The 144,179-nt window shown below is 41.1% G+C and overlaps 3 protein-coding genes and 1 non-coding gene across 6 annotated transcripts; 1 reads left to right on the top strand and 3 right to left on the bottom strand.

The window, feature by feature from the left end:
• Positions 1-46,102: 46,102 nt before the first annotated feature.
• Positions 46,103-60,365, bottom strand: LOC118792162 (fasciculation and elongation protein zeta-2-like). 2 transcript variants are annotated; one of them, XM_036549897.1, is made up of 9 exons: positions 59,863-60,365; positions 56,975-57,083; positions 55,276-55,392; positions 55,039-55,180; positions 53,232-53,503; positions 51,853-51,933; positions 49,760-49,835; positions 49,544-49,609; positions 46,103-48,573 (listed from the first exon to the last, which is right to left on the bottom strand). In XM_036549897.1, the coding sequence occupies exons 1-9, from the start codon at positions 60,168-60,170 to the stop codon at positions 48,557-48,559; spliced, it is 1,188 nt and encodes a 395-aa protein (XP_036405790.1). In that variant the 5' UTR covers positions 60,171-60,365; the 3' UTR covers positions 46,103-48,556. The 2 variants fall into 2 exon arrangements, with proteins under 2 accessions (XP_036405790.1, XP_036405791.1); XM_036549898.1 differs by lacking the exon at positions 51,853-51,933.
• A 7,143-nt stretch (positions 60,366-67,508) lies between these two features.
• Positions 67,509-86,643, bottom strand: LOC118791946 (WD repeat-containing protein 26). The gene is made up of 14 exons (XM_036549525.1): positions 86,055-86,643; positions 84,183-84,282; positions 78,248-78,304; positions 74,131-74,267; positions 73,396-73,493; positions 72,309-72,465; positions 71,617-71,755; positions 70,695-70,835; positions 69,794-69,913; positions 69,496-69,641; positions 69,256-69,334; positions 68,983-69,112; positions 68,573-68,767; positions 67,509-67,745 (listed from the first exon to the last, which is right to left on the bottom strand). The coding sequence occupies exons 1-14, from the start codon at positions 86,354-86,356 to the stop codon at positions 67,720-67,722; spliced, it is 1,827 nt and encodes a 608-aa protein (XP_036405418.1). The 5' UTR covers positions 86,357-86,643; the 3' UTR covers positions 67,509-67,719.
• Positions 86,644-90,682: 4,039 nt separating this feature from the next.
• LOC118792147 (adenylate cyclase type 3-like) lies at positions 90,683-113,974 on the bottom strand. 2 transcript variants are annotated; one of them, XM_036549872.1, is made up of 20 exons: positions 113,142-113,974; positions 110,300-110,449; positions 105,039-105,169; positions 104,180-104,291; positions 103,529-103,656; positions 101,605-101,763; positions 100,515-100,680; positions 99,540-99,659; positions 98,161-98,303; positions 96,062-96,223; positions 95,204-95,291; positions 94,958-95,074; positions 94,292-94,563; positions 93,957-94,080; positions 93,282-93,440; positions 92,266-92,412; positions 92,042-92,158; positions 91,660-91,786; positions 91,396-91,520; positions 90,683-91,052 (listed from the first exon to the last, which is right to left on the bottom strand). In XM_036549872.1, the coding sequence occupies exons 1-20, from the start codon at positions 113,814-113,816 to the stop codon at positions 90,870-90,872; spliced, it is 3,405 nt and encodes a 1,134-aa protein (XP_036405765.1). In that variant the 5' UTR covers positions 113,817-113,974; the 3' UTR covers positions 90,683-90,869. The 2 variants fall into 2 exon arrangements, with proteins under 2 accessions (XP_036405765.1, XP_036405766.1); XM_036549873.1 differs by having other exon boundaries at positions 93,957-94,038.
• Positions 113,975-116,177: 2,203 nt separating this feature from the next.
• trnat-ugu lies at positions 116,178-116,249 on the top strand. The gene has a single exon. It is a non-coding gene; the product is annotated as a tRNA-Thr (tRNA).
• Positions 116,250-144,179: the final 27,930 nt, after the last annotated feature.

Below are 144,179 nucleotides of genomic sequence, written 5' to 3'. Positions count from 1 at the left end.
GCTCAGAAAGATTAGCCTTAGGATAATAAGGACTCAGAATCCAGGAACCAGGAAAACAAATGGCCTGAAATATATATATAGTACAAAGCTTCTGCTTGCCTTTCTCCAGCTTTACAAACCCCCACTGTTGACATTACTGTAAAAATGTATCATGCACTCACACTAATGAAAATCATCAGAAGGAGTGGCACGTTGATATGTGGAACTTTCTCATTCATCATAATTATATTAAAATAATTATAATTATACAATATTATAACATATTGATGCGTAAACCTTAAAGTGAGAGGGAGTGTGTCTCAGTTATGCTTTTTGCATTTTGTTTGCGTTGTATTTGATGAAAACAATTTCCTGAATCTCCTGTTGCAAGCAGAAAAAAAGCAAGAAAAAAAAGCAACGAGGAATATGACTCTAAAATCACGTGTTATTACTACTGCATAAGGCACTGTATTATAGGTGAACAAATTACACACCAAGAAAGGAATACCCCTTCAGTGTTAACTGACTTATGCTGGAGAGTTTGCAAACTTATTTATAAATTATAGTTATAAATGTCAAACTTTCAAAATGGTCATGGATAATAAATTTAAAATCATCTAACTCAAAACCACAAAAACACACCTGTCACTAAATTGATGTTAAAAAAACAGCAGGTGTCCATGTCCTTACTGGGGTCTTAAAAAGACAGCTGTCATGTCGCTAACTCATTGGTAAGATACAAGCACGCATTGCCTTAACAGCAGTAACAGAAACAGCCACAGCAATTGTTTGTCTCAGGGGAGGGAGAGACTCTCTCTACACTTTCAGACCCCATTTGAACTTTGAGCATCTGTCCGATCATCTCCTTGGGAACCGTTACTGTTCCAGCAGAGACAGAATGAAACAGTTGTGTCAGCTTCTGAAGGACCGTTTACAGGGTAGAGTTTTCACATGCATCATCATGAGAGATCTGTGCTGCTTTCACATTCTGCTCCAGCGGCTCCATTCAAACAGCAGAGAATGCTGCTTATGTGAGCCAGCCAACCATAAGCAGAGCAATAACTGATGTTACAAATGCTCTTGTAGTGGTTGCAGTTTATTAAATTCTCACTACTAGAGGATAATCGGAGGTTGAAGGAAGAATGTTATGCCATTGTCGGTTTTCCTAGTGCTGTGGGTGTGATTGATTGAACCCACATTGGCCCTGCCGAAAGGTTCCAGTCAATCTAAAATGTGCAAGTGGCTACAGATGAACAATAACAAGTGTTCCTGACTCCCAAGTTATGCAACAGTGTGAGTGAGCTCAAATGGGCCTCTTGGCTTATTGAACCTCATTCATGCCTCGCTGTGCCAGAGCTACCTGCAGCCCCACAGTGCTGACAAAACTTGAGGGATTGTGTGATTGTGTTCGCCAAAGAGCTCTTCCCAGTTTCCCAGACCTTATGTGTACACAATGCTTTCCTCCTCTCTGGTATGCAAGAGTCTGGCACGAGTAGTTATGCCTAACATAAATAATCAGATCAGTTTGCTTTTTAAAAGAGATTATTGGTGATGTTCTAAAAGCATGCAAATATGCATGTCTTGTACATGTCATGTACAATGAGTATAATGGAATACAGCAAACTTGAGAAAACGTTTTCATTATCATCATGTGGCTAATATGCACTTTAATTAAAAGCTTTTTCATTTAAAATACTAGAAATTTGTTCACCTTTAGGTAAAAAACCCTGCAGACTCCTGTGTGGCAGTAAAGTTATGGCTGAAGTTACAAAACCACGTCTGTTAAGAAAACATAACACTGGCATTTATTTGCATTATTGCTAAGTACAAGCAGGTTGGAGAAATTCAAAAGCATGTTGGTAGTGGCCAAAACAATTTCTGCTAAAGACAAGTTCAGTGCACAGTGATTGTGCACTATACTGTCCACACATTGCAGTGGATATGCTGAAGGAAATTTGTTACTCCTGTCCCAGGGCATCACTCTAGGAATTGATTTCATTGACTCAGAGAACTATTAAAATGGGTTGACTCTTACCATTATTCATCAGATGCACACTAACTTTTACCTGCTGATTCCCTGAAGCATCATCATCTATTAAGATGAATTGCACTAGTAAAGTGTCACCACAGCTAACAGCTCAAAGGAATGTGGAAACAGAATCACTGTGACAAGTTGTACAAGTGTACATTTCTTCACAACCTCTAATTCTAACATACATGACTGGGAACCCCTTACAGTATTCATGTTATATTTCTGTTCAAATTATGTATCAACCACCACTAATGTGTAGCACCCTATTGGGTGAGGCACAGAAGCCATTTTGCAACAGAACATTCACAACACATCAGGTTGGGAGTTATTTAGCCAATTACATTAGGGGATTATTAGATGTCCAGACTGAAAGAGCCTGACTGGGAGATTTAGCTGGGGCACCAGGCAACCGCCTACACTTTGCAATAAGTGCCATGGGTTCTTTAATGACCACAGAGAGTCGGGACTTTGGTTTTAATGTCTCATCTGAAAGACAGTGTCACTATCACTGCACTGGAGCATTAGTCTCTGTTGGGTCCAAAAGGAAAAGAAGAGTCCAAAAGGGTAGCCCACCAACACCACTTCCTGGTTGTTGCTAGATGGTTTCCCATACAAGTGCTAACTAAGCTATCATGCAGAACAGAGCTGCAGGTTGGTATGGCTGCTTGAATAAAACATGATAACTATTGAAGGATGGAAATATTCTCATTATCTTTTTTCTTCTTGGACATTTCTCTAAACAGTACTGCTGATTTCCCCCATCCAATGTATTAAAATTCATTTAAATGAAACTGAGGCTCATTTAACTTGTGTCTTTCTAATAACTCATTAAATTTTCATTGAATGTCCATCTTCTAACAGTTACTCCTCTGACAATGTTTAAGCAGGATCGTTGTGAATTATTTTCTTTATTGTTAGGTGTTGCATTTAAAAGGATAAAGGAGTCTATTTATGGACTCAATAATAAAAACAATGTCCATTATTGTATAATCAGCTTCAGCAGAGCTTTGTTCCAGTAAATTACATACATTAAGCAGGGGTGTTGGCATTTGATATGCAAATCAGCAGTTACATTTTCATGTAGTGTGTATACTGTATTATTAAGACAGTGGTTTATTATCAAGAATTCATTCAAATAAATCTGCATATGACGCTAGTTTGGTATAGCCTCAGCTAAGAAACACCTCATTGTGCTGAAAACTTTCACATAACCAAAGCCTGGCTGTATTGTTCCTGAACATGTAGAAGCAAAAGAAAAGATGAGGTGTGTGCAGCCACTGAATAATCATTTGATGTGTGTCTTTCACTTTGTTTGTACATAATCTTCTACAAGGAATTACTCAGTGTGAAATTCTGATATCATGTTGTCAATAAACAGTAGAGCAATAAACACAGATAGGGCTGTTTTAAGCATATGGCTGACCAAAAGCCATAAATAGCTGATATAAGAGAACCAGCTTCACTAAAAGTGGAGGCCAAGATCACTCACTCCTTACCCGCTGTTGTGCTACACATTAGTGGTGTTTGCTACAAGAAACCCACTCCTTACCTGTCATTGTAAAGGTGACAGTCGATCAGAGCCATTCCAGCTCACTGTGGTTATTTCAAGGTGAAGTCACATCTTACAGTCTCCATGTGTAGCTGCATGCAGCAATGGTCAATGATGCTGTTTTGTCTCCATCGGGGGGGGGGGGGGGGGGGCACTAAATCAATGTCCAGGCAGCTGCCAACTGGAACATAGCAAGTGTGTATTAATAATCCACAATTAGATCAAGACTCCTTCATCCTCAATGTTACATTTGGCCAATAACGTAAATGTCAATAGTCCAATAGTGTAATGGTGAGTGAACATTTTGAAATGCTCTGTCCCGTTGATACAGCCCTGTTTGAAATCTCCATTTGTCCATTTGTTTTGTCTCACTGTGACAACCTCTGTGGTCATGTAGGAGTGCTGCAGCACGATAAATGGAAACCTCCTATACACCTGCATGCAGCCAATGGCTATTTTTCACACTATAGGTCACACTTGAACCACAATGAGGTGGGCAGGAGTTGGAGGATAGGCACAACGTCTCTGATCTTGCCTGAGCAAATCACAGCTAGACTGTGTCTAATACCAGCCCTGTCCAAGGAAATTCTGGAAATCCAATCCTATCACCAGCAGAACAAAGCCATTTTTTCCACTGCTGTATGCTCACGGTCATTGTTGACTGATGACATGGTCAGTTTGAGGCCTGCCCATAGGCCTCAGCCTGCAATAAGTACCTTCCCAACTGACCCACTCAAGAGCCCAAAGTTGAACATTTTGAATAGATCCTTTAAATGTAAGTCTTTAAGAAGAAATAACAGACATGAGCATAAAAATTGAACATTTGAGCTGATTAAGACGTGTGGAAGGCTGTCTTATTTTCTGTATGGAAATAATTTAGCTTCAGCTTGATTAATGAAAGACAATTCATTTGTAAGTCATTTGAGGCGGCCTGTAAAATATGAATGTTAACTTTTCTCTGGGCAAAAGTAATTAAAATAATGTGATTTACAGATGTAATCATGATTAAATATGGCTGTAATACCTAATATATAATTAGTGCTCTGTATTTTTTCTGTTTGCATTATGTGAACATACATCGTTTACTAAACCTTTCATTAAAATTCCTAACTTTGACTCAAGTGTATGCTTGAGTGTATGCTATTTTTGAATTAGTCTTATCTATCAGGGCCATATTGCATTATTTTGTCTTGAAAATAAATGTTGATAAGATGTAATGGTAAAAATTGTTATTTTTCATTTGTCAAAACTGGAAAAATAAATAAACAAGCAAATCCTGGCAATTTATATCAGACCCACTTATATTATGACTTGATTAGCGTATATTTCAGCCTGCATTTCAGCCATGATCTTTTTAAAAAAAGCCATAAATAAATGATCATTTCAAGGCATTAAACAAATGGTCATTTCATAAAGTGGATGGAAATAATTTTATCTGTGTTCCCTGAGTCTGACAAGCAAGGTTATTCCTCAGGAGCACGGCATAACCTCACAGTGATGTTCACTCATTTAAAGCCCTAACGTCCTTTTCACCTTTCCATAACCAAAAATATTTCCTGTGTCCCCGTATCTTCCCCTTCTTCTCATGTCACATGAAGCATCCGGCAAACTGTGCAAATAAATAGAAATAGATTATTTACGATGAAGATGATTTATTTTCAACCAAAAGTTCAATACCCATTTTTCTCACTTACTGCCACCTGGTAAAACCTGCCACAGTAGCAGAAATTATCTTGGAATCAGTTGATTTATGGCCAGGCAATAAACAACCTTCCCCTGGTCTCTTGGTGAGTTGTGTACAGAAATGGCATACAGTAATTTTCCTCAGTGGATGAACTCGCAGTCTTTTTTCAGCTCTGTAAAAGACAGTTTCAGTAGACTGTAAAGAACCCTAAAACACTACCACCAATAGGGGTGCTTTTGAATTAAATACACATATTTATATAATTTTGCATAATTTATTTCACAGTTTTAGAATTACTGTCATGCTGTACATGTCATAACTTGGACACACTTCACAACATACTGTTTATTAATTGTAATTGGCTAATTATATATTTAATACATTACCTTTATCTTTTCTTGATGTTTCTATTAGTTTAGACAGATGTGCTACCCTTTTCAGTTTGAAACATATAGATTGAAATTGTCTGGTGCCTTAGAGACTATTTGGTTAAACTTGCAGGACATTTTAACCATCAAACATCCTCTGATGAGTGTTCCCTGTCTAAAACACTAGGTCCCAATTCCATTTTCACACAGTATTTGCCTACATGAAACCTTCCAACTGTTAATATTCACAGAAGACACCCATTTTGCACCATGGCCACTCTCAGCTTCAAGACTTTCTCCATTCAAGAAGATATGATGGGATGTTGATGATACAATGATCAGGAATACAAAGTTAAATATACTCAAGCTTCTTAAACTGTCTCATTGGTACTCTTCCAGATGTGTGTGGATTAGACAAAATCTTTTTCATGCAAATTTGAATTCAACTCTACTGTTTTAAGGGACTTGACATAGACACAGAAAATGCCTGGAAAAATACTTCTTACTTGAGTTACTGTATTTGTGATTCCAATCATAATTCATTTACTCAAAAGTAAAAACAAATTACAATAGTCATTAGCCACACATACTTTTCCAAAAGTGATAGTGTGATCCTGAGTGTAAGTGGCTTTAGATAATGTCTGCCAAATTGATAAATGTAAATGTAAATGTAGTTGATACACAGTACATTCTGCACTGTTTTGGTAAGCAACAGGGCATATTAAGCAACAGGACACACAAGGGTTATGATTCCCAAGTGACACTTGGGCAATGTACTGAATCACTGACTCACTTCAGTAAATATCCACTTTGTAAGCTATGGAAGTCACTTGAGGTAGGAGCATCTGCTAAGCAAATGAAATGTAAATTAATAAATACACGACAGACGTGTATTGTACTTGGTGCACATAGTCCACACAGCCTCCAGGGGTCAATCTATAGCAGCTGAAATCTTTCAAAGCATCATTAAGAGCGGTATTCTGGAATCCAGTCTACTAGAATGTATGCTTGGGACAAATTGACTGGAGACCTGTCTGTGATATACCCCCAATAGTAACATGCTTTATGGATAATGGATAAAATGCTTTATGTTCTGAACCCAGAGATGGATAAAATGCTTTATGTTCTGAACCCAGAGATGGATAAAATGCTTTATGTTCTGAACCCAGAAGTAGGTGCTTTTGAAATGTAGTCATGTACACATTTGAAATATACATACGTATCCAAACTCTGAAATGTGTTTTTATTCAAAATGTAAATATTAAAATGCAGTCTGGTCTGCCTAAGATGTAGTGTACAACAACAACACTAATAATAATAATAATAATGACTCATCCCATCAATCCTTGGTTGCATTTCATTTAATGGAGATTAAATCTGCTCCATCTCTGAGACACCCGAGAGAGATGTTGAAATCAACCTCTAATGAATTATGACATGATTTCTATTTAGATGCTGCTCATCTCCCAATTTGAGACAAAGGTGTTCAGACTAGACATGATAAATTCTGTCAGCTCGGATTGAGTTTTTATTAGATAACAATGATTGTCATTAGAAGCATAATACAGAGTCAGGACTCATGACGAGGGACTTTATCTGATCAGCAAAGGGTTTCCCCGGTTACCTGGGGTGTTCTTTGTCTACACTGATGAATTTCATATTTGAAATGAAATTGGATCCCATTGTGAGTCTGAGGGTGATGCAAGTGCATTTAAATAGTGAGTCAAAGGTAAGAAGTACTGTTAATTGAATACAGGTCTTGATGGTACACTCTCCTGGTGCTTTGGTACACCACGGCTGTAGTATGTGCTAATATGTGTATCATCAGGATTCATGTATTGTTTATCAATACAGTGATTAGAGGTGGTCTCTGTTTGTGGTTTATCAACACAACAAACATCATGTGATATATTAGTGTTTGTATAAGGCATGTTCCCTCATATAAAGCTCTCCTCATGACACATGAAGAAAACCACACTAGAGTTAGTGCGTCTAGACCTTCAAAAAAACCATTATGAATCATCCATGTTATCTCTGGAACTACAATTACACAATTACCGCAGCTGAAATGATCGCGATCATTTAGGTAAGGTACTTGGTCTCTGTCTATCTCTCATTTAGACCTTTCCAATGTAATAGAGATGCAGGTCTTTAGAATAAGATCCATTCCACCGTTCACAATCGTTTAAAACAGGCACACAGGTATTAATTCCAGCCAACAGCGTGCCCAAGCCATTAATTTCAGACTTTCATTGTCTGTAAGCAGGTACAGACATCACATCACTTGCCAAGCCTCCATAAATGTTTAAACCGAGTTTCCACCAGTGATATTTGCCAAGTTCCAGTCTAAGACATGAGCGAGATCAACTTACCTCCCCTTGTATCAGTCCACCAGTAATGAAGCTTAGGATACCTTTCTCTCACTTGCTTCTTCAATCTGATTTTTATCATTTAAGAGTGTAAGGGTCTTATAGTGTTATAATTCACATTTCCCCTCACTGTGTTATTTCTGTCCCGGTAGAGGGTCCCCATGCATGTATCTTAACTGCTTCTTACTTAAGTAAGTAAGGCAGAGGGTCTCATACCTCACATTAGTACTTTTAATTAATCATCTCTAGCACACACTTCTGTCTAAGTAAAGGTAAATTGGGAAATATTACATTTAAGTGAGTAAATAATGGGATAATGTGCTTTGCTTTGACCTGAGACACATGTTTTATTTTCCCCTTGACCTGCAAAATGCTTAGTAGTTTAAATGTCATTTCCTTTATGTAGATCATTGTAATGAATCCAGACCAATGCCTTTATTAAATACCCACCGAGTGTAAGTAGAATGTTCTAGGACATATAAATCAGGTTACATTATACTAAATGCCCATTTTAATCATATGAGCAAAAGACCAGTTCACACATTTCTAATGTAAATCAAAAGAGGCCTTCCAGCTCACTGTAGGTAATTCACCGTCCACAACAATACCACTCGAAGGTCAAAACACATACATCCTTTACAAAGGTAATTTCAGTTTCAGTCAGAGAAAAAGATATTATCACAGAGGGTAGTTTTAATCTCTCAGGATTTCATCTGAGGCATGTCAGGAACATTTTGTGTTATATCTCAGTTGATACAGCTAGATGGCTCTTAGTTGCAGCCATGTTGTAGCTCTACATTATAGAATGGAATGCTGCACATGTGAGATTCTGATTACTCATTGACATTTTGTAGTAACCCCCTCACACTGTGAAAGCCTTTCCCTTTGGAGTGTCCTCCACTGAGAAATCACATCTGAAAATTCTAGCAAATTCTATCACACTAGCACGGAGAGCTGAACTGTTTAGGAACCGATGGGAGTGAATTGGTGGTGATCAGATTTTGAATGTGATCTTTGTAGGTGAAAACATTGTTACAGAAACAGTTATGTAATTCATAAATAGCTATAACTGTCTTAACCATAATGCATTTTGGCCTCACCTTCCTACATCTTCCACAATGCACTACCTTATTTACCGTCCATGATAAGATTTTTTTTACTGAATGTACTATGGATGATGTAATGGTAAGATATGATTAGGTATGTCTGTTACTTATTTCTCATATTCTAATTACCAAGGCACACAGACTATAAGTATGCAATTCAATTACAAATATCAATATTCTTTGTTTCCTTCTTTTATTTTGAAATATGGGTGCTAACTCACAAGTGCACAGTTTGGTTTTGGATTTTTAAATGGCTAAAGCAAGTCAAGTAGAGAGGCGTGGCAGCTGGCAGTACCCCAGGACCACATATTCAGCATGGTTCTGTTTTGTCAGAACAAAATTTATGTAACTTAAAAAGTGTGCAATTACTGTTTATAGTGTTCCTACTTTCTTATTTCGTTTTTCACTTTATTTGTATAGCATAACATTTTTTGTTGTTATTAAAGGTTTTATTTCATGAAATATCACAGTAAAGCATTCCGGCAATTCTGTGACCTTTTGAACCAAAGGGACAAACTGTGTAGCGGAAGGATGAGGTTACTGAATGGGCATACTCCTTGTACAGGCATACATGATCCTACATAACACTACTACCCACTACATCAGGAACATAGTCTGTCCTCAGTATTGGATTCTCAAGTGTGGTTTTGCATATTGAAAATTCTTTTCATATTGGTTGATTTTATCTACTAAATGCAAGGAGTTCTTTGCAGTTAACCTGTCTGTGATTATTCAAAACATAGACAAGGGCAAGGTTCTGGGCTGATTTATCTTAAATTCTAATTCCCGGTAATGTTGTGTCAAAGCTACATCATGGATGAATAGCCTCTTTCTCCCAGGACAGTATTCTCATGTTTTGAGTATGACCTCTAATTAATTACAGTGTGCAGGCCTGTCAGGCATCTGTGCTGAAAGGGAAACAAGAGCTTAATCAACTCAATTGTGATAGAAATAAGCAGGACAAAAAATGTGCAAGTGATTTTCAAAAAAAAAAAAAAAAAAAAAAAACAGAAATAGTGATAGACTAACAGCAACAGCCAATTGAAAAATAACCTTGAATTAGTTCAATAACTGTATTTCAGTAAAAAATCAATTAAAAATGTACAGTTTGCAGTAAGTGCAGCATGTGGTTTAGCACCATCTTGCTGGGGCAAAAGATACATAGAGGAGGGTATGGACTGCTCAAAGGATGCACACGGTGAAACGTGTTAGGACAAAAGAGTAGCCTTCCAGCCATGAAGTGAAAGCATTTGCCAGGTGTTTGTGCTGAATGTTGCATTTAAAGCTGCCAGTAAAAGCGCGGGCTTCCACACTCACTGAGGAAATGCTAGCTACTCTGACACTCATTGCGTTGTTTAAAGTGCTGTTTGAAGTTTGAAGGTGTATCGTATTAGTTGCCCTATACGCTGTAGTTGTACAAATCAGATAGTACTGTGTCCTCAAACAGACCTTGCTCTCAGCCGAGAACTACTGTCTCTTTGTGGAACCGTACACGTCCTGTCCCCGTACTGTCGCTATACTTACTGTATGCACTTTTGTACGTCGCTTTGGATAAAAGCGTCTGCTAAATAAATAAATGTAAATGTACAAAGTAAATACAAAGTGTGGCAAAGTAGTGGATTAGCTGAGCCTGTAATCAGACATTTACAGGTTTGAGTTCAGTGTGGAGTAATGCCGTTGTACTCTTCAGCAAGGTCCCCTGCTGAAATTGCTTCAGTAAATACCCAAATGCATTAACAGATATGAAAACTTTAGGCTGTGTAACTTTCCTTGGACAAGGGTACATTCTGCGCACATGACATTGCATTGTTTCCATCAACACAGTACTGCCTTTTTCAAACTATTATATTTGAGGCTGCAGCTTTCTTTCTTCTTCTGTAGGAGGGAATTTTAAGGTTACATTTTAAAGGTAATGAGTAGATTTTATCGAGTGATAAAACATTCTTCATTTATACCAGGGACATACTTTTCTATTTCAGCCAAAATCCATTTCTTTGCTATTGCCAGACAATGGAATAAAAACAGGAGCAGTATTCATAAAAATTAGCGTTAAACATAGTACTGCTTAAGTGTGGAAACTCTAAGAATAAGAGTGAATTGTTCACAAGGTCACACGTAAAGCCTTTTTAATACTGCTCATAAAACAGCCAAAAGTCAGGAATACAGAGAAGACTCCTAACAACTTGAGAGCAGGTTCAGAAAGCTGAAAGCATAAAGAGAAATGCCTTCAGTGGGTCATAAATGACTGCAACAAGCTTGCTATATTCATTCAGGGGGAATGGTCTTGAGGCATACAATGAATTAACCAGCAAATACTGTTGGGTAGGGACTGTGTTTATAAGAGATCAGTGATGCAAAACAATAGTGCCACTACTCCCACATTGAAACTGGTGACAACACTATGATTTACCTTTCCTAATTTTTGCCCAATTGTATATTGACCATAGCTACATAAATTTACGCTATTTGTTTTTCACTTAGACAGTTAGTTACAGATCTCTCTTTCCTCTATATGATATTAATATTGATTTTTGAGTCACTGTCCTTGTTTCAGACATTTAAAATACAGTCAGTTACAGATGCCATTATAAGTTATCATAAATTACAACGTGTCACAAGTCCGTCTTTATTTATTTCTAATGTTTCTCTTTGCAATTAAGACATTATAAACAATGAACAACCTAAACTATGTCATTTTTTCATGTGAGTTTGCATGCATGAGGAAGGGCTTTAGTACAACTTTTAGTACAACTTTATTCTACACAAAGCTCCCAAATGAATGAGCCCACTAAACTGTTTGCAATATGTGAATATTGCCTGCGATTCAGTCTTGTTTTAAGAATTATACAGGTAACCGGCAGTATACACTGGCATGTGTATAATGAGCAATCCATCAGAAGCTGACAAACCACATCGTAGAGGTAATCAATTTTAAAACACAGGCTTTCAGAGGCAATTACATATACAAAATTTCCATTCTCATATGCAGGCAGGCATTATTAATTGAACATATTTTCACTCTGCCCCTTGCTTCTCTTCTCCTGGTCTTGTTCATTCTACTCGTGTGTTAATTGATCCTCGCCAGCCAATATTCTGGAGTGATTTTCTGATTAGATTTCCCATGTGCTCCGTTTCAATCACCCCCTGACAACTTTACAAGACCACCAATGTCACAGATGGAGTGACTTTTCAGCAGATGGCTCGGACCCTGTAAATGTAGCAAATGATGTACGATCATATGCCTGCCGTGCAACATCCCGGGCCTATCGTAGTCAATTTGCCTAAAACCCGTAATGGACTGTTAAAAACAGAACACATTTATAACAATGTCTTATGTTCAGTGTTCAGTTGCATGCCCTGTATATGAAAGATATGAATATATATTAAAAGACGTTTTGATAAACCATCATGAGTTCATCATGTAGTGTAATCAAGCAATGCAATTACAATATAGATATTTTAAAATATACACTGTAGCTTAAAAAAATTAAATGCAGCCTTAAAGATCAGAATGTTTACTCTGCAAACAAACAAGGGATTTGCAGTACTTACAAAACTTGTGTCAATGAGGAGATTAATTATTCAGATGAAACATGTTTATTGGCCAAATATAATTGGCATATTGCGGTACTTACAGCCAGCCCCCATCCCTTTGCTGCTCCACGGATGATGGAAAAATGACAGCTTGATCATTATGTCATATTACAAAAAACTCTTTGATTGGATTAGGTTGCAGGTTGACAGACCACAATTTTTGTTTCTATGTTCCTATATTTCTGGAAACAGCTGAAGAGCAACATGTTGATGACTCATGATGGCTTTTGTTATGCCCACATTCACGATTAGAATGTCTTTGTATTTTACCTGACATAATGTATTAATATTTAAGTGCAATTTTGAAAAAGCTCTGGTGTTTTAAATAGCCCTTGTGAAAATGCATTTCTGCTTGAAACACTTCATTTAAGGTGTTATTAGACCTCCATTTTCACATATCCTAATCAACTGTGATTCCCTCCCTCCCTTCTCCAAGCAAAGGGTCAATAAAGGTATCGTTGCACAGTGTCGCTTAGCTGTGAAGCGGACAGCTAAAGATTAACATGTAATTAACATGCTCAACAGTACATTCTAGGACTTCATCCTATCTGTAACAGAAAGAATAGCAGTATAAAACGCTCCAAGGTCCATTTCTGAGTGTTCAAGTCCCTTATAATGTGCCATTAAGTCTATATGGGTATGTTTTTATTACTGCTATTTAGCTGAAATGGCACAACGATTTTAATTACTTGTCAGTGAAATGGGACTGCTCTGTTTTACCTGCTTCTAACCATCGCCCCTTACGAGGGACATTTCCAAGTAATTTCCCTTCAAGGCCAGTTTGATAGTTTGCAATAATGTCAGGGGACAGTCAAGGCCAAATTTCAAAAAACACCTGGGAAGAGCAAATGAAAGCTGTAGGAAAAGTAGTATATGCCTCATTTTTATGTTTTTTTAGAGAAATAGTTATCAGATATTCTGCAAGACTATATTTTAAGCAATTGTGTTTCATTCCAGTAATAATTTACTGTACAATCACAATCTCAAAATAAAAACTAACTCCTGAATTCAGTAAAAATCACCAAGTCATCTTAAGGGAGAGTGTTTTTCTGTCAAACAAAAACAACAATTCCGTATTAAGATATATTCACAGCTAGTATGTTTTACTGTATAGTCTGAAGTGAAATTCAGTTCATTTGGAAGTACTGTAATCTGTATGTGATACCCCTGATAGTGGGCATTGCATTGCAGTCATTATACCTGAATGTCTTTTCATTTCAAAATGGTAATGTTAGCTGAAAACTTTACAAATACTACAGAGACTTAAGAACTGCAACAGTCACCTTGTCTACACTTGATTCCGATGCTGTGATTAAAATGTGTTGACAGTCTCACTACCAGTGACAATCGTGTTCCACACAAGACTCTGTGGAAACCTCATTTAGAAAGAGGAACAAATATGCAGAAGACGTAGCGTGTTATGACTTTTTTTGAAGGAATTGTTTTGCAGATAGCAAATTTCACTGGAAAATTGTTTCTGTTTTGCCATGTTTGTCGAGAGAGATGCAGTATTAAGAAAATAAATGCAGAATGGAACCTGCCTAAGCCCACTGCATCACAGCTCAGTGTATGAAAGTGGTCAATGGCAAGAACGGTGACAGCATACAGTGTGATAGATAAAACTCTCGACTTGGGACCTGAAGGTACAGGTTTAAGTCCCAGGAGGAGCACAGCCGTTGTACTCTTTAGGACACCTCAGCCCGATATCCAGTATGATGAATGGGTTGCTGAATGTGTCTGTTGCCCTGAATAAGGGTGTCTGATAGGCACAATGCAAAATGAGTTCCAATCCAAATGCACTGCTGTTTCATGCAAAGTCTGTCTCCTCTTTCCAATGGGTCTGAATATTAGAGAGTGGACATTCCAGCTAAAGAGCTTGGTACAGAGCCATGGTGGTTCATTGTGTTTCTCAGGGGTACTTAATCACTCAAAGCATGACTTGCTGTGGTGTTTCGGTGGTGATGACCACATAATGTTTTTCACTGGATTCAGAATACAGAGAATTAAATCTGGGGGGGAAGATAAAAAAGAGTCATTTGCAAAGCTGATCCTCAGGGTCTAAAACTATGCAGAAAACATTAAAATTAACCAAAAATGATAAAACATCCATGATTTTTTAAAAGAAAACATGAAAATATCCTTTAATAATGTAAACTTTATTACCCCTTTTCCATATCCTCTTGCTTGTTATTTTGTGTACAAGACATTATCTATGCAAGTATACAGTTTTAGAAAAATGTAACTGACATTTTGGTAAAATGATATTGGGTATTGTACAATGACCTCAATGACTTTCAAAATGGTTTCTTTCCCATGAATTTAAAATATGTCATATCATAAAATAAGACACCAAAGGAAACTCTTTGTGGGTTGACCTTTACATGAATGGGGAGGTGGGATAAAGGAAACTAATATAATCTGTAGAAAAGGTCAATGGGTTGATTATCATCTTTGAAATTACCAATATATTTAGCCCCATTAACCTCAGAAAGGAGAGGTGAAGCAAAAATGAAAAATCAATTTTTATGGGAAAAATTCAAAAGCATGACTGTTGCATGTCAATTCTTCCATGTGATGTCCTGCTTGTATTATTTCTGTCTTCCTGTCTGTCAGTGTGGGTGTGTCTTTGGTTTAGGTTTTTTTGCGTCCATGTGCTTTTGTTTTGTTTTCAGCCATCGCCCCACCTCCTGTCCCGCCCATCTGCCCTGCTGCCACGCCCACCACCTGAAGCCCATCCTGCACACCTGTTCCCTGTTAACGCATCACCAGCGCGTGTATATATACCCCTCTATCTTCTCTGTCTGTTTCAGCTTAATTGTCTGTTTTGCTCTTGCCTGTTTTGCTCTTGCCTGTTTGTTTTCTGCTTGCTCTGGTTTTTGACGTTCTGCCTGTTTCTTTGGATTTTGAACTTGCCTTGAGTGGTTTTTTTTTTTTTTTTTTTTTTATTTACTGCCTGTGGATTTTTTGGTTTTGACTCTGACTGTTTTGTTCCTACAGTTTTGGATTGTCATCAAATAAACACCTGGTTTGTCATTCCAGACTGCGACTACAGTCTACACTACTGCTGCTCAGAGTAATGAGAACTTCAGGGTGACACTTGATGACAAGGTGACCTTTTGTTGTGCAGAGAGTACTGGTGAGCTAGCTCTGCAGATCCTCAGCACCTACCCTACTCCAGCTAATGGTCCAGACCCTGGTGGTCTCGCTCCTAGACTATTGCAGTCCTCTCCTCACTAATCTGCCTGCCCGCGCTCTTAGGCTTCTGCAGCTCACCTTAATGGCTGCTGCTTGTTTGGTCCAGAACCTCCTATAATATTCTCACGTCTCATCTCCCTCCACCGGCTCCTGATAATGGCCTGCGTCTGCTTGGGAATGCTGGTGCTGACTCACTGGGCAGCAAAGGGAATGGATCCTCCATATCTACAATCAATTATCAGGCCATACACCCTGGCCAGACCACTCAGATCTGCAACCTTGAGAGGTCTGGTCATCCGTCCCCTGCAGGGTCACATGTCTCCTGTCTGTTCTGATCCCGGCATTGTGGAACAAGCTTCCTACAGCAGTCAGAACAGGAGCTGTTTCCAGGAGGTTAATTTCTGAAAGGGCTCGAATAATTTTTTTTTTTTTCCTCATTTAGATTGCATACAAAAATAAAGCACTGTAAAGTGTTCTGTGATATCCAACAGTGTGGCACACTATAGCTTTTTGTGTCTGAAAAGTGATCCTAAAATTATTTTATTTGTTGTATGGATTTAATTTTCTTAATACCAAACTGTGGTTTCATTGTGATTATTTTACATTGTTTTCACTATTAGATTTCATTATTGTTTCTGTTGTATTCATATACTTAAAAAAGTATGCTTGTCTGAACTGCACTATGAAGTCCTTTGGACTACAAATTCATTGAATGAAAGAATTCCAGTGACTTGCTGTGCAAATGATGTTTTTTTTTGCTTTATGCTTATAAATCGGTGAATCGTAATCGTGATCATTTCAGTCTGGCAGCTGGGTAGGATTGCTTCTACTCCACTGGTGCTATTTCATTCTGCACCTGAATTGCTCTGACTCATTTCCTCAAAAACAAATTTTCAGCAGCAGTATTATCATCCACATGTTGGTAATCAGCAACTCTCACTATGGAATTCAAACCATCTCACTAACTGTTGGCAAAGGGAATTTCCCATCTGGTGCTTTTAATCACCTGTTCACCCTAAACAACCCTTTTTCAAGGAAACAGGTAATTGTGAGATCTCTGTGATTTAGCTATTATGCATATGTGGTTGTCCCACAGTTGCTTAACTGCACATTTCTGCCCGTGTATCATAATCATGCAACCTGTTGGGAAGTTCCCCTTTTCTAATGCCCTCATGTCTCTGAGGTTGGACCTGTGCCTGTAACACACTATTGTACAATGTGTCACTTTAATTCTATGAATTTTGCTGTGCTTCCAATTGCTTCTTCATTTAGTCATATTAATTATTGTACGATGAATATATAAAATTACACTTTTATTTGGCTTCAGATTTATTAGTTCACAGGTTTATGTATTTTTTGGTTTTTATGGACAGCAGCACTTTTATGTCCACAGCAAATCTCCCTTCAGAAACAATAAAATGTTAGTATATGGATTTATTTCATCTGAGCATATTGTGAGAGTTAAGGAATGAAAGCAGATCCTGCTCTTCCCCCAAAATCACTCAAAATTATATACACTTCACTGGAGTAAAGAATGTTCATTCTCAGAGTTTAAATAAAACAGTGAAGTCGCAGGAATCACAAACTGTTCAAAATGACGCCGATCACCATCACTCAGGTTCTAAAATGAGCTGGCAAAAAAAAATGCACAAAGTACAAAGTGGAATGCGCAAAACTGGCATCACAAATAAACAAAAGAGACAGCGCTTACAGTTCATTTATTGTCACAGGAGTGAGGTGAAACAAGGTCTGAAAATAGACTTACAGGTACACATGACACAAACCAAGGTCGAGTGGCCGGGTATCTGATATCGCATACATAGTGCGCACCACTGTGCTTGGGACTTATTCAAAAGATACATTTGCTTGCTTGTCCTTGAGGTTATATTTTGTATTCTGTGTTGAACTCTTGTACACACACAGTTTGCCCAAAATGAGAGGTTCTTATTTATTACTGAGAAACATGTGCACTGACCTGACACTGAAGCCAGTTTCTGCAACCCTTGCGCTCATGAAAAGGTGGATAATAAGTGCACCACAATGGTGATCGTGTGTTACATCAACATTGTTTGCAATAGGACAAGCTACTTACAGTTGAAATAAAAATAGAGCAGTTTGCATTTGACAAATATTGTATTTTATATTTCATAGCCAATACACCTAATTTTCAACATTTAATTCTGTAAACATTTTATATTCTCTCTAAGATCTGACACATGTAGCCACAAATGACAGATGAAATCCACCAGCACCCCATGGGTTATACAGTAAATAAGTCAAACAGTGTGTGGGCACACCATAATTATGAGGTCATTACTAAGGGTCTTGGTTGAAACCATTTCACTGCATGAAAACAATATAATAAGAAATCTTGGCAAGGTTAATTGCTCAAGGAAAAGCAACGTTTGTATGCAAAGGCCCATATGTTGTATCTGATTATACTGCATCCTGCAAGGTCACGCAGGAATTGGGGGGGAACACTGCCCCTAAAGGAACAGTAATGTTAAAATGGAAACAGGAACTGGGAAAAGGGAGGAGGAAGTGACCTCACTTGAGGAGCTGGCAGGCTTGAGGCCTGATACATGAATTTTGTTTGTTTTGTTTGACTCAGAAAATGACTGGAGCTGTGTGAATCCAAGATAAAGAACTTCATGTGTTCATCTCATTCTGGGTTGTGGATAGTTATAACAGTCAAGAACAAACTTATGTAGTCTGTATATAAAAACGTAAAACCAAATGTGAAACAAGGTCTATCCCTCCCTCAACATTTTCCAGTATTTCTGCTGCAAGAAGAGCAGGTAAGCTGGGAAAAAGGTTTTTTTCTTCTGCATCTTATTTTTGCCATGCAGGATCAATATGATCGAATCAAGCATAGCATCAAACACTCCCATGGTCCCATAGTTTACCTGATGGTGTTGAGAGAGATAGAGGGCCTTTTCCTTATGCATCTGTCTACTTTTGTTGCATTATTTAGTAGGTGGGTGGTCAGATAACACTAACATGTCAGTTACAGCAATAAAGCCAATCCTCTCCTTACCAGCTCCGCTCAGGTAAGATGACTTGGGCAGTGCTTTCCTCCGTGAAAGTGGGGAGGTGTGAGTGACAGCAGGAGTTAGTGGGTTATTAAACCGTGTCCCATGAATAAATCTGTAGAAATGAACAGATACTTTGAGATCCCGGTGGATGCAGTGCTCTTGGATGGTTTTCATTATTCCTTTTCAGTGGGAGACCAGAGATATTTCATTTTTCTATAATCCATAATAGAACGGATGGTATGTCATTTTAAGCTTACCAGCAGTATTCACCATACTTTCAAACATATTTATAATGGCTTGGACAAATAACAGATTCTAATTGGTTGAGATTGTGTGTATTAATTACAAACAATGGTGCAGCTGGAACATATTTCCACCAGAAATGGCCTAATGGCAATTTGAAATCAATACACAAGCGTGATTCTGAATTCCAGTCCTAAGTGACTTTTAATAAGCCTTTGAAACAGTGCATTGCTAACTGCAAAACATTAACAGACAACTGTCACCCACCCTAAATGAATGACTTCTAAATCTCTTTTAGCCTGTTTAGGAACTTTTAGCTGCTGCTTATAGGCTACTTGTGAGGATATGGGATATAGGAGTTAGACATGCTAGACAGATATAGAGAATAACTATGGAATGTGTGCATCTCTAACTGGTCATCTAGATAACACAGCTGTCTGCTGAATGTTATCTTAATGCTATGTAGCCTTTTATAATTTGACAAGAATATTACTGTCCTAAACTTTATTTGACATTAAGCTAGGTGTTGAATTTTTGTTACAAGTACATATTTCTGATTTAGAGAATGCATTATCATTGGCTTGATTGGATTTATTGTGTTCAGTTTACACTTGAGACGAGGTGTTATTCTTGTGAGTATAAGCATACACTTCACAAATCACAGTAAAGTAATAGAACAAAAACATAATTTCTGTCTGTGGTATCTTGGTATTGTAATTTCTTAGATGTAATTCACACCAACACTGCAGATGTGGACTTTGAGACTTGAACCTGATTATGGAACAGCCCCCATAATCCACAGCATGACTCTTTTTTTTTTTCATTGTTATGAAGAACAATGCTTGTAGGGAAGGAGAGTGATGCTTGAATGGAATTCAATTGATTCCGTGGTTTATATGTTTCAATTTCCACGTTCCGTCCCTGCTGAGCTTGTAATGGTGGCTAATTAAGCTTATTTTATGCATCACAATGATGTCTCTCTCAGAGAATTAATCCTGTATCCCCATTTCATGAGACATCTAATTTGTGCAGGGGTAGATTCTTAGCTTTTAAATAAAAGTCATTACTATTTAACACAGAGTAGCCGTGAGAGGCACCACCATTCCATGGTAATTAATGAGAGTGTCATATGGTTTCAATGTGCATTTTATTTTTGTTAAATTCTTTGTCAGCAGTCACACAACAGGCTTCCTACTTCCTGAACAATTATCCCCGGGGGGGATGGTATTGAGAATCATGTTAGCCTATTTGCAACATTAATTGTGTAGCAAAAGATTTTCATTACCCAGGTCTGGTTTGAGGCTTTGATTAAAGCTTGTATTTCTCCAGACTTGGCCCATTAACTAAGTTGATTGCTGCAAGGATATGACTCTGACTGTGAGTCACCTACGTGCAAGTTATGTGGACTGAAGCTAGTTAGTCAGCTCACCCGTGCCCAGGGTTTGTCTGATCAAATAAATAGGAGTGTTGTGAGTGATCATACACCAGCAAACCACTGATATAAATGATCACACACGGCATCGCCCTGCCCCTGAGTTTGCGGCACACACTCATTCAACACTCTATAGTTAGTCACAGGGTTAATGGGGAATTCCGGGAACAGTGTCACAATCTCCTTCAGTATGCTTCCTTCGCTATCCCATTTGTTTCAATGACGCAATAACATCACTTCAATCCCATAATCGTCATTGTCCCTTGTTCCCAGTTCTACTGAGTCACCAATTACGTTGAAAGAATCAAAGTGAAGAAGTCATCCTTCAGAATGAAAAACCTCTGCAAGCAGGAGTGTCAGTGCGCAACTTGTTTACCTAATATTAACAAATGGAAAGAACAAAGCATGAGCGCTGCCGTGCGGGGGGGGGGAGGCCTTTGAAGATAATCATGCTTCAAGTTCAAAAAACACATAAAGGGATGGGATGGATATGAGGCCTTCATCATTCATTGCCTCTTGGTTTCGGTGGGACCGTGTGACGAGAGCGGATTCATCGCAGAGCGGAGCTTGCGGGATGCGTGTGATTCTCCGCGAGGTTACGGTGAAGTGAGAGAAGGCTTTTCAATGAGAGGCCGTTGTTGATGATTACACTTTTAGGGATGAAAGCTCAGTCATCACGAGCGGCATCAAAGGAAGGTGCACGGAACTGTTTGATTTTGCCTGTCTGTGCAATTCACTGTGTTCTGTGCACAGAGCTTGAGTCTCGTTTCTGTTTTAGATGCCTTTGGATTTGTGGACTTGAGTTGAGCTGCGTATTTGCCAAACATAATGTGTACATGTCACACGCTGACAGATACTTCATTTGAGAAGCGTAGAAAAATGATTTTTGAAGAATTACTCATAGGGAAGTTAGTAATTTGGCAGTTGCATTTAATGTGTTTCTGCTCAGAGCTCATATTTAGCAGGCAGCTCTCTCAAGGGGTAGCAAAATGACTCAACATGGGTAAATATGCCATGTTAATACTGCCATCTTTATCTGTTAATTTCCTTTTACATCTGTCTTGTGTCTACTGGCCTGCTATTCATCCACAGATGCCTGAATGTTTCAGGGGAGGCACTTACCAGCTGTGTGACAATGTGCTTTAGCAAGGACGTTGTGTCAGGTTCTCCACTAATAGTGCACACTAGGACAAAGGAAACCAACGAATGGTTACTTATGTGATTACATACTGATAGACAAATAGAATTTTTGTCTTAATGTGTCTTAATCATTGCATTGGATATGAAAGGATAAAAACAGGCCGAGTGATTTCAGAGATTCTGTACAGTTATATTTAATGTAGGCACTTTTTACTGCTTTTGATCATTGATTGTGTTGTGGTTGTGGTTGTACAATTCAAATGTTCTGATCTTGATGACAATTTAGGCATTCAACGCTGGGTTGGTCAGTTATATGAGAACCAGTTTTTGGAGTACCTCTGCTGCAGTCTGAAGTGTGAGTAGAAAATTGAAGTTGTAGCATTTAATTATTGTGAACACCAGTTTGTAATTTTCAGACGGCAGGTGGTAATAGTGGAGAGTTCACTCTTGCCTTCCATATACTCTAGGTATTGAGTGAAATCAAAGGCTTATTATTCTAATAGATTCTATTCTAAAACATTATTATTGATAGAATCCCAGGAAGGTAGCACAGATGAGGGCTAGTGCAATGAGGGACACATTATACTGAACTGTGAAATGAAGTGTGATGTGAACAGGAGAACTGGCCAAAGTGCTGAAACTGGCTGCTCTTAAGGTATTTGACTTGCAGTGCAACCATTTGTCCATCAATGCAGGAAAGTAATGGCAACACATAATCACAACTTATCTGGATGTATTTTGATATCCACAGTACCTTGACATTCTTGTCCTATTTAAGAGGACACTCCATACATTGTTAGTTCAGACCATTTCAGTATACTGTATAACTTTAAAGAAAAGCAAGTGGAAAAAATGCTGGGATCGAATGAGGTCTGAATGAAGCAATTTTGCACTTCAGTCTCAGTCTTTCAACAATCAAGTTGTTGAAATGCCTGTGTTGCTATGTTAAGTGTTAACTGATGTTCAATGGGATGGTGAGTATGCTGTTGGAGAGTAAGTGGCTTTTCTGGCTTTGAGCTGGAGGACAGGTTTGCCGAGGCAGCCACTACAGACACCTTGGGACACAGTCAACGTAAGAGGCGGGTAGAGAGACCAAGAGATGGAAAGGAGCAGCTGAGAACAGCTGGCACCAAAGCTTGGGTTGAGCTGCTTCCTGTTAACGCCAGCTGGAAAACCTGGTTTGACAGGTTTCTAGTAATTGGTTGAGGGGATGTCTTAAAAAATCTTCTCCCCAGTCTTCATTTGAAATCCACTTGTACCTTTTTCTGCAACGAAAATCAATGCCAGTAATCTGGAACTGAAGCAAATATCACAATGTCTCTATTATCTGAAAACAAACTCTTAAGAGTGCTTGGTGTTCATGGAATTGGATTCTGTCCAACTCGGTGCTTTGCAAGGCTCTGAGGTCTATCTTAGAGGAGGATTTATTGATTTTGAATCAATCAGCGTAGCATTTGTCCATAAGCGTAGTTTAGTTTTGTCAGCAATGTAGCTCATTCAAAGCTTTTCCATGCTGCTGGCTGTACTGTTTTTTCCTTACTAGTGTTTACACCTGCCCCTGTGCTGAACATTTCCTTTCAGGCAACAGCTGATTGACACCTGTAAAAAGAGGTGAGTCAAGCTACCATCCAGTCAATTGCTTGTTCATAAGGATGAGTAAGCCAGTTTGTTTAGTAGTATGAAGGTTTAACATCCCATCATCAAGACAAAATCAAGACTATATGGTGACTGTATGGCTGGTTACTTTGGAAATCTAACTTAGTGTCACTGTTGTTATTTGAAGGATTTTGTTAATAATGGTGGGATGATCCTAGCTGTTAACTGAATCTTTTGCTAATAGCACTGCATTGTGTTTGATGTACTGGTATGTGCAACGTGAATTGTTGCTGTTCTGGCTGTTGTTTGGGTAGGGGTATCAGGTAAGCTGTGTTCATTTTTTGCTGCAGTAAGTCGCGCAGTGCTTATTCCGCGTTTGTGTTCATTTGATGTTTACATGAAAATGGACTAATTTAAACCACAAAGCAGGAAACTTAATCTCCTGTACTTGCACATCCATATAATGTGATGTTATCTACACAATGTGTAACAGATTGTTTTATCTTGTGCCATCTTTCTCATTCCCAAAATAAACTCTGATCTACAGACTGTGATAACTTTTTCTTTTGGGCTCCCATGTGATTACTCCTGAAATTAACCCATGGGTGATGTGTGATGATGACCTGTTTTGACCTTTTGCCTGTTTGGTAAACGTTAGTGTAGTAAGTCTTACTCCACACAGGTTTTTCTTTTGTTTAATAGAGGTTCAGTTCCTTCATCTGCCTCTAGTTTTAGGCTACACTCACCAGTGCTTGCCTGCATTGCAGTACCATTATCTGCCACTACAAAAATTTGGATGACCTCTTCTGCTGCTTGGGTGTGTCACTGTGTCTCATTCTGTACTTCTATCTGTCATCCTCTTTGTTCTCTGTGTGTGCCTGTCTGTGTACATTTGCTTAAAATACACTACAAAAAGTGATATGATATCAAGAAAAAAGTTTTGAAGTTACACAAGGGTCATATTAATCACATGTACAGATCATAATCAGTGCCAATACATTTCCAAGAATAGAAATAACTTCAATGGTGATACTTCTGTTACTAGCGTTATGATGTATGTGATTTGATTACAGCACCATTTTCAGTCACTGGAAAAATGCAGAGGATCTGAGAGTTTTTGTTATATTGTTAATACATTCATCATAAACTATTTACAAATTTATGTTATGCTTATTATTATGTATTGATCTCTTTCCACATCCTATAGTAAACTAGACTGAATTTGGAAATGAACTTTCCAAATTTCAAAGGATTTATACTCAAAATGTCAACCAATATTAAAATAGAAATATAAAAACTAACTATATCTGTTGAAGCCAGATGAATGAAAACAAGTATTTGTATGCAATAACTTCATTCCCAGCAAATTTCTTTCTTACTTTGATGCTGTCTTTCTAAATAAACTCAGACTGTTTTATAAATCAGACTTACTCAGAGCTGAATTATGTGTGTAAGTCAAACAGAAAAAAGAGTGGAAGTGAAGATTCTTTGTCATTGATTTTTTATTACCAAATACATTGAACAGCTTTGCCTGCATTTCATTTCGAGCATGAGACCATTTGAAAAGTCTTGAATGAAACCTATTACATCTGAAACTACATTATATGCTCTCCATTTACTTTCATTAATATCACACCAATATTGCCAGAGCAGAATATCCAGACTGTGTCTCGGTTATGTATGAAAGATAACACTGTTCTCTCCATTCCCCAGTCTCTACTGAGATGTAATATTGTTTAATGAAATCTTTGCTATTTCTACAGGTTTATAACTCCGCCATTGTCTGGCGGTTGTCTCTAAATGTGATACAAATGAAAAACTTTGCATTCTAATAACTTCCCAAGTGTAGACATTTCTGGATATGAATACACTTGTGTAAGACTCAAATCGCACTCAATAAAACCATTCCAGCAGTGCCCTGAGGTGCTGTTGGAATGATTTTACTGCATGCGTTTCTCTTTTTATCTCTAAGTGAATGCTTGGTTTGGAATTTATATTGAATTTGTATCTATTTCACACAACTCTCTGCTGGCCACGGTAAATAAAAGGGAATTATTTTTTGTGTTAATACTTGAGGATGTCTTCACACCGCTGTACACCTCAGACCTTAGAAAGAAGAGGATTTCAGCAAGAGGTCCCCGAAATAAATTAAGGTGCTTCTTAGAGAAATACCTCTGCAAAACGCCTGTGAACTCATTAATATTTTCAGTAGGCTGGGTCTCTCAGTGGGTTGGGTCAATTCCATGGTACCTTTTAAAACAAAGTAGTGTGATCGGAAAAAAAAAAATCATTTCTACGTTTCCTGGTTGAACTGTTATTTCAGGCTGTTATTAGGATTTCATTTTTTCTTCCTAAATCCAAAGACAAATCCTTTTCATACTAATATGCATGCAAATGGCTTGACTGGAATCAAGCTTTTTGTAATTTAATGCATTACAGGAGAAAGCATTTTAGGATTGAGGAGAAAGAAGATGACAAGGCTGACAGTTGAAGCTGAACTATTTCTTTATATAGTCTCTGTTTTTTTAACAGGTGAAGAAACTGCTTTATTTTCAGTGTCATTTTGTAATATATTATCAAAATATTTCATTTTAGCTGAGTCAGAAGACCAAAGGAATACATTTTTTTTTTATTTTACACTTTTATCTGTCTGTAAACTATGTAAAAATAAATTTGACCATATTAGATTAGAGCACATATTGCAGATGCCTAGATGGTAATGTGGCTTAGTGGAAAGGTTTCACTAAGGTTTCATTCATATGGTCATTTTTACCAAAACACAAACGTAAAAAGGGTTTGGAGGGAGCAGAGTTCAGTGGGATGACTTTTTGTGTAACTTTTAGTGTAGATACCGCTGTCTTTTACAGTATCGTTGCATTTAGCTAGCCATGTCTAGTTTACATAAATTATAATTTGCATGATATCTTGACTTTGTTTAGAGTTTATTGTATTTGCCTTTAAAGATGAAATGAATGTCCTAAACATGTTCTTTAACATGAGAAGAACTTAATTATCATTAAAATACATTTGTTTGTCTATTTGAGAAGTTAAACATAACTTCTTACCCTGTTAAATATAGTTGTAAATTGTATAGTCTGCTCTCTGTAGGAAAACTTCAGATTATTCATGCATTGTCATATGTTTGTGCTGTCATGCACAGAGGTTCATCCATGATGTTTTCTTTGAAACTTGCTATATAACAATACAACTGTGGTACTATGCTAAACATGATGGTATGTAGATCAGAGAGGGGATTAAAACTAGCATATTTTGCAAGCATTATACATAATGTTACAGGTTTTGATGCAATTTTCATGAGATCTCATCCAATGTCCTCTCTGTGTAGGCCATATTTGAGCTCATACACAAGCGCACACAAGCACACACCCCGTCCATCACAGGAGGGATTCCCTAATTCATTTCTGCTGAGTACCAGTCATTGGCATGAATTGGAACTGAGCCCATATTCTCCTGGTGTCAGGGTGAGCAACGCCCTTGAAGAAGACAATCTTTACATTTCATCACAGATGTATTTATCTGTAAAATATCTAGTATTTTTGTTGTGTGTAGATAGCTGCACTGATTGAGGCCAACGTTCTTGGTTTGCATGTGTCGCAACATGGCATTACGTACAATTACTGTACATTAAAATTAAACTCTGTAACTGTTGCCCTTTTTCAAATAGAGTAAAAGTTCTGGTGATAGACCATGATGTTAAAGTCTGTTACTTTGCAATTAACAAGTTAGATCTTAGTGGTATGTATTTAAGAATATGATGAAATTCTATATAATGAAATTTAATGAAAGATGATTATCTTTATTAGGAAAACTGGACCAATGGTGCCCTGTAAGTAAGAAAGAGAAGCAGAAAAGCAGAAAATTTAGCTCGTGCACAGACATCAGTATAAATATGATCTTTTTTTTTTGCTTCAATTAAAGAAAAGGAATGACCTGCTAATTTTCATTAATTAAACTGACATATTTCTAAATTGTATAAAACAAGGTTCAATGCATGCTTGTGCTTGTTAGCCTATGAAGGTAAGACAAGCATGCAGACTGTCCAATGGATTAAACTATTTTAAAAATAAAAATAACACTGTTACTGTTATATATTTTTTTTTTTTTTTTTAATAAATGCACAGTTTTTCCCATTTTGGTCATTGCTGGACTCTCCAAACTGTGCTCGCGAAAAATAAAATATCACTTGTATTTTATTGTGAGTCTAAGTTACAGGCATTTGTTGATTGATTCCAGGTCTAAGTGAATCACTGTTGCCACCAAGTGGTCTGAGCGGCGTTTCACCAAGTGGTTCAAATCTGCTACCTATCCTTTTTCAAATCTACTATGCGAGGGCTCACATAACGTCAGCGTGACAGACAAAAAATTAATGCACTAAAAGTGGTCTTGTCTGTCATTATGGTCTCGGATTCCTCAGCACTAGCAAATGCGATGTTGTGCATTCTCAACACAATATAATATCATTTCCTCTGCTCATTCGCTGTGCAGTCACACGTCTCGTGTTGCCAGGGTAACCCTGGTTGGTGCCGATTCTCTGGTTATGACTTCAAAGGTGAGACTGGGTCACATCTAATCATGCTCTATCATTCTGATGTATAGCTGTTGTGCGGAGTACATGAGGATGAAATATCTCCATGTTATGGGAGAAATACATTCCATACCTATTTTTTAAAGGTATTATGCATTACATGAATTCAAAAGATTAAGGAGGCTCCCATTTTTATTTTTAGTGGTACTTTTTAGCAGTCTTCCTCACAATTCATCTAAGAAATATAATTCCTTTCAAACCATCCAGGTGTGAAGGCCAATCTAATATGTATGTATTGTGCTTCAGGTGAGGTTCCCTTTACATTATCACTGAATATGGTTTAAAGTAATTGTCAGAGGTGAGTTTATGATTCAATTATCAAGAGTTAGGGTAAGATAATGGATCACATCTAACAAACTATATATAGTATATATTTCTTGCTAATAAATATGCATAAGTGCCCATTACAGCCTAATTTAGTGTTTAATTTGATTTCAATTCATGGTCAATCATACTTAGCATGAATCCTCATACGTAATACTATCATCTTCAATTTGCCACAGCTGTCAACATAATGTCATAACCTTACAAATCCGATCCTGGTCCCAAGATTATTGTGTCTTTCGTAATCAGACAAGCTGAACTGGAGATCTCCTCATTTGACCTGATCGTGGATCGTCACTACTCTGTGCTCTGTGAAACAAGCCCTCGTCTTCAGTTGCCTCGGAGCTCTAAGAGTGACAAGTTGGGGTGGGGTGGGGGGGACGGGCACGTTGCTGTGCCCTGGCTGCTCTCTGAGAGCTGGGCGCAGACTAGTAAGAGGCTTGCCCTTGACAGACCATCCATCTTACTCGTCTGCCTGTCTCCAGGGGCCTGGAAATGTCTTCGTGAGACCTAAACAGACCTATTTACTTCAGCCCCTGAACTGTTTTGTACATCCTCTTCGTTTACCGCAGACAACCTTGTCTTTGCACACAGCTTTGCGGCTGTGATCAGTTTAACTGTGCGGTTCTGGTCCTCCTAATGAACAAAAGCAACAACTCATCTGAAGCTGAGTTCAGATTCCAGTCTGAATAGCAATCCAACAAAGCTCTGTATTCTCATTCTGCTTTATGTGACGTGAGCATTTTTCACACAGAAAAGTTTATTGCTGGGTATGGCAAGTGATTACAACTGCTATATTGGGTCTTATTTTACAGTTCGCCATCTTGCAGATTCACCAAAATATGTGCATATTCCTGGAAGTGAAGGGCTGTTTTATATGGCTTTGCATAATTTGGGCCTTTTTCTCATTACATCTTTTGACATATATCTGTACAGCACTGAAAGATGTATTGATCATCTGGGTATCTTCTGGGCCACTACAAAACAGATCTCCCTCTCTATTGCTAAAGCCCCCCCCCCCCCCCCCCCCCCGCACCAACACAGACACACACACACACACACGCACACACTATTTATGGTCCATGCATTAGACAGTGCAGTGGTTTTAATGCACTTGTTATGGAATGGCCTTTGATCTGTGGATTAGAGGGCCACGCTTTGATCCCATAGGACTCATCCAGGTCAGACAAAGCTGCAGGGCTCTTTCATTTTGGCTGTTTTTGGAGTTACTCTGCCCAGATTCAATCCAGCAGTATTGCGCTTCTTAACGAAACGTTCTGGCTGATTATGGAAAACCACTCTGCTAGAAACAAATAAACAAAAACCAATAACCCAAATTTGTGGAAAAAGCACCTTGCACGTTTATTGAATCCTTTCTAAAACAGAATGGAAGAATGGAGTACTGTGCTGTTACTACTGTATGCCTCAATTCATCAGAGTGCATGTACTCTATTGCCTATTTTCTTAAAGTATTCTTTAAGAACACTTTTAAAAATGATTTGTACCCAGTAGTATTCCATGTAAAATTCATGCTATCGTATATCCCTTTCAGCGAAGTTACACCTTATGGGAAGTAATAGCTTTGTCATCAACTCATACAATCCTCCACACATATTTATAGTCAATATTTACAGTGTCTGAAATCAGCTGGAGTCATTCACCTCATCTGCAAAGGATCCTTTGGGTTTCTCTCTCTATAATTCAGGAGTTCTTTACTGCAGCTAAGGACATCCTTATGTTCCATAGATGAATCATGTAGTTGAGTGCTTCAGAGCCCATTAAAGGTGCCCTTTCAGCAATTACAAATGAGTCAGCGCATCACATTGCAAAATTTGCATTTGGTAACAGGCATTCAGCGGCAGGTCTTATATGTAAATAAATGGCTTTCCTTTCTTCATAGCTGAACATTTTACCCAGGGAAGAAATAACAACACTGTGGAATCTGCTAAAAATACTGTGCATATTAGTCATGGCTATAGGGAAACAGCTATCTGAAATTCTCATTAAAACATATTTATCTGGAATACTTTCTTTTTATTTTTTCTTTCTTTTTCTTTTATTTTTATTATTTTAAGTTAAACTAGTTGGGATTGTAGCTGGAGTCAAGAAAAAAAAAGATTATTTGGACAGAAGTTGACACTTGCTCTTTAAAAAAAGCTCCAAGCTTTAGCCTAACCACCATTAATATCAGGCCATGGCTTTCTTGTTTCCTGGATATTGACAAACTAATGCTGACCCTCGTGAGAGTAAGGTTGATCCTTGTGAGGTTAAGGACGGTTTGATTGAACATGGCTAAACTTATTATTATTGATACAACTGTGTATTTCCCAAAGAAGGCTTGGCAGTTTGAGTTTAATCCCAATTGCTAGAGCTTACTGTCTTTTCTTCTTTTGTGTCAAATAGAAAATCACAGCCCCATGTCTTTTCTATAAAAAATACACCCGACTCCACAAATCGGATTTGAAAGGCAAGGCTTTATGAACCATGAGTAGGACTGCAGTGACATAAATCATTGATGCTGATTTAAACTTTGAGGGTCTGAAATGATATAGGAAATGCGAGGAGAGTCCCAGGTTGCTAAATGTTCCCTGTTCATTGAAGTATTTCTGCTGATATATGGGGGACATTAATCCAACATGGATTCGTTCGCTTGGCAGTACGGGGAGGGTTTGTGGGCCGCCTTGCAGCTCTTTCCCTGTTCCCTCAGTCACCGAGGTCAGAGTGCACATTAATGCAAGGCTCCTCAATTCCATACACCCTCTATTTTCCCGTAACCTGTGGAACAGTGATGAAGGTCCAGAGGGGAAAAAGGCAAATATTACAGAGGCTTCACAACAGAACGTGAACTATAGATGAATGTGTGGGAATACCTTAGCCCCCTGAACTCTATGCCTTGCCTGTCCATTCTAGTTTCAGGCAGCATTCATCATTTTGGGAGCCAGAGAAGCTATTGCTTTCAAACCCAGAGCGAAACATAAAAGATCATTATTTAGTATGAGGAATGTTTAGTGAAATATTGCTGTTTCATAGTGCATGTAATGATGGCAGCATCAGAGATAAAGCATATACCGTTTGAATGCTACAGTCTTTTGCCTTTATTTCTTATTCTAGAATATTCCTACATTTAATTATGGTATTATTTGTTCAATCAATCAATCATTTTTTTTAAACTTAACTCAATTTGTGATCATCCCACAGTATGTGTGACAATGCTGAACATTTATATTGTAATTAATGTATAAGTATATACATATTCTTTATACAGTATTATAGTCTCATGGATATTTTTCATAATTATCTTCATCTAGTTTCATTTTTTTTTGTAGAAAAGTGTTTAGATTTCTAAAGCAAAACAGTGATAATGCTGTAGAGAGAACTGAAAATGTTTTACAATGCAGATGAGCTTCATTTAATGTGATGTCTGAGAGCTACTGCAGGCCAAACATCTGGGTCCTGCTTCTTATGTCTCACCCTGCCAGTCACCAGGTTTGAAAAAATGACACCTGACGCATCAGCTTTATTCTTTCGTGGCATCCCAAACCGGGCATTACATACTGACTCATTTATGGATACTGACAGCTATTCACAGATGAAATAACTGATATAATCAGCTTGATTTGGCTTTTCATCTCTGAACAGCACATGTCAGACTAAATATTCTTTTTATGACACAGTCAACGGTGATTTTCTTTTTGAGTTTTCTGAGGGCATTTTTCATATTTTATTGTGTTTTTCTGGATAAAGGAGCTAAAGGACATGTCAGTTGTGAGGATGATTTCAATATGGAATAAGGTGATTTAGATTGTATTTGTCAGATAGTAGAAGTGTATGGTCTGGTATTAGTTAGGGGCATGGCTTTGTTACCATCATGTTGCAGGTTCAGATCCAATATTGTACTTTTCAGCAAGGCACTTAATTGATATTGCATCAGTACACATCCAGCTGTACGGTATGAATTAACAAAACATGTCACCTTGAAAAATGTCTGCCAAACGAATATGTTTTGTGCTGCAAAGCAATGATAGCATCCTTTAGTAAAAGGTAACATTTATGCATAACAATACAATGCATGTATGTGGAAAAGATTACAATGCCATGCTGGTACAGTGGTCTGTGAGAAACCCACTTCCTCCACCAGCTTGGACCTGTTCGTGCTCAGCGTATGTTTCATTGTAATAATTATTCACTCTCTTTTTGAGCTCTCTATTCCTTATGGGACTAATGAGGCATGTGTTCTGACTCATCCAGCTGGGTCCAGAGCTGTGCTGTCAGCCACCATCTGCTTCAGCGCCTCCTGTGGGTCAGGTAACGGACACGCAGAGATGCAGGTCACTCCCACCTGGATTCCTGATTGGCAGCATTTGGACAGTTTGCATGCCTGTCTTCCTGGCTCATGGGGGGCTTTTTCTCTCTGCATGTTTGTCTGAGAGGTTTTGTTACATTTGCTGTGGCCTGTGGAGAGTTCATTTCTACTACAACATGTTCTTCCAGTAAGATATCGCCTCAAGGTTTTCTGACATGCTGGAGGAGTTATGCATTTCCAACCACAGGAAAAGGAACTGAAGTAGTTGTACTTCAAGGCTGTTCTAATTACAGTGAAATTCTGAAGAAACAGAAGTGGGATCAAGTTCATATTATTTTGTCAATTGTAGCTTTAGAACTGGAAATTCAATTGACAAGAATATGTTGGAAATGCTAGACTAGTTATTCTACCCCAGAGCGTGGTGCATATTTGAGGGACAGAAGTTATTGCTTAGCCCTTATGTTGATTAAGCTACGGGCTGACCTATTTTCCAGTTTCAAAATGAGGGCGTTTCCAGTGGCTTGTTTTGAAACTGTAAAATAATTCCCAAAATGGCAGTACTATGTTTATACAGTGAGTCATTACCAGGAAACTCTAGGCTGCAGCCCTAATGGACAGAAAAAAAAGTGATGACACACCTACTGGTTGCTCTCCAAGAATCTTTATGTTCCTTAGAATTCATATTTAAAGGAAAATGTGAGAAATGGAGACTCATTTATCCTTGTTTTAGTTCAGTGCCATGAGGATATGGCTCTCTGTTGTACACCTGAGTGTCCAAGAAGCCAATCATGTTGGGCCATTTGCTAGTAAAACATGGCATGGATCTAGGATGGAAGCATTATAAAGCATTAACATTCCCAATCTGTAGTAAAATCTTTGTGACAGAAAGTTTGACAGATGAGAATTTAAGCGCTTCATCAGACATTATAATACTGTAATAATAATTACTCATCCCGATTCTGAATGATATCACAGGTTTTTCATGTACTCCAGAGGAAAAGAGAGAAGGGGAGGAAAGTGAGGAGAGCATTTGCTCTATTATTGGTTTACTGTGTGCTCTGTGTTGGCCAGCTAAATCAAACACATTTTATTAAATACAATTAAAACTTGACTAAAGGAAGTGACATATATCAGTTCTATGGAATACATTGTTTTAACAGATACATATTGAAAAAAAGCAATCATGTACAAGCCAGAAGGACAAAGCAGGCAACAGTCAGACAACAGAAATGAAATCACCTAAAAAGGTAGTAGTAGAAGCAATGAGAAGTGATCAAACTGTGCTTTTATCTAAGACATGTACTAATGGATCACTTTACAGGGGAGCACTTTACAGCAAATTCACTCTTATCCATACATATTGGTAGATCATAGACATGAGCTAAGTAACTTGAAAAAGACCTTATGTTAAACTGGTGACTGGGATGCAGTAGCTTTATCCTGTAATCGCATGCATCATGTTTCCACAGCTCCTCCATTTCCCATTTCAGACACCTTATTAATGTGCCACGGTTTACTTGCCACTTTCAAGAAGGCAAAAATGGCTCTTGAGTAAACGCAAGCGATGAGCTCACTTTCAGGCAGCTGTGTGCTATTTGTGGTTGAACACCCTGCCTTGCATTGGTTTTCAGTCTGTCAGCAGCCCTGACAGCTAGGCTTGTGTCCGGCTTGGGTGGTGCTGTCTCTGGATCATTCCCTTGACACCTGGACCGGCTCTTTGACAGCTGAGGGTTTCATTCATGTAGGTGTTCAGCCATTCACAGGAAAGTGGCTCTACTCCCAGCAGAACACCATGGGGAATTCTCTAATACATAAAAGCAAGCTTTATATATCAGGAAGGACTACCTGCCTGAAGGCCAGGAATTTATCTTAGTATACTGACATTTAGTGGTTTTATTCCACATATTTTCATTCACAAAAATTTCATAAACATTTATACTCATTCTCTAAATAAAAATGAGAACAGTGGGAATTTGTGAGCCCGAATATTTGGGGTGGGGGGAGTTGGTCCTTTACTGGACTTCATTGCAAATAAAATAAATTAAATTAAATAAAAATACCAATAATAAATGTTGTGCATTCATGTATTGTGAAAAATAATTTTCATAAAGTGCCTTGATATTTCTGCTGTGTTTTTCTGTCATGCGTCATATGCATGAATAGCAACAATCTCGAAATGATGCGGAGAAGTTAAAACAGCCAATTTCTTCCCTTCTTTTGCCACTGTCTTCCCTGATTGATGCTTTGTTGTTACACAATATTATCACTGAGAGAACATGCAACAGAACGTACAGCAGTAAGTCTTGAAGCCTTTGGTGTTTGCATTTTGATTTCCCAAGTATAATATACCATCATTGTTTGAAACGATTTCTGGTATATGTTGAAATAAGAAATAGTTTTGTTCACCTGTGATCAGTATTCTTTCCTTTACTCTCATTTCTTTCATTCCTTTTCCATCTGTAGGAGTGAAAAGAAAACAAACAATAGTTTGCCTGACTACCCTTTGATCAGCATTTAACAGCCTTTAAAATGCATGTGTTTTGTGTGTGTCTCCACTGGTAATCGAGTACAGAATTGCTCTAAAATGGCTACCTTTTGTGCTGGCAAAAGCCTCAACTCAGCAGGTATGTTCACCTGAGGAAAGGAAGGATTAATACCAACAAAGTGTGCTTGCATTCAGATGAAGAAGATATCCTGTGTTTATAATTAATTGACATTTTCTGTGAAAAAGATCTAATAAATGTACAAAATTGGACTGTATTTGTATTTATTTTCTTTAATCCCTTTCAGATGAGACTGCAAGCAAGCAGTTAAGACAAAAAAGTAATTCTGTTGCTTCTCTATTCTTTTGTCCTTGAGGACATGTAACCCACAGAGTGGTTCACATTGAATGCACAGTAATACAAAGGGAAATATTCAAAATAAATGCAGGAGCAAAGCGAGAGAAAATATGGATTAGAAATGGTCTCAGACACATTTAATCCTGTTCCCTGAAGGCAAAGTACTCAGTTTATCCAGCTATAATATCTTTGTTCTGAGGTAACACTGGCCATTTTTGGGGAAAATATTTGTTCAGCTGTTCACTCTGTACATCATCACCTCTGTTCTTGGTTTTTCGATGGAAAAAAAGGCACAGATGCCATCTATCTTTGATCATTCATCAGCTTTGAAACTATGTTAAGGCTGTAAATAAATGCATTACTCCTGAAAGACAGCTAGGTAGTCAGATATCATAACATTACAATGAAGCCCTAATGTCCAACCATTTATTTTTCTTCATCACAAGAGTTTGCCATTTGAAGCAGCTTCTACTGATCAGCAAAATAAATAAATAAAATAAATCAGAAATGAAAAGTGAGACAGTTTCCAACTAAGTGCTTGTCTCCAGAACAAGAGACATTCAGTAACAAACTATTTATGTAAATTTTATCAGATTATTTGATCCTTACCATGTCATCTGAAAAAATAATAAACAATAAATGTGTTCATGCTATGCAGTACAATATACAATACATGTTTTCATGCTATACCACCAATCCTAGTAATTTAGGAAACATACAGAGATAAATCAAAATTCTCCTATGTAGAAAAACTACTGTATATAAAATCTGACACTGGAGGGCAATCTGTTGCTATCTGCTCTTAGGACTTGACAGCACATCTTGAAATGCAAAGAGGAAAAGCCATGGCTAATTGAATGAATTGCAGCCCACAGTAAATATGGCCATACACTTTGATACTGTGTGTGTGTGTGTGTGTTGTGTGTGAAAGAGAGAGAGAATATATTTCAGATGAATTGCATTAATTTGGAGGTGGACTCCATGACAGGGACATGAAAGGAAAAAAAGAACAGAAAACATGAATGGTAAAGCTGAATTAATCCCTCCTTTCTCTTTAAATGTCACCCTGCATTTTGTAATCCTGGCAGCTTTGAGTGTCTCCTGGACTCATTAATTTCAATGGTTTTTCCACTGGTTCTAGTGAGATTTATGGGTGTTGCGCTGTGGACACAGTTCCACAGGCTTTATAGTGGAAGGAGCATCAGGAAGGAAAAGCAAAACTGACAGCTTGTATTTCCCGGGCCTTACAATACAGGTACTTTCCTCAATCTCCCGCTCCCTGCCATACGCACATGGGAAGCAAACCATGTCTGAGGAATAACTGTCACACCGTGGCGTACATAATTCTCAGAAGTTTTATTACTTTTGACATTCTTCTACCTTTCTGTCATTGATGGTGACACCAGCCACTGGAGTCTGATAAGGGCTTGATCAGCTCCTTATTTGAAGGACCTCTGCCTTTTATGTAAACGTCTGTTCTTGGCAGCTCTGCTGAATGTGGATGGGAGTATTCATAGCCATTTGTATTATATGGTTGACAATGCGGGCAGCAACAGGATATCTGCTCATGAACATCAGCATAAAAAAAGTGCTTTATGTCATTCTATTCAACACAGAATCTGATTTGCATACATCATGTTCTAGTTCACTTCAGCCGGGTTGGTAAAGTTACTGTGGTAACAGCGGTAAACTCACAGTAATGAAGCAAATTGGGTTTGAAAAAGTCAGGCTGGAATTGCTAATCGGAGTTTTCCAAAGCAAAGATTCAAGAGAGGAGACTCTAGACAGTCCCTAATCATCTGAAACCAGAAACACTGGTTTCCTTGGCTACATAAATTCCGCATGCCTGATCTCCTGTGTTTTCAGGTTTCAGCATTCTCCTCATCTCCTCCTCTTCTCCTCCTGTTCCTCTCTTTCCTGGTCCATGATGTCCAACAACTTGGTTCACATGGCTGGGTAAAATGGGGGTCAACAACTTGGTTCACATGGCTGGGTAAAATTCCCACAATCAAACTGAAACCCAAACAAGTGGGTATAATCCTGCTCATTCTTGCACATAAATGGTCTGAATCACGGGAGTTTCGTTTTGCTGCATGATAAAATAAAACATCAAAAATATAAATTATGATATTTTTGGGCTCCAGAGTTTATGATCTGTCTTTGCCATATTCTGAATTTAATTTCCCATGTTGTGATCCCATTGTATTCCTATAAATAACAGATGGTTCTGGATATTGGTGCAAGGAATGACAAAAATGTGAGCAAGCAACAATCTTGTGTTGCCTTTCAACACATTTGTTGAAATACAATGTTTACATGAGTTGTTGCTTACAAAACCTCACACTCTGTTTCACTCAAATTAACTATTTTTACCAGCTTAAACTGTGGAGGATCTGAACTTCAGAATTGCTGATAAAACATTTTACTTTATTTTGATTTGTACAAAAGGAATATACTGATTGTATCTTTCTCATAGTCATTACAGCACACAAGAGTCTTCCAGCTGGGCAAATTACACTGTGTCTCCAGTAAATTGTCTGACAAAACAATACCAAGTGGAGATTACAGTGATCTCCTGTTTTGGTAAGCACAGTCATCAAGCACTGTGAGATACCAAATACTCTCAGTAGTCTGACTTGTACATGTTCATTTAAAAACCTGTACCAACCTGTCAGAAGCCTGCCTGGACTCCAGCCAACCAACTGCTTGTGCCGGTAACTGCAGTTCCTGTCCTGACTGATTGTCAGGCATTATAATGTGACACTTTCTTGGACCCCTACTGTACTCAGTTTGGGCAGCCCATTTGCTAGTCATTCACCTGGAACTCGGTGTGACCAGGTCAGCTTTCCCACAGTTCTTATTTTACAGCTTTTAACCTCAAGGTTTTGAATAGGGATTGATGAATTCCTACTTTCAAATGCATCCACGGGTGTAAAGCAGAACAGTCAATCAGCAGTGGAGACAGGAGGAGGACGCTGTGGTGTGTTTTGCTCTCCAGGTGATTGAGTTTTATTTACAGGTGTATATTTGATATGTTGGCAGACATCCAGCCTTCCTTAATAGACACATAATGCAAGCTGACTGGTGCTGTTCTATTCATTCTTGGCACTGAGTGCCTACCTACATAGCACACAGAGTATGTGATAACTCATCAGACCATTATAGTTATCATATTACTAATAAACAACTGCTCTGAAGTCCAGGTTTTGTGCTAATTGTTCAAGGTTATGCATTGTTGCACATTGGCCTTGGTTACAGGCTGTTGGCCGTCATGAGTTTTGATACATTAAATCATTTTTCTCTTTCCGTGACTGACACACCTGCGGTTTGAGGACGAACTATTCAACCTTTTTCAAAATCTGTTGCATTTGTCATGTTGCTTTGTGAACTCACATATTGAAGAGTTGACTTATTAAATGACTAACAGAAAAAATATATCTGTTATCAGTACGGACATTAGTATGAAGTGAGTGTACACTCCTTTGCACTGTAGTTATATATATATACATAAGGCATCTCCCCACGTTATTATATTAGTATATGTAATATTTGAGATTCCAAATATTGGAATTTAGTTTTAATGAATGATCTTCAGAGATGACATTAGACTGAGATTTGCAGGGCAGAGATAGTAGGCTCCACTGCTCACCGCTCCATGACTTACTCGTGACTTGAACATGACCAAGCCATCACTGGAGCAGCCTAAAACTCTGTAATAAACATATGCTTCCATGTTGCATTGGCTGCACATATCCTGCTTTGAGAACTCTGGTAGTGCAGAAGATCATCGTGGCTTTATCTATTGGCTAAAAAAAAAATAAAGATTATAAACTTTGTAAACATTACAATTCTATCTATTATGTATTGCTTAAACTCTGTGCACATAGATCCATAGATTTTTTCTGCTAAGATGGTCAAAAACATTGTGAAATTGTTTGGTCACTTCAAAATAAAATCAGGGGTTTGGTATTAGTGAGCAGGTGCTATCTGTTCTTCCCAGCATTCAGCATTACATGGTCTGCCTGGTAACTGGAGCAGAAGCAGTAACATGCTGAGCATTCATACAATATATGACAAAGTGCAGCTACAATATGAGATATGAAGGATTTGGTTAAAGGAGGATGTTTATGGTGTGGCATAGCTGCACAAACAACTTAGGCCTAAAGCAGCAATCGCCCGTTCCAGTGCCCCAGAGTTAACAGCGTAACGTGAGTTTGTTCCACAGCAGTGCACAGACTTATGTTCCCGAAAATGAGGCGTCTGTTCTGCGGGAGATGATGAATACCAATGAAGCGAGATTCCTGCGCTCGCCCAATAATCTGCCACTAATGCTTCTGTGGAGCGCTGCGTGCCTTTGATAGGATTACTGAGTTGTGTGTTTAGCAGGATAAAGCACAAAATACAAAAAACACAAGTGGAAAAGCAGCTTTCGTGGCTTCCTGAAACAAAAAACTCAGTGCAGTATTTCAAGGCTGGAAATATCAATCAGGAGCAGAGGCTGGGTGCATTCCGACAGTCCATTGTAGTTAAAGGGATATGTATAAATCTGCCAAGTTAGATGTTTTTATTATGGTAATATGAATGAGCTCTTTAGGTTAAACATGACTTTTAATGCCAGAGCCTTTATTTGCAAAGTCTTAGTCAGCATAGGGGTCAGCATTTTGCTAGGATTTCTTTCAACATTTAATTTCAAGCAGTAAAAAGAACAGGGCTCTCAGGGTGTAATGGATTCTATTGATCCCTGTATTCCCATTTTAAAAATTCTTTTACAGAATGGTGAGCAACAGCAGATATGCACCTGTGTGCAAACTCAGTCTACTGTTTCCCCTGGGATGACTCACCAGTGTGAATCATTTTCTAAATAACAGACCAGACTTTTCAGAAAAGTCAGTTTGTCTTTTTCCAATCAGTGCTTCAGCGTCACTAGGATAGCAAGAGCATTCAAATTTAAAAGCAGAATCCACCAGTTTACTTTATGCCACAAGATTATATAATCCAGCTGCAGCAGCACAAACTCTGTACCAGAACCAGCTTTAAAAGTGATAGCCTCTGCAGGAAATATCTTATTTCCTGTTCAGACAGCGGGCTCTCTGTAATTTTAACTAGTAGTAAAACCATCACAAGGGAAGAAATTAATCATTCTATGAAGGAATTAAAAATGAAAAAACGTATCAGGATAATAAAATGTAAATCTGCGCTACATGTGGACTGTGGTAAATCAGGCATGCATAGGTAGCTGAATTCATAAAACAAAAAAGCAATCTGAATGACAAGTCCGCGGCAAGTCATACTGTGGAGGTGGAAACCGAACGGCGGCATGCCAAGAATAGGAAAAAGGAATGTCCTGATAACAACTCTAAGGCCCCAGAGGCAATGCAACCACACCACTGATATCAGTATCAGGAAAACCCTGTGTGCTGTCCTGGAACAGCACAGCACCCCCAAGTTTTGGAGTATATTCTGTATGCGTACATTGGAGGGATTTATTTCTTGGAGACTTGCGTTACAACAGAAAACCGTTGAAATGCAGTGGCTGTATATAACACTGTGAAGGCATTTTTCAGGCATCTCTCAAATGAGTGGGCCCCAATGGCTTGATTTGTTTTAGACAAGGAAGGAGTGCACTTCAGTCTCAAGGTTTTCACTTCAACTCTGATTCCAGCAGACACCGGTTACTTTGAAAACAGTTTTTGACTCATTGGATCCCAGTACAAACATCCACAGGTCCTGTAGTGGCAAGTCAGTCAATTCAAAAGCAATATTTCAATATATAATGATGAATGATGAATTATTATTCTACTAGATGTACTGATAGAGGGAATATTATTCATTGTTCTGGCTCACAAATATCAGTCTGCAGTGCCAGAGACATCTTTGTAATGCAAGTGTGGAGTGAAAAAATTCAGGGGTTATAACAAAGCTGATGCAGTACTATTCGCTAGTGTTTCCCACACAAACTGTTAATTAATCAGGGGGGGCATTATGCATCAAAATGTAAACCAGACCTTTTTGAATTTTTGCCCAAAACCTTAAATTGTAAGGTTTTGGCTAAATTTGAACAGCCTTGGAAACAGTGACCACCCCCACTCAGTCAATATAAACAATGATTTAACAGTAAGGAGTAAAATGACTGGTGCTCATTGAAGACTGAGAGTCTGTAAGTAAATTTCACAGATGTGACTTCACTCCAGTCATTTTGCTGTTTGTATTCAACAGATTTTAGAATGATATAATGGGCATATTTTGCAGAACAATATAAATACTCGTACATAATGTACTGTATGTCATTAATTATAGATATGCCATGGCAGGTTTTCTGATAATGAAATTACTTTTGCAATGTGTACACACTGAAATATGTGTTATGAATATTCAACAGCAGTAAATATTACACCTTTTTACAAAATATATGGATTTATGTCTTTTAATGGAGCCTTCAGAATGTAACCTATGGGAAGTGCACATTTTTATTCAAAACATTAAGGAAAGTAAAGCTATACTTTTTTAACTTTCTTTTTTTTGCACGTTTCAAGACATTTGTCACAGGGCTGCCATCCTGTCTGGCAAAATCCTCTGGCACTTCCCCCTAATGAAAAGACACCATATTAGCTTTTGTCGTGATGGATGGGTTGAGAAAAAGCACCTGATTCAAGCTTGGCACCGCACAGCAGGACGGGCGTCAGCATACATCACGGGTGGGAAACCTGAGACGTGATTGATGCCGCTCAGTCTTAGCCTCCGCGCCGCGCAATCCGGGATGCCCTCATTCCGCTACTCTGACAAACAAAGAACTCCACTCAATCCAGCGGACAGCTTGAGGTTTCTGTCAGGGGCGCGATTGGAGGTGTGCCTATTTTTCGCTTAGCTTCATTTTTCCTCCGCTTCTCCGCTGACAGTGTGCACAACGGTATGAGAATCGGTGCGTGTGCACTATTTGGGTCTGACTGCAGCTGAGAGTTAAAACTCCCTCCCTCCAGCCTCACTAGGTCCATTAATTTCATGAGTGATCCACGGAGCACAGACTGACGACCAAAAGGCATTAAACCATGCAGGTGGATTCATTCCTCCCTCATCTTGGTTGACATAGCTTGATGACAGTTTCTTATTTTTAACAATATTACATTGTTGTCATTTAACAGACATTCTTATCCAGAGCAACTTACATAGGTTACAGTTTCCTATCTTATCCATTTATACAGCTGAATATTTACTGAGGCAATTGTGGCCCAAGGGTACAGCAGCAGTGCCCCAGTAGGGAGACAAACCAGCAACCTTTTGGTTACAAGTCCTGCTCCTTTACCACTATGCTACACTGCCACCCCAAATGCGAATCTCCAAAATCTGAGACATTGTTTCCATTGTTTAACTATGATATAAATGGCTGTAAATGGCTGTTAATGGCCATTGTTGGAGTTGATTTCCTAATCATGCACCATCTCACATGCATATTTAGCTGTCAGACAGTGTACATTTTTTCCCATGAGTCTATTTTACTCTGAAGCAGAACCCAGTTGCACTCATTTTTGCATGCTGAAAGAAACAGGAGTATATGTAAAGTTAACAAGCAGTTGGGCCAATGTGGCTCCCAATGACAAGCAAGAGTGAATGATGTTTAAACAGTTGAAGTGTTCCAAATACATCAGTGTGATGTCAGTCTACCCCCTCGTTTTCTTTTTGGCTTTTTGTTGTTGTTGTCGTTGTTGTCATGGCCTGGCACTTTGTGACTTGAATGTGAAAACTTGCCAAGACCTACGTATGTAACAGTAAGTTTGCATTAAAGATTTCAGTCCTGAGACACACTTTCACATTTGAGTACATACTGATGAAGCTTACAAATACAGGACCAAAAGAAAAAAGGCAAATTCCTTTTTAATTTATATAAAATTATTCCTGGTAATGTTCACTTCGCTCCGTTTTCTGTGATGCCATGTTTAATTATCATGTTCACAGTTGTGCACACAAATGTATCTCAGCTGAAGGTAAGGCCGCTCACTGGCAGTCAGAGTACCAGCTCTCTGGATTGTTTTTGCGAATCATGCCACTTTGAGATCATATTTTCGATGAAATGACTTCCCCTGCTGATTCTTAAAGTGTACTGCACCTGAAAGCTGCTCCAGCCGTAACCCAATACACAAACACCTTCACAGAGAAATCAAACCCCCTACTGCCCTCATCTGGACAAATGTGGACACACGTAGATCCAAGAAATGAATCCTCTCAGAAAGTCAGATTACTGGACTGGCAGTATTCACAAGAGCTTGATTTACAACAGTCTACTCTTTGAACATTACATCAAATAGTGATACTAGTAAAAACAACTAGCACCCTGTTGGTATGGACAGTTGCTATTGTATGATCAGTTTTACTTCTTCAGGTAATTCAGACTTGTGTTAATGTCTCAAAGTTATGTCAGTGGCAGATAAAGTTTTTTGTTGTTACTGTTAAATTTTTAAGTTTTATTTACTTAAGTTTTTTTCTTAAAAATGTATAAATGATTTGTGACTAATACATTATTGTTAAGTGACATGACTTGTATTGCAAATCTATATTCTGTCTGCATTTTTATGATTATTATTACTACTATCATTATGTTCTTTTGTTTACATGATCAATCTCAGGGGACTACAATGTAACATGAGGCAGCTGATAAATAAATGAACAGACCTAGAATCACTCTGCTGAACTGCATCACTCAACAAACGTTACAGTTTTCTCTGGGTATGTGAGATAGAGTACTTTGAGCAGACTATAAGAAAAAATGACACCACAACATAGGTAGAGGGGGCTCATTTTGGCAGGGATGTCTCTGAAAAAAAATAGATGGAATCTGACTCTTGGGAAATCTGTCAAGCTGAGGTAAGAAAGATTTTAAAAATTCTGGAGAGGAGAAGAGATACCATTCCAACCTTCAGAAAGAAAGTTTTACATTAAGACTGAATAACATATACCTCTAACTAGTGTTTAGTTGTGTTTCCTTGTCCATTATGCAGTCTCTGCGTCTAACAGCATTTACCTAGAACTTCAGGCTGGGTCCACATGGCTGCTCACTCCTTTCCCCTCTGCTCTTGGGTCATGAATCACAAGCAAACTGCATATTAGTTGCCATCCAGCGTCACCAGCCATTAACGGCAGTGCCTTCCACATTACACCGCCCCTGTGCCCCTCCCCATTCTGTGATGTTTATTAAGAAGTCTCCCACCACAAGCCATGAAGCTGTCCATCAGGGAAGTAATTTGCTCATTGGTGTCCATCCTTCTCTTTCCCAGCAGGCGCAATTAATTCTCAATGTAATGGCTGAGCAGGCCCATTGACCAGTGGCCCTGCAGAGAGGAGGGGGCCACAAATCAAAGCCCAATCATGCTACTCTGACAGGGCGGTAAATAACCTCTGGGATTCATGAGGTATGTCCGGGGAATTAAGGGGGGGGAGTGCTCGTTTCTGCAAATCAAGGAATGCACAATTAACTCTGCATGTACACATGGCTACAGTTGCAGTGTATCAAAAAGGAAAACAGGACCCCAGGGATTTCTGTTTGTCTTTGAGGATCACCTGAAATGGATGACGCTGCTCGCACAGCAATTATCCCATTTTGAACTCGCATCCTAATTGGAGTATTTTGCGTGCCTGGGATACATGTTGGGTTAGCACAGCCTCTTGCGGCACCATTACCCTTTTGAGGAAAATTGCATTCATTGCCCGCATCCTTTCATCTCGTTGCTATGCAGTATGAAATGAGATTCAGTTAAGAGCACTACGCTTAGTTTTTACCCAGTATACACTAATGGGGAGCCATTTTGGGGATTTTTCTATGATCATGTTATCATTTATAGATTCTGTCATATCAGATGCAAATGGATTTTATGGAGGAATCTAACAGGGGCAAAATAATTAAGAAGCAGTTTGATCATGTCCCTGAAGTACAGTGAAAACTTCATGAATCTTTACCATCACTCTGTGTACAATTTTGTTAACTATGTGAATCAGCATTATTCAATCACAATTAATATAATAATAATATTTTCAAACTCTGAGAAGGGTATTGACCATGTGTGTTCTGATGGCTGCTTCTGAAAGGCATCTGCAGCAACATTTCATTTAAAGTCAAGCACTGCTAACAATGCAGTGCACATCAGCTCTGTTGCTCTTAAGTTTAGCAGTTTGAAGGTGGCAAAGGGAATTGGTATTAGCAGTTCCCAGACACTGCCCACCTGAGGGCCACAGGGTTCATCCTGCGATTAATCTTGTCTTTTAAAAATGTACATCCCAGGAAATAAAAGCCAAAAAACGAGACTTTTCTAACATCACTGAAGGGTTTTTTCCCTTCACTATGCACTGACCTGCCCTTTGTGGACAGAACTACCGCACACTGTTGAGTAAATATTTACTGCCACTGTATGAGACAAAAATTAATCATATTTTTTCACTTCAGAAAATGAACTGAAATGTTAAAATACAGGACTATTCCACTATATAGTGGCCAAGCCCTAGGGATCATGGGTAACACAGACAATAAGCCACGACACAGCACATTCTATGTATTCATTTATTTTAAATGAGCTCAAAAGCATATCTGGTACAAAACATTTGTACCAACACAGACAATTAGAGGTTACAAAACAAGATCCTTTACAGAATAAATTAATAGTACCACATATTATTGGACAAAAAAGCAAAAAAAAAAAAAAAACACAAAGATAATGTTCCATTAAAAATAACAAGTAACTTTCCTATATACAAAATTTCAGGCATTGACAAAGGCAGCCTTTTTTTGCTGTTTATATAAATATAAATCTATAGATTATAATCTGGACACTAAGCAGTGTCAGTCAGCTGATATGTCTGTTTACAGGATCAGGTCATACTCTGGTGGAGTCACAGGATTCTAAATAAGGTACTAATTACCAAATAAGTCTATGGTGACCATCAGAATACTGTTAGTTCCAGAAAGAGTGAAAGTAGTCTACCAGCACTCCTCTCCCCAACAACAAACAACAAAGAGGTGTTAGTTTTCTGCTGAACACTGCTAAGGCTGCCAGTTCCCTTTTATTCTCTCTGGTATTAGGAACGTGCATGCTTAAGGTTCGAAGCTCGCTACACACAATGATATAAAAATATACACAGAAATCTACAGGTTTTATCGACTACGGTAAAACCAAACTTGATGATCTGCTACGACCACTCAGCAAGGACAATGTGTCTGCCGAAAATGGGACAAAACCGTCAGGACGGGAGTAACCACACTGGTACACCAAACCTCAGGGTCAGAGTAACCACACTGGTACACAGCCATTAGGATAGGAAACGGATGGCCTTGCAGACCAAAAACAGCTCTGCTAACACTCTGAAATCATTGTTTATAGACTCCCTAAAGTCTCTGTTTAACTGAATATCAATCTAAACGAAAGTACCATGACTGACCAGCCCGTTTAATAGGTTATAATGTGCAAGCTTGAATTTCAACTGTAAAGCTTAAACTCTCCCCTTTCACTTAACAATGAACATTTGTATTTGGGATGATTAAGACAGGATATTAAGATGGGGCAAAGCGCTTTATCAGATTTGTGAATGCACAAGGGTGAGGAACAAGATCAAATCTGTCAAAATAATACTTTGAGGCATAGTTTTACAACAACTTATTGAAAGAATTGTTTTTACTCCAATGTATCATACGCTATCCATTTTTACCTGAGGAAGCTTGAAGAACTCTTTTAAAGCCCTCTTTTATTTACCCATTGATCATGTGTGAGCTCTAATATGGTTGAATAGCTTTGATACTGATTGCCCTGTATGTCAATATCAAACTTAGGCTTTTAAAGGGCTAGGTTTATTCACATAACATTTCTATATACAGGCTATTTTAACATGCAAATTTAATATGAGCACTTGAACAAATCTGCGCGTTGAAGCGAGTATTCACTGTAGTAGATTTACATGTGAGGGAGGTGGTGATATTGTTTTTGATGAAGAACTGGTTGAGGAGCAGGGTACTGTATGGTTGCTACTCAGCACAGTGCAGTATTTTATTCAAAATAAACTCAGCTCCTCTAGAGCCCAGATAAACCTGGGTGCATTTATATTAGCAGCTAATGACTACCTTAGGTGACTTCCTTTCCTAATAGGAATGTCAGTAACCTGAAATGATCTGAGGTGTAATGACAGGCAGAACTAATCAAACCCCTCTTAGCCTACCTGTTCCCCAGTCCTCTCTACACCAGCCAAACACCATCCCTGTTCCGCTACTCCTGCCTTACACCAGCCCTCCTAACCCTACTCCCTCCCTTACCACACACCCAAACTGCCCCTGCCATAATCATGCCCTAAACTACCTCCTCACTGTTCCCACCCTTTACACCATCCCTGCCCTACAATGCACAACTCATAGGTTGCTCTGCCTTTAGCCCATATGTTCTCTGCACTAAATGATCTACTGGCCTGGTTATGAGTTCGCTACATAAAATCCTCATATTAACCACTGCCAGCAGCAAAACCCCCTTTTTAGCCAATACCAACAACTCATTTCCCTCGGTAACCATTATTGACAATCAAATTTCCATTTAAACCATTACTGAATCCTGCGTCAGCTGCTATTAACAAGGTAACCCCAGAATCCTCCAACATCACATGTGCAATCAGATCCCATGGCAACAGAGGGTCTGCCAGCGGGGGCCACAGAAAGGTCACACTGAGAGGTCACAGGCTGGTGTTTGCAGCGATGCACTAATGACCGCCTCCTTTTCTGGTTGAGAAAATAGTAAACGCTCTTTCTAAAAACAACTGCATCAAAACTGTACATGTGCGCACTTTTGTTCGTTAAGTATCTACCTACTATTACTTTTTAAAGTTTTATAGAAACTGAAACCACATTTAGGATACAGTACCTAATCTCTCAAGACTGCAAAGGAACACTGATAATTGGTACGAGATAGTTGACATGCTGAAGATTAAAAAACTAAGGAGAATTAGAGTAGAATATTAAAACAGCTAAAATACACATAAAGGAAAAGTGAAAAGTAAAACATTAGGCTGAACAGGGGGAATCTCATTTGTGGAGCTGCCCAGGAAGAACAAGAGTCCGTCTTCTTGCCCGTCAAATCCATCACCTCCAACAAGGCGCCCCAGAACCCCGCTCCTCCTCCTCCTCCTCCTCCTCCTCCTTTCCGTCTATGTGGGACACAGCACTGAAATGGGGCAGACACACAAAACCAGACAATCAGAACAAACCAGCCAATCACAATTCACCATATTCGCCCAACACAGACCTCAAAGGCTAAAGCACAACAGAAGTGCCTCCGTTTTCCCTGCTGCTTCAAAGAACCAACCAAAAAAAAAAAATACAAGAGAAAAGAACAAGTGAGAGAGCAGGGGATAAGGAGTCAGAGACAGAGAGAGCGGAAGAGTGAAAGGAGAGGTGAGAGGAAAGGAAGATAAAAAGGAAACAGAGACAGAGGGAGAGGGAGAGAAACCAGAAGGGTGGGTGAAGGGACAGAGATGAGAGCGGATTCTTGTTTGAGACCCTAATAGCTGTGGAGACTGAAGGCTGAGCAGGCCGGAGGGAGGGGTTGTCGAGTGCCGGTGAGGTGAACAACATCGGGCTCCACGGTCTACAGAGCTGGAGAGGGGGGGGGTGCTGTGGGTTCTAGGTCGTGATGCAACACAAACACAGCATGGGTGCAATACAGCACAGTGGCAGTGGGGGGGCGATCTCCTGCAGAGCTACTCAATACAGTGCGTCACAAACCTCTGTGTCCACAGCTCTTACACCAGGGCTAGCAAGAACAATGCAGCAAGAACAGAAATGCAGAAAAGGAAGAAAAACAGGTCAGGTGTCAGCAAAAATATATAGAAAAACAGAACAGAAAATCAGGTCCGCAAACCCATGTGGGGATTTTGTAAATCATTGAAAAAGGACAACATGGCTACAACAGACATTTAGAATTTAATGGAAAAAATGCTACTTTCATTCTTTTTTTCCCCCTCAACAATTTTGAGTCATGGCATTTCTAACGTCTCCTGTAATACCCTCATTAAACACAGGGGGGCAGTAAAACCATCTCTCCTAAAGCAATCGACCTTGGCACAGAGCTAGGATTGCGCCATTTCCCAGGGAACTATGGAAAACAGGAGAAAAAGGAGATCTAGGAAAAATACCTTTGAGAATGTAGTCCGTCAGGAGGCTTGGCACCTTCTCGCTGTCTTCTCGCACCGCATGCAGTACTACAGAGAAGCCAGCAGACACATGTTAGTCTACGTATACTGCAGAGAAACCAACACACATATCCCCATGCACAAATGAACACACACACACACACACACACTCCTGCTCTAGCCAGCAATTCTCCAGGTGTTCTGGGTTATGGCACTCACTCTTGGTGAGGATCTGCAGATCTTCCACCGAGGGAGGTCCTGCTTTCTTCTCATAGGGAATCACAGTGGTCAAGTACTGAGAGAAGAGAGACAGAGAGACATGGCTCGAATCCAGCAAGACAACACTTCTTATATCACTCAGAGGACATTGAGAGGAGGAGGAGGATGGGGTACAGGGGAGGAAGAGACAAAGAAAGAAGGGAAGCCAAGCAGAGGAAGGGTGACCAGGCGTCATGATGAAATCGTGACATGTCCCAACAAAGCTCTGATCAGGACGCCACTTGTCTTGATATACAGATGGAGATAAAACAAAACTCATGACAAATCAAAACTTGTTATTAAACAGTCAAGTGTTTTAGCCTACTGCTCTGTTGGGAGTGCAGAGCGCTTAATGGGAAGACTGTTGGGAATGGGCCATGTAGCCTGTTGGTTCATTTGTGGAGCCATGCTGAATTACCCACACTGCATGCAAGGTTAGTTTCAACATCACTGCTAGCCAAGTGGGTTAGCCAGCTAGCTGGAATACTCAACAGTAACTGGACAAATAAGCAATTTAAGAAGCAACATTAACAAATAGAAAAGGCAGAGTAAGAACAAAAGTGATTCTGACGTGAGCACCCCAAAGGAAGAAAGTGAGATGAAAGCCTTCTGCAAAGGCTGTTCAGTATCTCAATGAGGCAGTGAGGCTGAGGTGAAACTCCAGACAAACAGGAAACAACTCAGTAATCAGACTCAATAATGGCGAGTACATTCCAGGATAGTACAGGAGCAAAACATTGAGGAAACTAAAATTGAACTGACAAAGTTCAACTCTGATAGTGCCCCTAAATATATCGCTTTTTTTTTTAAGATAAAACACATACTGTTCTACAGAGCACATTGAGTTATTGGATGACTGATACTACCCATGTGTTATCAGTCTTGTTTGTTCATTTAAGATAATATACAACTACTGAGTAGTTAAAGAAAATCAAAGCTTTAGCTGTGGTATGATATTTAAGATGGACAACCCCCTTCACCCCCGATATCTGTTCAGATTTTAGGCCGTTCTGTTCAGGGCTGGTCACCAAAAGGAGAGGAGCAAAAAAAGGGTAAGAAGCGGGGGGGGGAAGGGTCAAAATTTCAAACAAGGGTGTCAGGAGTCTTGAAAAAAAAAGTGGTATCGATGGTACAAAGTTATAGTGTATGTAATCTTTAAAAAATGCAGCTGAACCTTGAAACAAAGACATTAATTTATTAGAAAAAGTAACTGATCAGTAATGAGTCAAAAAACATCATTTAAATGCTCGCTGCCCCCATAACCACAGAGGGCCACTGGTTTTTTCCCTTTGGTCCAGAGAAAAGGACCCCTCTACTGCGAGTACCTCCACCAACTCCTAGAGAGGCCTGGTGTTCCCGAGAGCTCTCCCATATCAGCAAGCGCTAATCCCACCCAGCCCTGCTTAGCCTCTGCCATATGGCGAGGGAGGGCCACAGGGTGGTGAGGCTCCTGCCCAATAAGCAACCAGAAGCCACCAGCATAAGCACATATTCATCACTCTAAGCACAGTAGAGTGCTGAAGCATTTTAATTCTGCTAACTTTGATATGCATCAGTTTCTTCCTCGTAAGGGCTGCCGGACTGTCTCGCCTCTCTATTAACCTGCTCATTTTAATGCTAGGAGCACTTTATTTTTTATTTACTTTTACGTTTTATTTGTACTTGGATATTTGAAAACTGGTGCCTGGGCATACTGCAGCAATGGCACGATGTATGCTTTCAGCCAGCTCATCAGCCTTTTTCTTGGATGAGCCAGATCGCTCGTTCGATCCACCCGAAGCACCCATGAGCGACCCGATTTGTTCATCAATGGCTGCCATCCTTCCCCCGTCGCGGATCAAGGCTGTCAGAGAAAAGCTTATCCCGGGTCAAGTCTGTCAGGGGCAGCCAATCCTAGGGCGAGTCTGACAGGGAAGTCAATCCTAGGTCAAAGTGCTGATCCAAGTTACTTAAGAGGGGAGAAGGGGGGGAAAAAAAGAGGGAGGGCAAGATGGAATAGGGAAGAGAAATGGAGAGAGAGAGAGAGAGAGAGAGAAAGAGAGGGAAGGGGGCACCTGTTTGTCCCCGCCAGCGCTCCCGAACGTTTGGCGGAAGCCATTCTGAATGGCAGTGGAGAGTCCCTCCATGCTGAAGAGCTGGAGAAGCAGGGAAGGAAATCAGGCAGGACAGGAAGCACAGGCAGAGGGAAAGAGAGGAGAGAGAGAGAGAGAGAGAGAGAGGAGAGAGGGAGGAGAGAGAGAGAAAAGCGTGTGAAAACATTCTACAGCAGGCAACGTGAGACGCACACACAACCTACACAGCGAGAGTGAGAATGAGCAGCGAACCGGCTTCAACAAGCACAGAGCTACAAATGGGCGCGGCAGACTTAGGAGAGCACTACGCGAGCACCGCTCACTTAGTACACAGCTGCTGATAAGGATCTTGCTTGTTAATACAGTATTACTGAGATCCCAAGCTAAGTGAATAAAATATTGAGTACCAGCTGATCACCAGCAGAGCATAGGTAAGATAAACACTACGTATGACATTTTATCATAATTCACAAAGACATCCAGTTGTTTCCAGAGGCCTGGATTACTCTATTGCTCAATATTAGCTTGCAACAAATTCAAGAGTGACATCAGCTGGACAAATAATATTAGGCTACATATTGCTGAAGTGTTCCATTCTCTGAAATATCTGCATTCCCTATATTTTTTCACATGCACACATTTCATCAATGAGGCTGAGCATCATGGGAAAGTCATGCAAAGAAGATACATGCACACTCCAAATTGGATTAATTTCCTCTACTTGATATGGTAATTTCTGTCTGAGCTTGTGGTTCTACTCAATGTTAATGCCCTCACCAAAGCTATCCCGGTTAGCAGAGAGTCCTCAGAGGACAGAGTAAGCCCCACTCAATGGATTTAACCAGCAGTCTCAACAAGCCCCTTCCAAAGGAAAGTCCACTGTACGCCCACAGCCCTGCTCCCTCCCAGCTGAAGCCTACTCCCTCCATGTGTGCGTGAGTATTTTTGTGTCTGTTAATGGGTGTGTATCTGTCTGTTTTAAGTGCTGTGCTTGTATTACGCACAGTCCCCCCTGTGGATATGTGTTGATGGGTATGCATTTGTGTATTTTGAGTGTTGCGCATGCATGACTCATAGTTAGTACATGCGTTTATGTGTGCACATGTTCATAACTGACAGTCCCCTTGCGTGTGTGTGCGTATGTTCATGTGACCGACAGTCCTGGGTATGTGAGTGATTCAGTGTGTGTGTGTGTGTGTGTGTGTGTGTGTGTGCGTATGTTCATGTGACTGACAGTCTTGGGTATGTGAGTGATTCAGTGTGTGTGTGTCTTTGTGTGTGAGATCGCACGATCTGGGGTGTATGTGTGTGTGTGTGTGTGTGTGTGTGTGTGTGTGTGTGTACGTAAGTACGTGACTCACAGTCCCGGGTGCGTGCGTCCTCTCCGGCCGGCCATGCTGGGCTCCAGTGCTGCTCCTTAGCCTCTTCTTCTTCTTCAGCAGCTCCCGGTGCTCCTTCTGCTTGTTCTGCACCTGAATCAGCACCGAGATGAAGCTGTTCTTCACCTCCTTCTCGAAGTCGAGCTCGTCCCTCACCGCCAGCTGCTGGATCAGCTCCTCAGAGTACTCCCGAATTGCCGTCTCCACCTCCTCCAACAGCTCCGTCAGCTCTGCCACAGACAGTCGCTTCACTCCTTCAAAGACAGACAAGCCCTGTTCGCACTCACAGAAACACCACTACAATACTGCATTGCACATACTCACACCCTACCATACAAATGTGTGTGTGCACATACAGTACCATTCAAAAGTCTGGACAGACCTTATTAATGAGAAAGATGTATTCAAAGACATGTTGATCTAGAGACTTATGCTTGAAATTTGTTTCTTAGGCATCAACTATTTATGTCTGTTTATGTATGAATTTCTTTCCAAAAAAATTAGTTTAAAAAACATTTTTTGGCTACTTTGAAGAACTACTTTTTGGTGACTGCATAATTCAATCTGTGCTATTTCATAGTTTTGATGTCTTTACTATTATTCTAAAATGGGGAAAATACGTTTTGAAAATACGAAAATATGTTTTGCACACGTACAAAACAGCTTAATGCCACTGGTATGTTGGAGGCTGAACTGAGTCACTATCTGGTGTGACTCAGCCAGCTATTTCTAACCTGACATCAGACATTACAGGCACATACTGTCTGTCAACAACAGGCCATCACTACACTCCATCCTCAAAACTATTTTGCGCTGCCAAGTCAACTGCATCAGAACCAGCTGGTCGCACTGACCCACGCAGCCACTGAACTGTGAGCCAGCCACAAATTCATCCTCACACAACCACACAGGGGTGCTGTGCATGCCAATGTTTACTAATGTTTACTGCTGAACCAGAATGAGACGACCTACACCTCAGGAAGACCCGCCAGCAATACCTGGAAGGACCCACAAGTCTGAGTTAACTGGGAACAAATATACACAACAGTCTTTTGGACATGAACGAGCATTACACAGATGTATGGGAGCAATATGTTAGTATTGTGTGCAGAAGACTCAACAAGTGTGGTGGTCTGAGCAGGAGAGTCGAGTCTCTAAATGACTCCAGGAGTAACTGGCAACCCGACTGCATGGTGCTACACTGACAAATACATAATCTCCCCTCCTGTTGTCTCGTCCTGGCATGTCAAACTCCCAGCATGAACAAGGCACAGCTGCTTGTGTAACAAAGGCTTTCGTGCGAAATGAGAATAAGTCAGATGGGGGCTCCAGTGAACATCTGTGGGCTAATCTGGGAAGACGTGTGGCATCTACGGCTCAGATGACCAGTGAAGAGGCATCTTTGTTCAAAGCCTGCCAGAGGAATGGGACAGAATCCCACACGACAGAATATGCAACTCGGAACAAAGCATCTGTCACAGATGTGCAGCGCATATTGCATCCGGGATGACCACACATGCCACTAGCCTGTGTCTCTGAAAACAGCCCCCCTGCTGATGTCAAACGTTAATCAGCATCATGACATTACCAATATAAAGTCCCTTAAATAGAATGTCAGTGCTTATGCTAAAGAAAGGGATTTCTTAGTTTTCCTGACACACTATGAAGTCACTGCCGGTAAAAAGATCGTTTTGTATGTATATTTCTGTGATTGCTGCCAGTTATTTGACAAAACATACACGTTCAGAGAAAACAACTTGTGTATGACTTGTATGTAAGTGGTACGTACTTTCCTCGTAGCTGTTGTTGGTGCTGGACCTCTTGAGCGTGTGGATCTCTTGAGAGAGTAGGGACAGGTCAGACTGAGAGGGGGTTTCGTCCTCGTCCGGATCCGGAGACTCCTGCATCATCTCCTCAATCTCCTCGATCACCTGGAAAACAAACCCACACACACGCACAGTCTGAGTGTGGTTCTGGTGCGGTGCAGAGCGGCTCCAGGTGAGTTCGCCCGCGTGCGCCCGGGTACCTGCTCGGCGGTGAACAGCGGCTCCTCGTTAATGCAGGAGACAATGATGGAGTGCATGTCCAACTGTTCCCTCAGCTCCTCATCATCTGACACATCCAGACTCATATTGTCCAGCGCCTGACAGACAAGAGAGAAATATCATTAAATTACAGGCATTTAGCAATAATGTCGCTCTTATCCAGAGCGACTTACATAATTTACAATTTTTTTTCTTTTTTTTTTTTACACGTTACCCATTTATGCAGCTGGATATTTACTGAGGCACAACAGCAGTGGTCCAGTCAGGAATTGAACCAGCAACCATTCAGTTACAAGTCCTGCTCCTTACCACTATGCTACACTGCTGTCCAGCATATCAATATTAACACTGCCCAGAAAACAAAAGAAGGACAAAGAAAGCTGGAAAGAGAAGGACAACAAAAAATGGAGCCACCCCTGTGCCCCCCTCCTGAAAGACAGAAATTCTGTTTTCACACTGAATCATCTTCTAGGAAAGGAAATCTAAGCATTATCTGCGGGCAAGGGCATCCTGGGAGCTGCGAGGGCACTTCCAGCAGTTTCCGTCCAGCGCCCCAGGTGGTAGAAGCAGACCGGGAATGCTGCGGGAGACTGAGCTGGCCACACTCACAGGAATGCCAACAGCTGCAGCTTGGCACGAATAACTACAGCTGCCACTTATCCACTCGTCAGCGGGCCTAAATAAAAGCACAGCTTCAGCGCCTTCGGATGAGAGCAATTTGGGGTGTTGTTTGACTGCCTGTCAGTCCTTGTTTTCTGGCAGTGTCTGTTAATGTGCTGCCCATATGGAGACATTTGGGCGTATAGTTTGTCTTTCCTTGTAGTACTTTCTTCTTTTGCTACTGTATCTATTTTTGTTTCTGGACAGAGCATTCTTGTGCTTTAGCCTGACCAGCTGGAATATCAAAATAAAAGCCCCAGCTGCAGCATCATTAGGAAATTGCATGTCTCTGGTCTTTTTGCCACTGAGTTAATCTTATCTTATCCAAGTGAAATTCCAGATGACATAGACAGTAGTCCTTTACTGAACTTGCAGCAAGGCCTCAAAGGTACAGAAATCAAGGCAGAGACTCATCTGCAATAATGTCTGGGCACTACAGAGTGCAAACCCTGGTCCTCTCACCAAGCTACCAGTCCAGACGCACTGTGTGCTGTGTCCTGACACTACATGACTGCCAGCATCAGAACCAATGCTATTCCACGCTAGCAATGGGTGAAGTGAGTGACCCTTTCACTGCGAAGGGCTAAGAGACCTTAGGATAAAAGCTATGCAAATGTGCCCTCAGTTGGTATCAGTACAAACAAAGCTCTGTGTCCCTTGGTAGTGCTGCTGCCTTGGATTTTGATGTATTATGCAGCGCTAATATCAGAGGAAATAGGCTGGAAGACCTCCTGATCACAGACCCAACATGAACTACACATCTGCTCTTCACACAACAAAGAATCAAAATGATCCAAAAATAATTTTTACCTTTAATACAACTTCCATTATTAGCATTGGTTTGTCATACTGAAAAATAGTGAGGAAAGTGAACCTGAATGAAGTGATAACTCATTAAATATCACCGTTAGGTTCTAGCATCTGAAAAGACAAGAAAACCAGTGTTTTCCTTCCTTTCCTTTGGTGGGCAGCAAGGGCAGATATACTGGGGTTGGGGCTGGGGGTACAGGTGAGGCTCACCCCTTTCTCCACCAGGTTGAGTGTGGGGAGGTGCAGGGAGCGAGTGTGAGAGGTCTTCCAATCCACCGGCATCACACTCCCATAGTTGTCCGTCAGAGCGTTCCAGATTCTAGGGGAAGGAGAGAAACAGACAGGGGGGAGGAAGAGAAAAAGTTAGCTAACATTAGCCGCAACAACTCAAACCACTTCTTTTACCTGCAGGATTTTCCAGCTACATTTCATGTGAATAAAAAAAATATTCTTTGGGAACTGAATATGATTTGACAATGAGGATATATGTTAATATCGTGCACCATAAAATCCAATACTAATAAAAATACAACAACAGATGTATGTTGTTTTCTATACTTGTTACAAGATAAACAATACTCCTATCCAAAACCCAAGAAGACGTAAAGGTGTACTTGCTCATTTTTTCTGCATCTATAAAGTAGCTATCACCCACAAACAGTCAAATTCTAGGGTTGCACAGAAGAGTTTCCACATCTAAGCTCTGATGTATTCCTTTTGGATCATGGTTCAGGTCACCTCAATAAACTGTTTGTTACAGATATGTAACAACTAATAATGTAATAATTCTGGCTAATGTAATAAACGAGTTTAACAGATAACGTGGTAACAGTTATGACTTTAGTAGTAGACTTTTTATGAATAATGTAATAACTTCAATGAATAATGTATGAATTTATCCTAACTAGTTTTAACATTAATATGTATACCAAATTAATGTTAAAACTAGAGTTATCCTGACCTTTGAATTCACTGAATATCAGCAATATGTGGAGTGGGCAAATATCTGCAATTTCATTCTTTTGGAATACTTTACAGGCATTAAATACAGTAATTCTGTGAGACATCAAAATCTGTCTCTAAAGCCAATGTTTTAAGTTTGCCAGGGAAAAAACAGCATAGAACATATACATATGCTGAGTCACTACTTATGACACATCATATGCTCTCCAAACATATCACCTTAACATAACACAGAGTCAAATTTACAGTATGTATGTAGCCTACAATTTATTTGAAGCATACTGTGGCTGTCCAAAAAACTAGAATGTTTGCATCAACTCACTGACAAGCCAGTTGGCCTGCTAGTGAACTTAAAAATGCATTATTCTAACAGAAATAAATAATAAGAAATTATCACTCACGTTTTTGCATAGCTATAGAGAGTAACTATCCACCTAACTGTTAGGGAGATGAAACTGCTACAGATAACTTGCCTTTGAGTTTTGACCTTGCCAACCACAGTATCAGTTCAGCTTACTCTGCGGCAGAATTCTATGCTGACCTAGGGTGTGCTTTCAGTCTATGGATTTCACATCACTGCACTAGGCTGCAAGGTCCAGTCTGACAGCATGTCTGAACTGCCCAGGACTGCTCTGCTTAGAGCTTGTCAGGGAATTTTTCTTATGCCCTGCTGTTTAAATAGCCTCCTGGACCCCACACTTCAGTCACTGGTTAAAGTTTTAAATGCATGACTGTATGAGTTTTTTTGGTGTGGTGTTTGTGTCTGAATAGCAGGGGTGGTGTGCAAGCCTGACAATGTGCTCAAAATATAACTAGGTTAAACTTAAGGACAGTGCCATCCTCTAGGCACATGCACATCTTGAACTCTGTTATTACATTTAAATCTATGCAAATTCATGTTGATGCTGTGCATGCAAACCTTCTCTGTTGAGGATGAGGGTGAAAGTTAGGTGAGTTCAGTTGCTAGGTGGCTTTAAAGATGTACAAATAGCAGGTCATGTTAGCAAGTACAATTACTGATAAATCCCAACAATGGGTGGTTGGTTAAAAACTGCTAGAAAATGAAGAATTAAAAAAAAAAAATAATAAAATAAAAAATAACAGGCATTTTATTTCATGGTGTTATGTTCAACTTTATAAAGTTAATTAATAAATTTGAAACATCATTACTTTAACAAAAACATGGACATGGTACTAGGGTGAAATGACTAAAAATGGAATTTAACTGGAAGAGGACCAGAACTGAGGCCAAACGTCTGAAGCAGATTCATACTTTCTATGGAGTCGGTTCTAAACAAACTGAGCACAGAGTACCCTGCACTGAACTGCAAGTAAATAACGTAAAATCTTTGTTCTATATTAAAAGCATTTCAGCACGATGGAGGGATGGGCTTATTTTGGGGTCACTTGGCTGGACCTCGCTTTATTCTCTGGCCAAATTTTCATGTCATTTCACCAAACCTAATGAATGAGAACAAATTGACTTCTGTTCTAAGTAAACAAAAAGGCAGGTTGTCTTGAGGGTTCTTATTTACGTTTATTTCTGTCCACCAGAATTAGTTTTGCTATCTAGTCAGATGAGAGGCCATGAAAGCTGGTCAAAATTCACTCAGTTATCTGAGCGTGCGTGGTAAACAATAGCCGACGTGTTGTGGGTGGGCCATTCTTCTCTCGCTAGCTTTACGACAAACTCGCCAACAACAGGCCCAACATTGCATGAAATTTCATTCACTGATTTGTACTATGATCAAAAATTCACAACGATAATGCAGCGAACATACACTTACGCTCCGCAAGATGCCCTGTAAAACTAGCCACCAATCTCACTACCGTCGAAACAGACCTACTTAGCCTATTTACCTTAGTTGGCTAGCTTGCTACTTGCTTTAAAATGTCAACATTAGTGAGGTTATCAGGGAGTAATTCTGCTTCAGCTAGGGTTACCTGTGTATGCGGTGTTGTAAACTGCAGCTAGTTATACAGCTAGCGAGCTATCTAGCGCAGTTAACGTTAAACAGTCGGCAAGCAACAAGATGAATATGCTTGCGGTAGAAGTGCTAACATTACTGACTCCAAGCAGCTAACTATTGGTGATCATGAATAACTGATTCTGAATTAGATCATCGCATACTCACTCGTCGTCCTTAAGGATACTGTCTTCCGTAATGGGTTTCACTGGGGCTATATTCTCCGTCTTGTTGTTATAGTTTTGGAAGCACACTGTGAGCTTTTCGTCGAAATCGTTCACAAGGTCCTCCATGGACTGGAAGCTGCCGATCTCTCCTGAGAAACTGTTGTCTAGTTCGGAGAAATCCTCCAAAATGCCGGGTGCCTCCTCGACGTTTGAGTTGACCTGGTCCAGTCTGTTCTGCGGCCCCGAGGCCGGCTTGAATTCATAAAAATCCTGCCAGTCTTCATCGAAGTGGGCTAACGGTGCCGCCATGGCTGCCACAGAACAGGAGATGATCTGTGTCTTCCGAACGTGAATGCGAAGCTGGCGTAGGCTCTTTCTATCCCCAGCAGCTGATCCTAGGTCAGAATAAAATGGACAATAAACGATTGAAACCGGGAACTGGGGAAGAAATGCTGATCTTAGATCAGAAAGTACCCGGAGCGTCAAAGGGCTCTTCCACAGCTCAAGGAGGAGGGTCTCCCTGCCTCACTCTGACGTCAAACGTTGCCAAACAGCTTCCGTTCCACTTCTCTCGAGTGCTGCTGGCGGGGCTTTTGTTGTGTTGATAGCTGCATAATCTGATAAACAAACAGTAAAAATAGATTTCTGTTTAGATTAGCAAGATAGACAGATGTGACATCTGTATATATTGACCCGAGCATACATGACCTTACTCGAAGACGGCTGAAATAAGTAGGTTGTGTTCAATGTAAAGGAACCTAGAACCAACCATTGGTGTGTACACTGATGCATGGATACCTAGGTTAAAAAAAGTCTATTAGCATTTGATATGCAACAGTTACCAACAATTACAAACAACAGCTATTATATGTTACAGAAAGAGGTACCATGACGATTGCATGCAACTAAATGTGCCATAACGGTATAGTATAAATAAACTATTTAAAAAAATATTCATAAACTCCCAATGCCTGTAACACAGGGTACTGAGGACTGACTGACTGCATCTCAGGCTGTGACATCACCCATTACATTATTATTATTTAGCAGACACTCTTATCCACAGCAACTTACATAGCTTGCAATTTTATCCGTTTATACAGCTGGATATTTACTGAGGCAATTGTGGGTTAAGTACCTTGCCCAAGGGAACAGCAGCAGTGCCCCAGCGGAGAATTGCACCAGCAACCTTTTGGTAACAAATCCAGTTCCTTACCACTACACCACACAGTTCCCCATATGACATTTCTCTCTTAGCATGATTGATATTGTTCTGTGTCTGGTATCATATGGGAATGGGGGAGGACAGTTATAATCTTTTAAACTAGTATCTCCCTTTCTTGGGAGTATTATTTATTGCATTCTTGGGGGTACATTGTAAGAGAAAGTGGATCTCTGTCTCAGTCTGTCTAGTTTTGCAGAGCCTGTCTTCTCTCTGCCTTGCCAGATTTGCCCGTGTCAGCCCTTTGCAAAGGCCAACTGTGATTGCTCAGGCGATATTTGATAAGGATCTGCCTTTGGATTGCCTTTTGACTGTCATCAGATATTCTGCCAGGGTATAATCTCTTTTTTAGGATCTGAAAGCACTCCATTTTATTTTTTGTTTAGTGTGTGAGCATTAAAGAGCATTTAAGATGTATCATGATTTGGGGTGGAATTGTACTTTCTGTGCTGCCCTGCATCTGACAGAATCTGAGGTGGTATTGGTCTGCTCCATGAGCCTCTGGGCCAGCTGGGTGAGGGGACTTTTTTCTGGCTTCAGCTCTTGGTATATCAGGGCTTTGTGATGGAGTGAATTCCAGAATTTTAGTGTCCTTTTTGTGTATCAATTTAACCTTTTCTTTATGGAAGTGGATAAATGCCTAATTTGGCCACGCATGCATTATTTGAGGTTCCTTGTTGGACCCCATACCTCACTGCCATAAAGGGAGAATGCCTGAATGACGCTTTTGATTTTTTACATTGACTGTCATTCTCTTTGTGGTATAAAAGCCCTTTGTCCTCTTCTTTAATGCAGTCACTGCCAGTTCCCTGCACTGATAGCCAGACCCATCTATACATCTATTGTATCTATTGCATGAAGGGAAAAAAAATCTTTGTATTATTACATTTATTTTTATTTTTTTACCTAAGGTCCGGGTTGTTTATTGTCAGGGCCCAGGTCTGATAGTACAGAATCAGGATGTGTTCAAGCCCAAAGAGCAGGAATTTGACTTCACTATCATGAAGCACGAGTAAAGAGTCTGGAGTCTACCTCAACATAACATTCCAACACAACAATCCATTGATGTAGATGCTGAATAGTGTTGGACTCAGACTGCAGCCTTCTCTGACACTATGCCCATGCCCTGATTACAAGAGGCTTCATTTCAAATACACAAATATCAGCATAGGTTATGATGTCTAGATATACAATATCAATTAATAACTATAATTATTTTATTCAAAAACTTACTTTGAAACGTATTTGGGCTATTATTTTGTTAATGATACTGAGGAGTTTCTGTATGTCCTCCATCTCAGTGCTCATCAGGGTCCTTGATTGTGCTACATTGCCCTGTTGTTGCTGAGGCTGCTGCTGCATTGCTTTGAGCTGGGCTGCGCTGGTCACGGCCCTCCCCGGCTGTGGTGCTTGGGACGACGCTGTGTCTGTTACCTCTGTCTTGACTGTGGAGGCTGGTTATCTTGGGTGGGTTTTTCTGTTGCTCTGAGAGCTACATGTGGGGTCTCTGCTCCGGGCAGTGTCCTACAGGTTTTTAGGAAAGTTCCCAATGGCCTCTTGATCCAGATGCACATGGTTGCACACATGCTTGTAGGTCAGGCTGAGAAGGTGTGCATGGCATATACAATGGAGGTAAACTCAGTTTCAGGTGATTTTTTTTTTTGTTTTTTCTTCCTGATGATGTTCTGTGAGACATCCTCTCTAGGCAGCAGAGTGGGGGATCACAATGTTAGCACTAGGGAAGTCCCTTGTGGCCCTCTCTGCTACTCTCCTTACTGAATCTGCTATTCAGTTTTGGAGGCCTGTGTCTGTGATGCTGGGTTTGATGTCTCTGGGGACAAGGTGTGGGGTAGGTGGGGTGTCTAGGGTAGGAACAGAGTGCTGTCTGGTGTGGGGTGAGAGGATCTGTCAGTGGCAGTGAGCTTGGTGTTTTAGTTGGTGTGTGTGTGTGTTAGTATAAGTATGATTGATCCCTTGTTTACATGTTTTTGTTCTTTGCCTATCTATGCAACTCACTCAATAATACAGCCAGTATCTCGCTGTTTTTATACTCTGCTGTTTTTGCTGGTTAGTTTGTCGCACTCCCTGACCTCAGTTCCCAGCACACACACACTCTCACTCTCTCTCTCTCTCTCTCTCTCTCTCTCACAAACACCTGCACACACATTCACACCATACCCCATCAGATCAGTACTTGAAAATACATAATGTTAGGCATTGTACATGAAAATACATAATATTAATCATCTTATTTGTCATACTGTAACATAATTGTTCAATTTTGCAAAGGTAATAGCAGTTCAGAAAAGAACTTCCTTTTTCCAACATATAATTCTGTTTGGAGTGAGGAAGTGCTACATGCTGACTGACAATCATTGACTAGACAAAACAGCAGTGACTCTGGTGTCAGTGTCAGACAAGCATTAAGCATTAAAGCTGTGTTGACACAGTCTAACCAAAAATAAAAGTACTCATGATCTGCAGTCAGACATTCTTTCTGCATGGTCATGCTGAGCATTTGTCAGAAGATCTTATGACAATACTTGAATGATGGTTTAAACATTTTAAACATAACTGAACAAACGGCATGGCAAATCCCAATCTGACACTTTTAGCTCACTCTGAACCTCTCTTAGTGTTGTTCCAATTGTTCTTCATGACTTTATATCTCATAGGCTTAAATATCCATCATGTCTGCCCCCCCCCCCCCCCCCCCCCACAGTTTTCAGTTTGACAAGATAATTACTGCAATTACATCACATCAGTTTTAATAGGCAGTTGCTTTGACAATCTTTGGTATTTCAATATAAAAGTCTACAGAAACATCTATAAATATGAGTATGTTAGTGGAAAGGTTGTATCAGTATGCTTCCTGTTTATCAGAGGGGTCTGGCTCATATGTGCGACTTAGGGTGTTGTAAATACGTGAATTTTCAGTGAAGACAAACACAATGTATACTGACCGGGCAGACATACCTCCTCATTCCTCAGACAGGTGAGGGTTGCATACATTTAAAGCAAATTATAATTTTTCTCAAAAAATGAAGGTGACAAAAATGTTTGGGCTGTATTATCACAGCTTTTAGATCACTAGAGTTGAGAGTAGCTAGCTAAACAGTATTAGCTAGTGAAGTGCTTCCACTCGCTGGCATGTTTGCCTTGTTTCACTTGCAGATGTGCCGTGAGTTATCTTGGTATTTCCAGTCACTTGCAGATGTGCAGCAACTGTATTCATGTTTCCAGTAACCTGGCTTATTTGTATTTGTACTCAAGCAGAGTTGACAAAACTTATCTTAAGCTGCACGTTTACATTATGACAGCAATCATATGCCCTCTTCACATGCAGATACAACAGCTGAGTTAACAGTAGAGCTGTGAAATCCGGGATGACTAACAAGCTGCACAGCTGAACTGCTCCAGTTCAGCATTCGGCAGCCTGACAGCTGAACCTAGAGGGGCCTGTGTTACTACAGGCTGGCCAAGAATACATGAGTACATGCACTCTCTGTAGTTCATGATGAATGCATTTCTAAATAATTCATCCGTGGCTCATGATTTTCCCAGCAGGATCCGTATCACAGGATAAACTCACAGCTGGTAAAAATCTCACTGAAGGCGGCAGTCTACGTTTTCCCCTCCCCTCAGCGACAGGCTACAGTCACCCCCCCCCACGAGACGCCACATAGGGCCACACTCTTTAAAACCCTGAATTCTTTATTGAAAATATGCATACATAACACTTCTCCTACACAACATTACAAAACAGTACAATCACTTCTGTAATAACACATTTAATGCAAATAGATCCTGGGAACCCTGGCTGCTACAGTCAGCCCATTGTCTTCTCCCCCTTTTTTGTTCCACCTGGGGTATCCGTCACCACCGAGGTTTTACAGCAAAATCAATCAAATAATACAAACTTTCAAAAGATTGTTTAAAAAATACGTTGCATACGCATGTAGAGCCTCTCTCCACCTGAGTATGTCCTCTCCCCGTGAAATTCGTCCTTAGTCTGTGGACACTGAAAGAGGGCAGGTCTGTTCCACCTGGCAGTGGGATTCCAGCTCCTGGAGAGAAGCTCACTTGATGCAGGGGAGATATTGAAATGGAGAACTCAGGTGTTCGGCAGGGGCTGTCTTGGCCTATATATGATGTTGGGCGGGGCTATATCAGTGTTGGTAACATTTGTTTGGGGTTTACGACCATAACAATCACTGTGTCAAAAGGGAAAGAGCGTTCAACTCAGACACCGCGTAGTCTCTTTTCGGTCTGACCTGGCAGTTTCACTACTGACCAATAGAAGCACTATGCTGTCTGTAATTTTCAAGACACAGCTATTTAGCCACCTTTAAACATTTTTTTCCCTCACTTTCAGTGGGTGTGTACATTTACATATATGACTGGTAGATAAGGTAAAAGAAACGCAAAAATATATATATAATAAGGAGACCCATTGGCAGGTTATAGTTTAATATGATAATACAGGGAAAAAGGTCAAACAAAACAAGAAAAAATGATATAATGTGAACAAAATAAGTAACAAAAGTTCCATAAAAACAGACAGAAAAGCAGAAACAGTCTTTTTAAACATTTAATATCAGTCCATAGCAAATAGTCATAACATACCGAAAAACAAGAGCAAAAGCTTTATACGGTACTGCAACCACTGCTGTAGAGAACTGGATGGAGGTGGGTATGGGGACAGAGACGCGACAAGGACTCTGTAGCTTGATTCATGGATTTAAGCCCCCAACTGCATTCCTTTCCAAATGATATGTCCCCTCCCCAGTGCAGCATGACAACTGCTAACATTGAAACTGTTCTATTTTTACTAAATGGGGAGGGTGGGGGCGTAATACATGTAGAGGCATACACGTTCCCTCCTGCTGTGCAAGTGCTGATGAAAGAGCAGCATACAAGCTCCCTAGAGACCCTTCAGCTGCTCCCTGCAACCTGGAGAAAGATCATATAGCTGACCTCTAAAATATGGGAGACCTTAGGGATGCTTTGTGCAACCCAGACAGAGAAAGACCCTGTGGTTGCACCCTGTGGCCCAGAGAAACCCTGCAGCTGCCCCCCCTGTGACCCGGAGAGAGACTGCGGCTAACCCCTGCATGCAGAATTCCTTGAAGGAAAAAAAAAACAAAAAAAAACAGTTGTTTTCTTGCCTCTCAAAACAACCCTCCTTGAAAATAACAAAAGGAAAAAGCCCAATAGTTGCCAAAGTCTACAAAATATCTACAAAAGTGTAGTTTTATTTCCCAAATAGAGGTGAATGAGGGCTTCAAATTCTCTAATTCAAATGACTCAAATTGAGATTCTGTTAAAATTCTTGCAGTTTAAAATCCTCTTTACAATTAAACTGAGGCAAAAAAATGGCATGATCACCTCCCGGTGAGAAGAATCCTGCAGACACACACCATATGCACGCACACACACCAAACGCACGCACATGCGGACCACATAGACGTACACACAACATACACACGCACGCGGCACGCAGACACCACACACATGTACACAAGGACTGACAGAGGAATGACAGGTGCTGTGCACAATACGACCCCACTGTGATGACCCCACACCTCAACTTCAAAAAGCATGTCTTCAAAATGCAACCACAAACTAGGAAAAGTAGTTACCCCAGCTCAAGACCAACTTTCACCAGCAGAGTCCCCCCCCAAATCCCTCTTCTGTGATCCTGCCTCCCACCCCGCCCCTGTGCAGCCACGAGCCATGCTGTAGAAATAAGTAAGGGGAGCTTTGGGGGGGTTCAGGACGTGGAAGGGGGAAAGGGAGGAGGGTGAAGAGTTGGCAGGTTTGAGTGAGTATTCTTTGTTAGAAAAAAGGAGAAAAGAAATTAGCCTCCCTACTTGAGAAAATATTCTTGCTAAAGCACTCCATGGCCACTAGTGAAGCCCTCTATTCAACTGTTAAATAATAACAATAATAATGCTAGAATTATAAAAATTCAAACAAGCATCTCTTGTTTGTGTGGGTTTGCCACTATTTAACCCAGCTGTACAGTGAAGAGCAAGAAAAAGGAAAGAAACATTGTGCACCCCCCGACCCCCCCACCCTCCCCGGATGCCAGCCCTGCCCGAAAAGTAAACACACGTTACCCTCTCCCCCCACCACGCAAGAATGAGAAACAGCCAAGGTCCAGAGGCTAGGCTGCGGTCCAGGTGGGCATGGGGAGGATACGGAGATCTGGGGGGTTGGGGTCAGACAGAGGTCTGGGAGGTGTTGGGGGAGAGACAGCAGTGTCTGGTGAAAAATGGGAGACTGCAGTCTGGGGGGAAGGGGGACTGAGACCGCAGCCTGCACCGGGGTGTGGGCATCTCGGTGTGGCCACTACAGGAGAGCTGGAGGCGAGACGGGAGGCCAGCCGGAGTCCGAGTGGATCACAGGTGGGTCTCTTGTTCTTTTTTTTTTTTTTTTCTTTTTTTTAATTTCGATTTAAGTCCAGAGATTCATCCGCATGTCACTGTAACACCAACCTCCACAGCCAATCGCCACAGCCAGGGTAAAAATGGAACTAATTATTTTCCTTCTTTCTTTTTATTTCTTTCTCTTTTAAGATTTTTTAATATTTTGTTGTTTTATTTAGAGAAGTCTTCCGCTCCAAAATCACCATCAACTATCCATGCTACAGCAGTTTTCTGGGGAGAGACAAGAGAGGGTCAGAGACAGCAAAATTTTCAGCTCAGTCTTCTACTGCTCACCTCTCTTTTCCATCTGAGCATCCTCTAAGGAAACACCCTTTAAGATTTAAGATCTAGTGTTTAGAGTTCCCTCTCAGTGGCTTGGTCTGGCTGAGGTAGAATGGTGTTCAAGGGTTTGAAGCTTGTTGTGGAGTGTAATGTTCATTCAAGCTGAATGGATACACTTATGTTCTATTGTGCTGGAAGTCTCTCTGGATAAGAGCGCCTGCTAAATGAACGTAATGTGACGTAATGTATAATACAGTAAGTGCTCCACTTGGTAGCGTCAGGGCACCTTTCCGTCCCTCTGTCAATCTATGAATTTATACACTGGTGTGTGGCACTTATGAATTTACACATATCTAGGCATGGTAGTACCAGTTATAAGGGCACTGAGGGACTGTCAGCTGCTTTCAGTGTGTACCACTGTTCCTGACACTTTATTAAATGCACTTTGTATGCTTTCTTTGTAACTCTCTGGATAAGACCATGCGCTGAATGAGTGTAATACTAACCTTCTGTAATGGCCTCATAAACCTTCTACCTTTCTACTGCAACAACATGGCCCTCCCTCTCTCTACCGTGTACGCACATGCACACGCACACAAATGCATTCATATGCACACGCACGCTTGCGCACACACGCGCGCATGCACGCACACACACACTCACACACACACACACACACAAACACACACACGCCACCTCACCTCCGCTGTCCATTTCTGAGATAACACTTTTTCCCCATCCAAGCGTGAAGGGTTAAACTGAGTGAGGTGATTTACCATTGAGCCCCTCCAAATCCTGCGAGTCCAGGAACGGGGCGGGGCCCCAGATTCTGACTGTGCCATCATCGGAGGCGCTGGCCATGAGGCCAGGCAGCGCGGGGTTCCAGCTCACACAGTTGACGGTGCGCGTGTGTCCGGTCAGCTCGGCGATGGGCAGCTCGCTGCGCTTGTGCCAGATATACACTTTGTGATCTATGGGGGGAGTGAAGGGAGGACAGAAATATCACTGCCACTTTCACAGGCCTCTACAGGTTCTATAAGTCAGCATCTTAACCATATTAAGATTTTCCATCCTGGGTCTAGGTAGGGGTCAGCAGCAGTGCTTTGGAAGTGATAAAACAGAGGAACATAAAAAATGGCTGTGGTGAAATAAATCAGAAGCAATGGGACAGAGGGGGGCGCCTTGCCTTCACTCCCACTGGCAATAAAATCTTCGTTATGGCCACCGAAGCACGAGTGGATGGTGTAGAACCCCTGGGTGACGCCCTGGTACTTTCTCACCAGCACGCGGTCCTGCAGGTCCCATAGATGCACTCCCTGTAAGCACCAACAGGGGGCAGTGACAGGGTCAGCACAGGAGCACCTCAGCCGCACACATTTAAACACCTGCTCACTGTCACCTGGAGCATGCACACACACCGAGAACATCCCCAACAGCCAGAGATCTCCAAGCTGCTTACCTGAGTTGCTACGTTTAACAAAGCTAATCTGCCATTCTTTGAAACAGTGAAAGACATAATAGGATGATCCTCCTGTACTCTGCAAGAGACAGACACACAAACAACATTGTGAGCAGCAATTGTCAGTGGCCCGAAGTAAAACCACAACTGCTGAAGCCCTCTGGCAACCTTCATTTATCCAGTCTTTAAGAGTATGACACTCTTCAGACCGTTTCAGTCTCAGAGCAGGAGGGTGCTTACATGTTTCTGTCTGTCAGGTCCTCAAAGTTGTAGCCACGGATACGCTGGTGTGTGTCTGACGCCAGCACCGTCCTTCCGTCACTCAGGCACCACAGACACTGCACACGCACGCCCTCCCAGGAGTCCAGCAGGTTCCCATCCAGATCCTGCGGTACAGACACACAGCACAAATCAGCACTCTCTCTCTTTCACAGACACGCACACGCACACACACACACAGACACAGACACACACGCACATGCACACACACCCTACTCCCGAGCTCTCTCCCTATTCCACAATACACATGCGGACTTACACATTGGTAGAACTGGCCTCTCTGCCCCCCGGTGACGAAGCGCTTGGCGTCTGGGTTCCAGGCCACACTGGTCAGGCTGTCCTCATGAGACTGGCTCATCTTTGTCCGCAGCTCCCCTGTCTGGCCACCAGGGGGGACAGAGGTCACGCACGACATGCATATCATATTGAAGAGTCTTAAAGGCATCACACCGTTAATCTTATAGGGGGTTTGTGAGTAATTTTTAAGATAAAGGAGACACTCAACATTCTTCTAGTGTCCAGGCACCTGGGTTTTTGGAAGAGTGAAGATTGAGAAGAAACAAAGAATCAGGAGTCGTACTATGACAGACAGTAAACCTATTATTTATATTAGTGGTCAGTTTTATTCAGATCCCATTTGTAGACATTTAATTTTAATAAAATCAATAGCCCCCATCATTTCTGCATATATTGGAAAAAATACCTAGGTACTATACTTAACTCAGAGATTTGGCTTTACAATAACTGCACAGGCAGCATAATCATATTCTGTGTGCTGTGGAGGGTTGTAGATCAGAGACAACCTTACAAGGAGAAGCTACAGAAGCACTACAGCCACTATAGCCATCTGGTGCAGATGATTAAATGCAATTTCATAAAGTTGACAATCCTGTTAAGATTCAGTGAGGGTTTACTTTTCAAAATACTTTATGTAGAGAAAGGCCTTAAATACTTAAATACTAGCTAATACTTCTTCAAGCTATTTACCCATTCACTAGCTCTTATTACACTTGTGATAAGCACATAATGTATTCTGCCATTTTGTGCTTTAGCACTTCTGAAATGAGGAGACGTTACATGCATTTCTTAAAAAATGGAGACTGCCCACTGTTTGTGCGTGTGTGTATATGTGTGGGTGGCTGTGTGTGTGAGAGAATCACCTGTACGTTCCACAGCCACAGCTCCGAGCAGTCATCTGGGCCACAGGCGATCAAGTAGGTGTCGTCAGGACTCCAGGCCAGGTATGAGACCCCATAGGCATGCCCTTCCAGAGTCTTCAACAACTTCAGTTGGTGGGTGTCCTGCCAATCAATATCATTCACTGTGCATCTCATATTTTTGTGATTAATTTATTAATGTTAATACATAACACACATGAAGAGCAACTAACTTAAAAACAATAGACTGTCATATGGAGATCAAAGCATTGAAGCATAGTTGTGATATATACGATTTAGCCAAAGGAGACTCCTGTCAGACCTGATATCGGCCAGCACTCAGTTCTAAATAGTGCTGGAAGATTGGTGGCTTATCAGTGAAAGTCAAGAAGAAAGTGTTAACCTTCACATTCGTTTTAGAAGGCTTTACTAGGACATAGCAAGGTGTGCAAGGATACAAAGATTACGATCCTAAAAGAACAGCATTAGCATTTAGCATTTCCATTTCAGAAAAGCCTGGGAGAAATGATTCAGGTTATGTGAACTGGCACAAACCAACATGCACATTCTTATGAAACGGGAGGCAAAAGCTGAGCTCCGCATATAAGACAGCTCACATGAGTGTTACACAGCCAAAATAACAGCTTAAAGAACTGCATTTTTGTAGATGGCATAGAACCTATACCTCACAAAGCAAGCAGCTTAGATAAGAGCACCACAGCAGAAACTGGAAATGACCACAGAGGAACCAAGCCACCAGAGAGGAATACTGTGGGAAACCAAACTCTCTCAAAGCTTAAGAGCTCCATGGGGGCAGAGGCCGCGCATAACTGTTCTGGCTTCAGAATTCTAGAACATTCAGAACTCTTAACATTTCAGTCTGTCCATGTTAAGTAAAACGGGAACCTTAGTACGTCAGACTCACAGTGTCCACCTGCCATATAATAACAGTGGTGTCTTTGGATCCTGTTGCCAGTTTCATGCCGTCATTTGAGAATTTGCAGAACCACACTTCATTGCAGTGTTCTGTCAATATCTGTTGGGTATAACAAGGGAACTGTTTCCTGTGAAGAGAAAATAGCTACCAATGAATTATTTTTTCAAAACAAAGGGGAAACAAAGAAAAGGACAAGAGGACAGCATGCACACCTGTATCGACACAAGGAAGGTGACTGTCACACAATATTTTAATCAAATTAAAAGCACTGAAGGTGCATGCTTCATCACCCTGACCAACATGGATTCCCTCATTCCATTCCCAAAACCAGATTCTAAATGTGCCTCGGATCCAAGGAAATGAATTTGCTGCATCAGTTTACACAGGACTGACTGGGTAGAAATATTTCATTAAATCAACTTAAAAATCTTAATCAACTTAAGGAATCCTTAGACAGCTGTCATGCCAAGTAGTTTTTGTATTCACTGTAGGAGTGTGATTTTTTTCCCCATTTATTGCAACTTAAATTAAGTCAAATTTAACATTTATCGAGTGTGACTGCAGACTGAACAAGACATCGACCTTGTGAAGTGAAGCGGAAAAACTCGACCATCCAAGACAGGTGAGAGGGAAAGAGAGAGGACCAAAGGAGGAGAGCAAAGAAGATGTGGGGCGCGTACCTGCTGCAAACGTGGTCCAGGAGCAGGGACACCGAGTCCAGGTTGCTGTCCAGCTTGGTGTTGTGGTAGAGGCACCGGTCTCTCTGCAGCTCCACTGCCTGCCGCAGCAGTGTCTGCAACCGGCGGGGTGGCAGCATGACAGAGGGGGGCAGATAGGCTGCGTGGAGGGGAAAAAACACACCACACATGAGCGCAGAACAAGAAAGGCATTCTCATTACATTACATTACATTACACACTTAAATTAACTCAAACTTGCTCCAGTGATATCCCTGACACCACGGAGCTGTGGGGTCATGGCCTTCTCCGATGAAACACACAAAACCATTCTACTTTGGGTAGAAATCTGGATGAGGACAAACAACCTGAGCAACTCAGGCTCAGATAACACCTCTGCTTCTCCACATTATGGCACTCGGACTTTGGCACTTGTTGAAATAAGATTCTTTTAGCACTGATTTGTGTATTCAGCATGGCATTGTTATACACTGCACTGTGTAACTGACTGAAATGATCACATGTGCTGTCCCCACTTCTATACGCACAGTTGTTTCTTTGGCCTTTTGTACCTTTGCTTTGTATGCCACTTTTGATATGCAGAACTCTCAAGTGGTACATGTCATGTTCCCTGTAATCACCAGTAATCATGTGGTGATGTTGAGAGAATTATTGTGTTCACTGTCCATTTTGTGAAGAATTTTGCCATGTGTGCTTACATGTTGGCACAGCTTGGTGTGTGAACATGCAACCACTTTGAAATTTGTAAGGGTGCTTGTAGCTGGAACTTTAATTTGTAGCTCTGATATCACTTAATTTTAGTGTAACTGTTACTTTGCTCCATGATCCACTGTAACACTCCACACACTTAAGGGGAATTTCCAGTAATTACAACTTGACACTGCAATGTAACCACATCTTACTACATTCACCTATTTTTTGTTCACCCCACATGCTACCATTTCCCACCCTTTGTACTGAGTTGTAAAGTGCAGTCAACTGCCGTGATTATGTATACACGCCTGTCTGCACCAGTTCTGTCATCTGGACACAAGATTTAGTGTGTGCGCCTGTGTGTGTGCATTACTCACTCTGCAGTTTGTCCAGCAGTCTGCAGCGAGAGCCGGCCCCCTTGCCCTCCCACTCCGCCTTGGCACGCAAGTCCTCAGCATGGCTACACATCAGGTACCTGGAAATACCAGCCAATCACAAGATGACAAGTCAGAAATGACAGGAGACTACCAGCCAATAACACGACAACAAGTCAGAGATGGCATCAACAGTACAGGCTTTGGGAAATGGATCAGTAGTGGTTACAATATGCTGACTAAGAGGCATTGTGGTTAGCTTACAATTGGTCATAATGGCAATGGTTATACAGGTTTTGGGCAAAACCAGTTGGACTAGAAGAGTATAATATTAGTTTTCCAAGTGAAAGCTGAATAGCTGGAGAAACAGGAAGAGGGTGACAGCAGTCGTGTGAGAATACAGTGAGGAGAGGGGCACTGTAAGAGAACTGTGAGTTGAGGGAGGTAATATGGTTAGAATGAGTATAGGGATAATACCACTGCACAATGAGTACGAGAAAATTTCAAACCTTAATTCCTTGTCAAAAAATCCTGTAGCCACTCAACTGCTCTCTTTCTAAATCCAAATTTTACTTTAAAATTTCAGTCAGGATACTGAGCCAAGGCACAAAGGTAACTCTTAGACGGTTCACACATGGCACCCTCTCACCCTTGCTCAGCCTGCAGTACACATTCCTGCGGTTCAATAACAGTGTGGCGGGTGTACTGGGGGTGTTCAAAGGGGGAGGGCTGGTGTACCCGCTGAGGACGTGGATGCGCTCTGTGTTGTACTTGAGCGGTGTGAGCTCGCCCCTCAGAACCTGCAGCGCCTCCAGCACCTTCCCGTCCTCCAGGTACTCCAGGTACTTCTGCTGAAGCAGCAGGAATTTCATCCGCTGCAGGGGGGGGGGGGGGGGAGAAAACACAAGCGCAGTGCTGCGGGTGAGAGAGAGAATGTAGCAGTTCCGCTACAGGTAAGAGCTAACACAGACAGCCCTCTACAGGTGTGACAGAACACAGGTGGAACACGACAGGTAAGACAGAGAGAATGGAGCCTTCCCACCACAGGTAAAAGCCCACATAGGTATTCTGCTGAAGTTGTGACAGACAGAACACAGGTGCTACATGACAACTGTGTAACAGAGATGGCACAGGCATTCCACTACAGATGAGAGAACGACAGCATGGGCTTTCCATTGCATGTGTGAGAAAGAGCACAGGCATAACACTACAGCTGTCAGAGAAAGAAAACACACGTTACAAGACAGCTGAGAAAGAGAAAGCACAGGCTACAGGTGAGAAAGACACTTGTGCACTTTTTATATTGTTAAATTTTTAGAAATACACTTGAAGAAAAAAAATAAATAAATAAAAATCACCATGGGGCTACAGGTACCTCACGAAGCTGATGTAGCTCTCCCTTGTGTGATCTCTGTAAGGCCCACTTACAGAGGGATGTTACAAGGCATCACAAACAGTTTCAGCCAAATTACTCCCTGGACTTCACATTTTGAAAATATCACATGTACGGCCACTTATAAATAGTTCTCCTGTGTTTATTACACATTCCATATCCTGCTGCAGGAAAATAATTTTGATTTGATTAGATTTACTAAAATGAAATTAAAATTCCTCTTTTCATATGAACAGAATCATATACAAACTTTCTCTAATGTACCGTATAAAATTTGATTACCCAAGTACATGAGTAGCAAAGTAATTAAATATCAAGACAGTTAAGATTTTAAAAACAAGACAGGGAGATACAGAATTGGTAAATGGGGAGACAAATGGCAAATCAAATGTAATGAACCTCTTCACACTGGTCCCTGGTGGGCTATTGGGCCTAATTTTCCCATGTTCCAGCTCCTATAATGGAAAAGGAGCTATTGACTACGGAACCTACAGGGAAAACTGCTCCACTCTTCTGCTTCTTTAAGCATGACAATGCTACTAATGGGCTGCTTGTAAGTGTAGACTCCTTCTACACCCAGTGCAAACACACACACTGGAGCTTTGTATAAATACTCCATGCTTTCAGCTTCCCTATGAAAACGTAATGCAGAATAACATTTACAGGATTTTATGTTAAGACAGCTGTGTGTATGCATTTGATAAATGTATTTTCCAAAGATGCAATTATTTGCACGGCACATGGCATCTTGCATTGAGCAGTGCTGGTCGCTTTATATTTTTTATTTATTTGTACAAAATCATGTGATTGCACATTGGCTTCTTGGCATTTTTTTTTTTTGATACTGTTTCTAGAGGGTATGAATTCATTTAGAGGATACTGTGTGTGTGTGTGCAAGTGTGGTTGTGTGACAATGCTTTTGTTTTAATGCTTCTGTTTATTCATTAGTAATGATAACTGCTGTACAGAGGGATTATTATAATGAGTGAATAATATTATTATCTTAGCTTAAAACCATACTCTGTGTTTGACAATGATAAAATACAGGAAAAAGTGAAAAACAGGCTGACATATAAACAAAGCTTGAAAAGGTATTCTACCAACTCATTTTTGCAATGTTAAAGGCTGCCTGGTGTTTTTTAGAGTTTGACACTTCAAACGTGATTGACTAATTCATAATTTAACCTCGTGTTTCTGAATATAGCAATAGTTTATCAACGTCATGGCAATGAAATGCTGTAGCTCTGCAGGCTCAATGGATAAATAAAAAAAGAAAGGTGACAGAAAAAGATCTTATTTGTCAGCATTTTAATTTTATTCTTTTAACAGTCTAAGGTCCCATTTGACCTGGAATGTGCTATAGCATATGGCAAAACTAACAACAACTGTCTAAATTCTTGCTGGGTTCTCTCTCTCTCTCACTACAAAGTGCATGCCCCCTGTGCAGGTATTGCTTCCTGGTACCCCTAAAACTAATTTGCTCAAAAGACTAATGGTGAGACCAGTCTCACAAATCAGATTAGAAAAGGTAATCTGATGTAAGTGAATGCAATCCCTCAAAGAAGGGACAGGCCCCCTAACTGGCACAAGAATGTGCCTGGAACTATGTATGCTAGCTAGCATCTATCATGCTGTAATTGAGTTCAGGCTACTCATTTCGGGGCTTGTTATCTGACTTCCCGTCTCGTCCATTTTTTACCTAAATACAAACATGTGACCGCTAACAGGGAACCTTGGTAGACTGCCTTTATCTTTGGAAAACTGAATGAAGAATATGCGCTCGATTTTAAGTTGTGCATTAGTTGTTAATCATTAAATATTATGGAGCAGACAGGCGATGATGGATAAGCTAACACCTGGATATTTCTTCACATCCCTAAGCGAGGTATTTCATTAAGTTAATCAGATGCACTGAGCACAGCATATTCACACATGACATGGGATTAAGAGGCTTGCTAATACTAGATTTCAGAGTACAGTGTAACCTACTTAATATGCCCTTTGCTGTCCCCTTTGGGTGAGATTTTATAGGATACTGATGGTATAGGCACCAATGGAGGATTATTGATGGTTCAACCATGATTATTCCTTTTACAGCTATGTAAAGAGAACTAATTAGATTGCATGTACTGCTGACACAATATTACCTGGCAATATGTTTGCTTTAATATGACCTTACGCAGGCTGGGATTTACCAAGCTCATCTGTATTTAGTTGAAAACACTCCATGCAGCCTAAATCCTCTTCTCTGCCATACAGATGTGGATTTGAAAGAAATGGACTACAAAGAAATTATACCAAATGTATGCCAATATATCTATACTGTAATACTGTTGCTTTTCTGGTTTTATAATGCGTACAACCATGACTTCTGAATAGTTACTTTCTGACAACGAGAGGAAAGAGAGAATCTTCCCAATGCATTAATATTGGAAAATGGGAAAGCACAACCGCAAAGCTTTAAAAGCCAACATGACCAGCCACACACAGGCAAAGCTTTTAGCAAACAGACTACATATTTCAATATTAAGTTCCACCCACACAGCAGCACATTTTACCTAACACATATAACTTCCATATCACCATGCTCAACATACAATAACAGCGTACAAATGCTTTTCAATGTAAACACTAGGTAGCCCACCTGAATGTTTTTTTAATACTGACTATTCTCATACTATACAATGTTTTACAGTAAATATGTTTGAGCATGCAGAGAGTTTTTAAACTTTCAATGAAACTTTCCTTAGGCTGCAATCAATACATCTTTTTAAAATACCTCTGTGACAGTTGTCCATATCTCAGGCATGCACATTCCCTGTAATTGAGGTATTTAGACTATATTTACAGCAGATGTCTTAGGTTTTTTTTTTTTTTTTTTACTGTAATTAGGATCACCAAAAAACAACTATAAATATACTTTATTATTGGTCTAATAAGAAATTATAAATTATTATTGGTTAATTTGAACTGATGTCTAATGTCTAATGATATTCATACCTAAGAGATAAATTACTACCAACACATTATCTGTGAAAATAAGCCTTCTCTGATGTATTTCACAATTATATAAATCAAATCATTCATTCTCTTAGCAGCGCATCATTTTTTTGAATTATACAGCACCCTGATGAATAGAAATACATTGCACTAGGAGAGCAAACAACCACCTCTATAAAAGCCCCCAGGCAAACACAACCTTGCTCCTCCCAAGACCCAGGAAAAAAAAACTTGAAATGCATGTTTCAACATCAACGTTAATGCCCGAATTCAAAAGGCAGCACCAACGTTCAACTAGCCACTGCTTTTCACTCTCACCCATTCCAGAACCTGTGCGCTCTTTCCCCCATCGCACAGGACCCCTCCGGTACCTGTTTTAGTTCTTTCACCCATACAAAAAACCCTCCAGAACCTGTCCTCCCTTTCACTTAACCTGCTAGTCAGGCCCGGTTTTTGGCTTACCACAATAGCGCTGGGAGAGTGCATCAGTGCTTTCAGCTCGTTCAGGTCACTTTCAGCCTGTGTCACAACAAAGTTAGAAAAAAAAAAAGAAGGAAAAAGTTAGTTCAGCATTTTCATTTCACATACATTGTGAATTCAAAACCACAGCAGAGTTTGGACAGAGCAGAAGTCCAGCACATGGATACCAGAAAAAAGGTGCATACAGGTACTGCATCCAGAACGCAGCACTGTGCGTAGTGAGCTGTGATATCAGTTATTACAGCAATTACCCTCTTTGTAAGAAATTCACTTGTTGCTGTAAGGATTTCTTATGAGAAGGAGCTACAGCTATAGATATATAGCTGTACAGCTATATAGTTTCTTTCAGGGTGATACTTTTACTCTTTGACTCTCAAATACATGTTATTTAATCAAAAAGGCGTGCCAGTATGAAACCACACTGTGTTTCTGCCACGGTTCAGGAATTGGCACCCTCGCTCTGAACTGTTTCAGCAACTGATAACAAAAACGTCAAAACATTTACAAGAACAATCAGAGGAGAGAATAAGCATGTGAAAAATGTTTACTTGCTGAGCACAAATCTGAAATGAATGCAAACCCATCATAAGTTAGTTTGCAAAGTAAGTGAGCAATGCACATGTTTATGTACATGTCTTAGAGCTACTTGTTTTTATTTATGCAGAACAGGACAGCCTTTTTGGGCACACTGACTACCCAAAATGCATATAAAAATTATGAGGGGGGAACAAATAAGCAACTGCAACAATTTATTGTATGAAGGCATATCAGGGCATAAGAGCAGCTACCAAAGCAATGCTGAGCGAGCGATCATACTTTAAGAGTTAGCTCACTCTGTCCCTTTTCCCTAGCTATCCCAGGAAGTTGTTTTGGCTGTTGTGATACTTTGCAATTAAAGCTCTGTTACATTTTTGTTAACTTACTCAAACGGTAATTTCACTGGGTAATGTGAGTTCACGACAGGTGCCTATATAGCTATGTAACAAAACTGCACTTGGGGCCAGTACTCACAAAAGTTGTCAGTAAAATATGGCCCATAAATGTGAAAAATTCCAAGACTCGGAGTACGCCTTGCACTACATGTACAAATCAGGCATCTGTCTTCCAGTATGAGTAATTCACAAAGCCTTTTAAACCTTATCATAGTTCACAGAATTTCAAAAAGACAGCAGCACCAATGAAGACTCCTAAAGACTTGAGTGCATTCAGAGAGTTTTATCCTCTGAAGAGAATCCTCGCTGGTGGTAATAAAAGACCAGAAGGAGCATACAATTTCACCACCACAAAATGTCTTCAGAGTCTACAAAGACAATTGGAAGATACAGATTTATTCAGGCAGAGCGTGTTTTACATTTTACACTTGAGTGAATCACATAACAGTCACAAAGAAATAATGACATTCCCAAAGAGCGTCCAGGTAAGGAATGCTAATCGCTGATTTTAAAAGAGTGTTGAAAAGATGTTCAGATGATTGCAAATATCCACATATAAAAATGTGGACATAACTTTTAGACTGATTATTTTTCACTTCGTAAAATGATAAGTAGATAAAATTCTAAAATGAAATATCCATACTTTTGACATGATTCTATCACACTCATTTTCATAAGTAAAAATAAGTGACAGATGAAATGTTTTTCCTGTAATCAAAAAAGACATATCACAGCTATGCATTGATGCATTTTATAATGAATACACTAGTTGTTGAAGGTAATGTATAACTTAATTATAGGGCTTTTTGCATTTTCCATGCAACAATATCAGTGTTGCTAAGTTCAAGTAATATATAAATTAATTTAAATGCATTTAGAAAATTGATACATATTTCCCTCAATATACTACTACTGATAAGATGATCTATGATGCAAAACAGCCACCCACACCAAAGTGGTTGTTTCCATCCAGGTATTCCAGCCAAACAAATGAAATGACAGTTCAGGCACTTTACACTGGGATATCCACTTACTGTATATACTAGTTACACTAAACAGTACATGAATCTTAAATCTCCTCTTGATGCATTCCAATTCACACGTGCCCATTCCAGTGCAAGGTCATATCTGACATATCTGAGTCCAAGCACACAGTGGTGATCAACATCTAATGTTTTTTTTCTTATTTAAGAGGAAAATCCTTAGCTTAATGTCAAATACATTTTGTGGAAATTTTTTCTAACAGTGCCAGAAAACACATATTGTACCCTATGTATACAATTACAACACATACCATTATTCTCACAAATGTTCTCATAAAATCATAATTTCACTTTAAATTCACTTTGAATGTACAGCTGCCATAATAACCCAGTTACTGCAGCATATTTCAATTGCAAAAAAGTCACCTAATGAAATGCCTGTAGCATTTTGTTTTGCACTGAAATAGGAAATATGGCATTTTCTAATTATAAGATATTGGGAGTTCACTGTCACCGTTTAAATCAGAGTGCATCTTGACATTTTCATCTCATTTGACCTACATCCACTTCACAGGATGTAGGTCAAACGAGGTTAAGGTCAGCTAATTCCAGACACACCTCCTATAATTGAGCAACAAATTAAGGTCTCGTGTGTTGTCAAACAAATACCGTCTTGGCCTAAACCACAAACAGTGAATGTCTCGAAAAAGTGCTGCAATCAGGACCAGTGAATGGGATCATCACCTGATCACCTACTGATTGTTGTGGTAAATTCCCATACAAATTCTGTTGTTAGCACCATGCTAAGCTAATTCTATTTTAATTGCACTGCTGTATGTTGATGAACTACGACAGATTTGCAACCCATTTTTGGTTACACCATTTTCAATAAACGATAGCTTAAGCTTTATTTCAATGCAAAACTTGCTTGACTCCAATTGTCTAAAAACAGTTTGGCATGTTTTACAGTCTCTTCAATTAAATGAAACTACTCCAATGAGAAAATGTCTACATTGACTAAAATGAGCACACCAAAAAAGGATCAATAGATATAGCTATGGGCTTTATTTGAAAAGAATGTTTACAGCAATAATTACCCTGAATTTCTAGTGAGGATTGCGCTCATTTTTAACATAACAATTCACCATTCAGTGGGTTGTCTATTTGTGGTGGTAAATACATGGAATAAACGAAGCCATACAAACAGACACCAAAACAGCGCATCTCACTTCAGGGCTCCTGCACAAGTGCAGAGGTTATTGCAAGAAGACAAGCCGAATGTACAACTGATAATTTGCACAAAGGGCAAAAAGGCATAAAAAGGCAGACGATACAGAGAACAAGTCACTAGCCAAATAACCAGCTGGCCATATGCATTCCTATTTTTGAGGCTGGTTAAAACATTTAAACGTTTTAAAGACAACCGAAGCAAATGGCCAGGCCCTCATTTGCACAGCCAATGTTGTAATTTAAGGCTAGGCACAATGCAGAACAAAAGGCGATTTCTTGTCAGTTATAATGAAAGATAACTTAAGATTTTTTGTTAAAGCTTCCAATTTTCAGAACATTAATGACGAGTATTAATTCAGTAAAACCCTGTGGACAACATTTTTCAAGCAATGCTGGTTAACATTACTGGCCTGTAACTAATTAATTCAGATAATTTACATAAATATACAAATCATATAAATACATGATCCAGCTTCTCGATGACTGTCTTGATAGCTAGCTAGCCAAATAATGGCTACTCTCAGTTCACAAGCTAGCAGTTAAATTACAATATACTTGGGATAAAAACTGAACCAAAAGGGCAAAGTAATTTTAACAGTAAAGGATTTAATTTGTGTTCTTATTCAGTATGATGCATCAACATATAGCAAGCTATCAAAACCAGCTAGCTAGCAAGCTTTTAATTATTATTAATAACAAAGAAAATTCATGGGAAGGAGACCCTCATGATAAGCTACCTTTCTGGTTAACATGTCCTTGAGAATGTGTTTTGCTAGTATATAAAGTAACTAGCTAAAACAGCCATATACCGAAAGTATGTAATAAGTTAGCTAGCCACAAAGCTGTTGTCACTCAAACTATTTGGCTAATAACCTTTCAGTAACCTAAAATGACTTCCAAAAAGCCCATATAAATGCAAATTAACTTTGACTAACACATGTACATGATTCCATGCTAAATGACAGCGTAATTAAAGTGGTCAGACATTTTGTAAATGCATTCATGTGCTTGTCAAACTACCACTATGAAAACAAAGCTGATTTGGGCCTTTTTTAAAATGCCAGGTCAAACACATGTGCATGTTCATATCAGTAATCACGTAATTACAGTTTCATATATGCAAAAGTTTAATGGAACTCAATCTGAGTGAGTAAAATTCATAAATACTTGTCTCACAATCCCCTTTGCCTTCTCTGATAACATGCTCAACACCTAAGCAGATTGAACATTATTAAAGTATCTGTATTTGCACTACATATTGTACACCAGGTAAGATATTTGTCCGTTAGGTCAAATCATATAAACTGTGACTGCTCTTGCTAGATAGCTGTCCATAAGCGAAATATGCCCCACCACCCCTCTCTAAAGTAGGTAGCTAGCTAGCTAAAATAATACAGAGCAAGACAGGCATCTTGCAAACTGTAATCGATGAATGGTTAGCTACAACTACAGACAAACACCCATGCAGGAATACATTTAAGATTAATACAGCTAACCATGATTACAAGTTAGAGCCATAACGAGCTGTACAATTGACTTTTCTGTGTTCACTACTTATTGACTTTACTAGGTTTACTGGAAATTATACATATTATACATACACATACGTATATACATATATACTGTAAATTTTGCTACGTGCTAACGTAGTCGGACCTGTGGCTCATCTTTACAGACCAGTATGATTTAACATCAAATCCAATACAAAATATTGCCAAAATGGTACAACAAAAAGACTACTTTGCTGTGTTCCTTATTTATAGGAAACAATGAAGTAATAGCCCATAAACTACACTGTCTTGTTCAACCTTAGAGCAGACATGTCAATCAGGTTCACAGCCAGCCAATTACAAATTGGTCAATTTATTTTCCCACAAAAAGGGATGGAGCATAATAAGCTGTCTGCAGCTACATGACTCTGGTAATCAATTTCAGGAAGAGTCTATGAATTCAGGACCTTTCTCAAATATGCAACAATATTTCTTACTAAAAAATATCACTCAGAAAAAGTATTTGGCACCAAACTGTGCAGAAATGAATAATAAGAACACATTATACCTGAATATGTTAAGTATTTAAAAAAAAAAAAAAAAAACATTAGGAAGATAGCAATGTTACTATTTCCTCCTAGCTTACTAACTGCTTGAATGAGTATGGGAAATCAGTGTACTTCAAGTGCAGACAAAAAAATTAAACATTTTTACATAACGAGCCATTGTTTGTGATTTTAGATATATGACTGTCATAAAAAAACGTATTAATCCAAAGAACTACAATTTACCTAAATGTTCTATAAATGCAGGTGCATGTAGAATAAATTATTTTCTAAATATTTCCATTTTTGATTGATAAATGCAACAGGAATGAAGGGCAATCCATTAGTTATGGAAACAGATAACTGCCACACCATAAAAAGAAATGTAATTACATTTTGCAAACCTAAAAATGACTGTGCCTATCTAGCAACTTGAGTTATATTACCTAAGCTTCTGAACAACAGGTTAGCTAGATACCACAATGAACAATAAAGAATAAAGATACCACCAAAAATTGTGTGTTGTCATTTCTTTCATTGCAGGCAGCATCAGCTACAAGAGAACATGGGCTTTAGTGGTCTGATCAGGCACAATCAGAAGCATTACAAGAGTGACCACAGACAAATTATGATCAAGGCTCAACAGAGGAATTCCTGGATTTTTCATAACCAGTGTAACCTCAGACCCATAGAATCCCCCCAACCCGACCCCACCCCCCAGCATTTGTGGGCCCCACCTTGTCCCACTCTCCCTCCATCACGTGGTTGCGGAACTTGGTGGCAGCTGGATGCTCCAGCCTGCAGCCAGATTCCTGCATCAACAGGTCCACGGTTTGACTGCAGGGAAAAAGGAAATGTTACCTAAAAAGTAACTTATAAGGTGCAACTTTTGCATTAGCTTACACTATCTGTTATCAAACTGCCTTGCCTATGGCTAGGTGTACACCATTTAGACAGCAGCATTTCGATGAATAAATGTGTGTGTATGTGTGTGTGCTGTGCATGGTTGGTGAGGGTGAGGGGGTGGGGGGGGACCCCGACACAATGACATCATCGCCAGGGATCTGAGTGGCGCAGTAGCGTTTTCACAGTCACTGAGAATCCACACCATTCAGTTTTATTGCCACTTGCAGAATGCGAGAGAACACTGCACACCAGTGTCCAAATATGAAACGGGCAAACCACCCTCAGTAACGTGGCGTTACGGTTCTTCAGAAAGCAAAATCTAATACTAAGTGGAGCACCACATGATTTGTGGCCATGTCATTCTTAACATTATTCCCTTTAAAGCTGTTCCAGTCCCGATCCCTGTTGGTGTCCAGTGTCATCGTGTATTGGGAGAAGTAGAAGAGCGGTTGGTGCAGATCTACAATGGAAATAACTGGCGCTATAACTATAATTAGATTCACCAATGTTTCCAATATAAAACAGCTTGTTCGGGATGCATTCCTCTGTCGCTATGAAAACCGACACCATTGGGAAGCTGTTCTGACGCCCTCTGGGTGACGGCCAGCAGCAGAAATCGTTTCTTTCAAAAATAAATCTCTTTTTTCTCATGTCAACAGTGTCATTTTCCGATTTTGTTCGTTTGCTAGCTAGCCAATTGTCGATACAAGTGATGTCACCGTTGATTACATAGCCAGCTACGACACTCGAGATTGCAGGAAAAAAGACTAACAATTAAAATGTAACAGTCGCACCATATTATAGGATTATTTTATTGGTTTCATAGCCCAGTGAAAATACTTCGCCTTCATCCTGAGAAGCGATCGAATTTTGCTAGGAAATACCGTTTGTGTTCAGGCGACATCGCAAAACCTGGCTAGCTAGCTAAAAACAGCCTAGTGGTTAGCTGCATAGCTCTTTTTACCTCTCTTCTTTCACTTCTGAAAAAATAAACTGTCTATCGTTACACCTAGCCATGTGGTCAGTAACAAAGCAATAAAATGAAAGCACAAAGAAACTAGGAACAGGCAAAAACATGAAGGCAACATGAGGAACAAACAGAATGTCTGACAGCTTTTGTTATACTCTGCGGTTTTGCGCAAAAACAACAAATGTAAGCTAATTTACAATAGCTTGGTAGCCAAGGCAGCTAGCTGGCTGGATACACATTGCTGTTTGGATAGATAACTGATCAGCTCATGTTCTGGGTCTTCACATCAACAACGGTTTGTCAAATATGTCGTTTATACAAGTAATGACTGCTTTCGCAGCATCTCTCGGCTGATTATTATGTGATGTAATGCGTTTCCATTCCATACAAAACAGCACGAAGAAGCTGGTTTAGTTAACGTTAACCACCGTTGTTTAGCAACTTGTTTTATTCTTCAAATACAGGTACGTGCAGCAGCGGCTGTGTTCAGTTATGTGCCATAACTAAACGACCACAGCATTAGTGCCACTGCACTGTATTGTGCAAGATGGACCCCTTCTTCTAGCCAGCTAGCTAACTACCCCCTCCCCCATGTTTGTCTGTCTAACGCAGACTATCATTTTATAGACTGTCATTCATGTTTAAGATGTCACAAGTAATGCATAATGTCGATTTTATTGAAAGTTGAAAAGATCGTCAGTTTTTCGAAGAAATTACACACTTGATTACTTACTTAAGCCCTAATCCATGTAGATGTTGCCCTATCAGTCGGATGACATCTTCCTCCGACTGAGAGAGACGTTTCTTCTTTTTCATGGTCAAGCCGACCTCCGAGCCAGAGGCAGAGGCGGCTGAGGTCCCAGAGGCTACCCCGGCCGAAGCCCCGTTATTAGTACTGACAGTATTCCCATTGTCTGTGCTAGAAATAAGCCCGTTTGAGTGCGCTCCACCGGCCGAGGACGACTCCCCATTCTGTGCGCTACTCAGGCAGGAAAGCTCCGAGTCCTGTCCCTGTCCTGCCCCGTTTGCCTGCATGATATTACTGCTGATGTTATTTACGATAGTTCGGTTAATGAGGATGGCAGGGGGTCCAGGAGGATGTGAAGTTGCAAGTCCTAGAACAACTGCAGAGAGGCCCACTGTCCCTGTCGAAGCCCCGGGCTCTCCTGCTCCCTCCGCCGCCGAGGCTCGGTGTTTCTTCCGCGGGGGCGGCGACGCTCCGCCGGTGTCCGAGTCGGAGGAGGAGGAAGCGGAGGCCAGAGTTTCCTCACCGAGAGCGGCCGTGGTTAGAAGCCTGTGATGCCCGGGGGTTGGAAAGGAGGTGTCAGTTCCCGGGATTCAGAGCTCGTAACCCGGCTGAAAACGCGCTGTCTCTGCTTGCCTCGGCTGTCTCCCCGTTTTTGTTGTTGTTTCTCTCAAAACAGCTGCAACCCCCTAATGGAGTCCAGACGCACTGACGTAGCCGGAAATTCCTATACTACCCTGCTTCCGGGGTAGAATTATATAATCCATAGGTGGCGCATGTAAACATATTTTGCATATTGATTTCAAAGGTTTTACAAAAACATGACCCAGTGGCTGTCAGAAGAAACAATATATGTATGTATGTTTGTTATTATTTTATATATTTATTTATTTATTTTTACTTAAAGCTGTGTAGCATAACTGTGTGATGTGTACACGTGGCTGTGTTTTTGTCCATACTGTAAGTGCGCGGGGGGGTCATGCAAGATAATACTATTGCTGCTCAATAACTATAGCTAAAACAAACACCATATTTTGTAAACAAATGCACTGTTTTAACTAAAATCTCCTTTTAAAGCTGTCCCAGCACTCTCATAATGTAGATAACTGGATCTCAAAACATTATTACTGCTGAGTGACACACATCACCTGTTATCACATGCTCAGACCCCAAACCACCGGTCCTCCAAGGCTGTTCAGTGTTTTAGGTATGTATTGTCTGCTAACGATTGTATATGCAATAATACATTTCATGTATACATTTCTTTTCTGGTGTACTGGCCCACCTTCAATAATTGAAAATAGCTTCATTTAATAAGGAAAGTTTAGATAATGGAGATAAATTATAGTGTAAGACAGGTTATAATGCAGCATACAAGTGATGATACTTTTGAATCTTAACTATGCTCATTACATATTTGTTATGATACCTGTGAGAAAATTAATCAGAATTTTGTGAGAAAATTAATCAGTTTTGATTTAGTATTGTTTTACTTAAGCACCTTCATTTGCTTAGCAGGTTATTCATTGTTACTATTTTAGTACTGTAGGCACACTAGTATTTATTTTATATTGCACTTCTTTTTTAAATTATGTCAGTAGCAAAATTGCATCAAATGCAGAATATGTATTTTATATGCTATATGCTTGGGTGAAGAACCTGCCTTTATAAGCCATTTATTCATATTCTATTTGTATTTCACTTCTATGTCATACCTTTTTCATTTCTGAATAACATTTATTGAATGTTTAGCAGTAGTATCTGTATGTAAGCAGTAGCTTAGCTCTAGCTACTTATCACTCTCCTGATTTGCTGAAAACTGTCATATTGGAGTTTGGAGTGAAGACTCCAAGACTGTTATGCTCCTGCTGTTTATTCTGTATGTTATAAACATAGAAAATACATATAAAGAGACAGATGTAAAGGGAGCATCCAGTCCCATTTGTGGGCTCTAAAAACACCCAGAATTAAGAACAAAATAATAACAAAGTCTGACTGAAATTATAAGACAGGTCAGGTTACCTGAAATTCATCTTTGAAGTTGTTTGCTGACCCTCCCCATATTAATGTCCCACGATTTTGAATAGTCTGGAGAATACTGTCATGTGGACATAGTCTCATATCCTTTTTAATCAATGTGTATCTTCATTCAGGTTTCACACTAGTGAGCTTATTTGGTCTTTTCATTCACATTGCTCTTAGACATGTATTGATAACTTGGTTTATCGCAATTTTCTTTCCTGTTTTTTTTTCTGTACAGTCCTGTGCATTTCCTGAGAGCCACTTTCAAAATTTACTTATCAGAAACATCAACCGCATTCAGTTTTCTACCTGACACCTTAAGGCTGCTCCTGTTTATCCTCTCTTCTCATCTTTCTGATCAATACCTAATGGTTTCTATGCCATTCACTCTATTCTATAACCTGCTTATCACCACCATTTGCAATTGTGCTGCATAAATTTGAGAGGCCATGGTAACACAATGTAACACAGTCACAAACTAGCCACACCACCTGCTATACCGGCTTGTTCAAGTTGATAAACTAGCTCCATGGCTGTATCTCTGCATCCAGAACACAGCAGTGTGTCAAAGGGACCAATCAGGGGCCAACATGTATGAGACAAAATTGTACACACCCCTTTTGTGTTTTATCAAAGGAGAAAAATAACAAGGCCCATGCTTACCGTGGGCTCTTTTAATCAACAATTCACATACTAGGCTTCAGAGTGGCTGAAGAGTACAATATGGATGACTAATAACTGTTCCAAACTAACCCATGTTAAACAAACACTTAAACAAATACATAAATAAATCTGAATTGCAAATAACATTCCTTAGGTTTGCAGTTTTTGCCTGAATTTACCTTCACACCAAGCAAGGAGAGAGTGATATAAACTCTTTTGCTGTCTGCAGTGAAGTATCTGACTGTCAAAAACCTTACTCTGCAGACATAATCCCACCACAGACAAACCTATAGATTTAGAGACAGATTTAAAACCACCAGATTTAAGCCCATGGACATAATGCAGCAATAAACACAAACATAAACTTTGAATAAATGAATTCAAAGACATATTATGATAGATAGACTGAATACTCCTAACTCGGAGACATTTTAAACTCAGCCATTCTAACCTGGAGACATTACACAGAAATACTTTAAACAACAAAAAAAGCCTATAAACTTTACTCTAGTGATATCTTCAACCAACAAACTGAAACTTTAGTCTGCAGGCCTTATCCCATATTTTAAATATGACACTTTAAACCAGGGAATAGCCAAGACTTTGTAAACTGGGGACATCTTAAAACCATGAACTTACTTTTTGTACTTGGAATCATTAATGAGACTTCATAGATCCAGACACCAGCAAGATTAAACAACACAACAGGGGTTGTGCACATCACATTTAAAGATTTTTTTAATCAATAAATTCAAAATACAAAGTATTTAAAGTGACATTTTATTCACAGTTTCCAAACCTGAGCTTTGGGGTTTGAAAATCAACAAAGACTATTCTGTCCACATATCTATTTTGTGATTTTACCCAGATATTCTAGAGAGAGACAGGACAGTTTACAATGAGACCTGTCCTATGATAGCACAAACCAAGAACAGAGAAAAAAAAATACATTTAGATGTCTGAAGCAACATGGTTAGTGAAAGCCGTTTGCCTCTTATGATTTAGGCCTCATTGTCTCTTCTCTCTGCAGAATACCTGACTTCACCAATCGCAGAGTGGACCAAAAAGTGTTTACTTCCTGATTCAACTGGTCTTCACATGTGTCCTGCTAGTCTACATTCTCCTATAGCTTAGCTATTCTATCTTTTATTTTACTGTCCCTGAAGTATGCTGAACAAATTTCATGTACCGTGGTATATACATATATGGTTATATATTGGTCCCTTATACATTATTTCTTAACATATTTCTACTTGAGCAAAAGGTGTCGCAGTCAGAATACAAAAATATGCCCCGTGGGTAAAAGTGTGCTTTTTGTACTTTACAAAGAGGGCGGGGCAAGCATTGGGTGTCAGAGAGAGGGACTGAAATATTGCACTTTCATCCTGTCTGGGAGGAAAGACACTGAGGAGAAGGGTCCAGTTTGAGGTGACAGAGTGGCAGACATATACATACACCTGCAAGGCCACACATGTCCCTGAGACACACATGCACACACACACACACTCACCCACACACATTCAGAACACAGCCCTACAGGTAAAAAATACCTGAAACAAACACGCACACAGACACACATACACACCTGAGACGCTGCATCACCGATCAACACACCTGACACATACGCCTGGGACGCTGCCTGCAGGCTGTAGGTTAAATAAGTCCACACAGAGCAGAGGCAGGCTACAGAGTTTCCTCCATCATTGCCACAAAAAGCTTTTTAACTCCGCACAAGTTGAAGAAAAACAGTGACAGATTTTTTTTCATTGTTCCTACAGAAACATATAACTAAAATTACTCCAAGTGTTGTTTACAGTATACAAATGCATGTGTTTGTGCTTGTGCGTGTATGTTTGCTTGCGGTGTGTATAGAATATGCACGTGTGTGTTCATGCGTGTCTGTGTGTGTGTGTGTGTGTGTGTGTGAGAGAGAGAGAGAGAGAGAGAGAGAGAGCAAGAAACAGAGATTATGAGTGTTGGAGTAACTGAGACAAAGAGATAGCATGTGTCAGACCGTAAGTGTATGTATATATGTGTGAAAGACAATATGTGAGATTTCCTGTTTTGTTGGTATGTGCTTGACATGTGAATGCTAGCGTCTGTTTGTATCTGTGTGGGTCAAGAGCTGTCCACCACCTGGTGGGGCAGAGTGACAGAGGAGCCATTGATAAAGGAGCCCTGTTTGTCCCGCCCCTTCAGGAAGAAAGTCAGAAGTTCCCCCTTCCCCTTCACAAAGATCGGCCCCCTCCGCACAAAACGGAATCCGTACTCCTTAAGGATGGCATAGCAGTCCTCTACCACCTGGGGGCAGTAGAGTCATAGCAGAAGGTCAGGGTACATAAGCATTTACAGATTTATGCATAAATCATAATTAAAATGCAACAAACCCTATTCCTGTTCGCATTTACTTAAAGCGGAATTAGAGCCAATCAGACCCAAAACTCACACTGTGTGTCAGGCTCTCCACAACATTTCCCAAAGCAATTATCTGCCAATTGAGCCTGCACTGTATATTCGAAGAATCTAGGAACCCTGCTGAGAATGACCATGATTATTCCCTTCATCTGTTCTCTACCTGTCTATACTTGTCATCTACATCAGAGCACACCTGTCCTGTCTATATGTGAATCTTTATGTGCTGTACCTGGATGTTGCCCATGACTCCAGTGGACTCCATGCGACTGGCCACATTGACGGTGTTCCCCCAGATGTCGTAGTGAGGCTTCCGGGCCCCAATCACTCCTGCTAACACTGCTCCCTTGTTCAGGCCTAGAGAGAGGAACATGCACACTTTCTGTTACACACACACACACACATACACACACATGCGCGCGCGAGCGCATGCACGCATACACATACGCACACATCCTCATACATGCACACACACACGCACGTGCAGCACACTGACCAATGCGGAGCATGAAGTTGTTGAAGGACTGGTAGTTGATGTTCATGAGGGTGACCTTCATGGCCAGGGCGAAGTCAGCCAGGTCTGCCAGGTGCTGCCAACGCTCCCTGTCTGAAAGCTCCTCCTTCTGTAGGACACAATATAGCCACCATCACCACACTTGTCTAGCGTTTCATTGGTCTGTCAGACACAATATACCACTAAAACTCACCGCTAAATACTTTATTGCTAGGGTGATACAATGTAGCATTTATCATCAGCATTATTACCTCACAATCATCATGACATTAGGGGTTAAATATATGAAAGACTCCAGCAACTGTAGATGAGATGTAATTCTGATTCAGGCAGATGTGTGTGTGTTGATGTAGGTGTGACTTACCTTCAGGGAGGTATAGCCATTAGTGTTTGCTTCAGGTGTGACACCTGAAGCTGCCATATAGGTGCTTCCGATGGTTTTGATCTTGGTGATACAGCGAAACTGAGTCCCATCCAGGAGCTGCCAGGGTCAAAGGTCAGGGGTCAAATACACACCCATGAATAATTTTTGTAGAACTTTATCTAGCTCTGTCTGTAGGTTAGAAAGGCTGGACAGCAGTCACTCACACTGTCAAAATCTGAGATGATCTCGTTGAGGAACCTCAGGCATTCAATGCCTCCGTTGTTGATGCTCTCCTCCGTGTAGAAGTCAGAGAAGTTGGGGATAGAGGCGAACATCACGCCAATCTCATCATAGGACTGACTGTATAGCTCCTGCAGGAAGCCACCAACTCAAACTTAACCCTGTGACCATACCATCTTTTTTGGCATTAACATTTTAACCGTATGAAACTAAAGTCAAACATGTATGACTACAAACCAAGCACAGTTCCTCTGCAGTCTACAATAAAAAGCAATACAAATTAAATTGCTAGATATGAATCTTTACCGTGACGGTAAAATGTGACTATGCTTTTTCACATCATTTTTAGTTTAGGTACAGAAAAACATACTACTACAACTTGAAACCCTCATTAAAGTGGGAGGTGGTAGACATGAGACTGAACCTGAGATATGAGGTGTTTCCACCAACTTGTGTCAGGTGATATATCTGAGTCTTGCACACACCTTCATACCACCCACTGACTGACACCATGAGAAACTCTGTTGCCAGCCTGTGACTTCAGATTTGCTAGGCATATTTATTTGCTAGTTTACAGTAGGAGGCAAAATCTTTGGGTACAGCTGAAAGCCAATAAGCTGAGGAAAGATTTGCAATAAGTTTCACTGTAATCAGACTGAGGCTAAGATTCAATCATGCTCTTTGTTCTTAAAATGCAAAGGCAATTTGCATAAGCTTTTCTCCCGAAAAAGCATTTTAAATGCACGGTTCCAAAGGGGAAATACAAAATACAATATTATCATAAATTACAGTGGTGACAATAATATACATACTAATATAAATATTAGAGCAAAAAATAGAAAATATGCCAAATTGCAGATTACAGCCTGCCCTCTCTCTCCGTTTCTCTCTATCATTCTTCCCTGTAACTGGCTTTCTTCCTCCTCCTCCTCCTCCTCTCTCTCTCTCTCTCTCTATCTATCTCTCTCTCTCTCTCTTTCTCTCTCTCTCTTTTTCTCACCTCGTCCCTTTTCTTGGAACCCAGGAAGTGTCTCGCAACATGTTCTGGCAGCATGTTGGTGACCAGCGCCTCGTTCCAGCGCCTCATCTCGTACACCCTCTCCTTCTGGTCATGGACTTCGATCTTCCACAGGAAGAGCGTACGCGACAGCTTCTCCACCTGGGGGGGGAAGGGGGACAGTGGGGAGGGTCAGGGCAGACTGTTTACCCATCGGCAAGGCAGGGGTGCATATGCAGCAAACGCCATGCATTCATATTACCGAAGATACAGCAGCTACTGGTGTTGAAATTGTAATGTCAGCCTCCTAATGTGAGCCTCCCTTTCCAAAAAAAAACACTGCCCATAAACGAAATTCCCTAACGTACAGAACAGCTCCACAAACAATATGCTCCAAAAAGTTGTATATCATATCTGAGACACTGTAACTAGTAACAACTAATATTTATATATTTATTCCACTTATGGATCTGCAGTCATTTCAATGTGTGTGCAGTGTCATGCTTCCACTTTCTCCCTCTCTGGCTTCTTTTATTCTGTTTATTTGGTGCACACCTATCCAGCCAGTTACTTTATTCTGACACACTTATTCTGCAGCCAGGAGGAGGAGCGGTGAGTAAGAGATGGGAGGGGAAGCACATGAGGCAGAGGAGGAGGAGGAGGAGGAGGAAGACGTACATGGCGGGCGAAATAGTAGAAGCTGAACATCATAATGATGATCATTACAGTCATGGAGTATTTGGAGGGAACAATAGAGTCCCTGTGAAAAGAAAGCAGAAATAATAATAATATTAACCACAATCATCATCACAAGCATCATCATCAATCATCATCCATTCATGCTACTGCTGGTAATGTTACTATTAATAATGGCATTAATACTATTGCTAAGCCATAACAACAGCGGCACCAGCGATTAATTATACTTTATACCGTGAAGACGACATGGGTGCACCGCTCAGAAATGTAAGGTAAAAATGTGTGATTTAAATGATGATTGGGATAATACTCACGTGTAGTCCTTGAAGCGTAGACAGTCGTACTGGTCGAAGATGTCCCTCCAGCTGTAGATGTTGACCACGCCGATCGCCAGGGTGATCAGCACCATGAGCGTCAGCTTCACCATGTGACTGACCTGCACCAGCATGGTGGTCGCCACCAGCGCCAGCACGGTGATGTAGCTGTAGTATTTGGGGTTCTCCCCACAGCCAGCATCTCCTCCCGGCGCCAGCAAGGCCACTGTGCTGTTGTTGTGCAGCAGGAAAGGGGGCTGCAGGCAGCTCAGCTGCAATGTCAGAGCAACGTTAGAGCAATGTTACGGCCATGTTACACCATCGCAACACAGTGCTGAAGCCAGAACTCTAGGGTTGCTGGCTTATCACACAGTGTTGGTGAGTCAATGAGGACACAGTGACTTTTCTAGAGGAATGTGAAACCTTTCAGCTGCCATCAGAAAGCATAACAGACGACTGAACATGTCCTGATAGACCGGAACAGACACTCAGACACTTTCAATCTTTCACTTTCCAATAAAAACACACACACACATACAGTTTCCAACAAGTATGGACAAACTTGTAGGTACACACACACACACACACACACGCATAGTGTCCAGTGAAGCCGGTATAAAAAAGCCTACACAAGATGAGGCACAGAAGCAGAAAGGGCTTGCTCACCATGTCCACAATGTCCGCCATGGTGAGGATGAAGATGGCCGCCATGGCCCACGTATTGCGCGCCCAGCGAGTGTGATCTATCCATATCGAGAAAGAGACCAGCTTCTTGGGGAACATCTGTTACACAGATATTCATGCGTTAACATTTGTCCATTACCTAAAAATGCACTAACATTAATACACTCAGCATGACTATCATCGCTGTTTTACTGATTATTTTTTCAGGTATGAGGGTGGGATACTCACCCTGGGGAAGATGGCTGCCAGTGAACAGACGGTGAGTGTAAGCAGCAAGACCTCCCCAATAACCAGGGTGACGTAGTTCACTACCAACCTGAAGAATGAGACAGAGAGGAGCAAGGGGGGAGTGACAGAGAGATGGGGGGTAGAAAGAGAGTGATAGAGAATAGGATGGGGTTAGAGAGGGAGTGGTAGAAAAGGGGGCGGGGGAAGAGAGGGAGCGATGGGGAGAGCGAGGCAGTGATGATGAAAGAAAACGAGAGGGAGAAAGCAGAAAGAGACGGTAAGAGAAGGAGAGAGAGAGACAGAGAGAATGAGTTAGAAAGGTTTGAGAAAGGAAAGAGGAAGAGTGGAACAGGAGGGAGAGTGGGAGGAAAAGGTGGAGTACCAGCTTACGGGTGAATGGATGAAGACAGCATATCTTGCATGTCTTCCTGCAAGGCAGTGCAGCCAGCGGAATGTACATCATGTTGCATGTCCTCAATGTGCGCAGTGTGGTGTGTTTTATGTTGCACTGCATGTACTCACGGTGCAAGAATGCAGTCAGTGTGCTATGTGCAATGTGTCAAGCAGTCAGTGCAAGCTGACGTCAGTGTTGTCTGCGGTGTGCTCTTGGTAAGCACTGCAGGCTGATCCAACCATCGCAAGGGAGTAAGATGAATGTTGCATTTTCACTGTGATTATGCATCAGTGTAGCTGCATGTGCGGTGCAGGTACTCACAGCACTGTGATGCAGTCAGTACAGCAGGCTGTATGCTGCACTTTCTCACTGGCAGTGTATGACGTTGGTCAGTGTATAACAATGTGTTTGTGTGCTTTCGTGTCGGGTCAGCGCAGGTGGCATGTCTTGCGGCACGCGCTTACTGCGGGTCGATGAGGGCCTCCATGATCGCGGTGAACAGCAGCACCACGCAGGAGCAGCTGAAAGCAGCACCGCTCTGCTTCTCCTTCTCCACCGAGAAGCGGGTCTCCAGCTCCGGATCCACAAAGCGCAGGGAGAGATAATGCGTGCGTTTCTCCTTCAGACTGACAGGGAGGGGGCCGAGGGGAGGGGAGACAGGCAGTGCGGAGAGGGGGAGGGGGGGAGAGGGATGAGAGAGGGGGGGGGGGGGGGGGCACAGAGCAAGAGGATGACAGAAGAACAAGGGAGAGATGAAAGGGGAGAAATTAATATAAACATTTACTCATGGTATTATGATCATTTTCTTCATTGTTCGTGACTTACACGTCATCACTCCCTCATTCCCTCAAACACTGTACTACCAGGTCTAACCAGGACCTTGAAAGTGACTGTTGCGGAGGGCAAGACTTATGGATTAGTGCCAACCTGAAGACCACCCATTTCTGTGTCAAGGTTCCTCTGCATTACTGACACATTTTGAACCCTTAATATCTACAACTCAATAGCTTTGGTCTGCTGGGGATGAACAACATCTAACCTTTGGATGACTCAGGCGTGGAATCATCTCCAAGACGAACAGAATGTCCTAAATTTCTAAGGATGAAACAAACATAGAATTTGGCTTCAGATCTGGCAGGAAAGCTCCATTCGTCAAAGAGATTTGGCTTTGGCCAAAAAGCTGAACCGGAATTTTGTACACCTAAAGCTGATGATGGTTTATGCTTCAGAAATTGATATACAGGCTCCATTGGCAGTGTTTTGGTTGTTATCTGTCACAGTGTATTGCGCATTGTCACAGTAAAAAGCTGCTTAAAATGCCCAGTGTGGCAATATTTCAAAGTACAAACAGGGTGCACACAACACGCACTATGTACAATGTGGAAAAATCTTGCAGTGGAAAAGAGATGGAAAAATACACAATTTCCCCATTCATTAAAAAGGGACTGTGTCTGAAACATGTAGTGGAGTACAACACTTGTTTGTCCGGTGACAGGCCCAATTTATTTTTGTTATCAACATTTTTTATTTAAGAAACTATGCAGAATCAATAATCCCTCACACAAACACATATATGTTCACCCATCCACTTACGGGTACAAACATGACACAAACAGCACTAACCAGGATGGTAAATATGTCTGACAGTGAAGGTGCATGACCTGATTAACAGTAATAAAGGCTGAAGTCCACTCCTTCTCCCACTAATGGCATACCTATATTTATATAGTACAGTTAACTAATCCTAAATATAACTCAGTTAAAATGAGTAATCTAGGTGGTTAAAAGAAGAAGTAGTAAGGGAGATTAAAAAACATACACACAAATAGATATTAAATTGGAGGTCTGTATTAATTAAGTAGTGGCAGGTCCACTTTAGACAGCAGAAACAGTTCCAGTGATTCCACTGATTCCATGATTCCTACCATGGAAATGCTACAGACACTGCAAGAAAACGCAGCTCACAACATGGCAATCTGCAGGCCAAAAACAGCTGTGGATGTGAAACCAACATCATACTAAAATGGGTTGTGTGGCAACTGGCAAGATGATGGTAATGGACACGCAATCTTAAGACACAAGAATACAGCTGACAAAGGCAATATGTGGCAATGTTACGAAATACAATACTATAAGTTACCCCCTCTATTTTCCGTTCAGCCATTCAGGCTGTGTGCCAGCCTGACCCCTTTAGAAAAACACATAAAAATTCCTCCTACTTGGCCTAGAAAGAGATATATGAACGAGTCACTTTTTCACATATTGTACTAAAAGCAGCGCGGTCTGTCTCCCACCACTGCTAATAGCTGTGTGGTCTCTCTTATACCACTTCTGATGGCTGTGGGGTCTGTCTTATACCACTGTCAGTGGTTGTGTAATTTCTCTCCCACTACTGCTGATAGCTGTGTGGTCTCTCTCTCATACCACTGCTAATGGCTGTGTGGCCTCTCTCCCAGCACTACCGATAGCTGTGTGATCTGTCAACCAGACTTGTGATGGCTGTTTGGTCTCTCCCCCACACAACAGTAACGGCTGTGTGGTCTCCCTCATGCACGGCACTCACGCTTGCATGGTCTCTCTCTCCAGCAGCGCCTCGTTCAGCAGTTTGTTCAGCTCCTGCTCGTCTTCCTGCGCATCGACTACCCTCTCCGCCAGGTCACGCAGACGCAGCCGACGGCGCGGGTTCGGAAAGGACGGGTTCACCACCTGCAATGAGAAAAGTGCATTTTACATTTTTTTTGGGGGGTGTTACGTTACATTACGGTATTAGCATTTAGCAGATGCTCTTATCCAGAGCAATTCACATGAGTTACAGTTTTTTTACAATGTTATCTATTTACACAGCTGAATCGTTACAACTGAATCGTAACTGTGGGTTAAATACCTTGCCCAAAAGTACAGCAGCACCCGTAGGGAATTGAAACGGCAACCTTTCAGTTACAAGTCCTGCTCCTTAACCACTATGCTACACTGTTGCCAGGTGTTGATATAAAGTAGTACAATCACACCAGACACCAAAGCAAGTCATACACTATATGCGGCAGGGTAAATGACTGCTGGTTTTGGCGATGACAATACAGAGGCAGCTCAGGCCTGGGAACTCTTAGTGGGTAGTTCCACTACTAAATGATGTGCCCCACATATCCTGATCAGCAACAGGTATGGCTCCCTTACTACTCTCATGAGCACTTTTCTTTCCCCAAAGTCTGTTATGGGTGAAGACCTAGATTCAGGTTAATCCAGGTTAGGGTGGATCAATTTTAAGGTCAGGGATCTGGGGTAATTTTAGGAGTTAAAATTAGGAATAGAACAATGGTTTAGAAGAAGGGTCAGGTGTTAGTCTTTTCTAGAATTAATAAGACCCCTTGTGAACTGAAGGTGGCAAAGCAATCCTAGTTGCCTGTCTAACACAGGATTTAATGCCTATAGGTACTGATGTTAATTCTACTTTCCCTGTTTGAGGTCAGCATAAAACCTTGTAAATAGAGGATTTTTCTCTTACTGATACTTTAGATCACTCGCAGGTTAACCCCTACTCAAAACTAAGGGTTGTTTGCTGACCAAAGGTGTAATTATTTACATTTATTCATTTGGCAGATGCTTTTATCCAAAGCGACTTACATAGGTTACAGTTCTTTACAATGTTATCCATTTATACGGCTGGATATTTACTGAGGCAATTCTGGGTTAAGTACCTTGCCCAAGGGTAGAGCAGCAGTGTCCCAGCGGGGATTGAACTGGCAACCTTTCGGTTACAAGGCCTGCTCCTTAACCACCATGCTACACTGCCACCCGGCTTAGTGGTTCCAGCTTAGTGGTTAGTGTAAGTTGTAGGATAAGGGTTTAGGGTTAGTTGTAGGGTCAAGGGCAGTTTTTGGGTCAGGAGATAGGGTTTGGATTGGAATTAGGGTTTAGGTTTAGGGATTAGGTCAAAGGTCGTACCTGCGTGTCCAGCTCCTCGGGTTCCTCAGGTGTAGTGCAGGCTGTGTGGATGCTCCCATTGCACTCTGTAGTGTTAATTAACATGGGGGAATTCCCATTGGACGATGACACAGACAACTTCTAGAACAAAAGGAGAGTGTGAGAGAGAGAGAGAGAGAGAGAGAGAGAGAAAGAGAACCACAGGCAGCATTTAATAACAGAATGTATCTCCTACAGACATGTAGAATCCCCCCCACCCCCCCAACACACCACTGCAGGGTCCTCTACAGTCTTCCTCCTTCCCCACACAACTAGCAGTGGGGATGGCCTAACACATCACACATGACACATCACTATAGCACAGGTCATCAGAACTGATTATGACCCTACCCTTTCTCTCTTTGTCACAAATGTAAGTAATCATACTGTATGTCATTGCCATTTTCATCAGTGCCAGTACCCCCTCCACTCCTTAGAAAGATGGTTTGGACAAATAAAATTTGAACCGTGGCCTGCCTGTAACAGCTGGAACTTACCTGATATACACAGCAGTCTCAAATTTGATTTTATGGTAGCAGTTGCACAGCAGCTAGCAAAGTTCCAGATTTGCATATATTTCACCCTCTGTCCCTCAGGCTCTGACAGGCTGACTGTGACTGAATGTGTGCCACGCACTCAGTAAACATTTTGACAGCACTTGTCATGCAAATTAAGACTTATCGGATCTGATGTGAATCATTTGATCTATTTGATCTGAACGTTGTTGATATCCCCTTTAAGGGACATCAACAGAAAGAGGGAAAGGAGAGAGAGATATTAACGAAAGAGTGTGACACAGATTGAGGTATGCTGAAGTGTCAGGGTGTTTTAAAACGAAGAGGCGTGCCGAACTGACACTTTTTTCCTGAGGTGGCGGGATCCTGATGTGACTAGGTACGTTGAGGCGCTCTGGCTCAATGTGGCCTACGGTGACAGGGGTGTCGAGATGACACTCACCACACCGTTGATGCCATGCTTGCCCGGAGGGCCCTTGGGCACGACCACCAGGTAGGTTTCGATTCCCTTCTCCTTCAGGTATTCGCAGCGCTCGCCGCCATTGCCTGGCTCCACATCGAACTCCCCATGCAGGCACTCCATCGTGCTCTGAGAGATGTGGACACGTCTGGGGCAGAAATCCAAGGTCACGGGTTACACATGGACTCGTCTGCACATGCATAGGTATTCAGAGTGCAAGGGATACAGTGGTTGACGCTTAACACAGCAAGGTGTCGGGGGCTACAAGTGTAAGTGCCAGTGCCATAAAGAATGTAGGTTATGTATTGTAGCTGTAGTTCTGGCATGGGGAATGGAATTACAGTGTAGGCATTGCACACGTAGTTTCAGTACAGTGAATAAATCTCAGAAATTCTGGATGTCATTCAGGTATTGAGAATGCACTTAAAGTACCTTGGCTGTGGTTCAGGAACTGTGAATTTAGTCTAGCCAGTGCATAGTATAGCACTTTGCTGGATAGTCAATGCATTTTTACATCTCTCCAACAGATGGTGCTATTTCTCCACACCACAATGAATAAGGTGGTAAAGTTGTTATTATTATTGTTTGCCATGGAGGACACTCGTATCCAGGGCAATTTACATAGCTTACATTACCACGTCATATTATGATGTTGCTCACATTTTCAGTTTAGCAAATCGATATTTACTTTCAGTCTGGTACAGAGGGCCATGTGTGAATGCTCAAACACAAAGGAAAACCAAATCTGGGAACACCGACCCAAACTGAGGTGGGTGAGAGTACAATTACTGAATCTCCTGAAGTACAGTGGAGCATGTAGAATTTATGTGTAAAGAGTGCCTTTGCTGTTGGACTGAACAAATTAATTGGGAAGGGTACAAAATATTTCAGCAGAGAGACTAAGAACGCCTTAACTAGTGTCTGTGCACCCTGACTCATACTCTCTGCCACAGTAGTGGTTCTATATGGTGGAGATATGGAGACACGGAGGTAAAGCATACTGAGGCACAAGGTGTAGAGTTCTATCCAAAATCTGGCTAAAGCCAAACTGCCTGCTACTGCTGTCTCTTACCCTGGGAGTCCCCCTGCCTCCATCTTGTTGGCCACCGTGACGTCGGTGGACCAGACGTCATACTGCCAGCGCTTCTGTCCCAGAACACCCCCCAGGACAGTGCCTGTGTGCACCCCGACTCGCATGTCCACTTCTGTTTGAGTCTTTTCACGCACGTACCTGAGGGCAACACGGTCAGCATCAGAGCAACGCGGAAACCGCGTGAGGGCACTATCGATTCAGCACGGCTCGGGTTAGACATGCGTAGCTGTAGCATCGGATCAATGTAAATCCAACAGACCCACTGTTTGCAACACGGATGCAAAGTCAGAGGGTCGATCCAAAACAGCCAGCATCAGAGCAGTTCAGATACAGCACAGCGGCAGATCAATGTGCAACAGATCCAAAAGAGTCAGTGTCACATTATACCAATGCAGCGGCAAAACATCGTAGACTCAGGACAAGCACTGCCCGTGTGATTGTTCAAGTCTGACGCACAGAGAATGACCTTGATTATGTGAATTATGATTATTTAAAATGGTAGAATTATGGTACTGATCAGCACAAAGACATCAACTCAAAAATGGCACGTTCTTGCCTAGGTAGTATAGCAGCACTATAGTGACTGTATTTGATATATGTAACCTTAGATCAGATTAGTTCTGCCTCACTACACTGACCTTGTGCTCAGCTTCAGCACTATCTGCATTGTATGACCTGTACACATCTTGCCCTTGTGTCTGTTGTTTGCCCACTATATGCACTTTTGTACGTGCCTTTGTATAAAAGCGTCTGCTAAATGAATAAATGTAAATGTAAAAATACAGTTACACTGTGTAAATACACACACTTACCTTGCAATATACAAAACCAGTGGTATTAACAAGTGGTAATATCTCTATGTTAATCTGAGGGAAGAGGTTTCATTGTTGAACTGAGACAATTAACTGAGAAGAATATGAAAATTTTCATATAAAGTGAGCCTGTTAGAAGACCCCTGACCATGGACTTCCACAGGAGGTTTAACTAAAGAAATTCAGCTTACATATCTTAGTCAAGGGCAACACAACAGTGCCTCTCTCAGGAAACCAAACAGGCAAAGCCACTTCCTTGTGTCAGTATGAAATTTACCTTCAGTTTATTTCCACCAATTCCCTTTCCTTATGCATTTTAGGAAATTATAACACAGTGTAGTGCTGCCACATAGAACAGCTCTCTGCTGCTGTAGAGAGTGTAAGTAAAGAGTAAATGTAGGTTTATAATGCAAAATAACACAAGATACTCTTCGCCTTACATGTTATTGAATGCAGATCTATCATCCGTTCAACACACAGCTGACATGCAAAGTCCCAACACATCCCAATCGTCCACTCCAAATATGACTGAACATCCCAGACGTTTCAGTTAATGATCCCCCCGCCCAGCCAACACATGACTGATACAGTCGCTGTGATGTCCCTGTCACCCGCCTAACCCGTGACTGAGGCATCACCGATCACCCCGTCAGAGAAGGAGTGATTTCAGTGTGGGCCCTGGGCTTGATCGACATGGACCGAGGAACGCAAGCACAGAAACATTCATCGATTAATGTTGGCATCAAATAATGCCCACATCGATAGCGCACAAACACGCAGCATTCATGTTCGTCTCTATACTGAGGACACACACTCAGCATTAACGTTCACAATGATACACAGAGCAAGCACATATACAGTATGTGCATCCTCTGCTCTGGGTGGGGTGTGTGTTGGCATAGTTTCTACCTATGGTACTTTTCTCCTTTAGTCTACACCTCTCCCCTTTACTGTGCCAACTACTTTTTCCCTTTCTCCTACCCCAACTCTCTTACCTCCCTTTCCTACTCCCCCACCGAACCCATCCATCTATGCAAACCCCACCCTGCTCAGCTCCATCCCACCGCATCTAACCAACACCCCAGACTCACGAAATGGCCTCCACCATGGCCAGGCCCATCAAGATGGAGCAGGCGGCGTGGTCTTCGCGGTAATCCGGCAGCCCGCAGATGCAGTAGTAGCAGTCTCCCAGGATCTTAATCCTCAACTGGTGGTATTTCTGAAAAGCCAGAAGAACACAGAAGTCAGTGACGACCGAAAGGTTGAACGAGCAAGCAGCTGCATGGGAATGAATAACCGCTAAACAGCCAACAGACTGGTTTCAAAACTACCACAATCACTTTAATACGAGCCTTACATTCTCATCTCAGCTCAGACTAAAAATGATAATGTGAACAATAAACAGAAAAAATAGTGTAAATAATGCTGCCAATACAGATGCAGAGAAGGTATGTTTAGCATGAGAATCCACATAGTATGTCACATGAGAAGCTAATGCTCACCTTCAGAAGCAGTGCAGACCTGACAATGCTGGGCTACAGCATTGTCAGATGCTCAGCTTTGCTGGTGGATTCAAAACATGTATAGTTCTTAAACACTACATGATTAATGAAGGGCACCGCTAACATTTTATCTCCAGCTCTGGGCACGTCAAGTTTAAGGGGTTTTCAAAAATGTTTACTGACTGTGTGCAACAGAAAGAGGGGGAGAAAGAGAGAGAGAAAAGACAGAGAAACACTCACAGCAGCCAGCTTGTCAAAGCGAGCAAACAACTCGTTGAGCAGTTTGACCAGCTCTTGTGCACTACACGATGAAGACAGCTGGGTAAAACCCACAATGTCAGCAAACAGGATACTGCAGGGAGAGAGCGGGAGAAGAAGGGAGGGAGAGACGAACAGAGAGCGAGAGAAGAGGGGGGGTGTGATAAAAAAGAAGGGGAGAGAGTTGTTTTAATAAAAACATTGCATTGTTTCAGATCCCTGTGAATATTACCGCAAAGACTTCTGATGGTGCAACCAGATAATAACAACCACAGAAGTGTGATCTCCACAAGACATGCAACAGGCCACAGATTTATCCATAACTTAAATCTCCCTTGACTGCGTTCATCTCTCCGCATTGTGTAGCATGTAATTTACAGTGGAAATACTGTCACGCAGGACACATTGTCACTGTTCGCTTGTCATTCTGTCACGCTTTCCTGACACTCTCATGGTACTACCTGACATTCTGCCAGCACATACCCACTGTAGCATACAAGTGAGGCTTCCTGAATTCTCGCGGCGCTTATCTGATGTTCTCTCAACGTGTCATCAGTGGCATTTAACGGATGTTCCCCGCCTACATCACATTCTTGTGACACTGCGATGACATTTATGTAGAGTTCTAGTGGCACTTATCTGATGTTGGGGCAACGTTTATAAGACGATCCGATTGAACACACTTGTCTTATGTTGTCATGGCATTTGCCTGACACCGCCGTCGCATGTGCACGGCGTTCCTGTGGCATTTACCTCACGTTCCTGTGGCATTTACCTGACATTCTCCAGGCGTCTGCCCGAGGCTCGTGTGGCATTTACCCGACGCCGCCGTGGCGTTTACCTGACGTTCTCGTGGCGGTACATGTACATGGTGTTGAACTGCTGCATCTCCTTCTGACTGGCCTCCTTCTTCATTCCCTGCAGCATCTCGTCGGCAATGTGCTTCGGCAGAATGGACAGCAGCAGCCCCTCCTGCAGATGAGCACAAGTCACCCTTCACACACCATGTGTGCGTGTGTGTGTGTGTGTGTATGTGTGCATGTGGGTATGTGTGTGTATAACTTGCATGTATGTAAGCATGTAAATGATGGGATAGATCTAAATGGCAAATTAGGTCATTTCTCATCATTTATACTTTTGATATGTAGAGTGCACTTCATATACTGTATTCATATACAGTGTGTACTCTATTCTACTGTATGTCATGGATGAGTGTGATGTTTCCCCTTAATAGATTTTTTGCATGGTTTTAATATGCATTGTTTTTAGACCATTTTAACGTACCTGTTTCATTCATCTTTATACCTTCACATTATGCTGGAATTGTTAAAGCGCACATACAGTAGCCAACTCTACATTCCAAATTAATATACACGCAATGTATGTATCCTCTTAACCATACACACTGAGATAGTAATATCAGACAAGCAAGTGTTTTTCAGGAACCTATCAGTGCAGCAAAGTTTAAGGAAACCCAGCCCTGAGTCCAGCACGGAAATGTTCCCCTGACAGTGCCAATTCCAAGCAGAGCAGGTGAGTGTGAGAAATGGGAGGAAGGAGACTGTGTAAACAAGATGAGACAGTCAGGGCATAAATAGGAACATGGGGTCAGGGAGTATGATTGCAGACGGCATAGTCTCAGGAGGTTGGTCGCCATGGTAACGTGTAGCATTTTCACCCATTTCCCAGCAGCCCTTGCTTTTCCATTAGTATTCTGGGAGTTTGTCTCTCTCGCCGTCTCTCCACCTTTCCCCATCTCTCACTCTCTCTTTTCCACCTATCCCTGTCTCTCTCTCAACCTGTCCCTAACTTTCACTCTCTTTCTTTTAGCAAAATCGGTCTGCTCTATAAATAGCAGCACAGAGCCTGTGGGACAAAGAGAGGGAGCAAAGGGAGGATGGGAGATGGGGGACTAAGGCAGGCCAGAGGGGTTTAGGGAGGCAGAGAGAAAGAGGAGATGGGGAGATTACAGAGAACGTTAAAGGGAAGGACAGAGATAAAGAGGGCTAGAGAGAAAAAAAGATAGAGAAAGAAGATGGAGAGAGGGTGATGCAAAGATACTCCAAAATTGACTTATATAGAGGAGTTACTGGGAAGAGAGATGGATATCTGTCAGACAATGACTAGTTTGTCTGTCAAGCAGCACAGTCGGCCAATCTCTCAGTTCAGATTCAGTATTCACAATTCTTCAGTCCATCTGGGACATCCATGCTGATTTTTGAAGATAGTATTATGTACCAGGTCAAGTGTGAGAAACCAAATGTTCACAGTTACAAACTCATAAAGCTTATGATCATGATCATCTGAATCACAAAGACAGCTTCACAATAGTATCAGTACATGTATACTTTTAGTGTGCAATGAGAAAGTATAAACTGTAGAAAAAAACTTATCTAATTAGAAAATCTGTTCAAGTATTAAACTTGTTCATTGTGAGGGCAGAGCAAACTGTTCAGGATTTGTGCAGACTAATCTGTCTAAACGTCATTAACATGCCCTGGCTGTGAGTTGTGTCAATTTATGCAGCTGGTAAAATAATCAATAATCAGTAGCCTCATACCTTTCTCAAGTAAAACAGTGAACAGAAGTAAAACAAAATCTATGCTGTCAACTGATTCATATTACCTGCCGAATGATGTAGTAAATAACAGCTACAACAAGTTGAAATAAAATGATCACTTTAAATTATGTTCAATTTCTCACATTTATAACAAACCAAATTTCATGAAAATCGGTTCAGAATTAAGAGAGTTACAGTCGATTTTGTAGAGAAGTCTGCATCTGTCAATACACATTGTATCTGTTTACTAGCGGATCCTGACCGCTCCAGTATGGCGGACGTGCGGACGCATAGCTGCGACATACAGCAGCGGCCAATGAGGTATCTACGTTTTTATATCTATGGCGCCCCCTGCTGACGTCCTGAATATATGACTGTCAAGCTCGTGGGAGCAACTACTGGGTCACAACAAAAAAATCAGCGCAAAATTGAGACAGAATATTTGCACACACATATTTTAATTCCCGATTTCCATTTATCAGCACATCAAAACAAAAAAACGGAAAATGGGTCGTTTTCCGTTTTTTGTTTCCCTATTTCCAAATGGTAGTCGGGAAACAGCATGTTTCCCGATTTTGGTTTTCTCATTTCAAAATGAAAATCCGTTGGCCGCCAAGTACACGGACCATTGAGGTGGACAACGCTGTGACTACGATGACAGGTGTATCTGAGTAAGCCTGGATCGTCTGTAACACCTCTGCACTCAGGGGACAGAATTACTTCTTCAGAAAAGACAAATCATGCTTCATTTGCTTGAGAGTGCCTGGATAATTGGCCCATCAGCTGCAGCAAATGAAGCCCAGTGCAGAGAGTTGTCCGTGGAGTCTGAGGAGGGAGATGGAAAGGACTGAGACAGTGAAAGGAAGAGAAGAGGAACAGAAAGGGGGAGAGTGAGGGGAAGATAGAGGGGGAATACCAGGAGATAGGAAGTGAGGGAAAGGAAAAGACAACAGCAGCCAGATGAAAGGGGAGGGGAGTAGGGAGGTGAGAGGAAGGCATCATGCCACATGGGTGAGGAGAGATACAGTGCGGAGCAGGCAGGGGGCAGGAACCAAGCATCATCTTCAAGCAGCAGTCTCATTGGTCCCCATCACAGTGAACAGGCGATTTCACAGGAATTCAAAGGCGATAATTACAATTGACTATCTGTTCTAAAATAATGGTATTATTTGATTTTATAAATAATATTCACCCTCTCCTACAATAATAGTATTGTCTAATAATACTATACCACCATGTTTTTTGACTGCTGAATGTGACGGATTCTCTCTGTTTGACAATATGTTCTATAACAACACCTGAGTGATAACAACATCAGCCCAAGGAGGTGAAAACAAGCCTAATCACAGTAGCACTGGGTGTTCCTGCTCTGCTCCACTGGAGGTAATAGGACACCTGGGCTATGTGCTACCTGGTCCTAATTAACCACCCCCTCCTCCCTGTGCCCAAATGAACAGTTGAACTGTTTAAGAAGTGCGTCTCTCTCTTTCTCTCTAAGCAACCATACAGTACATACAAGAAGGCACTTACAGCAATAAAAAAGATACGACTTCAGATGGGGCCTTTACATGGTTGTGACTGTTCCTAAGGCTGTGAGATTTTGCCACTGTGAAGCCAGTGGAAGTGTGCATCCCTCCTCCAAAACAACTGATACAAATGATTCTATTACTCAGTCATTTGTGTGAGGTGGAGGGGTGATAGTTATTGTGACATATCTGTTGTCACTGAGCCTTTAATTTTATAGGATCTGTCAACATTTTATCTCTGATGGTGCAAAGATATCTCTGAGTGCTGGTCTGAGGTTGGTGTACATCAAGGGTTAGCAGTGCTGTTCTGAGACTGATGCGAGCTAAGAGTGGCATAATCTGTGACTGATGTTTTAATATTTTAGTACAGTAGTTTGTGACTTCTGTGTACTATATGCTAATGGCTTAGTCAGCACTTTTCAAGCCTTAGCTCTGAGGTCTGCAGTACCATTCATTGAAGTGGATTCTGCGGTTTCAGATGCGCTCACAATTTCGGCATTTTTCTTGGTATTACCAATGGATGTCTACACAATGCAATTCTTTCGACTGTGTTGAGCCCATACTAGAAAACACGTTCGATAGCAGTGTTTGATTCCAGGGGGATTGCAGGGTCAGAGTTTGAGTCCGGGGCTGGATCATATTGTCAGAGTTTGACTTCAGAGTCCACTGGACATGGCTTTTCATGAAAAGTTTGCAATTTATAGCATGAAACTCTACAAGTTGTTTTATATACATACTCACTCACATGCAAAAGCTCCCTGATGCAGTAATCAGCAGACTGAGTGAAGCATGATTCAGGGTGTGTACTATGGCAATATTCCCTAGAATAAAGGGTATCTCTTTTCCTCACATCCTTTTTTGATGACTTCCCTACTGCTCTTTTTAAAATATATAGCCAAGCCCTCTCTCTAACAGTACTGCTCTAACAGTACAAAGTTAGCTGCAATCCTTGTTCTGCAGGAAACAGGTCATCTGTTCAGAACACATCCAGCAGAGTGAAGCCAGAGGCTAAAGACTATTCAAACTGCACAGCTGAATCATTAATATGAATATTGAACAGTCTCAGTGCTGATTACAGCCCTGCCTATACAATGTGTCTGTCTGACGAACTCATGTCTGTTGTCAATTTTTACCCCACACGTAATTCCAAGAAAATTGATTTAATTACATCATAACATTACCCACTGCACTGTATTCCCTCATGTTAAATAAAAGCATTTTAAATGCTAGATAAAATGCATTTTGACATCACTAACGCATGTAAAAATTATTCCTATTCTATTTGGTAGATATGTTTGTTTTTCAGGGGGTAAACTACATGGTTGCAAACATGATTGGTGATTTGAAAGAAAGCCAAACTGAGTCATTACCAGATATTCACATATTTGGTATTATACAGCACCTTTCTGTAGTCCTTTAAAATGTGCTTATTACCAAATCAAATATTAGTCTGTCCTGAGTACTGCCTTCCCAAATACCCACTATTTAGCGATAATAAATTTAAAATTCGCACTAGAATACTCATTGCTAATAGAAAGCAAACTATGTCCAAAAGTTTTTAACCACTACCAAACTTCAAATAATGATTAGGTTATTAACATAAACATACTGTCGTTAAAATATAGTACCAACTACCAAATGTATGTTGACATCAGCTTGACAGAAACTTGGCTAAGAGGAGAGGAAAACCTTTCATTAATCATAGCCACCTAAAAACACCATTCCTTCATCCAGTCAGTTTGCAGTTCAATGTTGTGGTCCCCAGACTGTTTTTTTTTCTTATATATCAGAAATGATATAGAATGTAAATTGTGTGTTTATTGTAACTGGTGTTTACCATTTGAGGGATGGTATGCGCAATGGTTTTGTAACTTAAATCAGCACTGCAGCATTGTGTAGAATTGTAAAATGCTTGTTTCTCTTGCTATGACAAAAGAACATTTGCTCATGAATTTTTTTGGTTGTTAATACATATTTTTCCATTAAGTAAAGTCTTAGTCTCCTTGTCTCCCTCACCTGCTGCTGGCTCTGCTCCTCCAGGTTCAGCTTCACTTCCAAGGACTGTCTTGCCTCCAGGAAGGCCTTGCGGTACTTGCGGTCAGCCATATAGTAGGACATGATGCCCACTGTCATAGCGCACAGGTAAATCACTATGTTGGCCACGAGCTGGAATACAGCAGTTTGACAGTTAGAGTTTGCATACGCGCACATGCTCTCACACACAAAATTATTGACAATTCAAGATTTTTGTGTTTGTTTCAGTGAGTGTGAATTTCACACCAGCGGAATACACAGCTAGGTGATAAGTCATGTGGGATATGAGGTGGAAACACCACTATTCAGACACATGAGCTCCCTCTGAAATTTTCTGTTGTGACCTCACATGCACATGCATATGCACATACAGACACAGACACACAGACACACACACGCACACAAAAAGTCACTGAGCAGCAGCCCTCACAGGCTGGGGATTCATAACGACGCAATATATATAAAAAAAAAACAAACAGAAGTTTATGTTTGAGGTGAGGCTGGTGGTTTGGGTTGCTAAGCAACAGCTTCCAAGAGGGTTTTGCTGTAGGTGCCAAAAATACCTTGCAGAGTCAAGGGGAAATTTTGGACCTCTGAGATCCCTACAGACTGTCCCATTGGTGGAGGACCAGTGGAGTCAGAAATTCCTTCCAGAAATGTCCTTTTGCGACCTTAACTTCCACTTTAGTTCCATCATCCTTTCTCTGTCCTGAAAGATTTCTAACTTTGTTGTCTTCTTAATTTTTTCTTTCCTATTGTAACAAAATCACTTAAATGAAAACACATTTTCAATAAACTGAAAATGGAGTCAAGGTCTCCGAATACAGATAAACCTTTAAACTAAACACTCAAGATTTAAGTTTGTTGTCCACTTGTTTTGGTCTTTAACTTTGATAATTAATTAAACACAAATATACAGGGCCATCCATATTTCCACATCCATATATATACATGCACCTGAATAAATAGACATCAAAACATGCCATAAAAGAAAAAAAAAAATCATATTGGATATATGTCTGAGTGAAAATGTCATACTTTAATCTCAATAGCACTGCACAGATCAAATTCAGATTACTTGCAAACCATGAATTCTACTCTGATAAACAAAGTAATCTTTCAGACTGAATCCGATAAAACAAATTTGCAACAACATTTGTTTATCAGAGGTTCATTGGAAGCTTCTAGAACTATACAGAGGCATCCAGAGGCTTCTTGGTCCCGTGTAGTATAAAAGGAGGTGACACATTGCAGAAACACATCAGTAGCATGCATTATTACAGTTATGGTCAGAGAGCTCCCTAAAGACAAAACAGTCACTGACCTCCACAAGTTGAAGGATGACTATAAAGGAATTGACAAAAGCTGAATATATCACTTTCCATTGTAGTGTCCATTATTAAGACAATTCAGGCTACTGGTAGAGTGGCAAGCCAGCCAGGAAGAGGGCACATGTCTATCTTTTCACCATGGGCTGTGAGACAAATGATCTGGGAGGCGGAAATAAATCCAAAGGCAACATTTGGGATCCTGATAAACAAACTGGGATTGCATCACTTGACAGATTGCATTGTGTCAAAAATAATCATTCAAAATCGCATGGATGAACATTGCACACATGGCTGTGTTTACAAGGAAGAGGCCTCCACTCAATGCAAACCACAAAAAAGTCAACTTAACTTTGCCAAACTATATCTGAATGACAACTGCAAGTGTGTCTCGTGGTCACATGAGATGAAAAAAGCTTTTTGTGCACGCACATCAGCTTTAAGTTTGGCATAATACAGGTGAAGCATTATGGTGAGAGAGACCCTATTGCCACTGTGAAATATCTAGAGGTCTCAGTGTGTTCACAGGTTGGTTTGCATACACTGCACCTGAAGTGCTTGTTAGAATAGTGAGTTCTAAACTCCAACACACACCAGGGCATTTTGGACAAAAACTGCCTCTCTCTTCCAAAAGGCTCAAACTTGGGGAAAAAATGGACATTGTAGTTAACAATGCTGCAAAGCATTCACCCAATTCTACAAAAAATGGTTAACTGAGAACAAAATAAATGTTCTCCACTAATCACATAAACATACCTCGACCAATTATTCAACGTGTATATTTTCTTTAATATGTTTTTGTTCCTGTTTAGTAAGGGATATAAATAAATGTGAAGGACACTGGCAGCTCATATGAATATTCAAACCAATTCACCATGTCTAACAGCATTTTCAGCACATGAAGTATGCACAAACCATTAGGCGCATGCCCTACTATTTATAGCCTTTGCAGATGCCTTTTTGTGCAATGTGCACTATACCAACCCTACATCCTAAATATAGCTCATTCATACAGCTGGACTTTTGCTGAAGTGTCTCAGTTTGAGGCCTTTCTGAACAGTGCCAGGCAGTTCCTGCCAAAATTTCAAACCTCCTATGGTTACATACTAAGCTCCATGATTTCTTAGAGCAGCTTTGAGACACTCTAAATTGCAGAACAAACAATGACCAAGTATCAGTTACCATATTACCAGGCACCAGCTCCATGAGCTCTCCAAGCCCTCAGTTGACAAATACTGTCTTTCTTAGTGTCTCAAAGTTGAACTTCCAAAGTTTTTGAAAAGCCTTTAAGTCAAAAGCCAAAAACAATATACAGCAACAGCCTAGGAAGTTGGGCTGGGGTTAGAGGAAGTATTGAGAAGCGGGTCAGGGTTGGAAGACTGAACTGTGATCAAGCAGGAGGCCAGGGTACTGTCAGTGGAAGTGACCAGGAGCAGGCCCAACCTGCCCCACTAAGAACTTCTATTTTCCCTCCCCTGCTCCCAAGGGCATCTCACCTCTCTTGCTAGCACTGATCCCTGGAGGTACCCCTGCCGTTGCTGTGCGATGGTGACCCCCAGAACCAGGGTGTGGATGGCGCAGGACAGGGCGGTGATGAGAAAAATGGGCATGATGCGCAGCGGTAGGGTCAGGAAGAAGGAGAACGCGAAGAAGGCCTGCCAGCCCACAGTGTCGCTGGCCTGGTGGTAGCGGGCAAAGTTCAGTCCCAGGTAGGTGAAGACCTGGGTTTCGATGAGCACCCAGAGGGTGTAGGGCACCACCCTGCGGTAGATGCGGTCGGGCAGCAGGCTGAAGCGGCACAGCAGGTAGACGAGGATCTGAGCCAGCAGCAACACGGCGGCAACCACTATGGTGGCCAGCTGGTCGCTAGTGTAGACCACCGCGCACATGATGATGACGTAGCTGTCAAACAAGGCCGCGAACACCACCAGGACCAGCAGGGTCTCGTGCCGCTGCCTCCGGAAATAGGTCTGGTACAGGTTCTCGAGCGACTCGGGCGCAAAGGTAAGGCGCATGAAGCGCGGCAGGCACAGGCAGCACCCGGAGTTTCGCACCGTCACCTCATGAGTTCGACCCACCGCCTGCCCTGGGTCTGAGGGCAAGGTCACAGAGCATTCCGCAGAGTACTCCGCAGAGTACTCTGGCTCCGAGAAGGCCCGGTTCTGTGGCATTTTAAATGCTCTCTTCTTTCCTACTTGAGTGAATCTTATTAGGGGATTTGGACTCTTGTCAAATTCTTCAGCTTCTTGTAGTGACAATTTTTTTTTTACGTTTTGGTTCCTCCACCTGTAGGCCAAGCCTTCCCCCAAGAACAGGTTAACCTCTCACTTCAGAGTCCCAGTCCTGTTTAAAGCTGTACATGTTAAACAGATTTCAGGTTGTCTGTCACATGGGCTTCAATGGAATGCTCACATTATGGAGGCAGACATTTGATGAAGCACAAACGTTCCCCTGTAAAAAAAAAAAAAAAAAAAAAAAAAAAAAGAATCCCTCTGGAATTTAATTTCTAAAAGGTTCCAACAGCAGACATTATTCATCACGATGTGGACTTTGGCCGCTGCAATGTTTCTTTAAAATAGTCAACCAAATCAGAAGGACTTCGTCGTCATCATGTGTAAAATGTCCATTATTGCAGAACAACGATTAAGCTAACAGTGCTATATTATTAAGGCTGTTAAAATAATGTATTTATATAGTGATCTCCGCTAGACAGACACCCTCGGAAGTCATTTACCGTACCAGCCACCAGCTTCGCTTCTCTGTTTCCATGGTAAATCCTCGCAATAGATGAAGAACATGGAGTACAAGAGGCAATGCGATAATGTATTATTTTAGACGCTTTACCTCTAGCCAGCTAGTTAGCTAGCTAGGTACACCCCGTAACTAAGACTGAGAAGACAATAATAGTACCGAGAAAGTAAAAGTAATCAATGTTAGTTCGTCCAGCTTTGTATTCACTGTAAAGCAGAAGTACACAAGTTTAAAACATGTCATCGCGAATAAGGTGTTTTTGTTCATTGCGTGGCGTTGGTATCTAGCTGGCTTGCTAGATTTATCATTTCTTATTCAGACCGTTTTCAAAGATCAAGGACTTTGTACGCTGTGTCAACCATCCATGCTGAGATCACCGACAGAAAATACTTGTTGCACTATTGTAATATGAAGAAGAAAATGATTTCAAGACGCTGTAGCTTTAACGTCAACATGAAAATCATACGATTTCTTAATACCACATCGCAAACCCGGTTCCCTTAGTGACATCTCTTTAAAAAATGGTCCAGTCCATAATCCCTGTATCATAATTAGCTATCATGTTCGTCCTTTGAAACGCATACGCGTTTCCTTATCATAACTGAATGTGGACACAAATTGGGATGCATCCAAGCCACTTCTCAATTTTGTCTTGAGACATGAAATATCCAGGTGCAAATAAGAATGCAAATGTAACGCGCATCCAGTAGCCCATAGGTTTCTGTCTTCGCTCTTTGCCCCGTGATTTCTCTCCCAGTGCAGTTAAAAAGGGATCCTCCAGACACGATCAAACCAATAATATCTGCTTTACTACAGTGACTTTTGAGAGCACATTCCGCATCCTCATTGTCCGCACTTGTGAGTTAATGCCACTTGCTTTCACGTATTGATATCGGCTTTTTAAAAACTAACTGCGCCGGCGCAGCAATATAAGCTTTCCACAGTGGCTTTTGCCTTGATCTCCTCCCAGCAGTTACGTTGTTGAGAGTAAATCACGGAGCGTTTTTTCCCCGCTGTTCTCACTTTTCTATCGAGTATCTCTCTCTCTCTCCCTCTCTCTCCCTCTCTCTCTCTCTCTCTCTCTCTCTCTCTCTCTCTCTCTCTCTTTCTCTCTCTTTCTCTGTCGAGCTGAATTTGCCCATTTATTAGTTTAATAAATGGGCAAATAATGTATTAAAACACATACTAAGCCAAAACATTTATTAAAAATGAAATAGTTTGCATATTTCATGTGTCAGAGGCTATTGTGTCACTGACTGTCCTTCAGGCTGTGTCAGAAAGCTACATACTGAGCTGCTAGTATGGTACTGTTCCTCCCAGATGATGGAGAGTTTATCTATGTCCTGCAGGGTGGAAAATTGTGGGTAGATCTGTGTTCCTTTAGACTGCTCCTTTAGGCTGCGAAGTGAGGACACCTTGTTCTCTCTGGACAGCCAGATACCCGGTCTCAATTCCCAGGCCTTGCTGGGTCTGTCTGTGTTGGCTCGTCTCAATGGAAAGGTTGTACAAGGTCTGCCTGTCTTTGCCAGTCTCAACTGCCAGACTGCACTGAGTCAATGTTTTGTTAAGATATTCCTTCCCTTAATATCGCCCACCTTGAACAGACTGTCTGCCACAATGCAATATGCTTTGAGGCCTGGAGACTCAAATCAACTTTTGTTTAAGTTTGTGTCTAATGCATGTCATCAGCAGTGTCATCTTATGTGTTGGACAGGAGAGCATACTGTCTGGAGATTTCTGCATTGATCATCTTAAGTGTCTTAGGTGTACACACATTGAGAGGCGTGGTAGCCAAGTGGTAAGGTGTTGGTCTTGTAAACCAAAGATCACAGGTTTGAACCCCGTCTGTGCCTTTGGTAAGATATGGCAAGTGAACTTTTAAGGGTGGTAAGGAGCAGGTCTTGTAACTGAAAGGTTGCCAGGTTTATTCCCCACTGGGGCACTGCTGCTGTACCCTTGGACAAGGTACTTAAGCCACATTTACTGCCTCAGTAAATGTCCAGCTTTATAAATGGGTAATGTTGTAAAAACTGCAACCGATATAAGAGCATCTGCTAAATACCAGTAATGTAATGAATTAAGTGTTGGTGCAAAACTTCAAGATTTTTTTGTTAAAGGCTGTGGCAAGTGATACCACTACACTCCAGATGAGACTAAGATGGTTAATAAGTGAGAAAAAGAAAAACACATATCATCATTGTGTCACCACTTAATAGTTGGTTAAATGAGGACAATAAGTCAAATCTGTTTTATTGAAGTGCTTTATTGTTTTTAATTACAGTGACGAATGATGTTAACAGGCTGATAATAAATTCAACTTTTATTTGCTACAGTCCAAGACAAATGGTATTAATGGTATTTTAGATTCCTCGTGGCTATTGTTTTGAAAGTGTTTTTTAAAATTCTGTATTATTTATATACCACACAGTAGCCATTTGTTTTTTCCTTTTGTTTGGTTATATATGAACACAAAAATAGCCTCATCTTGGCTACTTTATTTTAAAGCTATGAAAATATTTTGCTTTATAGCTTTGTTGCCATGTTACCTTATAACATGGCAGATGAATTTATTTTAACATGCCTGTGTAATAGTGGGAGCTTCCTTATATGGCTAATATTCCTTACTTCTTTGAGAAATAAAAACCTCTCAAATTTATGAGAATGTAGGTTAACAACATATTACAAGTAAAAATTCAGATATTCACGCATACTATTTCAAAATAGCGTGTCCAATGTCTTGTCTTGCCTGTGGTTGCTGTTAGTAGCAATAGAGACAGAAGAGTTTTTGCTGTTTGTTCCCAACTCCCAAGCTGACAGTGTGTATCTTCAGAGAAAGGTGTCACTCCCGTGGGGGAGAGAGGCGGGAGGGTGGGACCTGAGAGAGAGAGAGAGAGAAAGGGAGAGAGAAAGGGAGGGGGAATTAGTCCTCCTGAGCCATCCACCACTCAATGAAACGCCAGCATACATCATTTTCCTAGATGGCTTCACTGGTGTTTAATGGACTTTTATTTCTTTGGATGGATTGTTATTATTTCAATTACCATGGTGTGAATAATGCTTGTCCAAGTTCAACACCCTCTTCTTCATTATTGAACATTTTATGGCCTCTGCCTTAATTGTTATTTACATGCATAAAATCAATAGATTACAATTACCTGAAGGTTTCTGGTGTGCTTCCTCAGTAGTTTTGGGACAGAGAACAATGTTTGGTTAATATTGAATGAGTTTGACTAGTAGTAAAGGTTCTTGGTACTGGCTAATATCCATTGACACTACTGTAGGGCCATATTGACAGTTCCACTGAAGCCCCGCACTGAACTCATGATCAATATTGGTAGCCGATGACCTTTAAAGATCACACTGGAATTACAAAATTGAATCCCTCTGGCGTGTATGCATGAACTTTTATGTAACTGACAAAATGAAACGGAAGTGTATTTTATTATGCATGGCACTTCAGTCAAACATTTGAGAATACTGCAGTTACTGTATTGCAGAGTTTGCAGATTCAGCTGTGTTTTACAAGCAGAATTACAGTCGCCGTGTGAAGAGATTCCAGTGAGTAAAGTGAACCACAAATGATACAGATTAAATGCAATGATGATGGCACAAAAATTATTGCATGTGTCACATTGCAGGCAATAAATAATACAGTTCTACAATATAGAAAAACAATAAATGAAGTTTGAGAGGACAGGAAGTTCCTATATCCACCTATAACCCATATGCTCCTTGTTGCATTCTCTGTTTGTGTGTCCTGCCCCTCCCCTCTCTCTGCCTCTTGCTCATCTCATCCTAGCCACAGGTCGCTATCTAGGGCAGTGTTCAAGGGTCTCCTGCCTGGGTTTGACCCTCTCCTCGGCTGGATCCAGGCTTCCGCTGTCCTTTTCCTAAGGCCAGGCTTGGCTCCCTCTGCTCAGGGGACCTCTCAGCGCTGCCCTAGAGCCACCCTGACGTGCTTGCCTCCCAGGAGGACTGAACTCCACGTCAAGCCAAAGATCCCAATAGACTTGCCTCCCGTTCATTTTAATGCTTTACCCTTCCACTTATAAACACTCTTAAATTCATTCCAGTCATCCTGGAATTTCTTGTCCTAGTGAATTCAATATTTGTTACTTTTGGAAATCCACACTGTAAGACCACTGGTACAGAAAATATAATTTTGTTAAATATCAACTCCAGTGCTTTTTTATTCTTTGAAATTATAGCAGGAGCATTCACAAGTCTATATCTACAAACTCAACTTTTCTCCACAAATGGAGTTGGTTATGCATTTAGGCAACCCTGGTCCTCATTAGGCTGATTAAACAGAATGGAGCATCATGGTGTCCTCTAGTGGTCAAAAGTTATTTTATGCAGTAGAGAATAACAGAATGTAGCATCCTGTCTAATCAGCGGTGTGGTAGCTTGGTGACTGTGACATTCACAAATGATACAGTTTTGGATTTTCAGACCAATTTTCTTTTCTTTTTTTTGCAACAGGAACGCATGTGGCAGATGATTTGGCAATGCTCAATTCAATTGCATTTAAGATGCATTTTAGAGTAATGTCATTGCATTTGAGTGGGCTTGTGTGTCTCTTAATGAATCAGTGTGCTAGCAGAATCTGAAAGTAAACAGTTACATTACATTATTGTCACTTAGCAGCTGCTCTTACCTAAAGCAACTTCCACAGGTTACAATTTTTACATGTTATCCATTTATACAGCTGGGTATTTACTGACGCAATTGTGGGTACCTTGCCCAAGGGTACAGCAGCAGTGCTCCAGTGAGGAATTGAACCAGCAACCTTTTGGTTACAAGCTCCGCTCCTAGCATATCACTATGCTACACCGCCACCCCAACAGTATGCACAAACACAGACATGCATTTGTTCTGTTGCACAAACATCAATTAAGAGCAGGCTATGTGTTAACATTTATAGTACATGCATCAGATTGATCATTATCATCCAGCATCAGCACGTCCAGATGATATGAGGACCTGCTCTAAGATTTATGGTGCAGACAAGCAACATGTTTTGTGGCTCTGCATTTACCTCTGAATTATTTTCTGGCTGAAAGCTACCTTGCCGAAGCTTAACTGGGTTCCCCTGTTGATGGCTGATGTTATCTGCTTGGAGACAATTAGATGAACCATCAAGTTAATATGAGGATGTGGATGGTAGGTATACCACCTGCCAAGTTATGGCTTGTTGGGACATATTATAGACCTATACAACACAGAGCGTTAGGCCCTTTTGTGTTTTTTTCCTATCAGAATATGCCTGCTTACATCTGATCCTCTTGAAACTGAGCATAGAGTCAGGAATTGAGGGGATTAAGATCTGACAGCTTTTCAACTTTTCATGTATAATTTCCGGCAGCAGAACAACACAACTTATTTTTAAGGCCTTCTAAGTTCCCTCTGTCAAACCCCTGATATATTTGTTAATTATCAATTTGCTTAATGATCGGAAAGTGAATAAATTAGATTATTGCTATATTTTTGCCAGTATTATAGCTGACGTGTAATGTTGCATATTGTTGCAAGTATAGCTAGTTTAAAAAATTGTTTTGTGTTTTAAAAAAACACAAACTTTAACAAATCTAGTTGTGCTCAAAATCCTTGTTGAAAGGTAGTTTGCAATTAACAGTAGTACAGAAAAGCAGACAGTGTTTAGTTTGTACACTCAATAAGATCGAAATATGTTCTGCCACGCTGAGATGAATTTTGTGTTGCCTGTCCCTATTTTAACTTCATTCAGTCTTACTGGCTATAATCCTCCATTTAGACATTGCTTTCTAGCGTTACTGTCACTGCATTGTAACAAAGCAGATAGAGTGACCACTTTGTGACTGCCCTGTGTTTTGGTCCAAAGTTGTTCTCTTCAGGACTGAATCAGCATGAAATAGCAACAACAAAACCAAGAATCAGGTCTTTGTCTGCATCAATGAGACCACAGTTTATCTGTTTATTTATTGCTCATTTACATGGATGGGTGACTGTTAAATTGTGACAGTGAGCTTGATTTTAATTAGCCAAGCCTGCAGGAGTGTAAGATGGTGAATACTAATGAACAGCCCCTCCGAGGGATGAAGTCTCCAGTGCTCCTGGCTGCCAGAAAACCCAACAAAGAGAAAAGAAACATAGCAGTGGGACACTAAAGTAACACAAAAGCATACAGTGGTAGAGTATAGTCAGAGAACTGTGAAGCATCCAGAGAGTGGCTGTTGTTGCCAGTGACTCTGTCTCTGTGCTGCACTTCAGTGTGTCTGTCCTATGACTCTTCATTGTGTCTGTGACTAAGTCTCTCTGCACTTTGACTCCTTGATGTATGACAACGCATGACTCAATATGTATGTAACTTCACTTTGATTCCATGGGGCATTCCAGTTACAGCAACTTACAACATGAAGTACAGCTCTAAGCCAGCATTTTTTCACCATATTTGGCATAAATTCCAGTGCCTGACAAACTTGTGTGGATCTGTAAGAATGGGAGAAATGTAACACTTGCCTTTGTTACTCAAAGTTAAAGATAAACAAGTGCAATTTTATTGTCACTGCTTAACAGGTTGTCCCACTCCTTCTTCAGAAACAGTAGACTTATGGTGATTATGGCAAACAAATGTCATAGAAGCTCTTCATTAATCAAGGTTGTAGACCATAGGAGAAGGGGTTCCTTGGTGGCTTCCCTGACAAAATTCTTTCAATCTGTCTGACTTTCAAATTAAGCCAATTTAAGCATTAGCCCATTTTGTCTACCTAAATGAATCCATAGCTTAACCTTTACCTTAGCATATCAGCAATGAGAAAATATGTACTGTGCATCACCCAGGGGGAAGCTATATTTTGGTAGTTGAGGTCAGTTAGTGGCTTTTTGAGATTTATTTCTTCATTTTTCTTGGAAACACAGTAGGACAGGGGTTCATCATTCCTAAACTCCCAGACTGAGTCTCAGGTTGCCATATAATGTGTACTCACCTCGTTGTGGGAGGGCGTAGCTCTCTCTGTACAGTATCACAGTGGAGAGATACTGCTGGCAGCCAAAGCAGTTTTCAGTCTGCAGATAACAACCCCCTTTCCCTGAAGTAAAACTATGTTGGTCTGAAGGACGTAATTCATTCTGGAAAGGTGGTACATGCACTCATTCAGCCGAAACATTTCACTGTCAATAAGTGACAAGACGAGTCCTACTCAGACTAACTCAAACACAAGGAAACTGGCTGTAGGTTGTAGGAAACTGGCTACTGTAGAACAACAGGTGGCTCAGAGAGCCAGCAGGTGGCAGTGTGAACCAGGCAAAAGTCTGCAGGAAGAAGAGAGAGTCACTGTGTTGATCTAACCTACATTCTACCCTGCAAAATGCAGCAACAACACTCCCATTCACACAGCCCTTCTCCTCAGGTTTCCTCACCGATTCCTGAGACTTTTTCACAAAGAGGTGTTTCATTGGAGCGGTTTCATAACATTGGTTATCTGACCTGAGTGACTCCCCCTGAGTTAGAAGTTGTGGTCTAGTTTAAGAATGCTGTGTTGCTTGCTTGGATCTTTTCACACCGGGCCCACTGTAGTTATCAACTGTATGCTCCAGAAGTCTCAGCTCTTACCCGTAAAGCATGCTATTATGTTCATGGAGCCAGAGGATACACCAACGAGCACAGGGCCCATCACATCCCGCCGGAGATCGTTTGAGCTTAGTCCTCGCTGTTCAGACGTTATAGTCAAGAAGCCAGCCGGATTCGGCCGCCCATACCTCATCACGTTCACTAAGCTGTGACTCAACTCATTCGTCCCTACCTCATAATGTTCAGCAAACTGTGACCTCATTCAGCCATCCTTACATCATCGTATTCACCAAACAGTGACTGGCTCCAATCATCCATACCTCATCATACTCACCAAACTGTGACCTGAGTTAGTCATCGGTGGGTCATGGCTCACGGCATTCCAGCTCACCAAACATTTCACACCAGGGAGGAAAGCAGCTCTCCTCAACATCTGCTCTCAACGGGGGAGCTATGACTGAAGGGGATTACATGCTGAACTTCTCATTTTTGAGAAAGTGCACTCTGAATTAACTCGGCCAATGAGCACAGTGCGCTGTGAAACTGAAATTTAACTGTGCATTCTGTGGAAACATTAGGGCAAAAGTAAGGACAACAACGCTGGACTTTTAAAAAGCACACAATTAATTAAAAATTTTTAATTTAGCAATTTTCTCCCCCATTGGAGAATCTTGCATTGTTTTTAATCTGTCACACAGCTGGGTCCCTCCCAGGCCACTTAGCCCCCCCTCCAGCCCCCTCCACCCTCCGCAGCCAGCACAATAAGTTAAAGAAAGGAGTTTTCTCCTTTACAAGCCAAGAGAGGGGAAGAAAATGGCTTGGCCATCCTTTCCACAACACTATAAAGCTGTCATCATTTTCCCATTGTCAAGCCACCATCCCAAAACACGCGGACAGGCGCACACACTCACATACACACACACACACCACCCCAACAAACTGTCTTTTGAGGCCTGGCCTGAGAAGGGCTGCAGTTTCTCACACTCACAGTGTCTTGCTCCAGGAGCACTGAAGTGTTTCACACGCACTGCCCTCTGCTTCAGTAGTAGTGCACAGTAGTAGTCGCAGCTTCCTGCTCCTGATGCTGTGACATCTCGGTGTTACAGCTTCCTGTTGCAGTAATACTGTAGGGTCTTACGCTCACTCCTCTCTGCACGTTCCTGCCCAGTGTGCTTTCCTGTATCAGTATGTCACATACACTTTCCTGTGATGCATTAGCATTTGGATGCAAAATTACATACTTCCTCATCTTTTATTTGCAGATAATGAATATCAGGACACACTGAGATGTATGAATATAATTTGGCAAAATAATCAATATTCAATGTAAAATAATGAATGAAAGCTCATAAAAGTCACTAATATTCATTTCTCTAAGTCAGTAGAAAAAAACATATTTGATTAGCATACGGATTAAACATATCATATGGCTTTCAGTGTACAATAATTACATAAAATGCTATTTATACAATTGCTTTGTAGACTTTCAAGCTTACACATGTTTTCTATTCAATTTCAAATTTGTCAGAGAGTGGCTGTGTATTTTGAAACAAGATCAGTGCAATCATTTTTGTTTAGGGGTGAAAGTCAGTGTAAAGCCTCACAGCAACCACAAGCATTTCTGAGAATACAGAGAACTATTTTTCTTTGTATAAAATTGCCAGTTTGTGTGTAAGGGTAATTTTGTGGCCAATCAAGTAATAAAAACATAAACAAGTTTCAAATGTAAAATATTAATCCAGTGACGCTTAATGTTCCCTCAAAAGAGTGTGGTCCATTGAAAGACAGAAGGCAGAAACAGTACGTCCACTCACAAATAATGTTTCATAATATTAATGCTGTCTGCTGTCACTGTAAGGGGTGGAATATGACTTTGTCTTCCAACTGACAGTGAGCAAAAATTGACAAATACATTCATTTGCTTGGCAACAAATCAATGTAGAACCACATCAAACTAATGTGTATGTCAGTTGATATTCAATGCATTCCATTGTCAAACATATAAATACCTTAGGCCAACCCAATACATTTACTAGGAAATCAATGTATTTAACAACATACAAGAACATAGCCCATAGAACTAAAATAACTAAATCCCAAAAACTAATATTACATGGAAATGTTTTCTATTAGTTTGGTTATATACTGTAAATTGGTACCTGTCAGAGTCAAATAGGTGTGATGGTGTGGATATGCAGGCCTGTGAGGGTACAGGCATAACTGTGAAGGTGTGGATGTGCAGATCTGGGCCTGTGTAGCACTACAGGGTGGTGACCATACTGTTGATGTGGGAGGTTGCATGCTGTGATGAACAGAGAAACTGGCTTGCTACCTGACGGTTGTAAACTCAATTGCCTGGAGAGGCACTGCTGTTGTCACCTTAATTGATGTAATTCAATTATTGCCTCAATAAAAATACAACTGTAAGGGTCCTCAAGTGGTTCAGTCAGCAAAGGCGCTCACTCCAAGTACAGGCAAAGCCCTTCAGACGTCACTATTTTGTGCCTGAGCTGATTCATTGACTGTACAAAGAGCGTGTAGTGGCAGAACATGGGCTCACGTCAGCTTGGCTTCTTTAGGTCACATTTGCATCAGTGCCCCCTATGACTATAAAAGTTACTAAGCAGTAGGCAGTGGAAGACATGCTGCTCCTCCACTTGGCACTAGCTTTCCTGTAGCATACTGTGTTGCAGTATACGAAATACTAAATGTAGTCTAAGGCATTTTATAATACAAGGTACTATCTGCTTTCAAATACTATACTCTTTGAATTGTTTGCTATACAACTGGGCATCCTGTTTGCATTCTTGGAAAGCTACCAGTGAAGAGTGAACATTTTGGATGAGTGAAAAGTAAATGTGTTGAATCAATGTGGAGTAAACACACTGCATGAGTTGAGAGTAAATGTATTGAATCAGGGCTGAGTGAATGTGTTGGATGAGTGAAGAGCAAATGTGTTGGATCAGCTAAGTAAATGTATTGGATCACTTCTGAGTATGCTAAGTTAACATCAATGAATCAAGCAAACATTAAATATGGTGGGATTAGAGAATACAAAAAAAGTCATAAATATGTACATTGTGCAGCACATAGACGTTTTCCCTGATTGGCTGTCACCCCAGCAAGGCGGCTCACATGCGGTAATCAGCAGAAGGCAAAACAAATGGGAAGAAATGTGACTTCACAGCATGGTTACAGTTGCTAGGCGTGGCCCCTTCGTCTGCAGTTTGTCTCGCAGTGGAAGGGATCTGGAATTCCTCATCACGTTTTCAAAGTAAGTTTCTTCACAGGAGGAATTCGGCATGGAAACTAGCAGGCAGCCGAAACGGGCAGCCAGACGGAGCTGTGAGACTCTTCCAGGTAAACATTCTTTCCCTCTGAGGCTTGTGCTGTAAAGTACATTATTATATGGGTAGGGAGGGGTACCTTAAAACTACTGAATTAAACAATGGGGAGGAGAGGAGGTACATGGTGTTGTGAGGGTGAGTGTGTGGTGAAGGGAGCCTATGGTGGAGTAGCATGGCCATATGACTATACTCCCAGATAGTATACAGCTGTATTCTCTGTAGGAGTGGGGTAAAACTATGACAACAGTATTTATTTATTGCACTCTACTTTGTCTTTGACAAAGAGAAGGTACATGGTGTTGCCGGGATGGGTGATTGGTGTTGTATGTGGGGGATACTTGGCATAGAGAGTTGTATTGGTGTAGTCAGTGAAGTGAATGGTTGAATGGCAGGTTTATAGTGTAGTGAGCAGTGAGTTGGGATGAGAGAATGAGAGTCAAAAAAGACAGCAATAAATATTGCTAAATTGCTTTAGAATTTTCATATTTTCAGAAAACAGTTGTATTACTCTACTCTTAGACAGCATACCAGTGCTTTACTGTACAAACTGACAATGTACATAGGTATCCCTGTGCTCTCATACCTTTGTAAAACTGTAGTATTACTATGCTCTCAGACAGGGCACAGCTGTATTTCTATACTCTTTGTTAGTATAACTCTATATTGCCATAGCATTAGTATACTAGCATACATTAGTATAGTATTTAGGTAGATAGCTATATACAGCTGTATAATTCTATTGTCAGATAGCAACTGTAGCTAGAACTGTCCCTCTACACTAATTTCTCCTTACAGAGCAAAACTTGTTGCGATAATAAAGTGGCACAACCTATATTTTGCTCTTTTAAAGTTCTTATTATTGGTGTTTCCCTATAAATTAAAACTACAGCACAAATAAATTTCACCTCATGGAATATATTTATTTGTATTCCTCTGAAATAGAATAAACACTGAATGACTTCAAATGTTTCCATTTAGAAGGTGTCACACCCAAAGCTCCACTTTTCCCCTCAATTTTTTTTTATTATTTAGACAAACCTTTCTCATAGTTTCCTCCACATGACTTGGACTCTGGAATAATAATAAAAAATGTTTTCCTCAATTCACGTCTCTCCTCCTGCATCTCTATACCCTTCAATAGATAGATTAAAATATAAGAAAACATTTGACCTTCCTCAATTTAAAGTTCCTGAAAATATTGCGGTATTCTGGTAATGGCTTGGAACCATCTGAATGCATTCACACTTCCAAAGCAAATCTCTTCTCTTTTTGCAGATGCACAAGATAAAGCTGTGCAAATTTATGGAAAAAGATGCAAGCCCGACAGATGAAGATGATGCCATCCCAAAGGAGGAGATATAAGAAAGAAACTAAAATTGTTGAAAATTAGGCATTGAGTGTAAACCAAGCTCACATACATGTAGTTTGTTGCTTATTGAGAAATTTGGTTATGTATATGTGTATAAATCTGGCACTCACATTAATTATTATTTCAGCATTGTATCAAAACTGTAATTTTGATATATTAATATATTAATACATCTCCCAAGCTTTCATATATCTTAGAAGATGGTTCAAATCACCTTAGAGAATGGTGTCTGCTAAATAAATACATTACCCTGTCTTATACATATTAATATTAGAGGAGTAATTTAAGTTTAGGTATGGTTTAGTCTAATTTCAGTTGAATATTTTTATAAGTTTTTCAGTATTACTATAGATCAGATCAATTGTTTACACAACATTTTCCTTTTATTAGAAGTTTAAATAATAAAAATTGTAAGCAATAATTATAGTTACACTACTGTCTGAGAGAAATCCACCTCATTTTAGTGTCTAAGAGAAGAAAAATAAGTGGAGGGTATTTCCAGGAGTAGAATGACTTCATGCCCGCCCACACAGAGCTGGAAAACTCATTAGAGGGATTTGCTCCTGAATTTTGTCTTTCTCTTGCAGTTACATGCTGGCACATTATGGTTCATTCCTCTTGAAATGGCTCTCACCTCCACCCCCCTCTCCTGTTAGTGTGAGTGTGCACACGTGTATGTGTGTGTGGTGTGTGCGTGTGCGTGTGTGTGTGTACTGTGCTCCAGCCTTCTCAGAACCATTTTTATGGAAAATTCTGCCTTTGGTCAGTCAGCTGGTTTTAGAACGGTCTCCTGGTGAACGCCGTGCTGCTGAGTGACTTCAATGAGTATTTATAGTTAATGACAAAATGTTATGATTTAGGAAGATAATATTTCAGCAGTCTCACAGGGACATGTGTTTTCTGCATCAGTTTCTCTGGATCCGAGTTCAGGGGATTTCTATCCCTCTCCCAGCCTTTCACACAAAACACTTCAGCCTTTTTCTCAATACTATTTTGGATGATATTCTGCTCTCCTTTGGGGAACTCTTCACTCACAAGGCTAGCATTTAACACCCCCAAGTGTCACAAATGTTACTATTATCCTAACCCTCTGGATAACAGATATTTTCTTGACAACAGATATTTTTTTGAAGGGACTAACTCCAAACCTCACTGCGGGCAGCAGCAAGAACAACAGCAGACCGCTTGGTCTGGATGCTTACAGGTTTTCATCTTTGATTATAAACATTCTGTCTATGCATAATGACTTAGTGAACTAAATTCTTTCTATACAGTCTCTGTGAAATGATCATTTTGAAGCACTAAGTGTAATGTTACATGCAAAAAGTTGCTGGGTTTACATTGTCTGGTGAATTTATGACCAGGAGTTGGCCTAATGTCATTAAGCTTGAGCCTAACTGGGTTCCTTAACTAGGGGGATAATTACTGTAAATTTACGATTATAATAGATACGCCCCGCTGTTGAGGTTTTTACTGATTTATGTTGTTGCTGTTGTCGGCAGGGCTCTGGACCAGAATATGTGATCTGTTTACTGTTTTTAACAACTGATCATGTGAGAGTGTGTGGTTTGTTTGCATGTTCACTCAGATTTCAGGTCCATCCTTCATTCAGAGCGCAAGTATAATCTGGGGAACGCTGAGTGCAGGGCCAATATGTTTTCTTTTTGGGATGAAAAGCCCCTCCTTCTACCAGCCAGCTCCTGTCCTCTCTTTTTTTTTAAACAGAATGAAAGAAAAATGGGAAACACTGAGGCACATATGACAAACCCTGCCTCTGTCAATCCGCGCTTCTGTTTTTATCATATTGGAAAGTCTGACTGCGGAGAGAGAAACGGCTGTGACTGCAGTGATTTTTCACTCTTTATATTTTTCTCTATGAGCTCACCGGTGAGTTTCTCATGGGCCTCTCACGTCCCTCGGTCAGAGCTCACGGGCGCTCTCAGTCAGAACTCGAGGCTACTCTCTGCCTCAATAACTTAGTTATGAGTACAATCCATCTGCCGAGGACTTACAAAAATATACATGGGATTTACTAAACAGGTGTAATATGTCAAACTATTTTTTTTTTCTCTTGGTATGATGTCACCAATGCACCTATGACTTTCATGTGCGCATAGCTATTCACATACCTGTGTGCTACTGAAATACACAGGCTACAATCAGAGTGAGCGGATTTTGGTTAAGTATTAAAGCCTGCTGCACAAGACCTTATGTGTTTTTTGGTTCACTTTGTTTTCAGATATAAATCACTGTATCAGCACTACACTATATCCTTATAGTTAGTTAGGAATGTAGCACAGTGGTAAGGAGCAGGACTCGTAACTGAAAAGCTGCTGGTTCGATTCCCTGGTGGGGCACTGCTGTATCCTTGGGCAAGGTCCTTAACTCAGTGCCTCAGTAAATATCCAGCTGTATAAATGGATAACATGTAAAAACTGTAAGTCATTCTGGATAAGAGTGTCTGCCAAAACAACAACAATGTAAAGCAATTAAGAAATTAAACTGTTCTGTTCTTTTCTCTTGTTATGGTACCTGTGGCTGAGCTGAGAGGTATTATCGTGTGTATGATAGGTGTGTGCCTTGTTGACTCTGTTAACTCTGACCTGCTCATTTTTTGAGCCATCATAACTTCAATTCAAAGCCCCCATGTGCTTTGGTATGACCTGCAGAGAGCCCTGCTGTTGCCCTGGCACAGCAGAACAGAGCTCTGCAGAGATGAAAGTCCACAAGGATGTAAATCTTACAAGGGTAAAGAAGCAAAGCAAAGGGCCATGCTGTCGCTGTGCCCTCTCTGTAAAGGCAGAGGGAATTAGCTGCCCACTGTTTCGGTGTGGAATATGTCACTGCATTTTTATGGAGGATCTAGATTGTAATACCACAAACTATCAGCGTTACAAAGATTCGGATTTTAAAGTCTTTTTATTGAATTTAAGTAGCTTTATTTTCGTTTGATGTGGAGCAAAATATTCTCTTAAATAGAGCATGACAATTAGAAACACATATATTAACATAAAGGTCAAAGATCAAGACAGAACACATTTTCTACACTTTTTTCTACACTGACTGCATTCATTCTTATTTTAGGATGTTATTGTACTACAACGCATTGCCTACAGTCAGTTTGACTACACTGAATACTGAGTCTTTTGGTCCATTAATTATCTTACCAAATACATTATATTACACCACACTATGCCATGCTAAACCTCTGCACCTAATCTCTCTCAGTTCCCACTCATCATTTTCTCTCACGTTGTAAATGTGTGTGTCATGAAGCAATTAATTATAATTTTTATGAATGCTGTTAATGTGGATCTTCATAAAGTATATTGACAAATATTTTATTGTATAAATCAAATTCTTCTTGTATTTGTGCAAATCTAATTAGCTACATTAATTACAAATATGTACCAGCAAACAGCAAATATCCTATCGTGAACCTTCTTCTTTTCCTCACTGGCAAACACTGGAAATGGTGGTTGACACACTGCAGAGATGCAAAAAGGTCTCATTTTAAAATACTTTCGCACTCATACAATAAAATCCTTAGACAAAGATGTGCTCTCAGGATTATTCATCAGGAGAAATTACATAACATTATTGGTATTTAGCAGACACTCTTAATCAGACCGGCTTACATCACTTAGAGGTTTTTACAATGTTATCCATTTATACAGCTGGATATTTACTGAGGCAAGTGTGAGTAAAGTACTTTGCCCAAGGGTACAGAAACAGTGCCTCCATGGGAAATTGAACCAACAACCTTTTGCTGCTCTTTAACCACTATGCTACACTGCCGCAGAGAGAGTTTGCACATTGATGTGTGTACTCACTCTTGACAACATTTGGACTGGTTGTTATGGAAATTGGTTTATTTAATTGATTACTCATAGTCACAGTTTTTGTGTGACCTGTGTAGCAGTCCTCAACTCGGACGTGCAAAAAACTTTTCTGAAAACTTGCGAGTCTTTTCTTGTCTGAGCTCACGGTTTTTGATCTGAACTGGCCCTCAGTAAATATTAAGATGAAACCACTGTCAGTGTACCATTCCAAAACTTTGTGAGATCTTAAGGAACTTAAGGTCTTAAGGGACTTAAAAGAAACACTCTCCTGTCATTTCAAAACCTGGTAAGGAGTCATGTTTTTTTTTTCAGGAAATTTGTGATTTCATGACCATGTCATTAATAATTCTGCCTGATTCAATCAATGACATGTGCAATGTGCAGACATCAAAGCTATTGACTTCCCACCATCTAACCTCACATCACTTGTCCGTCTCCTGAACCAAGGAGCTGTCATTGCACTGAGGCAATACCATGAGCGCTGTACCAGGTCAGCAGAGGCACAGGGCACAGATGGGGACGGCTATCTCAAGATTCAGGAATTATTACACTTTAAGTATACCAATAACATTGTGAAATTCAGTACTAGGAAGTCCAGCTCCAAAGTTAATGGGTAGATGATGATGTAATGAAGAGATATTATGATATTTAATAGGAAAATGTCAACATACACTCTTTTGTTTTGAAAGAGATTCACCCAGAAGAGAAACAATGGCGAGAGAAGCTAATGGTGACCTACCATCTTCTGGCACCACCACCAAGCTCCACAGCTGTCATCGCACTATAGATTCATGTACGGTATATTTTCCGCAATATAAATGTGTCTTCATATACATTTTGACACACGGTGACACATTGTATCAGTGTACAACCCCCAAATTTAACTCTAGAATAATTTAAAATATTATTTACTTTAAGCTTACAATGTTCTCTTAATTATACATGTTATCTTGGATCCTGTATTTTTACCTCAAAAATCGGCAGTGGTTTTGTGACATATGTGTTAGCCAGTAGGCCCCTGTGTGTGTTGGGACCCTGTGCACTCTAGTATCCCCAACTGTATGGCATAACCCTGTGTTTGCCAATAGGTCCCTGAGACCCTTTGCAGTCCAGTAGGCTTCTGTGAATGGTGAAACCCTGTGCGCTACGGTAGGCTCCTGTGCGTGGCAGGATCCTGTGCACTCTGGTAGGCCTCTGTGTGTGATGGGACCTTGTGGTTGCCACCAGGCCCCTGTGTGCGGAGGGACCCTGTGCACTCCAGTAGGCCCCTGTGTTCTTCTCTTACCCCATGTTCTTACTGGATGTGCTGCTGGGGAAGCACCTGATTCAACAATAACACGCAACTGTGTCTTCTGTAACAGAGCACGCTCAGTTAGGCTTCCAAGGGGGGGGCAGCAAGTGGTAACAGTAATAACCCTGCCAACTGAGGAAAAGAAGGAAAAAGAAAATGTTGTTGTAATGCTGCACAGCAGAGTTTCAGCTGGAGTTGATTTGAGAAGGTAAGAGCACACTGGAACTGATCTTCACAGTTTGTTTGGATGGATCTGGCATGAGGGGAAAGAAAGAAACAAAGGCAGAAATTAAAGGAAGATTGAATACAATTAAGGAAAAGAAAGGAAGACAGGAGGAGCGAAAATCAGAAAACTGTTTTGACAAGTGCAAGATCAGCTGGTTGTTTTTGGCGCAGTCTCACGGGCTATGGTTTGGACCTGACTGCAATGGTGAGGTCTCTGGAACTGTTCTTTTTTACGTTAATTACATTTCAAGCAGGAAACTCTTGAAATAAAAAAGAATATTTTAGTGCATTTATTGATCTTGGTCATATGGTCTTGGGGGTGGAAAGGGACTAAAACTATGTTCATGCAGATAGTCAGGTGTGTTGCAAAATGGTTAATGGATGATTGACTGACGAGCAATATCATTGCTCCATGGTAGTGACAAACCTCTCGTCTTAGTCCCATATAGCCCAAAAGCACATATGCACGTCATTTGCTCTACTGGAGAGGCCAGAATCATACATGCCAACAGCAAAACTGGATGGAGCCACAGACAGGTGGACAGACAGACTAACAGGAGGACACAGTCACTAATGTTGTGGAAAAAAGACAAACAAAAAGGCTAACAGCAGGACAAAGAGATTGAGAGGAGAATAGTCACCAACAGGAGCTCATGCTAACAAGAAGATGGAATGATTAAAAGCCCAATGGGAAAGCATGTGTGGTCATTTGTTTCGAATGAAGGGAAAAATTGCTTTGTAAACTGAAAATGTGTTTTAAAGTAACCATTTAAACGGCTATCCCCACTAGCAACAGAAAACAAACGAACATGTTAGCACTTAAAAGCATGTATTTTTCATCGTGATTTGTATCTTTTCCTTCACTCGTTAAAAGCGCTCGGATTCATCTGGCAGGCGCGGAGAGGAGCCAGAGGTTTATGAGATGTGAAACGCAATAGTCTCCAGGAGGGCGCGAGCTCTCCCCTCTCCTTCTCCATCTCCTTCTCTCCGCTCTCCCAGCTCTCTCAGGTCTTGGCACGAGAGAGGTGCTCCGGTGCCGCGCTCTCCTTTCATCCCGGCCGCCGCATTCCTCCGCCTTTTCATCAGGTCCTGACAGCGCTTTCCCTGAGGTTCCACACTCCGCGCTCACGTCCAGGGACCCGCTCTGCGCTCCCTTTGAAATCAGATACGCTAATGATGAAATAGTTTATTGTAATATTTTCTTCACATTCTGGTTACATTCCACAGGAGGGGTGGAGGGGGGAGGAAAAAAAAAGGGGGGGGTTTATTGGAACAGTATTCAGTGCGCGTTTCCCAAAAGAGTCCTTTGAAGAAAATATCACAGCCCCGCTGGCGTGAGCAGGGTATCGGCTTCACATCGCTGGTTGAAACCCAGCTTCTGATGGCGCGGCGCTGAACTATCTGCTGGACATCGCCCAGCGGGGGAGGAGAAGGGTGCTCATGTGCGGGAGTTGCTTTTGACTGGCTCGCTCCCAAGATTGGTGGACACCGAAATCTCCGAGTGGAGTCACCGCAGCGCTGTCATCTGAGAGGGAAGAGGGGAGGAATTCAGGCCACTCCAAGTGTCTGTGAGGACTGGACAGTCAGGCATGCTGTTCAAACGTGCTGAGCTCCGGGTCATGGTAGACACGGCTGACCTCTCACTATTGACATCCGCAGTGGCTCCGCTTTCCTGGGGCAACTGCAGATGCCATCATTAGTCCTTACAAATCTTTATGGCCACACATATTCTGGTGAATTCAAGCTTATTTCTTTTTTTTTAATACACCTTTGTTACACAAATACAGATCTCCATTTTACTCCTCACTGAATTTGAAGAACAGCAGCCATGTTAGGTCTTTGACAGGTATGACGCATCTGCAGGGGGATACGCGGGCCAATTAAGTGATTTCCATTAGTGTGTTTTTTTTAATAGTACATATAGTGACTCTGAAATTACCAATGATTTGTGTTTTAGACATGCACAGAGCTGTAAGCAAAGTTTAATTTGTTGAGATCAACACTATCCTATTTTGGTTTATATAACAAATATCAGAGGGTCATTGTATTCCTGTAGACCGAGATTAGCGCAGGCCACCTGTTAAACCGAGACATGTTCTGCCAAACAAAACTTTTAGGCTCAGCTATATCCTATAATAATGTTGTCTATGTTGTCTATAATAATGTTGTCTATTTTGTGAAATACAGTCCACGTTCACTCTAACACATAGCCCACTTCATCATTTAACGCACAGCCCTCTGCGAGACACACAGTCCTCACTGTAATACAGAGTCCACTCTCTCTAACTCTAACATGCAGTCCCCTTTAGAGAACACAGTCCACTCTGTGAGGCACTGCCCGCTCTGGGGCACACAGGCCACTCTGTATCACACAGAGTCCTCTTTCTTATAACAGCAGGCATCTAAGTCAGAGGAGGCAGACCTGGATCAGAGAGCAACTTATTTTGCAGGATCTCTTCAAAAGAAAATTGCTGTCACGCTGCTGTGAAAATGGTTTGGGCTTTTGAAACAATAACCGCAACAGAATCTAATGAGCCATTCGATGCGGGTGCTGACACATGCCCGGGCCGGGATGCAGGCTGGCAGGTGGCGTCTGACACCAAACACAAGCAACACACACAGGTGCCCAGGTGTGTCACCATCCATCAAGAATGGAACATTCCGAGTCCCACCAAATTTCTCATCTAGATAACACCCACGGACACTGATGCCAGCGGGATGGGGGCCAGGGAAGTGTGAGTGCGTTTTTGGGAAAACAAAGAGCTGGATCCCAGGCTCGAGATGGCTCATCTCCACTGTGAGAAATCTCACATGCAGATCCAAACCTACCTCCTCTAGATACCAATGCAACTCTTCAATGCCTGGATTGTTCTCATATGCTCTTTTTTTCAATCAGACTGCCCTGCCACAAAATTTGGAAAAAGACCCAGTTTGCACATTTTCCTGCTATCGGGCAATGCCACTGAGCAGGAGTGAACCATGAAATTTCTGGCCCTGTAATTTATCTGGTGCTATTTCACTGTGACCAATACCATGGGCAGAGATGGCAAAGGGCATAATCGTATTTATTAATAACATTACATTATAACATTACATTATATATACACAGTATTTATTAATAACATTACATTATATTGTTGTCATTTAGCAGATGCTCTTATCCAGAGCAACATAGATCACTATTTCCCTACCTCAAAAACCTTTTTCACCTCGTTCTACTCTGTAACACAACAGTTAATGTTTATTTGTAACAAAATTCAGTCAATCACACAGTGGATCTTTCAACATGGTCCTCACACAGCTCTATGGCAATGCTTGCACTTATGTGCAGAATCCACACAACTATAAATGTGTAGAAAGTCAGTCAGTTTTCTTTTCTGATGTTCAGTATACTGCATTTCTGTGTCATCATTTCTACAAATTGTAACTCTTCCCAGGTCCTAGGTGCTATTCTGGATGTCAGTAGTAACAGGAAGGCTTGCTGCAGTTTTGGCTCACCTTGAAATTGTCTTTGTTTGCCATGGCAGGCTAATGGAAAAGGGGTAACAGTCGTCTGCTGTGTGTTTTACAGTATTACAGTATATGCCGAAGTTGCAGTTGCTATGCTTATCACTACGTTTAGCATCATATTATATTCAATGTTGCCTGTTTGGATGATGGTTGATATGGATAACTCTGGCAGTTTGTCTTTGAAATTAGGTATATTTTTGAATGGATGCAACCTCAGGTCAGGATAGGTTTTTAAAAAACACAAATTGCAAGTAGGAAGTTGAACTAGTGTCATTGTAGCATTGTGAAGGAGCTACTAAGCAAACAAAATGATTAACGTAGCTAGCCTAGCTTGGCTAGCCTACAATCAATAACCCAATCAATCATTTCAGTCCTCTTATATGTTGAAATGTTACTTCCCAAGGCATTTTGGGCCTTACATTGCCATATTCTCAGACTGGAATGGAAAAGACAGCTATGCTGTATTGTAGCCATTACATGATTGTTAATGTCACAATATTGTTGACAATGTTTCACCAGTCCATTATTCTATTCCACTCTGGACAAATAAAACTCTTTGTTTTATTTGTCCAGGCCTAACATATTCAATGATGCTAGTTCTTCCATCTCAAGGCCACAACAGTGCTGTCCCTCTTAGTGGTGTTCCGTCTGTATTTGCGTGTGTGCGCATGTGTGCACGCACATGTGTGTGTGTGTCTGGTCTCAGTGTGTGTATCTCTGTTCTTTCTGTTTGTGTCTCTGTCCTCTGTCTCTGTGTGTATCTGGGCTGACTCTGCATGTCTGTTCTCTGTGTACATCTCTCTCTTTTAGTCTCTAGTCTGAGCATGTGTGTCTATGTCTCTGGACCGTCCCTGTATTGGGAATACGTTTAAATTTCATGAGGCTGTAAAATTATTTGACAAAAAAGCATTAAATTCTTGAATGATATGAAACACATGCTTTCACTTTACATATGAGAGAAGAGTATATTTGGGAAAAATCACATTTTAGTTGAAATGAATATTCCTTTGTGAACAGAGTACTGACTTAAATTTCAGGTTCATGTTTTTTCAGGGACCAAAAAATCTGTAATAACTATTCCAGCAATGCTGAAAGTTAAGTGTGCGTTAAGTGAAGAAGCAGTGATTGGCCCTGTTCCAGCGACATACAAAACAGGATCTAAGGGAGTTACACACTCAGTAATGCATGTGTGTGTGTGTGTGTGTGTGTGTGTGTTTGTGAGTGTGTGTGTGTCTGTCGGTGTGTGGGAGGGAGAGTGTATGGTTGTACTCACAGTGGGGACAAGCATGCGACAGTGTGTGGATACACATTCAGACCAGACGCGTGTCGATGCTAACCGCTCTTTCTACTCTACGATGAAGACACACAGCATGAACTGACATACGGTGACGCTGGGCTTCTGCAGTAAAAACAGTGCAGTGAGTGTGAGCGTGAGAGGGTGTGTGTGTGCGTTTGTGTGTGAGCACAGCCACCTCTGCAGTGTGAGCTGAGGGAGCTGAGTCGGGCCGAGTCGGCTGGATGCAGTCATGCGATGCCATAATGTCGCTATTATGTGTTCCCACGGCAGCCTAGGGGCAGGAAATGGCATGCCGCAGCCCAGTCTGAACATGTGGAGGGAAATACTTCTGTTTTCAGAGGCAATGACAGTTGATATTCTCGTCGTTCTGTGATTTCAGAGACGCCGTAGAATGATATCAGCCCGGTCTAGACCTGAGGTGGAAAGGGGGATGTCTTGCATTAGAAGCCTCAGTAAAATAAAAATACACACGGTTTTCCTCTGGAAGAAATTCTGGCTCTGTCTACACAGGGGGCCTCCCTTACGGTCCTCCTCGACCCCGGGCTTGGTGAGGCCGCCCTGTTCAAGTTTCAACCTCTTGATTCAGCCTTTCATCGCCTCCATTGATCCGGTTCGGCCTCCCGATTCAGTTCCGAGGGTGGCGGTGGTTTAAACAGAGCAAGAGAACCTGCTGGACTGAAGCCCTCCAGAAGGAAGGTTCATTAGCTCTGCATTCACTACCCCAGGAAGTGAGGGAAAGCCGGCAAAAGAGAACTGGTGGAAAAGGAGTATGTGTGCTTTAGTCAAAGCAACTGCAGAATAGCTGACCTAACATGACGGTGAACGACAGACTGTTATTAATCTATTGACTAAATTTTCCATCATGAAAATGTAAAAAGTATTGAAATGCTGGTTGTGTCATTACCTTTGAAGAAAATCATATTATTAGTGACCTGTTGGGAGGCCTCTACAGGGGTGCTCTGTTACTGATCATAAGTCTTTTGGAAGGCCACTTTATCAAGGATCAGAACAAGGATTGCTCTGTCAGTGACCTGGAGATCTCTGCATGATGGCTGTATCCATGACCAACTTGTCTTCACACTACACCGTGTCCAAAGACTTGTCCTTTCAAACTATTGTCATGTGTCAGAGAGGAATCATATTTATGTATGTATATATGTATATATGTTTATATATGTTGTTGCGGCAATGTGGGGTTTGCTACTGGTTGTCACAATAGTGTTGGATTTGTCACAGTGAGAACATGGAGATTCTGCACTACAGAAATCACTTAATTGTTTAGTTATTGACTTACTGTGTGGGTGTGCTCTTATAGGTAGGGTGTGGTCATACTGTGTGGTTGTATTATTTACAATCAGGAGATGGCTTTATTATGTTACAAACAGCAGTAGCATGGCAGTATCCCCGAGCTCCAATGCACAGCTGCTGGCTGCTCCAGAACTGGACAGAACTTCCATGCAATTGGGTGTGCCGCAGGCTATTCTGCAGTTTTCCACTAGAGGGCTTCTCAGCCTCTGAGAGCTGAGTCCACTGTTCTCTCCCTTACCCATGACATCATCCACCAGCCTGGGGTCTGTGGCATGGACCTGCTTCAATCACTGCAGGAATCTGCCCAGATAAACATAGAGATGATCGGCTCCCGTCCAATAATCAGAGGTCTGACCTTCGTCATGGGTTCTTTACTAAATTCCATTAGATCATGTCTAAACCGTCCCCAGGCCTTCTGGCCCGGGGAGCGAGTGTCCAGGTTACAACAGGAATGTAGGATGTTTACAGCACAACCTAAACTCTGCTAAGCAGGGAAACATGCCATTCTCCACCACCCAGGAAACATGTGGAAAGTACTTTTCCACTGAGGAGCTGTGGTCATAAATAGATCCTATCACATACCCTCCAGCAATCATTCATAATGATTAAACATTTCACCTCAGGATGACAAAATGCTCTTTCCCATTGACTACAGCCTAGTGTTGCCTGCGAGATGAACATGCATTTCACTAGCAGCATACATACATTTAAATACGTTTATTCATCTCTAATCATCTGTTTACTGCAGACGGCCCTTTTGCTTGGTAACCATGGAGAGGACAAACATCTCCATTCCACGTACTTTGACGAGCAATGAAACCTGGTTACTGTCCAGGACTTACACTGGTGCTGTAGATGCAGTGGCTCATCCCACTCCTCCGTTTGCATTGTCAAATGTATTTGAGACACTTGAAAGAAAAAAGGGCTGTATTCGTGCACCTTATTATCACAACGTATCACCCTTATCCACCATCATCGCAGCCTAACGGTGTGGTGAGACACAGGGTTAAGGGGAGACGTGGCAGAGCAGACGGCAGTGTCTCAGTAAGGTGACTATTGACTCTACTGTTGAGTGTGGGGTCGAAGAATCAGGCCCCCTTCCCTATATCCTTTGAACACTTCAGCATGATACTAAACTAATGAAAAGGGTTACACTTAAACTTACTGAAAACTTTTAGACTATACAAGGTGACAAGAGTAATAACTGCATTATGCACTGAGGTCAAATGCCGCTTGCTTTAGGCAACCATAAATAAAATATTTTAGCTTCAGATGCTGTGTCAGATTGGCAACAGTGAGCAATACAGGCACACATATTCTCTGCACTTAAACACATGAAACTTCACTGAGACACACTCTGATCTGCCATAGAGCTGATCTGGGATGGTTTGACAGTTCGATATACACCAGACATGTCCAGCACATATGTATATGCTCCCTAAAGCTTAATTAGTTACAGACTACCGGTATTGGAGGTGCTGCACATGCCATTTCCTCTAAGGATTATTTAGTTCCTACTTTCCCATCTCGACTCATGAATAACATATGACAGACTGGCTGGAAAATTAGATACATGAGATGGTAATGATTTTTTTTTTCCAGCCTGGGCAAAGCAAAGAGATAAGATACAGCAAACATACGCATACAGCACCGTATCAAATGAACAAAGTCATTGTTATGGCATGAACAACTGAGCGCGTCGTGTTGGTAAAAGAACAACAGAAAGTGCTATCTGAAAAGATAAAGTGGAGTTCCTAGGGTCCAGTGAGTGGATAAAGTAGAGGCAGAGGGAGCTGATGAAAGAGGTGTGTCTTGAGGTGAGGCCAGCCTGTAAAGAGAAACTGAACAATATCAAGACTGATTTGCAGATCATTCCAATGTGGAAGGGCTTGAGAGGAAGGAGATCACTTTCCAAAAATGTGGTATGAATGGATGTGAACCCAGAGGAGGTGACCATCATGGCGGGCCCTTAGCCAGTCCTTGTGCAGCTCCTTTGTGCCATGGTGACAACCAGTGCTGATCTGATTATCAGGAGCATACCAGCATGCAGCTGATGTGCTGTTTCCATGTGGGTGAGAGAGTGGCAGACAAGGGAGGAGGAGGAATAATAAAAGCAGGTCCATGTTTACATAAATGGAAACCCTCCAAGAGGTGTGACTGTTGCATCCTCAGTCCCACATGGGCTGTAGCCTCTGATAACTATGGTGTTTAAACTGCAGACAGGTATGCACGATACACAAGGCCTCTGGCTGTAAAATAACCCAAGGTGTCCCATTCCATCAGGTGACAGGTAACATCCCTCATCAGGTAGGTGATGGAAAACCTTGGTAGTGTGATAACAAGGACAACCTATTCCATCTAACTTTGAACAGCCACCAGATGCCAGCTGTCCTTTACTGATACCAACAGCCAGAAGGGTGAAAGAGAGCTTTGTAGTCTAGACAGACTGAGACACTGACTGATACCACCTTTTTGGGCTTGGAATTTAAAAGCACTGCCACCTTCTGCTAATTCTAAGTTTCAGGTATTGGTTTCTCCTTTTTATTTCCAGAGGAAGTGGTGTTGTTGATACTCAAGAAATAAATTAAGAGTAGGGATATCCTCATATATAATCCAGGTTTTTTTCTGGCCTACAGTGAGGCAATACTAGGTCAAGTTTAAAGATGGTCATACCACTCCACTCTTTTACAGACTTTCCATCTCTTTCTGATGCTTCATGTGTGATTCACTGCCCCCACACCATCCTACCCCACCGCCCTCCCCACCCACACACCTCTCTAATCCTCCGACTCAACACAATTCCCCCACACCTCACTGTGCCCCCCCCACCTTCAGCTTGTTCCACACTTTGAGCTCTAAATTCCCCTACATGCCTGGAATATTTCCTCCATGTGGTTTATATGGTCTTATGAGAATTTATATCTACCGAGTGTTTCCCAGAATGTGACTGACCACATGTCTGGAAGAGGCTGAGAAGGCACAGGAGCGCTGCTAATGATGTTCACATCATCCCACGGAAAAAAGGGGTGATTCAATGGAGGGTGAAGCCAGCAAACTGTAGGGGATGAGCAGGTGGTCAGAATGAACAGAACTGGACCGATTAAGAATTGGATGGCAATGCCTGAGGTAACACACATGTTCTATCAAAGGGGGATGAGTCTGGTCAAGGAGTACTGTCCCCTTCTGGCCCAGATGCACACGGCAATCAGATGTCTTCCAAGCATTATTCATATTCTGTACTCCTTATCTTCAGCCATTTGGTAATACAAGGCTTTGGACTGGTGAAAAGGTACAACATCACTAAACGTACAGCATGTAGTCTTCACTGCTGCTGTCTTATGTCCTTATTTCTTATCGTGGTCCAGCATCCTTCTTAGACATTTTATAAGCTGCGGCTCTAGTTTCATGGCTTTTGTTGTTTGTCTGGAATTGAAGACAAGTCAGAGATAGGACACAAACAGAGTGCGCTGACAAGATTTATTTTTTCCATCAAGTAACTCGGAATAGATGTGAGCTGGTCCAGGACTCCGAAGGCATGTTTACCTCTCTTTTTGTTGTATCATTCACCCGCTGAGACTACTTCCAAGATATTTAAATACAAATTGATTTGGGATTTGTTGATATTATTTCATTTGCTATTTGGGGAATCGGTTTGCTTGATATTTGTTCATATTAGTTTACATTATGTTTGTTGGTTTTCACTCGATATTCATTGATTCAAGGACGTACATCGTTCTACATAAGTCAGCCAAAGGACTCACCCAGTTGACTGGAGTCAGTCAGTCAGTCACAGAGCTACTTGGCTGCTATGCTGCTGTATTGCCTTTGATAAGGTTTTGCTTTGTTTTTCCTCCATGTTTCCCAGCACACAGAAAGGAGCAGGGACCGTGGATGTGGTGGGCTCCCTGAGCGGTAGCCCTTCTAGCTTCCATGCTCCATTTGTCTCCGCTCTGATGGACACAGACAGTTGAGCCTCCTGGCACTGAGTCAAGGCCAAAGTTTCGCATGGAAGACTCATTCAGTCAGGGGCCCTGTCAGATAGCTGGTGAGGGCCTATGGGTGAGGGAGTGCTTGTTACAGCATGAATGACAGAGTATGAGTGTTTATTATGGTGTGTGTGTGTGTGTGTGTGTGTGTGTGTGTGTGTGTGTATGTGTGAGGCTGTTAGTGTGTACTGTATGTAGATAGAGGTTGCATATGTGGTAGGGTGTGAGTGTGTATGAGTAAGTGACTGTTTATGAAGTGTGTGTGTGTGTGTGTGTGTGTGTGTGTGTATGCGTGTGTGTATGTGTGTGAGTGTGTGAGTGTGTATGCGTGTGCGTGTCTACGTGCCTCACTCTCTCCCCGCAGTTCCTCAGTAGAGACGTTTTCGCTCTTTCTCTCTCAGGATTTCGGAATATTTCTCCTCTCTGTCAGGCTCAACCTCTGCGGGTTTGTTTGAATGGCACCAGTAATGAAACAATAATAGTCCTGACAGTACGCCCCCGTCGCCAGGGACAGAGCTCCGATTGCAGAAACACACAGGCCGGGGTCGGAAACTGATACAGCTGGAAAACAGTGCTGTGTGGAGATTGAGCAGAGCTACACAAACAATACAATGACAGATGTTGTATTTACAAAGGGAGAAGTGTTCAGATGTAATTTTCTGAAAAAGAAGATGAAGCCAGGAAAAGCTGTGATGTTGAAGCTGACAGCACACAGATTGCTGTTGCCATGTGGCAGTCGCAGGGGGGGTAGAGGATTGAGTGGCAAAGTCGTCTAATTTTTAAGTGACGGTGCACGGTGACTGAGCATTTATCACATAGCAGCACAATGTTAATAAAAAACCTCCATTAACTCACACCCAGAGTTTTTTTTAACTTTACAGACCTTGACACAAGTGTCAGGATCTATAAACACATGATGAAATGTAAAGGTATTATTGTGGATAATACTATATTGTGCCTACTGTCCTGTCTCAACTCCTGTGCCCTGGTATAATAATGTAATTGCTGTTATGGTTCTTTTTTTCAATCTCTGTTAAATGGGTTTAATTTCATGGAATAGGAGATGATTCAGAGCTGGGACAAGTAAAAGTAAACCCTCCAGTACATCCCCAACCAATAATAACCCAAATAAGGGCACGGTGTTATAAAATATCTACTTTAAAAGAAAAATAAAGATGAATAATGTGAAACTCCCAGCACGTGACACATATTGCAGCATATGTTCTGTGTGCTATCCTGCACACGAATGTTGTGCTCCTTAATCAATTGCTGTGGAGTAAAATTTTGGAAATCACTGCTGAGGTCAGTATTACAGGAGTGAGTGGTATTGCCATAATTGGCTGTGGAGTAAGTACTCCTTCAGTGTAAGGTGCAGCAGCATTGAGCAGGTTTACTGCCATGGAGGTATAGATAAGATTTGTGTGGCTGCTGCATGCTTTCCCATAGTGAGAATGCTGGGTTTCTGTTATCAGCAGTAATATGAACCCTCACAGGTGTCTGTCTCATTCTGTAGTCATGGGGACCTCATCCCACTTTCAAAGGGTAATGCTTTGCAGCAGTTACCATTTAATTAGTCTGTATCCATTATCTGACATTAATGATTACATTAATGGTTAAAATGTGTGCTGCACTGTGCTCTTGTTAGGGATGAGTGCTGTGTTGGGGCTTAGTAAAAGAGGCACAGGGCTACACTGTCTTTCTTTCAGCCTCCTGTCTTTCTCTGTATCTCTCTTTTCTCTCCATCCCCCCCCCCCCCGCCTCCCCCCCCCAGTGAGATATCCCTGAAACTCCGACCCCCTCTGTTCTTTGTGCTACTTGAATCCTTTATTCATTATTTTATTTCCAATTGACATGCAATGAGGGTTGCTAATCGTCTCAAAGGCTTTCCTGGGTAATTACAGCTGACATGTTATTCTGTGTTATTCGAGCTGGACTAGCACACTTTCTCATCTGTGTAATTGCAGCTGCAATACAAGACAGAGAAGGACAGGCAGGGCCAAGAGACAAGCAGATATGCCCCCACGCACACACACGCACACACATGCATGCACGCACATAC

The sequence above is a fragment of the Megalops cyprinoides genome, chromosome 17 (assembly GCF_013368585.1).
Source record: "Megalops cyprinoides isolate fMegCyp1 chromosome 17, fMegCyp1.pri, whole genome shotgun sequence".
NCBI classification, from domain to species: Eukaryota; Metazoa; Chordata; class Actinopteri; order Elopiformes; family Megalopidae; genus Megalops; species Megalops cyprinoides.
The sequence above is the reverse complement of the archived record's forward strand: the minus strand, read 5'-3'. Positions and strand labels throughout refer to the sequence as shown.

What these genes read in the sequence shown, in the direction of transcription:
- LOC118791946 (XM_036549525.1), bottom strand. Translation starts at nt 86,356, where the DNA reads ATGCAGGCAAACGGGGCAGGACAGGGACAGGACTCGGAGCTTTCCTGC. An exon ending in ACTCTCCCAGCGCTATTGTG is followed by an intron (nt 74,268 to 78,247) that starts GTAAGCCAAAAA and finishes CCCCCCCTGCAG; the next exon opens with CGGATGAAATTCCTGCTGCT. An exon ending in TATTGCCAGTGGGAGTGAAG is followed by an intron (nt 68,768 to 68,982) that starts GCAAGGCGCCCC and finishes CTCCCCCCATAG; the next exon opens with ATCACAAAGTGTATATCTGG.
- LOC118792147 (XM_036549872.1), bottom strand. Translation starts at nt 113,816, where the DNA reads ATGCCACAGAACCGGGCCTTCTCGGAGCCAGAGTACTCTGCGGAGTAC. An exon ending in GATCAGTGCTAGCAAGAGAG is followed by an intron (nt 110,450 to 113,141) that starts GTGAGATGCCCT and finishes GCTGTATTCCAG; the next exon opens with CTCGTGGCCAACATAGTGAT. An exon ending in CTACGCTTCAAGGACTACAC is followed by an intron (nt 94,081 to 94,291) that starts GTGAGTATTATC and finishes CTTGTGATGATG; the next exon opens with ATTGTGGTTAATATTATTAT.
- LOC118792162 (XM_036549897.1), bottom strand. Translation starts at nt 60,170, where the DNA reads ATGGCGGCACCGTTAGCCCACTTCGATGAAGACTGGCAGGATTTTTAT. An exon ending in AGTATCCTTAAGGACGACGA is followed by an intron (nt 57,084 to 59,862) that starts GTGAGTATGCGA and finishes TCCTTCCCCTAG; the next exon opens with AATCTGGAACGCTCTGACGG. An exon ending in TCAACCTGGTGGAGAAAGGG is followed by an intron (nt 55,393 to 56,974) that starts GTGAGCCTCACC and finishes CTTGTCTGTCAG; the next exon opens with GCGCTGGACAATATGAGTCT.